This window comes from Microchirus variegatus (assembly GCF_963457635.1).
Source record: "Microchirus variegatus genome assembly, chromosome: 23".
NCBI lineage: Eukaryota > Metazoa > Chordata > Actinopteri > Pleuronectiformes > Soleidae > Microchirus > Microchirus variegatus.
In genome coordinates, this window is record NC_139824.1 from 10,391,266 (window position 1) to 10,535,444 (window position 144,179).

Genomic DNA, 144,179 nt, shown 5'->3' on the forward strand with positions numbered 1-144,179 from the left:
CTGATTTAGTTTCATTTCCTTTTTTTCCTCTTAGCTTTGGGCCAAGAAGTACTACTATTTTAGGTAGGCCCAGTCATCTGGACCATTAACTTGTCTCGCACCCCCCACTGGTTTCTGTGTGGTGGTGGAAAACTACTATAAAGCTACTGAAAAGCGATAGAGCCGCTGGGGGAGAAAAAACAGTGGGTGTGTGGGTTCTATTTTTCTTTTTTTATTCTTTCTTTCTGTGCCCTGAGAGTGTGTACTTACATGTGAGTATGGACAAGTGAGTGTGGCTTACATTTGTGTGTTTTTTTTTCTTTGCATAGTTGATCTGTTATTTCAGCGTGGGTATTATGCATTTTTTTTTTTTTTTTTTTTACGTTATAGGATTAGCCATATCCTATTTCCACATTTTAGATTTGCACAGGAGGAGATACAATGTGAAATGACGTATTAATGCAGCTAGCAGGAAAAGGGGGGTCTGTTTTTTTTTTTTTTTTTGGAGAAGTAACTGTGATGTTTCTGGAAGAAAAAAGATGTTCCTGCGTAAGTCAAACCAGCCTATAGTTGTATAACAACATGATTTCACCGGCACAGGCAGGGATGGTTTCTTTGCATCCATGCAACTAAAAAAAAAGAAAAAGCGATGAGGTCTCTTCTGTTGAGGTCACTGTGTGAAGGTTGAGGTACAAAGAGGTGGACGAAGCGTAAATTACCGCGTGGCAGAAGAAAGAAAATGATGCATTATTTATTTATTTTTTATTTTTTTGTTAGAGGGTGGGACGTCATTCTTCTATTTCTCATATTTAATTGAGCTGAAACTAGTTCACTTATTGGTTACTTCCATTGGCCAAACCATTATCTGGTTGCAGTTTATATTATATGTTAAGTAACTTATTATTTTTGCGATATTGAATAATAATATTACACTCCACTATAATAATTTTCACACAGTCCCTATCAGAAGGGCCTCATTCAACAACCCCATCGTTTTCCCCACTCATTATTGTGTTCGAGTTGTGAAGGACCCTTAAAGCTAATCTCTCACCGTTTCTTGTTTTGCCACTTTGTCCTTTTTTTAAAGGAATAAAACAATGACGACAACAACAACAACAACAAAATACTGTCTAAAGGTTCATAGGATGAATGGGAAAGTATTTTTGAGAGAATTATATTTTGCTGGAAAACAATATTTAAGTACTTTGTCTAAAAACCGATATCCTTTTTGTAAAATGAAATGTCGACGCATGCTTTTCGATGAGATGTTTACATTGTATTTAAAAAAAAAGAAAAGAAAAAAAAAGGGAAACTTGTGCCTTTTTTATCTCACCTGATTTACAATTTTACAGTATATATTGTACATAATACAGCAAGTCTTTATGTTGAGTATATAGTATAAAAACATTTCTACTTTATCCATCTCGTGTTGGAATATCGGAGGTTTCCCCCCACTTGCCATGTTCTGTGTGTTGAATCACAGAGAAAACTTTACAGTAAGGGTTGGCAGCAGAAAGGGCCAAACAAAGAAATGAATGTATTATACATTGTGGAGACTTATGGAACTTACAACCTTGAATGTTAGAGAGTAAAAAGTAAAAAAAATAAAAATAAAAATAAATACAAAAATAATAATTATCAAAAAAAGTTTTTTTTATTTTTATTTTATTTTGTTTTGTTTTGTTTTGTTTTGTAAAAAGATGTGGAGTGGATCACTGAGAAAGTTGCTGTGGAACTTCTTTCCCAACACGTGACGTTACTGTTGCAGAGCACCACAATAAAAACCGAGGAGTCACAAACAAAGGAAGGCTGGCACATGTGAAATTAAAGTCTTGTCTTTTCAGTTGTGCACACACACACACACACACAAAGTAAAATGAAAAAGTACAGATTCCCTGCGCTCACTGGGACGTCACAATGCGCTAAATTCCTGGAATAATTGTCTCGCGGAGCTCCGCTTTGTCCATAAACATATTCGAAAACCGGAAGTCCGCAAAAAGTTCTATTCTTGGCTCCACAGTGCAGCACAGAGTTCTACACAATCTTCCAGCCTCAGAGGATTTATCTGTCCAGTGGATACATGTTATATATGACGGCAATGTGCCTGCTAGAGCCTGCAAATGATCACTTTTCCAAATTCCAAAAAGAAACTGCTCTTAGCTCCCAGTAGCCTCTGTGGCTAATGCCATTTCCTGTCCCTTAAATTTCATTTCACTTTTTTTTAAGGTGGACCTTTAAGGTGGACCTAACGAGATACTACTAAATAGAGTGTTCTGAACAGGGCTGTTTTGGCAAGGGTGATTAAAATCATACAATATAATAGGATGTAATTGTAAAAGGAACAGTTCAATAAGTGGGAAAAACTACTTTTTATTTCTCATTTAGTGTTTAGATTCCACTCCGATGTGGCCCAATACATCACTGTAAAGACAGGGAGCTCCAAGTGATGTTACATGAGTCAGCATATTTCGATGTGGAAAACTTAAAATAAATTACAAATAACAATAATGAAATCGAGAAATTAAAGAAGTTTACCCGACATATGTAGTTTGCGTCTCTGCTTGAGGTGATGTAAGCGACTGTCGGCGTAGCATACAACAAAACAACAGATTTATCTATCAGTAACCAAGTTGCATTGTGGGTAATGTAGGCAAGCAGTTTCAAAAAACTACACTCCAAGGGCGAGACCAACAGTGTTATGGAAGTACAAAATAGGTGCCATTCTTTAATTATTTAACTCGTGATTATAGTAAGTATAGTATAGTTTTCTCCGTTTTAGCTTTTAAAAGAGAGAAAAAAAAAAGAGTTGTTTTTTTTGGCTAATTAATTCAGTTTCTCTAATGTTCATGAATCACCACTTGCTGCAAACCATGAATAACCACTTGACGAAGCCATTTTATCTTCCGAGCTGTTTTCTTCTAACTCGATTCTTCTCTTTGAGGCGCGAATGACTCACTCAATGTTTCACGGTGCTGCACTCTTGTATGTGGCGTAACGGCGTCATTGCCATTTTCTGATCGCCAGTGACGAATCGAGCCAAAGCCATAATTTCCACAGCCATGGCAGCGCATTTCGTATGAATATATATATTTAAATGCTCTTTTTTTTTGTCCAGTTCCAGGAATTACTTTTTACCGAGATGCTTTGTACAATATTTCTCAACAACTATCCGACAGTATAAATCCTTCAACATAAAGCAGTCTTTGAAACTAGTCACTACTGTATATCTTGATGCAGATATTGCCATATTTGTGTTTGCAAAGAAATTGCAAGATTCTAAGAAATAAAAAAAATTTGACATAATTCATCTGGTGGTTTATGTATGCACGCATACCATGAGAGGGAAGCTATAGGAAAGGCTCCCTACTCCGAAACGGTGTCTGATCTGGGTGAATCTGGTGAATAATGAGTCAAAAAAACAGAAATAAATGTGGCACAGCAGCGGGTACGACAGTCGCAGGGAGAGGAGATGAAGCAAACAAAAGAGCGATAGTTAAAATGACAGAGATAAAGTGAGCAAAGATGAGACTTTTACAGTAAAATGGTGCCTGTGGAGAAAAATCACCATTAACCTTGTTAGAGGCTGATCTGAAAACACGCCTGCTTTGCCAGACTGTAGAGCAGACAGTATTACTTTTTTGCTCTTTTTTTTTTTCTCCCTCTGAATCCACAGCCCTCTCCAAATCTCCCCCAGATTTCCAATTGCTTTCACTTGTAGTCGTGCCAGATAAACAGAATCTATTGGATCAGGCTGATTTCACGGCTGCACCCTCGCACATGGCAGCTTCTGTGGCCCATTTTCTAAGCTGAGTTTTAGTTTTCCCTCCACTCACTCACTGATATTCATTCTCTCCAGATATTCTTACTCGGTTTTCAGCCCCGCTAACACATCAAGAGAGTTATTAAGGTTACATTTCAGAAGATTTGTGCAGTAAATAATCCGGATAAAGACTCGGGGGTGCTTGAGTTAGTTTAACCTGGACGTGTTCTGGACACATTTATGGCACTTTGAGCTTATACCAAACTGCTGCACTGCATTGATCTCAGCTGAGTCATGGTGTGGGACTATGTCTTGCAGCTGAAGGACACTGCGTTATGAGTTTTAGAGGACAGTTGGCACACGGCCAGGGTTCGAGGAAATATCGTGATCTTTATTCAAACGCACGTCTAAACTGACACAGTGACACTGATCTATCCGTCAATGCAGTCTGATATTCCCCCCCACCCTCGATGCATTATGCATGCAGAGACCGAAATCACCACAGGTGACGCTTCATCAATGTCAAGTGATACCAATATGAGTCTGATCCACACAGATTACCTCTGCCGTCCGCTGCGTCACATTCACAAGATCGGGGGGAAAGATTATATGCAAAGAGCTTTGACTGATTTAATGAACAAACTAACGCGAGAGCAGCAGAAACGAACCAATGCGGCGACTTAAAGGTCCCATAGAGTGGTCCTATCGCACATATGTGTGAGTTATGGAGGTCTACTTACATACACCAACTTGTTTTTATGGTCATACCTCCTAGTTGCTGCAAACGAGCAGATCAAAATCTCTCCTCACTGAAGCTCTCGTCAGCCGTTTCAGACCGAAATCTCACTTCAGATCGCTTGCAGAGCCCCGAGAATACAATACAATAAAACCCAGCGTTCTCAGCAGTGGCTGAACTGTTTGTTTTGAAACGTTAGGGCTTCATAAACGAGGTAATGGCGCAGACACACACCAAAAAACAGCGTTAACTGGAACTTCCGGTCTATGGGAGCTTTAAAGAGACACGCACTCAAAAGCGAGCATTCTGAACAGGGCTGTTTTGGCAGGGTGATTGAACTGCTGTGGTGCTTCATCCTTATGGTATTTTGACCAAAGCATGTCACAGACATGTTCATTAGGACACCAGGGAACTAGGTCAACCTTGTAGAAATAGGGTACAATATGTCTACTTTAATAGAAGGGAGGTTAAAATACGAAGGATGGTAAGAAGAGCAAGACAAAGGAGTTCTAAAAAACCCCAGAGAGACGGACAGGTAGAGAAGGAAAAGGAATGGCACACTTCATGACAGACAGTCCAAAGCAGAGTGAGAGGCAGGCAGAGTGAAAGTCTCTATGATTCAGCAGTAATTTGGCAGAGGGGAGATGATGACAGCCTCCGGGGGTTGGGTGGTGGCAGTGACGGTGGGGGAATAGTTTTGTTTTTGCCCATCTCATTAACGCTTCCCCATTTAATTACGCAATCATCACCGATGATGGCGTCGTACGGGAAACCGCAGCTCCTCATCCTCCTCAGACAACGATTATTTATTTATTTTGAGTGGACAAAGTTACAAGTGTTTACTTATTAAAGGAAAAGTGCGTTTGCTCACTTACTGGAGGTGTGAACGCGGCGGCGGACTGCTGGTGATTATGCAGCTCGGGCCAAAAACACGAGGTCTGGAGGCCATTTGGTGTATTAATTACACAAACGTAGACGGAGAATTAACATGCACAAGGCGGCGATGTTAATGGATCGGGGAGGCGGAGGTGGATTAATGCATGTTTTCGGTTTCTGCGAAAAAGATAAACATCCATTTTGATGGCATTTTGAAGTTATTTTGGAAGTCGCTTTTAGTCAGGCGGAGCAGCGCAGGTCAATAAAAAGAGGAAGGCTTACATTACACTACATGGCTCAGTGTAGCAGTGTGGGCTGCAGAACGAATCCTCATTTTACCAGTGACTTTATTCTTAGACTGTGGGAAACTGTTCACTTTCTCAGTGACACAACAGATGAGTCAGCAAAATTAGAAACGATTCCCTAAATGTACATTTTTATCTCGAAAACGTGTGGTTCACACAGTTTGTTGAAAACCAATGAAAATCAGTGCTCAAGTTAAAGACGGCACAATGTGCTCACTGTGTCAAATTTTAAGTTATCATGTTTATTTAATGGAAAGAACGTATAATACAATAACGAACAACACAAGATCTTTATTTGTTTAACATTGATCCAGAGAATACCCAAAGGTATAAAAATGAAAGAAGTCAAGGCCCTTTACAAATAACATAAATCACTGTCTTTAAATTATTGCAACTGCAACTGAAAAAACACAAACAATCTGCTGAACCAAAAGCTCTCAGAAAAATTAAAGTGTCTTGTTGAGGAGCAGAGGGAGGGAATTTAATGCGGAGAGCACACATGGTAAAAACCAATCCAAATAAAAATCTGTCACCTTAAAAACTGTCACTCACTCAATGTGAATTTCCAGAATGTACTTGGCAGTCGAAAGACACTTTGAGACGCTCTACAGATAAATGTATGTCGATGATAAATCCTTTAATCACTTGAAGTGAAGTTGAAGATACAATTAAAAGTGAAATTACAAATGTTGCAGCAGTGTCTCCGCTCGGAGGGATTTTCATTTTAATAGATAATTTGGTGAGAACGACACTTGGTTTGTGCGTCGGTAAAGGGAGTGCACCACGGACAGAACAGCACATAGTGTATTTAAAATTCAAAAAGGTCATGCAATCATTGTGCCGATCATATATAAAATAAAAAGAATTGCAGTAGCAATGTGCCTCTTCTTGAATACCTAAATAATTTTAAAATAACATAAAAATACAACATTTTATAAGTGAAAGCTGTAACACTCCAATTCTGTTTCATACATACCTGCGACTATTGACAATAGCTGCTCCGGCAGTTAAGGCACATAGGCACGGGTTATCGCTTAAGAGCTGAAAACTAATTTGTGAGTATCATTGTCAAAAAAGTGTGACAAGCTTCAGTGACACTTTGAGTGCTGACATTATACTTTACAGTTTCTGAGATTCCTTCTTTGACTCGAGAGCTCATGGATACCATGTATAATGGGGGCGGAGGGGGGGAAGGAGGGAGGAGGAGGAGGGGGGGGTGACGCTCATTCTGCTGGTGCTGCTACAAAGTTACCGAGATTTTCTGTATCTCTGTATACAGCAGAACTTTCCTTTTTGGAATTACAATGCAGAAACTCATTACGCAAAGAAATGTCAAAGAAAAAAAAAAAAAAAAAAACATGCTTGCACACGTGTATCAAAGCCCACTACTAACATACAAACACTTGCTCCAGAGAGAATTTAGGGGGGGGATTGAGGATAAACAAGGCTCTACTGTGAATTTCTGAGTCGAGGCACATGCATATGTCAGCATACTTTCTTTTTTTTTTCCCCCCAGTGAAGGTGATAACTTGTCCATAAATATTTCCATGTGGGCCTACAGCATCTCCACATAGTTTTCAGGGATGAGGCCCCTCTTTCCCTCCAGCTCTCCTTCCAGCCAGCCCGGCTCTCTCGACATGGTCACTGCAGGAGAGGACACAGTGTCACAGAGGAGACAGTGCCACAGGGAAGGGGAGCGGGGGGGGGGGGGGACAGACGGTAAGAAAATGTGTGTGTGTGTGTGTGTGTGCACTAGAGTGAACAGAGCTATACATTTACAAACTACACCATGGCTCTTTTATTTATATATATATATATATATATATATATATATATATATATATATATATATGTATGTTTATATATATATATATGTATATGTATGTTTATATATATATATGTATATGCACACATACATACATATATACACACATGTCTATACATACATATATATATAAAAGTATGTATGTATATACATGTGTGTATATATTATACATATATATATATATACATACATACACACACACACATATATACTGTAAATCAGTAGTCAACTTTTGAATCCAGCTTTTCTAGAAGTTCCCCAGGGAGCTCAAACATGAAGTGCTAACAAACTGTTGAGAATGGAAGAGGGTGTCAGCGTTGTACTTTTCTTGTGACATGCCTTTTCAAAACTCCTTCCTGTGTTCTTGACGTGGTTTTTTTTATATATATATATATATATATATAAAAAGTGAGCCAATTTAAAAGTGTTTTGAGTGCACTCCACAAGTCACTAGACGAGTGGATAAACTGTCAGTGAGAAGTCTTAAGGTCACAGTTGAGATATCAACAAACTGAGTACATAGTTCTTTACCAATACCAGACTGAATACTAAATGCTGGAGAATCCAATGGGAAAACATTCATTAATAATGTTATCTGCTGTTGGTAAAAGTGTTCAAACTACCACACATTGATAATTTTTGGCCAATTATTCACAAATTAATCAATATCGCAGTACAAGAAGACCAATAACCAAATCAAAATACACTGAAAATATGTGATTAAGATAAAAAGTTGCTTTTTGATGACATTCTGTAGTGCTTCAGGGATTCAACAGCCCACAAACTCCCAAAAAATACAATATCTCTATGATTTTGATCTATTTTTTCATGAAAACAGTTGCAAAAAGGGTAAGTTGTACCAATTGTGAATACACTAGATTGAGATGTTTAATGATAAACTACGAGGCAACTTATGATTATTTATTGGTTGGTCCATGACAGAAATCCAATACTCCTTAGATGAGAGAAGTACATTTTCCTCTCACAATTTTTTTTTTTACATATGGTCATTATGTCGTACAATATGTGAAAATGTACGAATTATGAATAAAAATGTGAATTTTTACATGAAAATGTAAAAATCTGTAAATGCACATTAACGCATTTAAATAACACGTGCTATTAAATAAGCAAGTTGTTATGTCAAAGGTGACATTGCACCAACATATGTTGAACTATTCTTTATTCTAACCATATATATTCGGTGCCCTGCATCAGTATTCAGACCTCTTGACCTTTTGCAAACTTACTATGCACACAACCTTCGATAAAAATCACAAATACATGGATTCAAAATTGTACCATGTGGCATCATGTGCAAAATGTCAGGGGTCTCCGAGATACTGGGTATTTGGTTATTGTAAATCTCATCGCAAAGCATTTATGCCAGAAATGGAAACCAAACTATATAGATACTTTCTGAACTATGTATCTGTAGGGTAACTGGAGGTTTAAGTTGAGACCCAAACGAAACAGTTTCAGTTTTATTTCCTCTTAACCAAAATGGTTCAGCTTCAAAGTGAAATACCAGGAAAAATAAAGGAGTGTGATACTCAATTCACTTATCTCAGATAATAGGAGTTTGTCTATACGAGTTGAAAATCTACCTTGTATTGATTCACTTTAACAAGTGCAGTGCCCGTTCAGTGATTTATAGCCGATGTCTCTTGCATTTCTCATCGAAACACCGCCAAAGTTGGCACTGCTCACACTGGTTCCCTGAGTAAACTAGTAACTTTGAAGCTTGTCAATGGACCTGTGGGACAGTTATGCAGACAGATAACATGGAATAATGTACATGTACTGATGTTTTTATATATATTTTAATAATCTATGTCCCTCTCCTATGTCATTATGTCTGCTTATAAATGATCTATCTTAAATATATATTAAAAAAAGATGATTAAGGTTAAGATTCTGATTGAATGTATTACTTATTGATGACGGTTGTAAGGATGTTGAGGTGAACTTTAAATGGTAATATCTGTGATATGAGAAAGTAGGTGATCTTATTTTCTATATATAAAGAAAACAAAATTAGATAGTTATATATGTATATATACACAGACATATTTATGCATATATATATATATATATATACACACACACACACACACATAAACATATACACATATATACACACACACACACATATAGTGTATGTATATATATATATATATATATATATATATATATATATATATATATATATATATATAACCATGTGTTTGACTGTAACAAATCATTTTAAATACATTGTAGACTGTCATGTAAGATGTCAGTATATATCCACCTGTAAAGACTACACAATATCTGATGTCTGTCTCACAAAAGAGGTTTTTGACAAAAAAAAATAAGAACCACAAAATCCTCATTTCCTCTGAGAGCGATTAAAGCTCAGTCAAGCCTCTTCCCAGACACATTCGGTGTCTCTTGTAACCCGCTTCCCTCCTTCCCTCCCTCCCTCCCTCCCTCATCTCTCTGTTCGATTGAAGATCAGATTGGGTGTTCGGTTTTCGTCCAAATCCAATATGCTAGGGCTGGTTCTGAGTGAGCGACTGGTGTAGGCGATAACACTTACCGGCGTTGAATATTGCGCCGACCGGGAAGGAGAGCTCAGAGTCGTGCTCAGCCTCACATGGGTACACAGCCTTGGCTTTCCTGCTGGTGACACTGAAAAATGAAGGCAATCAGTGAGCTGGCAGAGCTTTGAGGAGGATTACTGCATAGTTCAATCTGGGCCCACGGCCTGCTTGTTCATTCACTCACGACTCTGAAACAGCCGAAATGGGCCAGGCTGGAAAATAAGTAAAACTACTAGGAGCGGAGCTGGGCCACTACACACTCTTGTCTTGCCCTATCTACAGTCGTCTAGACAGACTGAGTGAGAGAGTCAAAACAACCCACACGTGCCTGCGTGTGTGCATGTACACAATGGGATGTAGTGCTGTTTGTAGCAGCACAAATAAGCAGGGACACATCAGGTCTGCATAGTAGACCACAATCTTCAAAAAGTGGTGGTGGTGGGGTTCTGAGAGGTAGAATAGAAATCTCCCTCCACAGTGCTTTCAGCTTGTAAATTCACATTTGTGAGCTTGGACGCTTCATTTTAAACCAGTGTGATGTAAAAGAGTACCATCAAAAGGAACCATGTTCGCCGCTCTGCAAGAGTAAGTCAAAAGCTGTATTTATGCCACTCCATTCCAGAAAACATAAAAAAAACAACCTCTTTCCACAGAAAAAAGGTTGTTTTGCCCAGCATTGCGGAAATTATCATGTAGAAAATGTGCCTTCAAAAAAATGATGCCCTGATAAATATTTCATATTCCTTTTTTTGCATTGCAGCAACAATGTAGGATGACAGGAGAAAGAAGACATACAAACGGGAAAAAAGTTTGTCTTTGTCACCGAGTTGTCAATACTACATTGTGCCGCCAAGTTCTTGTATTCAGAATTTTGGAAGGAAGTACTCTAGTGGAACAGCATTTGGGGGGAAAATGTGGATGTGTATTCACATGAAAATAACGTTTAATAGATTGTCCACAGAATGACCGGCGCTGTTTGCAATTACAATTCATTCAATCTTTTATTCTGTAGTAAGCAGAGTGACAGTTCAGTGTAATGGACAGATCGTCGACATAGTTACTTTCAGTTCACCCACAGAGAGAAAAGGTTGCTGCTGCTGCTGCTTAAGCCAAGAGTTGTATTGCATTTAAATGGAAATACTGTATTACAAAGAGAGGGGTAAAAATAAGGAAGGAAGCTTGTGATTCTGCCGAGTTAAAATTGAAGACAATACACAACTAAATGAGCAAGTAGAGGAAAATGGAAAAAGAGAAATTGTCTCAGAGCGTGACATCTAACCAGTAAGACTGAATTTAACAAAATTATCGAATTTTAGGAAAACTAAATAGAGGGAGCCCTCGCTTACCTCTCTTCTGGCTTTTCTTTATCTGTTGAAGGCTGGTTCTCTCCCGATGCTCCAGGAGTGGACCACAAAGCTGCTGCAGCTCTGCAGATAAAAACAACAACAAAACCAAAAAAATATACTTGGTTAGCAAAGACTTCATGGTTTTTTCTATAATACATTTGTTTCATATGGTGAAGCAATTTCAAAAAACACATTTTGAAAGTTCTTCACACTATGCAGGAAAACAAATAGACAGATACAACAATACAATACGTTTAATAATTAAGAGAACAAAGTTGAAATTGCAGATGCAGATTCATACAGGATTAAAATCAGTAACCAGTGTGTGTACACAGCCACAACTTCACCAAATGGCAGAAGCAGAGCAACAGGTGAGCGAAGAAAGACGAGCCTGTTGTTATGGAGACAAGGTGTTTCATAAGAGAGGAGATTCAAACTAAAACAGTTTAATGGTGTGCAATTAAAGCCGTAAATGTTAAAAGGCAGAGGAATTTTAAATAAGACTAATATATCACACGCCACATCTAAGTCACCTTGACAAAGAGAGACATAAAAGTCAGACCCCCCCCCCCCTTTTTTTAATACACAGCGCTAATACACTGAAAACTTGTTGGAATGATGATGTTTTACTTTTTACAAGACTCCGTTCATTATATGATATTTACATGCAAGACAAATATTTCAATATGTACAAATGCTGCCTCATCCTGTGTAGAGCTAATTTAAACCTGCGTGCAACAATCACTAAGGGTGAGGTAAATAGAACGAACAAACCCCACTGATACTTTGAATTGAACAGGAAGGGCACTTGAAATGCATTAAAGAAAAACATCCTGACAGACAGGATAGCAGATTTTAATATCAATGCATAAAAGAATACGTGTCCAGTGTCCATGATCTGAATAAATGTAAAAGGAATTACTCCATGGGTTGAGGAGCTTAAATATGACATGAATACATGCTTTATGCCACGATACGATATTATCTATATCTAAATTTCGATATACTGAGTATTTGCAGTAATCTTATATTTTGCACCAGCTCTACTCAAAAGATGTCCCCACATCCCAAAAAAACACTGTTATGTAGGCTTTCAATGACCCAATTTATTTTTCTGCCACCCAGACATTAGCTTAAAAAGTGATGTATATGTTATTCCTGTTAGTTTGAAGTAAAAACATTAACGCTTCCATTAGTTTTAGCCCTTACAGTCATCGCTGTGCTTTGCATTCGTCGTTGCCAGGGCCAACAAGGCTATATGGCTGACCTACAACATGGAGGTAGGGGTCCTGATAAAGGCAGAGTGGAGCAGGGGGAGAACAAGAGTCGAAGCCAGGCATCCCTCTGTGTTCCATGCCTGCCCCAAGGCCAGTGCTAATACAGCACATAATGAGCAAATTGCTCCTAGCTGCCGCTCCCATAGAGACGTTAATAAAGGCAATTAGAGAGAGCAGCTGGGGAGGAGCTGGAGGTTGAGAGGATGTTGTGAGTAGTGGTTACGTTAGTGCTGGTAGAGCAAGAGAGAGAGAGAGAGAGAGAAAGGCTGCCTTAAGGGAGAACATGGTAGGAGATCTCATGTGGACATGGGAGGAGGTGGGCAAACGCAACTGTGCTCACGTTTTAATTTACCCTCTCTGTACTGGTTCTAGCCTCAGTTTTTTCCCCCCTGCATCCCTCTCCAAGTGCATGTCCATCCCCAGAGGTGGCTGTTCCGTTTGGGCCTGGCCTGACTGTAGGTGATTTATAGCTCTGCAGCAGTGTGGGGCCACTGTGGTGCTCAGCTGCTCCACATCAGCATGGGGGGACAGTGCGCTGCAGTGCAGCAAATCCACTCATTAACCTAGGCCCAGGCACAAACACTGTCTGCCTGGGTCTCAGCCAAGAGAGGAGAGAGCAGAGGAGTACCAATACTTAACCCATCTGCAGGTGAACCCACTTACGCACAAAGCCCCTAAATAAGAAGACAAAACACACACATGCACGCACACTTCAGAAGTTATCAACACGGACATCTATCTGCTTTCAGTTGAAAGAGGATTATACAGATCCTTTAAGATCCTTAAAACAAACAGATCTAAATAATGCCACAAATCAGTGAATGCCACATGGCTGCCCTAGAAACTTGTTAAATGTACCAGAGGTAAATGGATTCATCCCAGAATTGCTCTCACAATTACAGCTAAGCCAAACCAAGGGAAATAATTTACCATTTCTCTCCAACAAAAATAGCATCGAGCTTTGAATTGCTCATCCGTTGTTTTTACCCACCATTGGCTCAGCTAAGCTTCTTCTGAAAATATGATTAAATATGGAAAATAAGGACTGAAAATACACTGTATGTGAGGTCTGAATGACGATTCCAATCCAGCTGTTGGTAATATTTGTAACGAGTTCTTAGGAATAAGTCAAACAGTATTAAATAACACTGTGAACATCCACTTTCAAAGTGAAGTGCAATTGGAGGTCTATTGGTTTATTGTTTTAACCACAAGAATTATCACACATTAACACAAACTGCCAAGTTAGTAGTAGGGGAAAAATTCATCAACAGAGAGGGGACTGCTGTTTCTCATTATTGCTGGAATTTCACCCTGCAGCATCCAGGCCTGGTCGATCCTGGCGTGGAGCTAACAAAGGGATGAGCAGAACTCTCAACTCCATTTCTACTAAAGGAGGAAGGACAGCAGTGGGATTTAGCAGCGTTTCGAGTAGTTGGTTGGATGAAACCTACAGCCGAGCAGCCCGCTCATCCACTGCCAGTTTGGGTGGGCAGGAAATAAGCCCTAATCCACCATTTTATGATCCGCAGCTGTTTGCCAGGGACAGACATACAGGGCTGAAGGTGGGGCAGAAAAGAAAGCAAGAAAAACGGGGGGGCAAAACCTCTAAACTCACTCACTGCTGAGCAGCACTCGGAGCGACAGCGCCACTGAGAGAAACTGTGACTGGATTTACGGAAAGCAGGAGTAATGAGGCGAGACATGAATGATGAGGGAGATAATAAATCAAACCAAAGTCCACAAACAGTTGTTGCATGATATAGTGATTCAGGATGCATTTATGTATGACCAAGCGGATTCTGTTGCAGCTATCCAGCAGAAAAGGTACTAAAATATGCTGTTATCCAGGTGCATTTCTGAGAACAGCGGAGTGCAGATCACATATTTCTGAGAGTGGCCTGGAAATAATCTAGCAAATGCCACTCCTACTGCTCTTTTTTGGCTCGGACCGAACTTGAATCCCTGGGTTCCAGGCCAAAGAGGTGCTGTGCTAACAGGTCTCCGCAATCTCACATGCTAAGATTTATGAGTAAACAAAGCCAGGGTGACACCCTGTGACATATGGCGCAAGTCTTCATAAAGGGACAGGGGCTGCAGCTATAAGGGTAAACAAGATAAATATCTCCCCAATGTCAATAGGATTTACACGGCCAACGCATGGCCACCTGTCTCCCAAACAAATAAGAGCTTAGATTTATGACCTCCTCTTGTTGAGTCCTTCCGTCCTCCAACATGACACCACATATGTGGTGAAACGGAAAAAAAAATACCCACATGGAGAAAAAAAGACAGTTGCTTACATAAGTAACAAAGCCTTGTCTGTCTAATCCTGCAACTTAGAGAAAAAGCTCGATACGAACAAGCCTACACGCAGGCGGACACACACACCCACAGAGGTTAGCATGAGAGAATCACTCTGTAAAATGAAAGCAAATCCACCTCACAACTTGACAGCGCTTTCCAACGGATTGTGAAGAAGAGGGAATCAACAAAAGAGGAAAAAAAGTTTCAAGGAGAATGTGCAGACATGACATAGCAGAGAGTCTAACATCTGCAGCATTGCACAATAATTCAACTCTTACATCAGCATTCAAGACATGTCTCGGGTTAGAAACTACAAAAAAGGACCAAGGACTGACTAGACAAAGTGAGGGCAGAGAGGAGAAGCAGGAGAAAAGCACCGCAGAGCATCAAACTCTCAACACATGTTTCATAAGAATGAAAAAAGTAAAACCAGTAGAAGACATTTAAATGGTAGCATAGGGGCTGACAATTCCATGTGATTTTGTCATTTTTAAGCTATGACCATTAAAGAAATGTCCTCGAGGCATTGCAGAGACCTTGCCTTTATGAGGCAAAGTCATGTTTTATAAAGTCATAGTGACCTTGACCACAGAAATCTAATCAGTATATATGCAAGTCAAAGTTACTGCAACATTTGAAAGGATTCCTTCAGGGGTTCGAACATCCTCATGAGGTCAAAAACATGTTTTGTGAAGTCTTTAACTATGAAAACCGTAAACCGGGTTATTCTGAGGCGAACATTTGTATCTAATTTGATCAAATTCCTTCGCATCATCCCTATGTTCAAAAGAAAAGTGAGACGGATGCACTGACAGGCAATGGCTGAATGTGTTGGATGGATTTCTGGGAAAGGTTTTCAAATCCGCCATTTACAGGCATCAGTGATTTACTCATCATTTCAGTTTGAAATTCAGCATATCACGGCTGAACTGCTGTCTGGTAAGAAGATTAAGGATAGAAAAATATCACAGAGGTCTGCATGTTTTTTTGGTTTGTTTTTTATATATTATAATTGATGCTGGGCATGGTTAACGCACATAAACGCACGGGGCGTTTCCTTGACGACTGACTGGAAGAAAGACGCGTGTGACGTCATGTTTACGTGACTACCAATTGTTAAAATTAGTCTCTAACGCAAACATACGCAGTACACAGGCACGCTGGTTATTTGTAGCGCTGCTCTTTTCGTTTAATAAACAGACCACTCCAGTTCGACTGTACATGCTAAAGGCGCTAAAAGGAGCTAAAGCCGCTAACAGAGCTAACTGGTAACCAACGGTGTCCCCTATGTCCCCTAACTACATCATAAAAATTGTAATGTACTTTAGTCACCAAGCACAGTATTTATCTGTTCACAATGAATGGAGTAAGTGAAAAACACAGCTGTTCAGATTACCAGGAAACAAACCAGTTCCTGGCAGCAGGAACCAGTTTTTACAACACGCAGACATCACACGTTATAATACGTAAGTAATTGTTGTGCTATTGTTTACCTGTAAACTTGGTCCAATTAAATGCACAGTGTGAAGAGTTTCAACATAAAGCAGCAACATTCATCTTAAAACACGCAAAATATTAGTACAGAGAGTACGTTTTATCAACCCTGGGATTAGCATGTAGGACCATAACATGACAAATAACTTACTCCATCAATGATCCACATTATTCTCTGTGAATCCACCCCCGACACAACCAAAATCCTAATTTTGAGAAGTCTATCCAACGTTGATTTGGGACTCAAGTAAAACACTCACCCCAAGCTGCTGCCTGAGCTGAGGCCGCTCTTTAGGGGAGGGTGGTCACTCCTCTCCGGGGGCGCTTCCGAGGCCGACGTGGACGATGACTGGGATGATACAGACTCGTTGCTGCCCATTGAAGTCTCATCTGTAGCTAGGCTGGAACTATCTACCGCTGATGTAACTAAATACAAAAAAAAAAACAAAAACAAGAATAGAACAAACAAAATGTGTTTTACTTTCATTCAACTGTAAAATATTACGAATGATAGGTTTCTCAATAAAAACAACTGCTGCAGTGAGTTTTCATTGTTCATTATCATATTATATTAATATAATACATTTATATGAATTCCTACAGTAAGGAGCGTGGAGAGTCAAGAGAAGACTGCTTGCATAAAAAAAAATAAAAATGTATGGACCATTTATTTCTCGTTTCACAGCAAACACTTATCACTGCACCTCAACCATAAGTTAACTCATTGGCTGCCAGCCATTTTCAGCGCTGAACTACCAAGCATTTTACAGCATGCGAGTGATTTTCCAAGACCCACAAAACCGTGTACTCTGTGACTACCTTAACACCAAAAGAAACAGCAGACTCTCTTTCATCAGACGTCATTAGACGTCATTGGCAGCCAATGAGTTAATGAAGACTGAGTTGAACTGATGCAAGCCTTTAAACCCAATTACAATAGAATACTTTAACGAGACATAACGTTTGAAACTAGCCGACCAGAACAACTGGCTTCATGTAACAGTTTGTTGTTGTCGTTGTTGTATGACGCATACAGTATAAACATATAAAAGAACATTCACACTGATGTTGTGATTGATTATACGTGGGTGTAGACCCATGATGGGAATTTTATGAGGTCAAAAATTGACAGGGTGTCATTTGTCATTTTTGTCACCCTCCCAGATAAAACAGGACAGCATAGATTCTAACAACTGACACCTGTTCTTAACAAAAACACTAAAAAAAAACAAAAAACTGATTGAGCACTAAACACTGAGCATCGGTGAGCAATCGAGTTCGCAGAAACCAGAAATACCACTTTGAATAAATAATTACAGTTACAAACGGTGGCGTTTGCAGTGATATTCGACACTCGCATGTAACATTGCATGCAAACATGGAGTAATTAATCTCTCTTTTCGTCTGCAGTATCCTATATTTGCTTTCCCCCCCCATGAATGCCTAGACAACTTAGTTTAAAGCCATTATAGGGCGCTCATATAAAGGATATGAAGGTTAAAAAAGGATTACACCTTTCATCCCTGATATTAAAATACTCCTCAGTAAAAGGGAGGCAAAGAGAGGGAATCTGGTAAGCAGATTTAGACTCCTTTTGCTATTGTGGAAGGGAGGGGATTTGACTGGCTCCAAATCAAAACTTGCTCGGGCCAGATTTGTTTGGGTCAGGAGATCAGGCGGGGCTTGTCTGATGGTGCTTGTCTGGATTTTCATGAATTTTAACAGTTTGAAAGGGCACACAAAGTCATCACAGTATCATTTTACATCAAAGTATCTCGGTTTTTGCCTATTCAAAAAACGTGTGACGATCACTAATTACGCCGTTGGAGGAACTTAGAACTGTGATTAACACCTTTGAACTGTGCAGGGCAACATCACATCTCTCAGTGTATAGCTAAAACATAGGGGGGTTGGGGTAGGGGTAAAAAGAAAGACAAAAAGAGGTTAGGGAACGGGAAAACGAAGGCAGTTATGCAACATTACTGCTGTAATAAGCCAAAAAATTATGAAGGAGAACCACTCTTTCAAAACTCAACTGTCTGAAATAATATAATATAATATAAATAAGTAAACAAATCATTTAAATTCAATGGGAGGAGGACTTATGAAGTAAAACAAAAGGACAAAACAGCAATTTCTGGATTTGTTTGTAGGATATTAGGAGGGGGTCTACGTATTAAACTGCATTTCGTGTTGTCGTTTAACAAGCATTTCATTTTTAATCATTCATTCGAGACCCCATTAGCAACATCACAGAAATCACTGTAGCATACGCTTCCAAGTTATTGAGCCAAAGACAATTCAAATTAGCATTTAGGTTTCGCATTTTTGCTATAATGCAAGTGACTGAGAGTACTTTCTGGAACACTAACCTACTTCGAGCTGAGAATTGTTATTGCTAAGGTTCATATAAACATACTCTGTCTGTATCATCATAAACACACCACATGGTTTTTGTCCTTTAATATAATCCGAGGTGAGATGAACACGTGTATGCCTCTTACCGCTCTGAATGTCTAGAGCTTGCGGATTGTAGACAGCCAAGGGCCGATTCTGTCGATTCATTTTCTTGGACTGCCTTGTGGGAGCGGAGAATACTGGGCCAGCAGGTGAAAGAGGGCATGACTCAGGAGCATCTGCAAAGATCTGAATACACAGTGAGAGTGAGTCTCTAACAAGAACAAATGCAGACTCCAGGAGTAGTAGCAGCAGCAGCTGCAGCATGTCCTCGACTGACCTTACTTTTAGTGAACGGGTTTTGAAAATTTTCTGGCTTTATGTAGCGGTAGATGAACGGAAAAAGGCCATTTGCAGCCACAGCATGTGCTTCGAGGCAGAGCCGAGCAGCTCATTGATTCGTCCCTAAAAACTGCATGTGAGGAGATTTTGTTTTCTACCAAAATAAACAAGACCCAGCTCCACATGTAACGCAATCGCTTCCCATCTAGAAACCGGCGTCCAACTAGAGGGGACACTTCTCCTCAGAAATTGACCTACTCTCTAAAAGAGTTGAGAGTAAAATAAAGAGAGTTTGTGCAAGGGAAAAAGGCTGGCCAACTGGCACAGCCTGTTTACACTGGGCCGTGTTTACATAAAAACCTCAGATGTGGAGTTAAAAGAGAATAGGGCTGCAGAGGAGAGGAAGTCTCAGCAGAGACTCAGAACATATCACAGAGAAGGAGAGGAGGAGGAGGGAGGGAGGGAAGAAAGAAAGAAGAGGGAGAGAGATAGAGTAGTGAGAGAGTGTGAACAGGAGAGGCAGACAGGGGAGGGGGCATGAGAGAGAAAGTTTGTAGGAGACAGGGAGATAGAAAAAGTGAGAAATCTGATATGGCTGAGAGTTTCTGCTCCCTCTTTCTCTCTTTCCCTCCCTCTCGCCTCTCTCTGCAGATGGAGGTGAATGTAAAACAGAGTCTACTCTTGGTATCTAGGGGTATCAACAGTCTGGAGTGGGACTCAGCTGTGAGGAAAGTTAATGCCTGTCTGTCTGTCTGCTCAACTTTTCCCCTCTAACACGTTGTACTTTTCAAAATGCTCTTGCTGCATTCCAACACTACATCCTTTATCACCTGGACGGTGTTGGATACCTCTGGGTAGTCTCCGAGACTAGGAGTATACACAGTGCTGCCTGTGTTATTTGTATACCCAGTAGGTTTTCAGGTTTTTTTTTTTCCTCTGTATACTCAGACACCCCATTTTAAATTTGTGAGCTTGGGTGGGGTTATTATTCACAACACACATCATCTTCCATTAATGAAGCTGGGGAGAGAGAAAAAATATAATTAAAAGCTCCTGGTTTCATCTGATTCTCTGCAGAGTGCACTGCAGTGCCAAACAGATTAGGACTAATCTCAAACCTTCTCTCTTTTGACACGGAGAATTATCCCCCTTTGAGGTTTGGTGCCGATTTATGGCATTCTGGGGAGATTACATGACACGGTGAACTACAGGTTATAAGAACTAGTCATGACCAAAATGAATATATTTAAGCAGGTATTGATATTTATTTTTTTTATAGAATAATCAACCTACTGAAAATTGTATGCTGGTATGAGCACTTGGGATGCCCTCTATTGGCCTGAACCCTAATAAATGGGTGAAAAGTATGCTAGTACTACGTGATTAACGGAATACTGCACAAGCATTAAATACAACATGCATATGTCCAAAAATAAACCCACCATTAATAGACGTTTTATTGCTAAAGTATTTGTTTTCAGAAACTTCTTGATGAGACCAGATTTAACATTAAGATCTTTTATTTAACCCCCATGGTGGGAAATGTGGTACATTAACAAGCAGGACTGAAGGGAAGAGTGACAATCCTAACTGAGATTCTATCTCTGCTGCTCATCAATTCTGGTGTCAGGTACAGCACAGAATGAACACTCCTCTGCCAACAGAAACTAAAATGCCAAAAAGCAACTTTTGGAAGAAATAAATAATCAAGAAAAATAATAAGAAAGAAAGAAAGGAAGAAAGAAAGAAAAATCCAAAACAGTGGGAAAGCACACTTTGCCAAAAAAGTGAGACTTAACATTTAGATCATATGCTCCACTTGAACATTTGTTATCCAGACTCATGTAATGAGATGCTACCCAGAGTTGTTTCAACACAACAGTGCTGTGTGTGCGGCTCACTGTTGTCATGTCACCTAATTTGTTTTTCAACTGGAGCCATCGTTATGCCTTCTGTTGCCTAAAGTGTGTAGTAAATGCATGTGGACGGCGAGTATTCATATGCATCACAGGCACAGGACCAAGAGTACGATGACTTAGTTTAAGATTTGGTCATTTAAAAAAACATATAGGTTAAAAATAGAATGGAATACAGATGTTGTTGGTACATACATTGGTTTCTTGTTTCAGGGGCTGAATAATAGGTAGATTCTTTTGAGTGTTACCTTTTCATGTTGTTCAATGAGGATTTCCACCACAATGTTCTGGAACTTGAGATCCATGATGGCGGCGACAGTGTCCTCTTGTGGCCTCATTAATGTGGGGCCAAACACCACACCCAGGTTGGCTACAGTCATGAGATTCTGTTTGCTATGGGCCGCCACGCTGACAAAGACACCAACACACATTGTCAACATTTCTCTCCAACACAATAATGCCACTGATAAGAATATGATCTCAGCTACAGAAGGTTATGGATATGGCCTCAAAACAGGTGATGGTTCAATTCCCAAATTCAAACCTTGGGAAACTTGGGAAAGACACTACGCTAGTTGTATATTAGCTGGTATGACTGGGCAAATGAAAAATCACAGTATAAAAGTATAATCTTGTTATTATTATTAGGGATATTATTTATTAACACCACCCCATGACATTAAAAAAAAGAAATTGTGATTTGCAAAGGTCTATACTTGCAATCAATAAGGCAAGTCCCACTATCAATTGGTATGTATATTAAAAACTATGAGGTACAAATTAGGGCTGAACAATTAATCGACATTTTCTCAAAATCGCAATATGGCTGACTGCAATTTTCAAATCTCAGTAGCCAAAATGTGTGTCAAATGGCCATTTTAGATTAAATCTTGTCCTGACCTACAAACATATTCTAAACATCATCTGTTCCTCCCAGATCAGCACAAATATCACAGAGTAACAACATTTTAAATATGTTATTCATATGAAAATGGGAATAATTACATAAAAATTAACATTCCCTCTCATACCATATAGCAATCGCAATTTCAGTCAAAAACCCAACATCATTCAGCACTAGTACAAATGGATTAGGGCTCATCTACATCACCAGATAATATGTGAATTGAGGACAGATTATTGAATCATATTCACATCCATTTTAAAATTGGAACGCCTTTAGTCAATGAAACTTTATATTACGAGGTCAAAAAAAGTACGGAAAACATTTATTTGAAGAAAAAGTAAAGAGGACAGGTGAAGAGATTTCACAGTCAAAGCGTGATGATATGCGGCGCATCTGTAGAGAGACTGTTTAAATAGCTTCAAAGGGTGCCTTTGAAGACAAAAACATTGGTGACAACTCACATTTATAACATCTCTCAAACCATTTGAGTGTGAGATTCTGGCTTTGCTTTCCTTCCCCTGCAGGACATGCACGCAAGCCAGCTTCAGAAAAAAATATTCAAGTCTCTCCAGTCTGGAGAATTTCACGCTGGATAATCCAAATTCAATTTCAATAGCACTGCCTTTTTACCAGAGCTTGATTCTGCTGTGGGTTTCTATGAAATAAGATCCAGCAGACTTTTACTGCCTCGGGGAAGAGGGATTATTTACTTATCTTCAATTTGCTCATATTTAGTTTATAAAAAGCTTGCTGAGGTATGACCTTGTAACGCTAGCTAACAATATTTAAATCTTCTTTTATCTCAAATGGTGTGATGCACAATAGTGTTGATTTAGGGGTGTTTAGATGGATCTCAAGAGAGGGCTTAATTTGAGTGGGCCATTTCATTTCACTTCACTGGTGGGCTGCAGAACAGGGACATTTCTTCATAACAAATTTAAATATGTGCCAAAATGACCCAAGAAAAGGCTACAGGAAATGTTGCAATGCTAGTGGCATCAATTTTCTTACCCAGCACAGCAGTCACTGAATAGATAGAGACGAGATGGAGTGACAGCAGGGAAGGGGGAGTGAAGAGAGTGGGAGTAATGGAGATAGAGAGAGAAAAAGCATGTGGAGTGAGAAAGAGGAGACAGACAGGAAGAGTAGAAAGAGAGAACTCAGAGGGAGAGAGGGGGTGGAGATTGGGTGAACTATGACCAAGGAACTACGAAAGACTCACTTGGCCAGATGCTTCATAAGCAGCCCGAGGACTTCTCGATTCTTCTCCGGTAGTTTGTGGACCAGGCAGTGGACGGCTTGGATGCGAGACTCTGGGCTACCACCCTCTGTTTAAATGCAGAAGCATATGAATTAAGTTTAATTTAATTCGCAGAAGACTTCTCCGTGTTCCTCAGGTGGCAAAGGGGAAATGCAGCCGAGACTGAATGTTGTACAACATTAGCATGCAGCAAACTTAAACAGATGATGATACAGTACACAAGCAGAGTTAGGGAACTGAACAAACAACAAAAACTTCACAGCGAAAAGTCACAGTGATTAGCTCAAACATAAGGGGTTAAACGCGACAGGATATGAATTACACTTTAAGTAATTTTAAAATCAAGAGTTGTAATATTGATATGTGTAGCCTCCAGAAATCTTGGCAGCAGGGAGACGGCTTTGCATTACAGCCAATACCGTATAAAGGGGTTGTGTTAAATCCCCCTAAGATCATCTCTTAAACATTTCCTCACACATGGGCATCTGGCCGCCCACACATAAACACATACACTTATACACAGACACACAAAATATCATTACTATGGGAACGACAAGGATTTAAACGTGGAAGAAGAAAAAAAAGCTTCTTATGGATGCTGTCACCCATCAAAAAATATTCACCGCTAATCCACTTTTTCCCCCTTGTTATGGGGGCATTGCGAGTGACTGATAAAAATGTCAACCTGATCCAATTATAGCACTTGTTGTAATAAGATTCAAGTTTGGCTCGCTTTGAAAACATTTCATACAAAAATGATGCTCTGTGGGTGAAAATGTAATGTGGCTTCTTCCGCTGTTCAAGGTATCTGGACCATTTGAGGACATGCAAATAACAGCATATTTTGCCAGTTTCATTTTGATTGCTTATTTGACCACACATTTTAATATAAGTCGCAATTTTGCAAAAAAGTATGTGTACACTTATGTCAGCTGAAAGTCTACACTATATTTAGTGCAACACACTTTTGATAGCAAGGACATCATCATGATTACACAGCACAAAACCTTTTTTCTATACTGCTTTAAAGATGTTTCATATACAATATATAAGTGCAAATTTGCACAGTCACTTACTTAAGAAATACAAACCATATAATCCAAGGGCCTCAAACAGAAGACACATATTAATCTGCTTAATGCCACACATGAACATGCACTCTGGTGTTTGCTTATGTTCTTTACTCAGATGTGTTGGTATAAACGGTAGCCAAACTTACTCGCAGGGCTGATGAACTCTTTGTAAAGTCCATAGGTCATCAAAGGCTCAGGAAGGCTCCTTAAGAGAGACAGTGTGAGAAGGAGAGAAGGGTGGAGTGGGAGATGGATGGAAAGTTGAAGTGAGCAAAGGGGGGGAACAGAAATAGCCAGCTCACTGTTTTATAGGGTCCACACACAGCAATGATTAATGTGGCCAGGCCAGGGTATGGAATTAGATGGTGGACACATTGAGATAACCAAGTTCATCTGAAAGTACTTTCACACTGCAGCTGGCCAGTTTCCAAAAAGTACTAAGCCTGAGAGGAAACTGAGGAGATTGACCCTGCTTTATTCCAGCAAGCCAGGCAGAAAGGAAAAGACAAATTGGTGCAACACCAAACATATTTTAATATAGCATAAGAGCATAAAATATGCCATGTTAGATTACATAGTGTTAAAAAATAAGACATAGTTCAGTATAACCTGAATGAATATTGCAAAGATCCACTTTGTTTTAGGAGCCGACTACTTGCTGGAAAGTGACTTAATAATTAATGGGAATACTGTGAGGTAGATATAATAGTGCAGCTCCCATGCAGTAGTGGCCAAATAAACAACACTAGAGTAAAAAAGCTAATGACAACGATAGGTTATCATCATTTCTTTTCTTTTTTTTCTTTCTTTTTTTAGTACAGCCAATCACAGAATAATAACCAAAGCCAATTCAAATGTCTCCTAACTTCATATGTTTACAATACCAAATTGGCATTTCAGTGAAACTGAGTCTGCTTCTTGCAGCCAAACGACATTTTTAATCTTCATTCTCTCAATCCATAAACCTGGAGGGAGCTGGTGGAAGTGGAACAGTGGACGCACAAAACCAATGTGACTTTGCGCGGAGTTCATACAATTTGCATAATTAACTCTGTGGCCATTTTATAAATGACAGGGTTGACAATGGGTGAAATATTTCATTCATATTCAAACCCATTATGCCCATCAAGAGATATATACATAAATAATCCTCCATTTACTACCTGGTAATGTATATTTTTGCAAAGACGTGGAAATGCTGAATGAAATCAGACAAATCAAACGATCAGCACAAATGTCTTTAAACTCGTCAATCGATGTGTGGATTTTCCTCATTCATTAGGGTTTCACTGACTAATGGTTATCTATTGTGCGTCTATGCAAGTGTACATCTGTTATCACTCAGATCCTTACCTCAGATAAAGCTTCAGTGCACTCGTTATTGTCTTAACGTCCCAGTCCTCGCTGGTAGACAGATCCACTTCGTTGCTCTTCTCATCTGAATGAGTACCAAGCAAAGAACATTTATTTCATTACTACAAAAATGATTGAGGAAGAAACATAAAAGGCACCAAATAAGCGTTCTTTTCTTTTTGTGTGCAGCCTAGAAAGTCCAAATAAGAAACTATCTAGTATTAACTAGTATTAGTTTAACTCATGCAACATGTGCATGTAATGCTCAAGCATGTCTTGAATAAACCTGACAGATTTATCTTTAAATTATATAGTAGGATTTACCAGTAACATTAATTAAGGTTCCACTCCAGCATCAACAGAGCCGTGTTATTGTTCAAGTGTAAGGTTAGATCCCGCTAAATACTTTGACACCTGTAGAGGATGTTGCATACATATTTTCTGGATGTGTTCCAGTAAAGTGAAATAGAAATAATTATCCTCTATTGTCGTTATAGCATTGCTAAAACAACAAATCTAATTGTGGCCTAAGACTTCTGCACGGTACTGTATGTAACTTGTAATTAGCCATATGAGAATAAAAGCACTGTTACGAGCTGTGGGGTCAAGTGTGGACCCAGTGGATACGAAAGGAAGTTGCGGCGAGCTTCTGTCGATGGTAGCTGCTTCTATACTCATTACAAGTTTAATTAATCCCTTACTACTTCACTGGCTCCACCGGGGACTCCAGGACGGTGTTGTGATGAAAATTCAGTGAGCTTTAGTCACACCTTAAGTAACCTCTGATGAATTATAGAGTGTAGAGAAACAATGCTTGGGAAGATTTTTGAAGTCACACACATATAGGGTCTGGGTCGCCACAGAAACTTTAGCTTCGTGGGAGGTAGGCATTCTGTTACTAGGAAATTATTTTTCTTATTTCATGTATACACTGCAGCTAGGATAGCTGTGTTTCTCTGGCCTCTCCTTTATCAACTCCTGAAAGCAAATGTTCTTCTGGTATGTTTGTAGCCAAAGGTGTGGTTATCTGCTTTTATTCTGACTTGGTAATCTCACTGATTTTGGCACTAATGCATATTATGAAACTGCTAACCACAATGCAGAAGTGAGTTCAAATGAGTAATGCTTTTATCTACACTCATCCCTCGCAGTGTGGAGTGTAGACTTCAACCCAGTGGTTAAAATAAGAACTGCAGTTTCAAGATTTCTGACAAAGGATTTCAAAAGTTGGCATGGATATCACCCAGTATAAGAGACATTTAACTGAACACCAAATATACAAAATCACCCCAATTAAAAATACATATTTGGTTGAGAGTAATAGAGTGGAGTAAAAAAAAAAATGTGACCATTCAATCATGTATTCAATCAAAGAGAAATCCCACTCACAGTTACAGAAAGAACATGCAAAGCCACAACCATGCTGCTGTGAGGCAACAGTGCAAACCTCTTTCACTTTCTGATATGTTTTCTAGAATAATTATTGTATAGAGGTAAAAAAAAAACATTCCAAAGAAAAGCTTGCAGAAAATAAAAGAAAGATGACTTAAATCAAAAGCAAAAATACAGTTTCCGCTCATTGTCATCTTGGTCATTGCTGTCTGGGTTCCCTAACCAGGTGACCCTCAGTCAACTCAGATACTGGGAAATATAATTTCTGGTAATTTAAGAGACATAACCTTTTGAAAATACAGTAAAATCTGATATATTCATGCATTATAGTCTAACAGAAACAGGAAGCAACAGTTTTTGGACAGTGAATGGGCCACTGTGTCTCGATACAAAATCAAATGCTATATACATTAATTGTGTTTGCTGGCCTTGAAAATTTAAAATGTGGAATGTTTCCTGTAGTTCTCATATATCTCACAGCATTCCTCAAATTCACCTCACTCTGCAATTATATCTATAGAACTAAAACCTCTAGTTCAGCAGCAACTGTTATTGTCATACCCCCCAACAACACCACATGCATATTCCCTAGTGCAAAAGATAGGTCAGAAGGAAAGTGGAGCTCACTTTTACAGTCTTCTTCCTGTTATTATGGAGTTTGATATTCAATATAGGTGATGCTCTTTTTGTTTGTATTGTAAAACGATGGTAAACTCATTCTCCATCGCTGTCCTCTCTGATAGGACCCTAGCCATGTTGGTGGGTGAGAGATGAAAAGGAGGAAGAGTGGGAGGATCCAAACTCTTTCTTCAGGGTTTAAAGCTTGCTTCACCCACACACTGTGAACTGTTGTATGCATGAAATGTCTGCGAATATGTGTGTTTTTTGTAGTAGAACGACTTCCTCCAACACTATTCTGTCATTTCAAGGGTAAAATACAAATAATTCAGGTATATAACATATGACAACAGTAGGTAATGTGTCAGCAGTTTGGGTGGCTGGACAGTTTTGGATATGGCAGAGTTAAGTCGATTGCCAGCGACTATCTTTTAAATATCACTCTTAAGGGACACATAATTGCATCGGCCCATTCAATGACCGTATATATATATTAAAAAAATGGAAATTTGAATGTTTCCATAAGTGAAGTGGCAGTTAACCAACAGGAGGTGACTCAGCTGGTCGCAAAAAGAACTCTGAACGGAGTCTATGAAAATAAGAAAAATGTGCTTACTTCTTTGCCTGAGGAGTTTAATGGTCTCAAACTCTTTCAGTCTTCTACAGTAGCACATGATGTCAAATTGTGTGAAACGTTTCCAGTTAGAGGGAAAACAAATGATGAAGCACATATCATCCGGTAGGTGTCTGGTTGCAGGTGACATCTATGCACTTCCAGTTTCAAACACCGTCACGGCACCCACTCAAATCACAAATCTCATGGCTTCATAATGGAAGTTTGTTTTGCAAATCTTTTTTATAAACAGTCTATGGGGGCAACGTAATATCGCAGAGATAGTATGCAGTAGCATATACATTGAAATGTCTATTTTATTTTCTGTAGCTCTTACCAAACAACCTTCAAAGTGTGCTAACTGGTAGAAAGAGTAAGAATGTTCTAAAACTTACCAATCATTAATGAGAGGAGCTTCTGGACCTTGGAGCTCACCCCAACAACTCTATACAAGCCTTGGTCATTAATTCCTAATGAGTAATGAAAGCAATGATGAATAAACTTTGGTGATAGCAATTTTCATTTTCATTGAGGTTGCAAAAGGTTTTAGAGGGAAAGTATAAACATAAGTAGAAGTATAAATTGTCAAATGAATGATGGCCTAGTTCCATTATTTAATGACACAAACTGAACTGAATCATCATTAATGTTATTACTAACATATGTGGCTCCTCCGACTAAAACATGGAGTATATAGATTATTGTGTACATATATAATATACACAACACTGTACAGGGAAAATCTTATATAATTCAATATAGTAGATCAACTTTTCCATGGATACAAATTAGCTGTTGAGAGAAGAACCATAACAGGAACAGGAACTATGCTATGCCATGAAAACCATTCATATCATATTAAGTGCATACTGCCTGTGCTACTTTCAAAGCAACATTTCTTTTCAGTTTTGGTGCATGACTGCCACCTTGTGTACACCTGTATATCCTACACCCAAGTGACCCATTACTGTTCACCACTACTCATGTTATACTTTCCTCATAAGACCACCACTATTTTACTTCTGATGCTCACCTCTTGTCTCGATGGCACTGATAGAGTTCTTCACAAAACTCAAACCTACGTCATCCAGCTGGGCATCAACTGCAGGTGGAAGGGGAAACAACATTCAAATGTGGAGAATAATTGTGGCGAAATAGTATAATGACTTATTGAAAAAGATATGTGATAGACACAGTCTTGCATATACATACTTCCTCTTTCTTTTGAATAAGTTCTCCCGAGGTAGTGTCCAATCTGTTAAAACAAACAATTCCTTTTAAAATTATAGAGATGAATAAGCTATACTTACTCCACAGTAAAGCACACAATTGTTAAACAGAATACATTGAGGCTACATGAATGTTGGAAGATGATGATACAGTAGAGGCAACTGACTCACAGGTTCCTTCCCACCCATGGCCTGCATCCAGAACTTGTGGTCATCCTCTGACAGCGCCTGTACCGTTAGCACCGTTCCTGGCCTGGGAGAAAGCCATACCGCATTAGTAATAGACACTGCCTTATGGAAAAGTACAGTAATGCATTGGCAATGTAAGTGTCAATATTAAATGCTAAGACAGTGCTTAGCGTTCTAAAAAACAAAAATGCTCCTCTGACAAGGACACATTCACATTTGGATTTACAGTTACAGATATGGGCCCTTTAGGTCATCACAGCTGTTTTGTGATCAAGTTACTCATCAGTCAGAATGGGACATGTGGACTCAAATTTCCATCCTAAATCTGGGGTACTGCTTTTCTATTAATACTACAGAAAAGGGGCAAGGCAGAGTTACGTTGTGTGACAAAATGAGATATCGATTACAAGAGGGCACAGCGTGGTGTGACAAATCCTCCCCTCTTAGTGTGTGAGGGCAGACGTCCAAGCCAAATTCTGATAAGGTGCTACTCTGCTATCCAAACAGGGAGAGCAACAAACCAAGCATCAAGCAACTTGTGACCATCTAAAGAAACGTGATGAAGTACCGGTCAGTTATGTCGAGATCTAGACAGAACCTCCTGTCCAGCGTGTCAGTCATTTTGCGGAGGCAGGATTTGAGTGTGACGGACTCCGTCTCTCCCTGGGAAAAAGATAATGAAATCAATGAACTTAAAACTTAATTCAACTTAAAGTTATAGTCATTTAAAAAACTATTTATGTAGCATACTGCTGATCTGAAAATGAATGACTGAACCAACTGCACGGTGTTCTACGACTACTCACAATCTTCCCACCAGATCTGTGGTCGAAGGTCACCATGTGCAGGATCTTCTGCTCTTTGACAAATGTGCAGTAGCGTTTGACCCAACTTGAACCAAAGGGAGGTGGCCCTATAAAAACAAGACGCAGATTAGACACAGGAATTTGACAGCAACAGGGTCGAAACAATTACTTTTGCTTATCCAGGAAAAAGAAAAGGTTTCATAGGCTAGTGCATTCAGAATACTTCTATACAAATCAATTCCCTGAACACACAGGACACCATGGATATTGTCACCCTGTCACTTAATGCTCGTCACTTGAGGGATTTCTACCGATATCTCTTGGATTTGCCAAGCTTAAAGCCTGCCAAGCGAGGATTGAACAGTTATACGATGAACAGACAGATGTAGTAAAGATTCCTTGCATTTATAAATAGCAAGTGTAAATATTTTACGACAGTGTTTAAATTGGAACATGAATGTACTCCTATGTATAGGACTTTTTTTTTTATTTCTATATTGCTTATTTAAACTTGAACTAGGGTTATTCCTTACTCGTATTATTCTATTCTGCTTGGTGTTAGTCTTTTTCTTTTTTGCACAAGCATGACACCGAGCAACTTCCTCATTTGACTGCATGTTTCACTGTGGATCTCTGTGCACGTAACAAATAAAAATGACTGAATCGGGCATATAAACAGCAGCCACAGTATAATAGAATGAACTGTGCAACAGAGTTCGCCATATATTTTATTTTTGCATCTGCAATGTGTGTGTGACAAATTTAAATGATAAAAGGTCTCACGTTTTTCTTGTACATAGAGGTAACCTTCACAACTGATAGGGCTGGTCTGCCTGTATTCTTGGGGTGCCTCCCTGATCCTCTTCATTAGCTCGTACACCTCTGACCGTGCACCCTCAAATCGATTCCTTGTCTGCGAGAGAAAAAAAAGGAGTAAACACAGATTCCAGGAAGTAATTTCCTGAGACTCAGTCGTTAAGTAGAATGACCCTCTCAATGAAAGGTAACTGCCAATCACAACTGATGAGCTGCCCTTGAAAACACCACAGTGTCTCCATTTTGGGGGTAGAACAAGAACACACAAGTACTACACAAGCATTTGTTGTCATGGTTAGGTTTTTGTCTAATATCCACATATAATACTATAATATTTCTTACATTCTGTATATTGATCTGCAGAGCTCTTTTATAATGATCAAAGTCCTTGGCAAGCTCAAAGCCCTGGTGATAAAAAGTGAAGACGGTCTGAAAAAAGGCCAGCATCTGAAGAGATCACAATAGGGACAGAAACAGAAACCAAATGTTAATGTTCGGAGTCAGATGAAATATAAACTCACCATAAAACACATGACCACAAGTCTGTTTTAGTCATTCTCGAAACAAGACAGAAACTAAAACCACGTGACATGTCCCACATCCAGCCACGTCATAGCTGACATAGCCATGAAGGCCCGTCACTCACCGGCTCGACGCACTCAAACTTCTTTCTCTCTTGAATCTCCTGCAGTTTGCACACATAGTCCAGAGACTCCTCCTGAAAGTGCTGCCTCATGTTTTCCACCTGGACGTCTGCCTGAAGAAAATAACACACACAACGATGATGATTATAGTGACAGAGGGACGCATGGACGCAAAAGAACAACCATCATGGTCTTTTATGATACAGTGCAATTTGGGAAGCCAGTGCCCGTGCCACGTACGTTTACAATATACGAACCGAATAACAACGTTGTCACTGTATGAAATAAGAAGAAAAGACCAATATGCAGAAATGAAATACAATAAATGAAAAATGTTGTTTCCAAAACCTCAATAATGATGTTCTCAAAATGTCTTGTTTTGTCCACAAACTTGAATTATTACAGCCATAAATAAAATAAAATAAGCTCAGAAAAACCCAACGATGTGTGGAAGAGGAAGATCCTTCTTCAAATCATTTCTTTTTTATTTTCTCCACTATGACAGATCCACATAACGTTCTTCATTTTATGGATGAAACAACAAACCAAGAAAATAATCAGCAGGTTAATTAGTCATGAAAATAATAATTGGTGGCAGCCCTACTAAGCATAATATACTAATATTTGATGCTTTACTGTTCGTTGAGTTAACCAAACAAGTGCCTGCTGTGTTGATGTAGTTTGTGACTCTTACAGGCTGTAAACAAACCACTCGGTAAATTTATCAAGGTCTGACTGCAATCTTTGTTGGTACCACGGGCCCTTGTGTCACAAGAGTCACAGAGAACAGAACGAGCAGCCCGCATTCATAATGTCAACACTTTCAAGTGCCTTTTCTGCGCAGTTGATAGAACATTATGGGTAAGCCTTACATGGAGAGATGGAACAAAGGCTACGAAACAGAAACAGAAACATTGGCTCGTGAAACGCAACCACGTTCTCCAAAATATTACATTTCCATCTCATGGTGCTGCAGCGCGAGTTGTAAAAAAACGCAGCACCCAGGGTCAACCGTGGAAGTACAGTACAAGTGAGCACACATTTCCTTTACAAACAAGCCAGGAAAGAAGTGTTGCTGCGAGGCACGTCAGTGGAAACTCACACAGTCCAAGAGGCTTTGCAAGTGAGACTCTTCCAAATGGCACAAAAGAGAAAGGATTCTTGTACTAAACAAAATATCAATTTTTTCAATTATCTTTTTTATGCTGTCATGGCTAGCAGTACATATCCGTCCGAGTTCAGAGAAAGATAAATACCTCTTGTAACTGCGGCTCCTTCTTCTTTGCCGACATATTAAGAAGCTTTTCGAGAGAGCTGTAGTATTTCTCCGTCTCTTTGTCATACTTCTTTCTTTCCACCTAAGACATGAGCAGGGGTAGAAGAATATTAGGAGAAAATAATACAATACGGACAAAGGAATAAAAGCCACATGTTTAGTCCAATGGAAAAGCCATTAGAAGCCACTGTAAAATATGCAACAACATTAAAGTTAACTGCACAAATCAGCTAATAGTTGTACACAAAACACCGTTTAGAAGAAATAAACCATCATACATTACCCTTGCTGTACCAAGATGGTCTTTCCTGAACTTCTCCAGGGGTTTCATTAAAGTTTCTGTGATGTTTCTCATCTAGGCAGATACAGATGTCATATGATAATTGCTCAACTCAGTGATTCACCCCATAAATATTATTAAATAAACATCCTCCTGGTGTAATGATATATTGTTTTCGGTGTATAGTGGCAGGTATTGAGATTATTTTCCTCTAGAGGTACTACCGTTTAAGTAATTTAGTGTTTATACACATTATTACATAACTACCTCCTCTTTAATAATGTCAATGACTTTTTTTTTTCTTCATGACTCTGGTGTTTATGCTGTGCTGACTTCAGGACATGTCTGTGCCTGCATGCCCAACCTACTATTCCTTACTTTGCACTGTGATGTCATCCCAGTACGCCGAGCAGTATGTTTATCATTATGGTCTGGAGCGTAGCACTAAAACAATCATCTACCAGTGTCCACTCCCTGAGCTGCAGACGCTGCAGCGCGATGTTACAAAAGAATATGGCTGTTTATGAAAAGTCACAAACACTGTAAAATGCAAAGTAACATTTTGCATAATGTGCTCTATCTTTACTCACACAGTGTTACACTTAAATTTAGAATCACTCCTTTAAAAAAATATATAAATTCCTAGTCATAGTCTGCTTGTGAATTGTGTTGTTTATAAGTGAGCAACTTTAACAACACTGTCAGATGTAAAAGCTACTTTTGTGGAGGTAATGTAGGTAATGACTCAGTATTTAAAACTCGGGTGTAGAAATGTGCATGTGTCTATAGCCACACCCAGGAAGGTGCTGTGACCCTTAGACAGCGGGTCGAAAAGGGAGTTAGAGTCCAGACACTATCCATACTAATTCAGCCACTAGGGAACTGGTAGGTGCTTCCTTCTGGATGTTGTGAATATACTGTACAATGGAGTAAATTATATCATGAGTAAATGAATGATGGAATCAGACATTAATAGATACAAGCACCAAATATGGGCAGTGATAGGCGTGGGCTGGAAGTATGTATGTTGGGAATAAGCAGAGGACAAGATAAAAACACTTAAAATATTCAAGTGCAACATGGCAGACACACACACACACTCACTCACTCACAGAGACAGACACACACAGGTATTTTCCCTGGCTTTCAAGCAGGTTCTGACTGGTTGTTCTCACCATCAGCTCTCTTTGATCTTCTAGGTTTTTGAGGAATTTGGAAAACTCTTGCAAAGACTCATCTGGAAATGAAAAAATTAAAGATGTAATAAACCAAATCAGTACTTCACTATTACTATGCACACATACATGTACAATGTAATAGTTCCCACCACAAGTGTAAAACAGAAACTCACACTTCATTTGCTGGCAGGGGAAAGCACCATAAATAAACATTTAGTGCATGCCTGTGCGGTGGTAAGAAAACACGAGCGAGTTTGTTTCGATCAGTTCGCAGGCAAAGCCACACTTACCAATACATTTCTCATCATCTGTTTTTGCATCGCCGATGTACTCGAAATGAAACTCTCCCAGACACTGGGCAAACTTTCGCTGTGCCATCCCAAGCTCTGCAAGAAAAATGAAAGGAACAGAAAGATCATTCATTACAGCAGTGAATGCAAAAGGTGATACAACATGTTTCCAAAATATAGAGCAATTTTCATTCATTTCAAGAAAAACAAAGTAGGTCTGATGCACCGCACAATGTTAACCACTTTACTAACATCCTGTTCGTCAGAGACTGGTACATCCTGCTGCACATCAAACCTGTCAAACAACAGGGCAGGTACTCTTCAGTAAGACGAGACAGAAAACAAAGCAGCCTATATTTAACAATATGTGTGCAAGTCACAGGTTATTCAAATAAAAAGAAACAGTGTTATGCAAACAATGCATGACGCAAATGCTGGATAGCCATAAAGAGGTCATCATATAGGGGTAAAATACCCATAATTACTTCTTTATAGATATACAACGCCTTATATAGAGCATTTGTCACCCTGCAACTTTCTCTCACTGCACATAGGAAGTCATTTGTTCCGTGTCACAACAGATAGAGGGAACTGAAATATTTATTGAGCAATGTGATGTGGTTGCAAACAAATTGGGGCATTCTGAAAACACAAGAAAAACATCCATGATTGGGCGGAATAACGATCCTTCCAGGTCTGATACTACTGATTCAGATAAAGTATGCAGTATGCAAATAATGCTGCATCATACATTCTGTTCATGAAGACAAAAACAAAGGCATCGATAATAATAATCACCAAGATGATCTCCCGATCTTGTGTAGCTCAAGTAGGGGACAATTCATCTCCCATGGGAGTGACTCACAATTCAATTGGCCACCAGCCATTACCAGAACTCAGCAGAGTCCAAACAGGGCAGACTATGCTGAGAGGGAGATATCACGTAACCCAGTGGACACAAAGCTGAATCGATGCTCCTGGATCTGAATTATTTTAAAAACAATGTCAGATTTTGAGAAGTGGATCTTGTGTAAGTAAGCCCACCCCCCACTGAACATCAGTAAAAACACTGCATAAACCTCATCTATTCCCAAACAGTGAGCACTGAGCAGATTCCCTGAGGTGGGATCACTGCCCCATGACAGTCCCTGAGAGAAACATGACAGAATGCAGCATTGGTATTTTTAGACTGTGGCTATAAGAAGTACACTGAGGAGCAGTGTTATTAGCTTTGGCAGATGGGGCTAGGGCTCTATAGGAAACAATCAGCATAGAGCTAAACCAGTAGAGTAGAGGCCTTAACATCTGCAAGTGCTACGAGTTAGTTAGCGACAAACTCAGGTTGATTTCCATTGACGGGCAATCTTGTAGATAAAATGTTTTTGTAGTATTAATATCATTATTTTAATTTTTCAGATTTTGGTGATACACAGTGGAGACAAAATAAACTGTGCAAGAATTAAATGTAAAAAAAGACAAACATGCTATACAGTACAGCATTTCAAGTGGAAGTAATACGATATGCATCTTAGTCTAGAAGACGGCAGTATCTGTGACCCCCCAAAAATAGGTTTTTGCTATTGCTAACTCAGCTTGGGTAAAAACAGGAGAAGCAACCCAACATTTTAAGGAAAAAAATCCACAAGCATTGGCAAAGCCTGTAATAAAATATCAGAAAGAGCGATCCATTACAACTACTTTAATTCATCTATTTCAGCTGTTCTGCCATTTTCACCACTGGTCATGCAGCTGCTGAGACTTCCATGTGCTCGGAGAAGTGCTTGTACATCTAAACTACAGGGCCAAAACCCCAAACACAAGAGAGTTTGCCCGAGTCTGGCACAGACTATTAGCATCTGCCTCAAAAGTGAATTCCCACAACACCTGTCACTGAGTTATTGGACATCGGGAAGAAAAACGACTCACACCACACAATGGGGCAGCTTGTGTATTGTTGTATTTATAACGGTTTGTTCTTTCGGTAGATCTTGGGAAAATGTTCTTTCTTTTCATGCAGGCGAGATAAATGCTGTTCTTCAGATAAGTCACAAGACCAAAAGAAATGCAGAATGAAAAGAAAAATCATAATAAAAAGGCTATATCTTATCTATCCACAGGAATCCAGTAAGTGTGTTCACTTGGTTCATGAACTTCTGCGTGACACTGCGCAGCTCTAACTGTAGCCCATGAATCAAGACAAAAAAAAGGTTGTGTTTGTTCTTTCCTCAACACCACATAAAAACAACTGTAAACAAAAAGAATTGGCCACTTCACAAGCAACATTAAGAGACTAACAACAGCAGTGAGTTTCAAACCGTATGGCACAGTCACCTCTTTAAAAACAGTACTTTGGTCAGAACCAACAGAATGTATCGCAGGATTCCTCATTATCGTCACTATGTAATCGGTTGTAAGTAACTGCAGAAATTTATTACAAAATAGTTTACAGTAGTAAAGTTATATTACAAACTTGTGTCAACCAGAAGGAATAACGTTGGAGCTCACATCACTGACGCACTTCAGACACTAAAAGCTTTTCACTTTTTGGTCAAAAACGGTGACTCCCATCTGATGTAAACATAATCTGATGAACTATTGGGTTCCAGTTAATATCTTCACAATTCAGTGGCAGATATAAGGCTGCCAGGCTTTAATATAGAGGGAATACACGTCAGAAGAATCCAGTCCAGGATGTGAAAGCCCATAAAAGGTGACTCTGGTCATGCTTTTCTTTCCAATCGTTCTCAAATTGCAGCTCTTGAAATGACTGCAGATAACACCAGCAATCCTACATGGGTGTGCTTTACACAACACTTAAATGTAAAAGTCTGCAGTGCAATAAGCAGGATGGGGACAGAAACTTCACCCATAATCTTGTATATTATTAAGTCATAAACTGAACTGCACTTAAAGGTTTTTTGTTTTTTTTAAGTTTTGCTCATTTGGTGCACTCCTGGTTACCAGCTGTGTAACATGACAACACTTTCACCTGCATGGAACCTTAACCATCACAACTAGAGATGGACAGTTCAAGCAAAAAATCCTGTTGGGTAATCACTGAGACACTATCTGGACAACAAACTGCCAGAGTTAGGTGAGGTCTGATAAGTGTTTTGTTATAAAATGTCATATACTCAATGTATCCAAGTGTGTGTGCATGCACATGCTCTCCAGCATGTGTTTGCATCATGTAGAACTACTATTGTTGTCCGTAATAGTGGTACAATTACATCATGTCTTGTAATGTGTCATACTCTTTAACCAAGCATCAAAAACACAAGTTGTGCGCTAAACTATACTTGTGTAATCAGCGACCCCTATGAAGACTAGAGTGATCCTTTAACGTAAAGTGGAAAGTTCGGTTTCCCCCAGAGAGTAAAAACGTGTTTTGACAACATTACACTGAACCTTGACACACCTTGACAGAGCCTAACACGTTTGAAATAAGGTCAGGGGAGTATACATCGTCACTATATTGCAAAAGATAATGACAGGCTGGTGTTAAATGTGAAATAGACAACATTTAAGCACTCCTCAAAGTTCCACAGAACTATTACTGAACCAAAATCACAATCAAGAAACATTTGTTTTGAGTATTTGTATATTAAACATGTTCTTTATTTGCAAAGAGGCCCAGGACACTGTGAACATTAATGTGTACTCCATGATGTCAATGGATAGATTTGCAGTCTCTTTATTAGAGCCATATGTGAGCACGGTGCACAAATCACACCCATCCACAATCTGATTACACATGCTGCTTGCATGTTTAACTCACTGCAGGGTGGACAGTTAATACGAGAATATAAAGGGGCCGAGCTGTGTGAACTTTATTACATAAAACATGAAGAATGAATGCTATCCAGTTCACGGAGCTCCAGCATTAATCAGTGTCAGGCAACGTTCGGAGAAAACTGCAGCTGCATTTTGTGTTCCTGCGCTGTTTCAATTGAAGTTTAGATCAACTGGTTACAATCAGTCGAGTAATAAACAAAAGTGTCAGGACTGCATAACAGATCGAAATGATAGCTGTTGTCCATAGAGGAGAGAGCTGTCACAAGCTGAATCTACCACACACACACAATACTAGGGCACCTAAGACTCCAACGCAAAGGCTTCTCCTGCGTTTTGCCTTTTAAAGGAAGGCATTTCAGAGCAAACCTGGGAACTGTCAAACTTGGCTACTTTGTCTGCAGAAAGCCAGAGACCCCAGTCTGCTGGATACTGAGTATGAGTCACACAGACCCCACCTTATATCTATCTGATATAACAGGCCAACAGGAAAAGAAAGCCATGTGTGGCATTAACATTCGTGCCTCTGTCCAGGAGGTGGGAAGAAAAACAAAGATGACACAGAGGGGAGGTTGCTCTGAATATCAGGGCACTGGCTACTGTGCAGTATCAAAGATCAAGTAAATAATGTATATTTCAAGTATAACACGGATAATGTATATGTATACTAATTTTGCCTCAGTCTTTGTGAGATACGCCACATTATTTGTATGCTGCATCTCTTCTCTCACAAGCAATACTATCAGACCTGATTGAAGGGGTGTTTGTTTGTATACCTGCAGCACCAGGGCAGGTGGGGACACAGCAAATATTTATCCCATCAAACTGCGAAACAACAGGGGTTTTAGAGTAGTAGAATTCACTTCTGAAACTTGTGGGAGTTTCTTTGCATTTTCAGTCATATTTCAATTTGTTTGTACTCACGATTTGACACGAACAGACATTTGTTTATATTTAAAAGTTCTGCACTACAGTGTTATAAAGGATGAAATGTAAACAATTAGAGGAGATGGCAATCGTGGGTTCCTCGTGCCAAAAGTTTTTGAAATGTTTTCCATCTGCACAACAAAGAAATAACAGATGTTTGATGAAATAGCAACAGCTATACATCACATGAGATAATACAGACATATGTTTTCCTTGTAAAGACTATATTAAAAAAAATTGAGAGGAAGATTTCAGGGTAGATTTTAAGCTTCACTGGATGTTACACAGATTTAATTTCGTAACATATTTACTGTACTTTTCATTTACAAACAAAGACTTATGGGTGATGAATTATAAACCGTGCATGGATCTTTTTTCCATCTGCCCTCACATCTCGTACCAACAGGCACATTTGAAGAAGCACAGTGCCTGGTGTGTGGTAGCATAGTTTTACAATTCTGTGCTGCTATGATTGTGTGTCTTTGTCCAACATTGGTCAGCTAAAGTGATTTTAGCAATTGTAAAACAAGTGCATTGGACTGATAGAAGTAGTGGTAGATCCTCAAGGATGCCATTTATACTACAAAATAAAAGCCTAAAGTTGATTAACAACAAAATCCTGGACTTGTTTTTCTCCGACTGTATGCCTTGAAGCAGGAAACTTCACATTGCACGTCCTGGCTGCTCCCACAACAGTTTTCCCCCAAAAAGTCAAAAAAGGTATGTACATGTCAAAGTTGAACTGCTGAAGATGTCCACAGTGTATTCATTGGCAGCGGCTGATGTGTTGTTTGTTATGATTTCTACAGTCTCATCAAATGTGCCACTTAGGTCAGAACTTGCCAGGTCCAGGGCCCTCGGAGAGCAGCCTGGGTTTACATGCTGTGCCTTTCCACAGCCCTTCCTGTTCCACTCTCCCATCTTTTCCAGTATGAACTTCACACTCCGTTTCCACCTTTGCCCTCCACACAGCCTGCCACACCGCCCCCTTCCACAACTTCTCTTCCCCCCCAGCTCCCTGCCCACAAAGCATGACTTCATTCATGACTTCCTGATCCTCCAATTTTGTAGTGTGAAGCCACGAGGAAAAGTAACATGTTGTGATTCAAATGGATACAGTTATGATGCAGTTTCTGATGGTATTCTAAATTTGCTTGCACCAAAAGCATGATCATGCCATCAAGCAATAACACACTATCACTTTTACAGGAGGCTTTGTTCTTTCTGGAGTGAGACATGAAACAGCGTTCCTCCCACATGACTTCACGTCTTGCGCTAATGCGATTTTAATGAAAGATTGTGATGGGGCTCTTTGGCAGAATAAGTAATATGATTACGGAGAGCAGCAGTGAGCCAAAGCACACCATGATAGACTACTCTTAAACCTGTCCATCTGCCAAGGACAGAAAGGCTTTCACATGGCCCGGGATTTCAAAGTGGAACTGAAAGCAAGGAAATCTGAACAGTCATTGTGTTATATGCAATTGGTCAATTCAGAGGAAATGCATCTGCGTGAGTGACTGTGATTGACCTCACAGCAACTCTTGTCCAACTTCACTTTTATGGTAATTGAAGCCATAACAGAACATGCAAGCAATTAGCACTAAACCGGATTGACAAGATTGACTGAAATATTGTGATATTTCATACCATGACACTGCTTCAGTCCTTTGAAGAGCTAAATCAATATGGAAATATTGTTGACGATGGTTTTCTGACAGTAGTTTGTGTGCTTACAACCCTAGTTGGCAGCATGCTTTTTTTTATTCTCTCCACCACCTTCCACTCCTCTCAGGAGACAAAGAACAGTGTATTGTTTATGCTAGGATTTTCTTAAAATAGACTATTTTGAGGGAAAGAAATGACAATATCTCGCCATGCTTACAGCATTCCAAAATATCACAGTGTATCATATTGTCACCGCTGTATTCATACCACCAGATTCTTTCCAATACAGAGTTCTACTGACAGTGACAAGTGCACACAGGAATAAAAAATCTGTACCGCAATATAGAGTTGCTTCTTTCTGCAACAAAACAAGTTGCTTCATAGACAACAATGAGGAGTAGCTGAGAGGGTACAGACAGGACACAGTTCCTGTGGAGGAAACCCTCTAAAACAGAAGCAGCACATCTGCACATTGCTCCTCCAGTGGGCACTTCCATGTCATGGCTCTGCAGGCCAAAGTTTCCTCTCTGAATCAAGGTCGTTCCGTGGAGGGACATCCTCCCGATCGTAGGAGTGAGGAGTTACTGAAAGGATGAGAATGGACTGGGAATTGGAGATGAACGAATGTCCTCACACCACACTAGATCACTAGGAGGTCAAACGCTAAGTAAATCCCCTATAATCAGACAACAGTACTATCTTTTGTTTGAAATACCTTTCTCTTCAGCTTCATGTGTTACAAATATGATCAGCATTCAAAGACACTGTTGATCTGCACAGGACACATTTGCCTTGCCCTTCATCAAATATAAAAATAGGAAACACCTTGTGTAAATAGCACAATGTTGTTTTTGCATCACAGTTAAATTTAAGACAGCCACACCATAATCAATATAATCTTAATACATTGATGTGAACACCGAATTATTACAGTGATTGTGTCAAAAATGGTCATTTATTTAGTATATAGACAGGCAACACATCATGGGTGGTTTCTTTATAGTACAACAATTAAACTTCAACTTGCTTCACAATTAATTCCAGGAGTCGCACTAGTATGTGTTCCATAATCCCTGTCATATTATCATAAGACAGAAGCTAGAGAGTATCAACACTCTAAATGTTTGGTATGTCAGTGTGCTGGAGATTCAGCTCCAATTGCATAAACAAATCAAATATAGTACCATGCGGAAGTTGTGGGCCACCATTAGATTTGTTGTTTCACCAATGCTTTAATCCAGAAAATGGATGTATGCAGTTTTAAAAATAACACATTTTTCAGAAAGAAAAAAACTGCTTCTACAAGTTCAAGTGTAAAGTATTAAGTGTGACCTACCCTTAAACTTATTATGGCAGGTTTATTCAAGACATGCTTGAGCATCATATACAAATGTCGTAAGGGTTAATCTCAATGAGTGCTTGCTTGTTTTGCACATTACTGTAAAATGACTTATATACTTACTACTTACTTACATACTTATATATATACTAACTTCTCAATAACTGCCATTGTAATACTTTCAAACACATGCGTGTATCTAGATTGTTTCAACAATTTCTGGCAAAGAAACACCGGCAATCAGCTTCGGTCTTAGTTAAACATTTACTGAATAGCAAAATGTCAGAAGAAAAATGCAAGAGTAAGTGCTTAAACTGTAAGTACAAGAGATCACAAAGATGCAAGTAAGAGCTTGGTACAGCAGCTGAGTAATGAACTGTCATGGGTGACGGTGTGACGCAGAAAGGCTACAGCAGCATGCATGCATACACGGTTCCACTAATGTCAGCTAAAAGAAACACAGGCTCAGCAGAAGGGCTGACTAACAAACACCGATCTTCCCCTTTCCCACACACGCACACAAACGTGCTCAAACTGAGGCAGCTATCTTGTCTTGTGTCACTGGACAGGCTGAATTCCAAGGGAATCCCTGAGTGACCTGTTGCCCTTGTGTCAAGTGTATATTTTGAACCAAATCATGGAGTAGATGCTAAGTCAAAATGTTTACGAGAACAAGTCCACAGCTTAATCTCTTTAAAACCACCTTCATACGTGATACACATATGTATATAGTTATATAAATATATTCTGCTCTTGCAGACTATAGAGCAAATTAAAAATTGTTCATTTGGTTGAAATACATTTTACTTAAAATCATTACAATGCAACTCAAGGGTGCAAAAACAACTTATTTTCACTATCAATTATATAATTCCCGATAACTTATTTGACTAATCAACATCTTGATTTGGTGATTCAGCGATGCAAAACAAGAATAGCAAGAAATATTCCGATTTCAGATGTTGAAATTGAAGAATGTTTGGCATTTTGGCTTGAAAGACAAGCCAAAATGATGATTCATTTTCACGTCTCAAAATACTCACTGACGCTATCAGGCTTGACGATTCCAATTTTACACAATACGTTTGTATCCTAGCAACACAAAAACAAAAGGAAAATTCTGTTTTCAAGACCTAAAAACGCCACTAAAGGTCTGCTGGGCCTGCGCAGTCATCGTGAACAAAAGATGCCTGTGTAAGCTTTAAGAATTTAGAATGCGCTAAAGGCAAAAATGCCTACTACCTGGGGATTCTCTGGCAGACTATAAGAAAAGAAGCAAACGTGACGGTTGCAGAGTAGAGAAAAAAACATGTGAAGTGACAGTGCAGAACCACTGAGATCCCTGAAATGTACACAGCACCAAAAACTATTGTATTTTATCCATATTAAAGTGGCTTTCAAAAACGACATTCATTCACACAGGACTAAAATTCTTTGCTATTTATAAGCAGCCTGGGCATTATTAGCACGAGTTCTTGGGATTTCCTATGGGATTTTCCAACAGGACATGTTGAAAGCAGCGTATTTGTGAAGAGTCTGTGTTTAAGTCTGAGAAGTTATACGCACAAACAGGCGCAGCCCACAAGAGTAGAGTTCAAACAGATAAGAATTGAATCATTTTAACCCAACTGGAGGTGTGAGACTGTGAGCAAATAGTGCACAGAGGATATTTTTTTCTGGCTAACCAAAAAAATTAACTGGCAAACTCCAGCTTGTTCAAAACATTTTTATTCTAACCACCAGAATTTAGAAAGCACATTGATTACTCCTGTTTAGATTTTCCTTCAAGCACAGGTGAAGCTTTTGATAGTGCAGCACCTTTTTCATTCAGCACCACATTTTGGATATTTTAATTATACATTAGCATGGAAAAACATTCAGGTCTGCTGATGCTAATTTTTTTTAGCTAGCTCATGAAAAGCAGCAAAAAGCTGCTTGTTCAGGTCCAAACACTGTGAAAAGCTACACCACAAGTGTAAATTCTGTTCTGTTGATATTAAAAAGGCAGCTATAAAATGCCTTTTATATAATAAACTTTCTTTTTCTGTGCATAATTACCTTTTCAAATGTTGTATTGTCAAGCCTTTGACCCAGCTATATCATGTGTGCAAATCCTGATGATGTCAACAGCTGATAACCTTACCATTCAGGCAAACTTTGAAATGCTCCAGGATGATTTTGTCTCTTTTTCCTGCCTTTTTCAAAGTGAATGTCTTAAAATGTTAGTTTGTCCCATATTGACTGTATTAAAATCTCTGCCTCTGATACAACGTTTTATAATCCTGCTCTTTTTCTGCACCCAATTATTGTAATTAGAAACATGCACTCTCAAAAACTGATTTTAGCTCCAAGTCATGAATGACTGTCCAAATAAGACAGATTATCCTCTCCTGTAAAGTCATAACTACGTGGAAACAATGAACAATCCATCGTAAACTGGGGGGGAAAGGCTGTTTCAACGCATGAGGACAGGACCATTATTATTTTCATGGCAAGTGCGAGATTTCCAAGTTCATACACAGAAAAAACATTTAAAACTCAAGTCAGTCAACTTACGCTTTGTTGCATTGATGAGGTTCTTGCCGTCCTTGTACAGCTCTTTGATAAATCTGTTCGTTTTGTCCAGCTCTGCTTCGTGTGCCTTTATTTTGTCCCTGAAGCTCGGGCTGTCCAGATAGCATTCACTGAACTCCAGCGGGTGTAGTCCCATTTTTGCAGGCAGTTTAATAACTTTGTTCAAGCACGGGGGAAACGGAGACAAAATGTCGCGCACTACTTCGTCTAAATTACTTTTTTTTTTTAATAAAAAAAAGTGTCTACAACTTAACAAATACCACGTTTGTCGCCTGTCAAGTCAGCACCGAGAACATAGCGACGCGAAGCAGCTAACTGTGGTTAGCATGGTGACTTCTTCTCAAGTGGGTGTTGTTCCACATTTGTCAAAAGAGGGGAAAAAAAACCGCCGAGAGAAGCAGCTACAGGTATAATGGTTAAACGGTGTTTCAACGGTGCGCCGCCGGTGGAGGTATTCAACGGAAGTCGGCTGACAGGAGGTGTCAGCAAATCATGGTGCCTATGTCCAGTTTCTCTGCCCTCCATCAAACGGACTCCACCTAGCAGGGTGACAGATTGAGAAACTCTGCTGACATCTGTGTGCGTGTAGCAAACTTCTGCCCAAAGACCACACAGTTGGTGCAAGATGGTTCACTCGTTCGTATTTCCGTGCTGCCCCCCAATGGCTGCCCCTAAATATGATACAGCATACTTTACTAATTACTACATCCGGTTTTCAAAATAATGGCCGATAGTAGAGGTCAGGTCAGACGAGATTCTTTAGCTTTTTAGCCTTTGTGGCTTTATTTTATGCAGCTCAGTGCCCACAACAGTTACTCTGACCTATCCTTAAACTACGGATGTAGCAGAATACTTCAAATATATGTGTTTGCATTCCCTCTGCCGAGTTCGTCTATTTTCTTTGTTATTCATCTTATTTTGAAATCCGGATGTATACCATGGTGGGACGGGAGGTAATTTTGGTACTATATCACTATATGAATTTAGAGGATATGACATGTGCTTTCGTGTATTTTCTATATAAACAAATACATGAATTATTATTATTAATCGTGTGTCTTACATTCGTGACGCTGCACTCATGGCGTAAAATAAATTTAGCTCATGAATTAAGCAAAGAAAGAAAAAAAAAATACTCCGCGCGGACCTGTGTTGCGTCTGATGTTTGTGTCGGAGTGGTTTAGCGCACGGACACTGCCGCTGTAGATGATGAATTCTTAGCAGAAATGGGATTTACGGACTCGATAAACACCCGGGAACACAGATACGGTTTATTTTAATAGACACTGTATTTTTCTGACATGCAGCTACGTTTTCGTAGAGTTTGTTACATCTGCTTCTATCGTGTAAGTTAGCGTTAGACTCATGCCACGAGAAGATGCTAACGACTTCAACTGGCAAGAGCCGTAATGTTAGCGTCCGTGTGTTTGCTAAAGGATACACACTGTCTTTGTAATTGATCTGTAATCGTCACCACAGCCTGCGATCTGAAGCTCCACACAGTAAGTCATCTTAAGTCAGTCACGTATATCAAGATAAAGTAAAGTATCAATGTTATTATTAATTTACGGGATCACGACATTAATGGAAACTTATCTCCAAGAAAAGAAAAATACAGATACAGTCAAAACAAATCACTTTTAAAAATAGATTACATGCAGTACCAATAAATATTAACAAATTTAAGATGTAACTAACTAAGAATTGTCAATAAGAACATTGTAAATAATGAGGTCTTTGAATGAATGGAAAGATACATACATCACTATGACTGACCTTTTCAAGTCATTCACATCAAATATAATTACATAAATAAATGAATAACATTCCAGTGCACAAGCAATGCTGGAAGCTGGAACCATTTAATGTAAAAAAAAAAAAAAAAACAACAACATAAAATCCTAGGTTTTGTTTTTCAAGGGATGCCTAACACCAGTGCAAGGCCGAAGCACAGCAGGAGGACGAGAAGGCGACGCAGAGAAGACCCCGCCAGGAACGAGCTGGTCTCCAGTTCCCTCGAAAGTGCCCAGCAGTGCCTGTTCAACCAAGATTATGGACCCGCCTTTGCACACTACCTTTTGGTCCTCCACCTGGCACCTGTGTTTAAGGACGTTGCAAAGGTAACGACTGGTTTGCTCTGCTCTGATAACCAGTCTGCATACATTACTGGCTGCCTCACATGCTATAATAGTCACTCGGGAGTTTGTTACGCGTTCACTTTCAGACGCTTTTTAATCATGGTCATTTTGCATCCTTAATAACAGCTTTTACTGGCAGTTTTTGTATCTATGGAGAATTCAGATAATTGCATTTGACGGAGTGGCAGCACTAGCAGGACGTTCTTTTTTAATTTGTTTAATAATCAAGAATTTAGACACTGAAATAAAATAGTATTTAACAGTAATTTAACAGGTTTTCTGACTTGGTATTATCTGTTTTGGATCCCAATATTGTCTCGTGTCCCTTCCAGGACTCCTTCAGGTTCACTCTCTTCAAATGGGCAGAGGAGTTGGACTCTGTGGGCCGCATTCAGGACCTTTTCGAATGTTACGAGCAAGCGCTGGAGCTGTTCCCTGCTGACGAGGTCATCCTGAACAGCATGGGCGAACACCTGTTCAGGTACGTTCCTCTGTTCCTGATTCTAAGAGCTTTAATAACCATAACCTGAATGAATCCCAATTGACTTGACTCGTATTATCCAGGATGGGATTCCGAGATGAAGCTGCAGGTCATTTCCACAAAGCTTTGAAGCTGAGACCGGACTTCCCAGAGGCGAGGGAGAACTTCTACCGCGTGGCCAATTGGCTGGTGGAGCGCTGGCATTTCCTCATGCTCAATGACCACGGCAGGAACCGGAAGTACCAGCAAGCCATTCAGAAGGCCGTTCAGAGCGGCTGCGGCACTGTACTTGACATAGGTACTGGCACTGGAATCCTTGGGTGAGGAATTTTCCAAATATAGTTTGGAAATCTGAGCTTGGTACTCAGGTTGTGGTTGTTACTTTAACAACATCTGTTTTCTGGCTACTGCTGTGTTTTTAATTGGCTTTTTTTATTCTGATTTCCTGCTCCTCTGTGTAAAGTATGTGTGCTAAGAAAGCAGGGGCCGCTGAGGTGTACGCCTGCGAGCTGTCCAAGACGATGTACGAACTGGCTTGTGAGGTGTTGACCGCTAACGGGATGGATGGCTGCATCAAAATCCTCCATATAAAATCTCTGGAGATGGAAGTGCCAAAGGACATTCCGCACAGGTACAGTTAACACTTATCCTACAAGCACAACATCTCCGTCTTTATTCATCTTCATACTCAATTCAATGGTTTTTTTTCTCTTAGGGTGTCCTTGGTGGTGACGGAGACGGTAGACGCAGGCTTGTTTGGAGAGGGCATCATAGAAAGCCTCATTCATGCCTGGCACCACCTCCTGCTGCCTCCACAGGTAATTACAACGACTAAAGCTGTAGTCCGTAAGTATTAATGAATGTCTGTGATATTCAAGCCATTGGCAAATTACAACCTTGAGATAAGATAAAATAGAACAAGATAAGATGTACATGTCCTTCTTTTTGAAGGAAAAGCACTTTTTCCCCATGAATATAACATTAAAGGAATCAGAAAACGACTATTCTAGCTGCAAACGTCTGTTTTTCAATGGAATATGTACATAGGTGTATAGAGGCCCATTTCCACCAACCAACTCTTCAGTGTTCTAATGGTACATTGCGTTTGCTACTCGCGTTAAAGGCTATTGGATGATTAGAAAACCCTTGAAAACCCTTGTGCAATTATGTTAGCACAGCTGAAAACAGTTTTGCTGGTTCTTTGACCAAAGCAAAGTTTATTATTTTTAATAAAAATCCTTATTTCTAATCTTGTCAATGTCTTTACTATATTTTCTATTCATTTCGCAACTCTTTTGATGAATAAAAGTGTGACTTTTAATGGAAAACGCCAAAAAATTGTATAGGTGACCCCCTACGGTAACTTTTCAACAGTAGTTTACTTACAAATCCACCATAGAGGAAATTTGACACAAAATATAATGTAATATAGGATAAATAAGAGCTGAAATATAATAGAATAACTCCAAATTATTATTGTTATTTTTTTCTAACCTTATAGACTGGTGAGAATGAATTCGGGGAGCAGTCTGCAACAGGACGCGTCATCCCTGCTGGAGCCACCGTCTTTGCTATGGCTGTTGAATCTGCAGAGATCCGGCGACATCACAGGTGTGTGTTTTTCCTGCAAAAAAAAAAAAAGAATATATTTACTTTACAAAGTTATCTGATTTATATTTTGGGATACTTTTTGACACACAGGCTGTGCGTGTCAGAGGTGGGAGGCTTGTCCATAGCTGCAGCCGGCGAGCTGCGCAGTCCGGTGAGCTGCAGCACGGAGCCGGACGACTCAATGGAGCCGTACACCACGGAGAGACTCAGCAGGCTGCCCGGAGGATATAAATCGCTCACGGAGCCCTTCACGGCTCTCAACATAGATTTCAATAATGTGACCGTGAGTAGAAACACACACCCTACTTGAAGCTTTTTGAGATGTAAAGCTACAGTCCATTATCAAATTGATGGGCTGAAGCGAACATACACTACCGTTCAAAAGTTTGGGGTCACCTATACAATTTTTGTTGGTGTTTTCCATTAAAAGTCACACTTTTATTCATCAAAAGAGTTGCAAAATGAATAGAAAATACAGTCAAGACATCGACAAGATTAGAAATAATGATTTTTATTCCAAATAATAAACGTTGCTTTCGTCAAAGAACCAGCAAAACTGTTTTCAGCTGTGCTAACGTCATTGCACAAGGGTTTTCAAGGGTTTTCTAATCATCCAATAGCCTTTTAACGCAGTTGGCAAACACAGAGTACCATTAGAACACTGGAGAACCAGACGTTTGCAGCTCGAATAGTCGTTTACCACATTAACAATGTATAGAGTGTATTTCGGATTCATTTAATGTTAATTGAAAAAAAAACAAACGATTTTCCTTTAAAAATAGGGACATTCCTAAGTGACCCCAAACTTTTGAACAGTCTCACAGGTTTAAATATTTCACATAAGTAGCTTTTTTTTTTTAAGCTGAAAGCCTGCAGGGACTGTCTGATTTATTAGCTGCCAGCTCACACCTGGCAGACTGGAGCGATCTGATTACAGAGCCGTGAATCTAGAATCTAGAGTCTGTGACAATAATAATAATACTACATTTAAGAAAGAAAGTCTTACATGTTCTGCATTGTGCTTTAGTTATTTTTGTTGGTACAGTGACGAGAAAACAACAAAAGTCTGCTTCATTTGGAGTCGGTTCCTAGAATATAAATGAAGGCAGGACATATTATATTATTCAATGTATTTATATATGCCCACTTTTCTCAATATGCATAGGAACTGGAGGGTCTGAGCTCCAGGGAAGTGCAGCGCGTCTACCTGCCTGTCGTTCAGGAGGGGGAGCTGGACGCTCTGGCCGTGTGGTTCCAGCTCCACCTGGACGAGGAGAGCAGTCTGTCCACCGGGCCCCAGGAGGACACCTGCTGGGAGCAAGCCATCTACCCTGTCCACGGCGCCAAGGGTAAGATACTAATAAGGCGACAGGATACAGCAGGAAGAACTGCTATATCATTTGTTATTCGTTTTTCAGTGGTCATGGACTCAAAAGTGGGGTCACTTAGAAATTTCCTTATTTTTGAAGGATTTTTTTTCAATGAATATAACATTAAATTAATCTAAAATATAGTCTATACAGTTAGTTAATGTGGTAAACGACTATTCTAGCTGCAAACGTCTGGTTTTTAATGGAATATGTACAGTGTATAGAGGCCCATTTCCCAGCAACCATCTCTCCAGTGTCCTAATGGTACATTGTGTTTGCTTATCACGTTAGAAGGCTATTGGATGATTAGAGAGAAAAAAACCCATGTGCAATTATGTTAGCACAGCTCAAAACCATTTTATTTGGACTAAAAATCATTATTTCTAATCTTGTCAATGTCTTGACTATTACTTTCTATTCATTTTGCAACTCTTTTGATGAATAAAAGTGTGACTTTTAATGGAAAACACACAAAAATTGTACAGGTGAGCCCAAACTTTTGAATGGTAGTGTATGTTTATCAGTTTTTCTCTACTCCGAAATGTGAAGGAAATATAATATACTATTACTATAACATATGATAGCACATACAGTAAATATTGTTTTGTTTTGTTTTTGTACAAAAATCAAAATAATTTCACAGGAATTTCTCAATTTAACCCCATTTAAACAATTTAAATCCCTCATGACTAAGCTACTGCCACCAAAGAAGAACTCCTATTTCTTAAAAATCACAGTGTCAAATGTCCCATAAAACACTGTGAATTATTTACCTTTCTATCAGACAAAGGCCACTCTAACCCTAATAACAACTTACATGAGGTGATGCGCTCCAGTTGCCATTGCAGTTACTTCTTACCGTCTTTGAGTACGGCACCCCCCTAATAGCATTTCACTGTACCGCTAATTGGCTCAGGCAGCGTCGAGGGAGGCGCCACCTTTTCCCGGTGATCACAAACACATGAGCACATGATCGCCTGTGACACTCTTTAGTGTTCATGAAATTCTTATAGGCAATTAATATGCAATTCCCCCCCCAAGAGCCTATGATGAGCTTTTCGCTGATATGAAGACATGAACAGATGTTAATCCTGTAGGAATCCTATCTGTGCCTCCTCTCTCACTCTCTCCAGTCCCTTGAATCTCATTTATCTGCTGGGTTTGCGCTCTCGTCCTTTCCTCTTACTCTAGTTTTAGTTTGGAAATCTTTAGATTACGCATAATAGAGAATGAGAATATAAGAATTCACCCTATTTAAAGAGGGTCATGTTATGAAAAATCAACTTTTTAATAATTTAAATCCTTATATTTGGGACTCTGGAGGTCCTATCACGTTCTATTCTTGGCTCCACAGTGCAGCACAGTTCTACACAAACTTCCAGCCTCAGAGGATTTATCTGTTCACTGGATACATGTTATATATGACGGCAATGTGCCTGCTAGAGCCTGCAAATGATCACTTTTCCAAATGCTAACTGCTGTTAGCTCCAAGTAAAGAAAGATTCAGTTTTAATTCAATGTCAACGTCAATTGTTTCCCTTGTTTCTCCAGGTTTTGTCCTGAAACCTCAAGACCAACTCATCGTCGAGGTCTCTTGCCGAGACGCCTACCTGAGGCTGTGCAGCGTCGCCGTGCAGAGAGACGGCCGTGAAATCCATCTGGACTCCAAGAGTCCCGAACCCAGGCTCTCTGGAAATCCCATTTCGGTCCCGAATCCAGAAGCTGAACTGTGCGACGCGTTGGCGTGTCTTCAGACCGGCCAGAACCAAACGAAAGACTTCTGCATGCTGGAGTGCTCGGAAATGGCGCTTCTGAACAACCGGGATTACCATCAGAGATTTAGCGATGCTTTCGGAAAACTCGTCAGGAACCAAGAGCAAGGACCAGACGGCGACACGACAAACTCCAGTGACCTTATGTATGTCCTGGACGTGTCCGAGGGCTTCTCTCTGCTGTCGCTCATCGCGGCCAGCCACGGACACGTGAAAGCCTACAGCTCTGTGGAGAAGCACAAGCAGCAGGACGTGCTGAAGAGACTGGCTCACTCCAGCGACATCGCGGAGGAGAATCTGGAGTTCTGGCTCAACAACGTGGAGGACGAGCATGGGATGCTGCAGAGGCCTTCGAGGGAGAAGCTGTGGACCGCCATCATCCTGGACTGCGTGGAGACCTGTGGACTGATACGGCAGAAGTTGATGGAGAAAGCCTCACTGGCCAGGTAAGCGTTTTTTGTCGAGATTTGAGATTGATATTTTTAAATCGAACGACACTGACATGTTCTGATCTATACTAGGTGTCTGCTGGAAGACGGAGGACAAATCTTCCCACAGCGGATTGTGGTGTATGGTATGCTGGTGGAGTCGGAGATGTTGCTGCTGGAGAGCGCCGTGCAAGGTCACGAGCCCACGCTAGGGTTCAATATCGCTCCCTTCATCAACCAGTTCACTGTAAGTTTGTTTGTTTCCAAACTATAATAACCTTGCCCATAGTATCTAAGTAAGTTGTTTTCATCAGTAGTCGAATAATTCAAACATAATGTTATCGTAACTACTGATTTTAAATAATACGTAATAATAATAATAATAATAATAGTAATAATAAATGACTGAGCTTCTTTCAGTCTTCATAACACGAGTTGCACAATCTTCCTGTGCCAGTCAAAATCCTGTATTCCGTCTCATGCAAGTGATGCAATCGTCGATCTTATGTTTCCTGACGCAACGGTGAATATTGACAGTTTCCGCATACAGTATGCAGCCTTTGCAAGCTTGCATCATTCACTCTCGCCATTCACGTGGTACAAATATATATTAATATGTTGACCCCGGGGGCTGTTTGTTATAAATATGACAGTGCAAAAAGAATAAAGCTTTAAAATCAATCAAAGATTAAATTGCACTTGGCTATCCAGGACTGTTTTGATTATCAGTTAATCGGTTTGAAGCTTTTTTTCGCGATTAAAAGAAGAGTTCTGATTGTTTTAGCTTCTTAATTGTGAATATCTTCTTTGTCTCTTTGCTCCACATAACAAAGAAATCATTATAAACTACTTTAAAGTAGCTGTGAAATCCCTTTGAATTCTTTTTTCTTTATTTGGTCTGGTAGGTGTTGTGTGTATTTTTTTCCAGAATCATGTTTGCGCTCCAATTTCGCAGCCCCCCCCCCCCCCCCACGCGGGGGATTGGTCGTTTGTTTAAAACAGATGTCGTCTTTGAAGCCCTCTGCGGAGGGCACTTTCAGAACACAAACTGTCGCACGAGACACAACACACAGCTTGGCCTGAGACATTCCTACCTGAATCCATCAGTACACATTAAAATCCATCAAGCACATCAAAAAAAAAAAGTAGGCTCTGAGTTCTGCGCAAACTGTGACAGGGAGGAGGAAAAGATTCTATTGTTCTGCGACACTTTCTGTGCTGCATTTGTGAGTCTTCTGCCCTGCAGCCGTGGCCTGTTTGTTAAGTTTAGAAAAGTTTGAGGGAGATTCATTATCCACTTCATAATTAAAAAACATTCCTTTTGTCCGCTGCTTACTCTGCGATTATCTTTTATTTACTTAAGGTACCGGTCCATGTGTTTCTGGACTTTTCCACACTGGAGTGCAGGCATCTCAGTGAGTCTGCGGAGCTCTTTGTTCTCGATCTTATGAACGTCACCGCAAACTACACGAACAGAGAAGTCAAGGTAAGGCAAACACTGTATTATTATGATTATTATTAATAATAATCATAATAATAATAAAATGGCATAAGAAAAAATTTACAAATGAGTTTAAAGTGCCCTGGACAGAGCATGGGTATATTCAAGTATCTTCTGTCCCTGTTTCCCAGGTCCAGGCCACATCTGCAGGCAGACTTACAGCCATCCCCTTCTGGTACCAGATCTACCTGGACCACGAGATCAGCGTCAGCACGCTGAGCCAGAACTCTCACTGGAAGCAGGCGGCCGCGGTGCTGCAGCAGCCCCTGGAGGTGCAAGCTGGAGACTGGGTCTGTCTCGCTGTGAAGCTGCACAAAAGCACCATCTCTATATCGGCCCATGTGGACGGCGGCGTCTCCGAGTCGAATGAGTAATAGGCAAATGTTGGTAGAAAAGTCAAGTATTCATCTTCTCTTGGGAATTGTATCAAATACTAGATTCCCTACTGCCAAAAAAAGGATTTCCTCTCGACAGTGTTATCTTCAAATGTCCCTTAACCTGGGGTCTATTGTTTTTTTTTAGACTGCCTAAAGCCTGCATGACCCGAAGCTGGTTTATCACGATCACAAAGATGTTTTTTTAAATAATAATGTCTTGTTTTTATTTGTAAAAGAAAATATCATATAAATACCTTAGTTGTCTGTCTGTTGTTTTTTTGTAACAATGTTCTGTGTAAAACAGGACTATAAATGTGACTTTAATAAATACAAGATCAGCCAAAAGGTTGTTAATCATCAGATTTATTGTGCAGATTGTTTGAGACGTACAGTACTGTGCAAATATCTTAGGCCAGCATGAGATTAGCTGTATTAGCACCGTATTGGTACACATGTAGAAAATAGGGGCAGTTTTAGAATAAGCTTACTATGTATAACACCAACTACATCATTTCAGTCCAAATGCCAATGATCTCAGACTTGGAAACAACAAAGCTGCTGTTGCCCTGAGACTTTTGCACAGTACTGTATTTAAATTGAACTGTACAACATTTATTTCTGACATTAATCCTGACAGTTTTATTTTAAAAAAAAAAAAAACAATGAAAGGCAAATGAAATATGTCTTAGCTGAACATGGTGCATGGAGTATCCTGTTGATATCATACATATGTATATTTATGAACATGTCATTCCCCCTGAAATCCACTGTGTATTAAACACGTCAGTGGCTATGTTAATGACACATACACACTCAGGAACTATTTAGACAAAATAAATGGATTTTGGTGCTCATGAGTGTAAAACTGATCCCGTGATCTAGTGAATTGACTCATTCGGTGGCATCTAGAACAAGACGTCTGATGGAGAGTAGTACGTTTATACGAAACGCTACAGAGTGGCCTTGATGCAGTAGAGCAGTTTTAGGAATTATTTACCAGAATGTGCTGATTGTACTGTTTCAAATTGAAAAATGCCTTGTTAACATTCAGCTCACAGTGTCAACTCCACTGTGGCATAGGGATGACACGATACTACTTTTTTGTGTCCGATACTGATAACTGATTTCACAAATTTGAGTATCAGGCGACACTGATATCAGTCTGATGTAGTCGGCTTAGACTTTTGTGTCATTTCACATCATTTTAAAAACATAATTTCAAGTATTTTATCAGCTCATCCTTAATACTGCACCGTCAGTTTGTTCTGTTTGGAAGGTTTAACCATCTTAACTGTGCATACCAACATTTTTAATCCATTCCTGAGCGGCTACATATAGACAATATACTCAGGGTTTTAATTTTTTAATCTTTTAACTTGTTTCAGAAATCTCTCTAAAGAATAATATAATAGACAGATAATATTGTATTGTAATTTAAAGGTTGCATATCTTCACGTGTGAGATTGTGATACGACTGAGCTGACTCATTTATACGTGGTACCGGGAATGGAAAAAAGCATACATCTTCATGCTGTATTCAGAATTAAGGTTGCAGGTAGACTCTCCCACTGTCACTCACAACAACACAAAGACTGGGCTGTATATACCGTACCTGTGCTCTCTGGAACCCATGTTAAAACAGACCACAAGACTTAACCAATAATACCTTGCTGAGCATTGTGCAAAACAATATGCAAACGGAATAAAATGCCTGTTATCTACAAATCATTTTGTCGAGGTCCATCTGGTTTTGTCGGTCCTGGCAATGTTTGGTGCATGTACATTTTCTTGTTAAATGTTGCATCAGTATATAATGTGTAAAGGAAAACAGCAAGGCTGTAACTGGGTCCTGTCAAACCTGGTAGAGTCTGTAGATAGCACCAGCTTTGATGATAGCCTAGGTGATCGCGAGGAGATCTGCCTCTGTTGGTTCTTTGGTTTGGTTGGTCCTCTCTTCCTCCGGGGTTTCCTCAGGTCGAGCCTCATATCCTTCATCCCACGGCGCCGAGCTGAGCCCAGCTGGAGCCGACAAAGAATGCGGCGTGGCGGTTCTCCCCAGGCCCTGGTACGCCGCATCAGCGATGGCATCGTGGGAACCCGACGAGAGCAGGCCAGATCGCTCTCCGTCGTCCTGCGCTGCGTCAAAGTAAGACTTCCTCGGACGACCCATTACTGTTCTCCCTGTCGATGAGGACAAAAACATGTGTCAGCACAGTCTTCTCAATGTTGAAGAACAAAACAGCAGCCAGAAGGCACTCACCAACATTGCGGACTTGTTCAGAAATGTCTGCTCGGACATCAGAGATGTCCCACATAGCCATGAAAGAGTCAAAGCAAGAACCCTCCTCAGCCTCCTGGATGTAAGGCTTATAGGTGAAGCTATAGTGATGGGCAATAGCTGCCAGAAACATCTCCACGCATATAATGAAATCCTGAAGGGAAAAGGACAGTAGTTGGGAATTTAAAACTGTGCATTTCCTACATACAATACCGTTTAAAAGTTTGGGGTCACCCATACAATTGTTTGGTGTTTTCCATTAAAACTCACACTTTTATTCATCAAAAGAGTTGCAAAATGAATCGAAAACATAGTCAAGACAATGTCAAGATTGGAAATAATGAATAACATAATTGCACAAGGTTTTTCTAATCATCCAATAGCCTTCTAACGCGATTAGCAAACACAATGTACCATTAAAACACTGGAAATGGGCCTCTATACATCCATGTACATATTTCATTAAAAACCAGACCTTTGTCAATATATAGAGTGTATTTCTGATTCATTTAATGTTATATTCATTGAAAATTTTCTAAGTGACCTCAAACTTTTGATCTGTAGTTTAAACTTGTCACTTTTCCATCTATAGTGTATAAGCTTTAGCCTACCTGCAAACCAGTGGCAACAGCTTCCACAGTTTTCCAGTCCCATGTGTGACTTTCTGAGATAACGCCCACTTTCACCAGTAAGGCAATGAACACAGCTTGCCTGAGAGAGTGGCGATAAAAAAACATGTAACATGAATTGACATTCTTTAAAGGAATATATCCAGGTATATGATGGAAAAGTTGTGTCATTAAACAGTGACAGAGAGAGTGATTTACCAGAAAGACACAAACACCACCATCTTCACACACAGGAATTTTCCCACTGGTTTGATTGGATTCAGTTCCTCTCTCAGAGCTCTGTAGAACAGCACCAGGCAGTACATGGCAAACTAGCAAAAAAAAAAAACATGTTCAAAACAAACTGTACATGTGTTTCTCACAGAATTCTTCCATGAAAACAAATATTATTACCAGCTGTGACATGTTGTTAAAGATGACCAGGTATGTCCACGCATTTGATGAACTGAAATTTCCTTCATCATATACTCCACACAGCTGACAGATCCTATTGAGAAGATGAAGACGTACACATCAGGACAAAAAACAGAAACAAAATGCTGCCGTTTGTTATGAAAAGTTTATGTTCAGAGCTTACTTACAAGGCAATCACTGTTGTGACGGGTCTGACAACTGTGTACTGCAACACTCCCAGTTTGCATCTCAACAGTAAAACCCTGCAGATCAAAATAAGGATTTGCATGAGACTGATATCAGCTTAAAATAGGAAATTTGCAAGTAAAATCAGAGTGAAATATGAGATCTTGATGAGAAGGCAGTGTCATGAAAACCTTAAGTCATGCTCTATCGTGTCTGCATGGCTAATGCAGAATACTCTCAGTGGTTAAAGGAGCAACAAAGCAGCATTAGAACATACTAAATGTTTAATTAGCTGGACTCATTTTAATTGTATTGTTATTGTTATGTAATTGTTATTCTTTAGTTGTGAAGGTAATCGTGTGGATTTTCATGTTAAAAGATGGACATAGATAAAAAACCTTCAGACAAAACTAACCACACCCAGACATGTAAGCCAATTAGTGGCGGTGCCTGACTGCAGCTAATTTGAAACTGGTGACTGTCATTGATTTGTTTTCATCAAGAAAAAAAACTCATGTCCACATTTCAGTGCCTGTAGCACAAGACAACACTTATTTTTATCTCTTGAGACTATTTGGTAACATCCTGTTTGGTGTAAAAGGTGAACATATGGTATGATTTGTGTATGTGTTCATTATTCTACAGATAACTTACTCTCCCATTGGCCATGGTGGGCAGCAGCAAAGAGGAGGCAAGTGTTTCTGTTGGTCCTGGACCTCCAGCATCATCACCAGGCTCGGGTACTGATTCTCCAGATAGTTGAGCAAGAAAATCATGAAGTTGTAGATGACGTAGGCCTCGTAGCACTCTCTGCATGTATCCACATAAATTGCTATACCGGGGTATTTCAGAGCAATCCACTGAAAAAAATATAATATATAATATAATTGTCAAATATTGCATAGAAAACATTGTGTAAAGGTTGCTGCTGATCATGCACAACTTACACTGTCCAGGCTGTAGATTGGGACCATCCATAGTATTCTAAAAGAAAAACATAAAACCCCATACATTCAAACAACAGTGTCAGACTACTGCTCATAGAAGATAAGCTTGTTGACATCTTTTTTTTACCTGATGATAGGTTTCTGAAGCTCAGGCTGAGTGTAATGAACCAGATGCTGGAGAATGCCCCATAATGATATGGGGATAGTCATGAAGACAAAGATCCCAGCAATGAACCAGGCTTTGTTGTGTGTGCCAACCTGTCATTACGTGGAAAGAAACAGAGAGACTGACTCAGTGAAATTTACATTTTTGAAATTTAGAATAAAGTCAGCGGCTGAAGCATCAAAAATCAGATACTGATATAATTATCATGGATAATTACAGACACACTTAAACATTCAAAGCAATTATTATTATTATATTCGTACAATGCATAATATACATTATTTCTATGCTTGCTGTGTGATCTGTGTTACTCCCATTACAAAGACAGTGAAGTGAAGCTCTCATTCTGATCCCTGCTATGCACATTATTATAAATTAGCCCATCTGTTGACACATATTAAAAGAGAATTAATCATTATTATTAAAAGCTAATGTTTCAGAAGGTTATAAAGACTGTCACGGGCTGATTTCAGTTGATACTCAAGGTTGTGATAGTAGTATCTAACATGAAAAATAAACATGTTCTCTGAGCACATGGACTGACCTTTGACCTCTGCAGCTCCCAAATGCACAGAGGCAGAACCACTATCAACAACAAAATGTACAGCACAACGACCAGCGGTCGAATCCATCTTCTCCAGTTACCAAAGGAGCAGGGCATGTTACATATAAATCCGCTGGGTTTAAAAGTGATCAGAATTTAAATAAAATAAAAAATAAATACAACCCAACCCGCCCAGAAGGAAGGCTATGCTAACGCTGGAAACATGTTCGGCGAACTTCGCAATAATACCGTTAATCATTCACTTCGTCATAAGACGGCCATTTACGACTGCGCGTGCATGTCACCCCGTCCACTGCTGTAGACTTTCATTCACGAGGACAAAGCTTCTGGACAATTAGCCGCTCATATGACTCGACATCACTAAGCTAGTTAGCCAACATTAGCTTGTCAGCTGATTCACCATGTAAACAAACAACAATGGCGACCCATGCTGCACCGAAACGCTGAGTCTTTCCGTATCTGGTGCAGTTAAATAAAACGCCACATTATTTCCGTAACGGAATATCTGTAGATAAATATTAATATTAGTTAATGGCAGCTCGGCTAAAAGTTTCCAGAGAAGTATTTTGCTGTTGGGTTTGTTCTTCCTGTTGTCGGAGTGTATGTCCCGCCCACATCCCGAGAGCTGATTGGTGCAAAGAAGTGTTGACCAATAATCAAAGAGAAAATGTGCTCGTCACACGTGACACGTTAGGTTGCTCCGCCCTAACGTCTTACAATGGGTCATCAACAGGAACCCCGCTTTGGCCACTAGATGGCAGTGTACGTTAACAACAGGAGGACGTGTTTGGCGCTTTTACCAGGAAATACATTCAGATGGAAATTCTGAATTGATGGACGAGGGTTCCACTCTATTCACCCCGTTTGCCTTTGATCTGCAATCTCTATCGTTCCATATGAAAGAACATTTGCAGAAAAAAATATTTCAAGAAGTGTAAAACTAAAATCAGCAAGAATATCATGGACGAGACAAACATATTTTGATGTGTTAATGGTTAAAATCGGCTTAGAAATGTACTAAATTTGTCATATTATTTCTTCCCTTCTGTTGCGATACACCAAAGAAGAGCTACATGACTTTTTCAATCCTGCATGCTTTGTGTTGTTCCTTATTTTTAAACATTTCTTAGGCTTTCGTGTCATAATTTGTTAAATTATTTTTATTATTTAATTTGTTTCAGGGCTCCACATGTGTCTGATAAGTGCTATATCGGGGTTGTGTTTTAAGTTCTGCTGTCATGTCACCCTTGTGTGAGGGAGACCATGCATAGTCTGCACATAATTGAACATATTAAGTATAATGCATAAACAAGACATGAACAAATGATGTCAGTCTGCAGGCCAGAGGAAGAAGAGCATCTGTGGCAGGTCTGCTTAAATAGCCTCCTGAGCTGTGTTCAGGTGTACTGCATCACTCAATCAATCAGCCACAGCTCCGCCCACCTGGATGAGAAGGCAAAACAGCCAAAAAGGGAAGCAAACATGGCACTTGCTGCTATATTTTACGGTTAAAAAACACTGAGCGTTTGACCCCACGCTTTACATATATATTCACAAAGAAAATCTGATCTGGAAAACTGTGGTAATTATGTGAGAGAAAGCACTCAGGGAGCACAAAGCTACTGAGTAGCACACACTTTTCTACCTTGAAAGGTTAAAACTTGTTGTTGTTTGTTGTAAAAAAAAAAGTTTTTCCTCTTATAATTTGGATCCATATACAAATCCCTTCTAAGATCTAATCATTTCTTCCTTGGGCCATAACCCACATCCCCAAATAAATGCATCCAAATCCATCCCCTAGACTAGAAGTCTTGTGTTATCTCAATTTGCACAGTGTTTCTAGGTTTGTACAATAGTTCAGTGCAATATAACAAAAGTGACAATACAAGACTATGTGTCTGTCTGTGTTTTCCTGCAACACGAGGGGAGGCAGAACTTTCCTTTCTATTGCACCATGTCTCCACTGCCCCACAGTCACAGAAATCACTCGTTGTTGCGGGACAGCTTGTTCATGAATTTTTGAATCGATCCTTTTGGCTTTTATGAATTAGAAATAGTCTTCGCCACAAGTTGTGCAAGCAAGCGCCATCGCGGATGGCTTGCAGGGACTGCCATGCAAATTGGCATACCGGGTGCAACCACGTAAAAAAAAAAAAAAAGGCAGGGTAGATAAACATATGCTGTGTTTAATCACACCCCCCAAAACACATTTTAGAATACAGGATGTGACGTCCATCATGTCTGCATGAAACAGCCATTAATGTTGGCTGAATCAGCTTGTACCTTGCAGGAGACACGCATGGGACGAGCAGAACGGATAAGTCTGAGGGACGATAACAATCATAATAATAACAATAATCATTGCCCAAGAAACGAGGAGACACACTGTCTGAGTCCTCAGGTATAATGTATCAGCCAAAGTGCACCTCCTTTGTCAGAGCAATACACAAGTGTGCAATTGTTCAACAATGACTTATTTATCTTAATACATCTGCCATCGGCGTGCGACTCAGGAAATGTTCAGACTCCGAGTTGAGATGAGTCGAGTTCAGACTGTTCTTGAACAACAACAACATAGTGAACTCGAAGCGGCGCTACAAAGTCGCACGGCGTCAACAGAAGTTAAACGAAACAACATTTGCGGCTCAAACACAGAAACACCGTTAGACTCTCTGACTCAATATACAATTGTGTATTGTATATAATATACAATTGCGTTGTGTATTTTTTTTTATTTTTATTTTTATTTTTTTTTGTTGTTGTACGGCGACCTTGAGTGTCTTGAAAGGCACCTTAAATATAATGCATTATTATTATTATTATTATTATTATTATTATTATTATTCTTGTGTAATTAGGATGTCTAGGCTGAACTAGCACCTTCCTACAACAGCCGCAGGGAGTCGGCTCCCCGTTACCTACAGTAGACAAAGAGGTGTGAAAACACAGCCTGGAAAGGCAGACTCCCTTGTCTATCGGGGGAATGCAAAAGGTGAGTTGCTCAAGTATAAATGTGGAAGGCTCACGATGCTCTGGGTCTTTTTCCAGCTAGGATCACTCCTGTGATTCTTGCAAAGAAAATAAAACCTTGTCGGCCAGCAGATGTTCTCTATTTCATTCTTCACGAGCAGCAAACGTTTTTCCGATGTGTTTCATCCCCCAGTTCATATTTTGGTTTCTCGCTCATTCTCTGTGTCATAATCAAATTGCGAAATGTTATTGCTTATCAACCGATGTTTTGAGGCGCTCGGGGGTTACCGGAGCCTGAGCGTGACATGATTTCATATGAGGAATATGGAACGGTTTCACGAAGTTTATGAACTGGCCGCGATTTATCACCGCGACCAGAAACAAATAACAGACCTAAGTCCGATAAAGCCACGGTTGCTGCAGTGTTCTGTTGATCTTGGGTGGTTTTCAATGTTGTGAATAGAATCACGAGGTCACTTTTTGTTTTAGAAATGTGTGGTGTTTTTTTTCACGACGCTGTATAAACAAACACACGATTCTAGAGATAAGGCAACAGATATCTTAGATAAGTAATGATCACAGTCGTCTTTCCTCCGTTATACTCTTTTGGCAAATAGAGATGTGAAGGCGACTTAGACGTATCACATTCCCACCGTCCGAGCTGTTCACATCCTCTCCACTGACATTAGGAACCCTAAGGGCTCAGTTGCCAAGCAGGTCACAGTGGGCTTCAAATCACTCCCAGACGCCTCTTTTCTCCCAGACGCAGATGGAAAACAAAGTGGGGGCCCCATTGACTTTCCAGAGGACCCAGGATTAGAATGACGGTGAAATAAAAGTCTCTCTACACACCAGAGATGGAAAGTGATTTATTGATATAAGCAGCAGCACTAACACGAGGTTTGCTTGTTAAACCAATGACAACAAACACATCGGAATTCCATTTTCTACTTACTTTACTGTATGTTGATGAATAGTGGTGAAACGATACTGATCACGGGATCACACAAAGTGTACAAAAACACCCCAGTTAATGAAGTGCAACACACACACACACACACATACACCATCTCATTCACACACAGGTTTACATGTCTTCACATATCAAACAGTATAAGCTTGTCTCATAAATGATATTTAATGCCTGTAATTTAATTTGGTTACTTTTTTTGTTGCTGTTGAATTGATACCACTCTTATTTGTGCAAGCTAAATATAAAGCTAACGCTAGTTAGCTTAGCTTACCCAGGACATGAAAACGCTCTAGTACAAAAATGTCCGCCACATCAAACCTGTCAATAGTAAAATAGTAAAGTAAAAGTCACTTAGAATGTAGTTCTGTTATGTTTCATATATTCGTAACAAGAGCAAATGTGTGCATAACACGATAATAACTTTCCTGACCATTTGTCCTGCGGCTAACAGGTAATATTATTTTGAAAAGGTAGACCAGCCATTTTCAAGAGACACACTGTATGTTTGATAAATAAATAAACACATTATATTCTATACATATTATTTAAAAGATACACTTATAAACCTTATGTAAAGGGATTTTGCCAACCCCTCCAAAAAAAACAAAAACTTTCCACTGTCCCATCTGCCAGTCTCGACCCATTCTGGGAATGAATTAGAATGGGAATTCCAAGTCCTACTTGGAAATGTAATTAAAATGTTTAAACATAAAATTAACTATTAACTGTAACTGCTCAGGTTTTAGCTTTGTCAAATGTGCCGTTAAACAAATTCAAGGTCGGTATGAATTGAAAATGACACATAAGCAGAAGGTTGGAAGTTATTGGGAGTCACTTTTCTCTCGTTTTGATTGCCTTCGCCATTTATCTCCAGCTTCTGAGCCAAGCCAACAAGTCCCAGATCACCAAGGGTAATCAATACTGCTCCATTATAATAAGACAGTAAACAAACAGACCCGCATGATGTCATTACTAAGATTAGCGCCTGTATGAATTTCAAATGATCTGCTTAACTTGATATTTAACATATGTATGGTCACAAAAAAAGCTTCCTCTTATCTAACGCCCCCCCCAAAAAGTCAACTGTTCCTTTAACATTTTGTTGACTATCAAAACTTATCCACCTCTGTCGTTACACAATAATATAATAAAGCCTGAATGAAATTATTACTGCAATACACTTTATAAAAGTGGACACTTTACATAGTATATATTCCTTTGGGTATACATGCATATTTCTCCTATTGTTGACAATGTATAGTATAATTCACAGTGCTGTAAAAATAAAAAGAAGCTAATTTTTAATTTCCATTTTTGGTGAATGACGATATCAGACCTGTCATAATGGATTACTTAATATCCATCATTTGCTTGATATGAGCTATAAAAATACAGAGTTGTACCTCATCTGCTCTAAACCCCACCTTCCTGCAGTCACACGATTTTGTGCCAGTGCACTTTCGCATTTTCCCACCCAACCACACAGTAGTTGCCGGTAGGTCGTCACATGAGCTCCTCCCGCCACAGCAGCCCCCTTCCAAAAAGTCAACATTCAGGCTCATGTGTTGCTTCAGTGGTCTCTTAGGAAGTGCATGTGTTGACTGAAAAAGTACTTCACCGCGTACTGTTTATATGTCAGGGTGAGCATTTGGCTGCGTTTTTAAAAAGCTTGCTGGGGACAGTGGAAAAAGCTCGGAAAGAAAACGGTCCTGATGTGAGCGATCAGTTGCTGTCCTTCCTGATGCTGCGGTCGCTGTACAGGTTGTTGGGCTCGGGGCTTTTGCACTGGATGCTGGTTCCGTTCATGGGTCCGATGCTGCTTATTTGGTTGTCAGAGTAACACCAGCAGCACAAACACGACTTCAAGAACATGTGAAGAGATAAAAGGTAAAGTTCAACAATTTGGCAAATAAAGTCATTTTTTTTGGCAGGGAGGTTACATGCTCACTAGTCCTTTTCTCCCTTGTGTTTCAGAGAACTACACTCTTAGAAATAAAAGTTCTAAGTAGGCCCATATAAGGTTCTTCGGCTTGTCCTCATAGGAGAACCCTTTTGGAGGGTTCCACCAAGAACCCTTTTAAAACCCTTTATTCAGGAAAGGAGTTTTAAAGGCTTCTCTGGATCAAAATGGTTCTTACTGGAACCATTTGTGTTACCAAAAACCCTTTCATTGGGAAAGGGTTTTTCAGAAGCAAATGGTTCCAGGTAGAACCTCAGCCCTTGTAGAAGAACCCTTTTGGAACCCTTATTTCTAAGAGTGTACGGTGGCTTTCAAATACCAGAAAGGATGTAAACACTCATTCTCTGGAACTGACAAATTAGCGGTCAGATATGAGAACGCCATCGATCTGTTGTGTGACAACATTGTGTGAGAAAGCAAAAGACACATTACTTTTCTCAAAGCCTTGTTATTTTTTTAAACATAGCCATTTGTAACAATGTATTTTTCTTTTGCTCCCACCTCCCTCCCTTCCATGTGCAAACTTGAGACATGGTTTATGTCCAGCTCAGGTCCCTTTGACAGATATTTGCAGTCTGTGACCTCCGCTAACAAAGTGAATACATAAATCAACGGGCTGATTTTTACATGGAAGGTCATCATAACCTCTGAGTCATGGACAAAAGCCTGAGTTCATTGTTTTTCTTTTCTGGCCAGAATAAATCCACCTTATTAAGTGAGTGTGTGTGTGTGTGTGTGTGTGATAAAAGACCAAAAAAGAAAATGTTCTTTTGTGTTTTTATTATGCGATCGTCGCCAGTTAGCTCGGTAAACGTGTGTGTGTGTGTGTGTGTTTTTGAGGGAAGCACCATACCTTGAAGCAGTTTTTGAACTTCTTGCTCACAAAGTAGAGGATAATAGGGTTTATGCAGGAGTTGATTGTAGCGAGGTTGATACCGAGGTAATCCAGGACCAACAGGAAACTAAAAAACACGGAAAACTCAGCTCATTATTCTTATTCTTGACTTTATTTGCCCACTATGTTGCCTTTAGGCCTTTCAGTGTGGGAGCTTTGTTTAACTCACCTGAGCAGCTCACAGCGCATGTTATCGTTCTGGTAGTAAACCATTTTCTTGAGGATTCTGCTAAGGTGCAGTGGGAACCAGCAGAGGGCAAAGATGAGGACAAGGCAGAAGACAGCTTTGGCCACTTCCCTCCTCTGGAAACACAAATACACTTTCATTCATTACACATTTATATCATTATTTTGGACTAAACACTTGATGCAACAAGGTGTTCTGGTATGAAGAGCTTGTTATTCTTTAGAGGTATCGTTTTACCTGTTTGAGGTGCTCACTGAGCGCAATCCGAAGGCTGCCGTTCCTGTGGTTGAGCATCTCGCTTGTCATCAGGGTGTAAAAGATGGCAGTGCAGGCAAGCGGCACACAAAAGTAGAAGCCAAACAGCCACCAGTCCTTTGCATCGCGGTAGAACTGCAGAGACGAGCACAGGTGACACAGTGAGTTTCATTTAAACTGAAACAAAATTCACAAATGACAGTGAAACCAAGTAGAAAGAAATGAGTCTTTTCATTCCACAATTTTCCACCTGCTTCAGTGACTTCCACCCATATATACGACCACCCATTCACCTCCACCACCTGCCTGGTCCTGCATTAGGCCTAAATAAACTCAGTGTTCATTTCCTGTAATTGCCAAGATCTCTCAAATGGCTCATTTTAGAGATCCAACCATCCACTCTCACACACACCAACGGTCAATTTAGAGTGTCCAATTTACCTAATCCCCATATTGGGTGTTTTTGGACTGTGGCAGGAAACTGGAAAACCTGGAGAAAACCCACAATATTTATATTAAGAAGGACACAATTTGAAATTACAGGAATAATCCTAGAATATTTGCTTTTGTAATTGAACCTAACCCAGAAATAAACCACTTCCAGATGACCCTTGTACTCCTGTGCCATCCAGCTATTTCCTGTTCTGACACAGGAAAACAAACTGGATTTAATTGCACTTTTTGTGTATAATGGGGTTTTCTGTTTGTAAGAAAAAAAAAGAAGAAGAAGCCAAGTATTCTCCTAACGGGCAACTTCAAAACAGAAAGCAGAAACAAAACAAGTTCTCAGACTGACGAAAGAAAAATGCGTTTTGAGTTATAACAACGTAAGATACTGTAAATACCGGGAGTTCCATCTGTCCTTTTTTATTTATGGCATCTATATCTAAGACGGAGTGGACCTGTTTGGTCCATATGGTATATGTACACACACATGGTTCATCTTGAGGGCTCAGGTTTCAGGCAAATAATTGCCCTTTGCCTGCTATCAATTATCCACTCCGAGGATGTTACAAAGGCTCCGGCAGTCACTGGGAGAGAGGAAGCTCATTTCATACAGAGAATCCTTCTTCACAATCTTTTTTTTCACTGTCAAATCTCATCCCCAGCCTTTAAGAATGAACTTGGATAGGTGGACACAACTTAAACTATCACTCTATCAGATGTATTCTAGTTTTCATTTATGTCCTGAGAAAAAAAATGTCCATGCCACTGATTTCACTGTCATAATAATGTAATACTCTAACAATAGCAGCCCTCCCCCACTACCACTACTACCAAAATAGCACATCATTGTGCCAAGTGGCCATTAAACACACTTAGTCACTCAGAACAAACAACGATGGCTTTTACGAAGATGGAAATCTCATGCTGAACTTGCACTTTCACTTTAAGTGCTGCTCTCGCAGGTGGGTTTCCTATCTCATTACTCCTGTGATGTTTCGTCTCTCTCACTTTATTTAACATCATCTACCGTGTGACACAGTGTACTGTACAGCACACCGTGGCCTTAATGCAAGCAAAAACAACTGGAAAAGAAAGCACACGCTACCAAAATGTTGAAAAGTTAAAATAAAAATAAACAACGTACCAGTATGAAGTCATTTTTGGGGTTGAGCATACAGGTGCGGAGGGTTTGGTTGTTGTAGTTGAAGGTGATAATGTCGAAGCCAATAGCCTCCGGTACTGCCAGGATAAGTGACAGCACCCAGATAGACAAAATTTCAAGGACGGTAAACAGAGGAACACCCACTCCCTGCACTCTGCTCCAGGATGCAACGGCCCTGTACCTGTGACACATATGGGGAAACATATAGGGTACAAATATTAACATTGATATATAACATAGTTTTTGAAAATGTACCCATCATGGTAATAAAATGATAAGTTTGGAGAATATTGAGTTAAATACAGAGGTGGAAAGTAATGAATTACATTTAATCGCATTGCTGTAATTGAGTAGGATAGGACAGGTGAATGATGAGGACAGGTGAATGAGGAGGACAGGTGAATGATGATGACAGGTGAATGATGAGGACAGGTGAATGATGAGGACAGGTGAATGACGAGGACAGGTGAATGATTAGGACAGGTGAATGACAGGGACAGGTGAATGACGGGCCAGGTGAATGATGAGAACAGGTGACAGATGATGACAGGTGAATGACGAGGACAGACAATTTATGTGAGATTTGTGTTCCCTTGTCCTTTTTGCATGACACAAGCAAGAACCCCAACCTTGTTACAAAAGTAACTTAAGTACATTTTTAGACCAGTACTTTTACTTGTACTTAAGTAAAATGTTATCAAAATAGTGGTACTTCAACTTGAGAAGGATTTTCAGTACTCTTTCCATCTCTGGTTAAATATTACATTGTACTCCAGGAATACATATAAGATCTGAAATAGAAATCAGTAATCGTCTTGGTCTCTTTAGAACAACAAAGCTAACATATTCTCTATATAAGGCAGCACACCAAAGACAACAAACTGCTCCGTCAGCAAACAATATCAAAATCTTAAGAATTAATGAAGCGAGATGATCAATTGTTTATCTTAATATCTAATATTTATATTTTTGTGAAGCCTCCAAACAGACTGGCCCGTGTTGGCAGAGGGGTCTGTCTGTGTTGGCTTTGGTTTCCCACGCACTGAATATTTGTTTGCTTGTTTGTTTCTGTAATGGAAACCACTTGTCAAAAATGTTTTAGTAAAATCCTGCATCAAGATTTTATGGGCAAAAACAATGTATTTTTCATGACACATTTGAATTTCCCTGTTGAACAACATGGTGGCATTTATATTTCACTAAGTGGTAATGTATCCAACCCTTTTCTCTTCCCACCAACATTGAAAAGTTACAAAAGTACTTTCATGACACACACTGACAGAGATATGCTCCACATTTCCTGGAAACAAACGGAGAGAGCATCTGTACAGCTGTACAACTCTTCCCCTTTTCTCCTAATCGAGGTCATTAAATATCGCTGCCTGAACCTTGAAGACTGTTCAGTGCATACAGGGGAAACTCTTATCTCTATAAAGTTGTGTCTAGAACATAAAGTGAGATGATACTGAGCTCCAGCACTTCGCGATGATTATTTATTCATTAAGAAATTTCTATTAAGGTGCTATTAAAAAATAACTTGCTGGAAAACTTTTGCTTTTGGATATGAAGCCCATCACCTATACTGTACGTCTATATGCCCCTTATATCCAGTGCCTATATCATAGACTTAATGTTAGTCCACTTACATTAGTTCCATTAACGCTACCTTAATTACATATAATAAAGAAAACAAATAGACTGAAACAAAGAGAAGAGCTTCTCAGTGAACATGGTCAGTATTGAACTTGTGGAGTTTTTCAAGAGTGTTTTTCTTCCTCTTCCTGTCATGACACTGGAATTAAATATCAAAATATTCATTTTCACATGATGGCTTTTTCATGAAAACGAACACGATATTAGATGAAAACATTTGTGACTCTCCTGAGCTCAGTAAAAGAAGTGGACGAGTTGCCAAGGCTAGTTGGCTAAACGAGATGTGTTTAATTTTCCTCCCAGTCCCTCGACTGTCTCCATTTGTGTAACCATATCTGCTTTTTTTTTGAACTATGAAAAAATAAACATGCTGGCTTTATAAAAACATTGATATTTGAGAGAATGAAAAATACCTAATTTTACACCAAACCACAACAGAAAACCCATTATAATGTTGTTGAAATTTCAGAATTTTTTGCTGTTTAGTCACATTCCGGCATCATCATTTAAACAGTGCTCATGGGAGAAGGTGTGAACCATAACGACACTGACCTGTCCACGCTGAGGGCGCACAGGTTGAGGACAGTGATGCCCACAGAGGCTTTCTGCAGGAAGGGCACCAGCTTACACAGACACAGGCCAAAAACGCTGTCGTCAAATGGCCAGCGTGACGCCAGGAGCTGGTGGGAAAACAACAGACATATAAAATCAACACCAGCATCATCACAAATCTCAACGGCATTACGCAAAGCAAGGTTTATTTCTCGTTCAACTTTAATCACATCTTCTGCATAAATACTAAATCACTATTGTTCTGTGTGATACTGACTAAATGTTGACTATTCTGTAACCTGAGTGTGTTACTGCAGATTATAGCACTTCAGAGATGTCGCAGCATCAACTTAACGTTACCCAGACTTTGATCTGACACAAACCGTACGGAGCTCATCATCGGAAAAGACTTTGAATAACTTCTGCTGAACTTTTCCTGCAAATGAAAGAGATATATCATAAAACACGCAACTGAGTCGCCATGCCGTCACCAGGCCATGAGAGCAGAGGTCCTTCATCAGAGCGGCCTTGGCAACTTTCCAACCAAGGATACAACCTGAGTAAAGCACGTGTCCCTGAGCTGAACCCGAAAGGAAGACCTTCATTGGCGCTTCCTGGCCTTATAATGTTTACTTGCGCAGTTTCCCAGGAGGTCAGAAGAGGATCTAACATCATTGTTTTAAGAGTATAAGTAGCTGATTATTTTTGGAAACACTGCTGCAGCCCTGAGGAAGTGCACTGGAGGCTTCACTGCTTTCAGGCAGTGTAGACGTGGCCCTTTCCTTGTTTGTGCAAAAACTGTTTCCCCCCCCAAAAAAATGTTGTTTCCTCTCCGTACATCTGTAGCGCAGACTTCAAAGCCACTGTGCCAAGACCAACACTAATTTTAACCAGGTGGCTTTCTCATTGGCAATTTGTGTCCCACAATGCACTATGGGTTTGACAATATATTTACTTATCAGTGCTGATTATAACATGAATCATGACACTATTTACAACTATAAATCAACCCAATGAGACTAATCATCATCATTAAACGGTCCATCCATGGTCCAAAAGTCAACAGAAGAGGCATCAAAAATCGAAACTAAACTTTCCTGACTGTGTTCAAGGCTTTTCATAAAATATTTAAAACATTTTCCATTACGATCTATCGGTACCTATATACTTGCAACTTTTCGGTTGATAAAGATTACTCATGCAACTTCAATGACCGAATCAAAAACTTCTCACTCACGTGATTTACGACTTGAGTTTTTCTTTTGATAATAAAGTCTCAAGATAAGGGTCAGTGACTTATGTCTCGGGTCAGCACGGGGCCACTGGCATGTACAGTATGACTGACTACAGGAATGATTCCTCTGTTTATTTAAGACAGCTGTCTCCCGGGCTCCTCTCATCACTAATCTGCCCACACGACGAAAATAACGCTCTCAATCTGACTTGATTACAACTTTCCTGTCCAAGTGCGCACTGATTCGCAAGCCATTGTTGCTGCAGGTCAACACAAACAAGACACCTGTCAGTCAGCATCATGAATATGAAATTAAGGTTAAAGCCGCAGTATGTGACCTTTCTGTTCTTGTTTATGTTATTAATTTGCCTCTTTTTTGGTCTTGTGTTTAGTGCTAGGCGCATTAACGGAGTCAACGTTACCGCACAACGCGTGTCCATGACGACTGACCGGAAAAAGACGCGCGTGACGTCATGTTTAAGTGACTCCCGATTGTTAAAATTAGTCACTAAAGTAACGCTAAACTTTAAAAACAGAGGCACACATACGCAGTACACAGGTACGCTGGTTATTTGTAGTGCTGCTCTTTTCGTTTAATAAACAGACCACTCCAGTTCAACTGTAGGTGCGCTAAACGAGCTAATGCAGCCAACTTTCATGGAAACGCGGCATGCGTTAACGTGCATTAACCTATTGCCTGGCACGACTTATTTTACAAAACCTTTGTTTCGTTTGCTGCCTCTGTCAAGCAATATTATCAGACCTGACTGAGGGAGCATTTGTGTGTATACACTGGCATTGCAGGGCCGGGTGGGGGTAAAAAGGATTAATCCTGTTAAACTGCGAAAACGAACATTCTGAAACCTTCCTTGGATGCTCCTTCCTGTTTTTCAGTCATAGTCCAACCTGTTTGCTGCTGTCCTGTTTTTACGAGCGCAATGTTGCTGTTGCCTCCATTGTCTTGACCAAAATTCACTTTCTGTGTGCAGCACGAGAATGTGGCCAGGCAACACAGTTGGGCTACATTTTCAAACCAAAAAAGCTAGCTGGGCTAGACATTTTCTGCAGCCAGTAAGCAGCAGGTGAGGACAAATTTAAAATGTGCATGAAAAAGTGTTTGAATAGACTGGACATAGATCTGCAGTTTGAAGACTCTCAATTAAACACACACAATCTTAGAGTTAATAAAATAAAAAAATAAAAAAACCCTACCTTGTACACATTGATTGGTATATCGATGAAAATGTACATGAGGTCCCCAAGTGCCAGGCTGGCGATCAGGGCATTGGGCCCGTTCCTCATGCACTTATGTCGGTATATGATCCTCAGCAGCGTGGCGTTGCCAATAAGGCCGACCGCAAACACCACAATAGAGATTGTGGTGTTGATGTACTTAAAATAGCCCTTAATAGTAGTCTTTTGCAAACACATCGGGGGTGGCACTGGCCTCTTTACAACAGTTTCGTTCGCAGATCCAGATCCAACAGCCTGCGAATCAGCCCCTGGGGCCTGCAGGTGGGGGCCGGGCCTCGTGTTTGGACTGATGGTGCTGTAGGTACCCACAGACTGGAGGGTGGAGCGGACGAGAAAGCCCGGGTCCTTCTCGGCTTGAGGTCTGTTTATCTGGCACATTCCTCTGGCTGCCATACAGACCATTAGCACCAACATATGTACAGCTGCGGTGCCCATTATGAAACACACTCGGCGCTTTGATTTCGCTGATTGAAATACGGTCCCGATATATCACTGTTGAGGAAAGGAAACAATTATTTTTCCAGCAAAATCCTGCAACTTCCAACTCTTCATTTTTATCTTTGTTTAAATTTAAACAAAGTGACATACATTTTATTGCCCGTTTAAAAGAGGTTTGATAGCATTACTGCACATTTCAAATTCTGTGAAGGACTTTATCATGTCCTCGAGACTTCAAAAAGGTTTTTACCTTGGCAGCACAGATGGGAGATGCCAGGACTAGTTACAGTCTGACAGTAAGGATGAGGCATCAGCAGAGAGCAAAGGGCATCTCATTTGCTCTTAGCCTTTTCCAGGAAGAAGCAGCCGCTCGCTTATGTCTTTCTGTCAATAACGTTGCAGCTGAACAGCGAGGCTTTGTGTGTGCTTTTTTTTTGGGTGCTGTTTGGACAATGAGTCCCATCTGTGGGTGTACAAATGAAAGCTTGATTCTTCCCCCCCTCTGTTTCTAATTTAGAAAGGTTGAAACACATGGTGACAAAATGAAGAGACTTGCTGCAATTTGCAATTCTGAATTAAGATTGAAAATGAAAAGAAAATCTGACTAGACTAATGTTAAAACACACACTTTGGCTCCCTATTTATCTCTTATGACTCTATTAATACATTCACCTTTACTGACTCTTAACAGAAAACAGCAAACTTTCTGGTCAAACATTTTCGAGTCACCCGTTCCATAAAACTCCTGCTAAGGAACAGATAAAGTTTCAAGCTGTCAGATCGATGGTGAAGCCCTTTTAATCATGTCACAGCACAGGCAACTCTTATAGCCCAGAGTTCTTCCTGTTCAAAGTCCCAGCTGTCACCAAGTACACAAAGAACTATTTAGCAGCCAGCCCTTCAAGTAGCATCACAGTTTAGCATCAGCATGACACTGCTGGGATCTGTGACAGCACACAAACTGATCTATCCATAAATAATAAATAGGTTTTGGTTTTCACCTACCGCTTCTAAAATGTCTGCCTGGCCCCCTTGGAAACTGTCAGGCAAACTTTCGGCTGAAGCCCCCAGACATCTGTATCACATCACATGAGTAATTAACGCACTATCAAAGCCGTACGGTATCCCACTTGGTTTGAGCAATGCACCCGTCTGCTCTGAGGTGCCTTCGCATTATGGCTCAGAGTTTCCTGTTGAGAGTTTGCAGTATGTCTGAGAGTGTGTGTATCTCTACATGTGTGTGTGTGTGTGTGTGTGTCAGAGCACCAGTGAGACACTTTGACTGGGTGGGATAGTAAATCTCCACCTCCCTTTGGTAACAGACTGGGCCCCCTTTAGAAACATCACCCCCACCACCACCACCACCACCACCCTCTCTCTCAGAGGCACCGCCTGCTGACAGTCATCTCCAAGGCACAGCAGCACACACACACACACATACATATACACACATGTACACACACAGGGGCATCTGGGAGCCCCCCACAAATCTCCCACTCACCTCGAGCGAGGCCCTCGTATTCTCTCTTTCAGTCCCTTTTCTGACTCACATTACGACAGCGTATACATTTGTATATACATTACATGCAAGTGTTTGCTCACACGAACAGCAGCAGAGATTTGATTGGAGGGAGAAAACGGCATGAGGCAGTCAGTGTCCATGTTGTTATGATAGGTCTCTTTTTACTTGAGTGGGGGGGGGGGGGGGGGGACGGAGACGGGAAGCAGTAGCTAACATCAGTCAGTCTTTGCTTTTACAGACTAACTACCGTGTGGGTGGTCGAAACTGCATCTAACTCTTGCTCCACATGGACGTCAGGATAATCACTGCGCGTAATTAGTTGAGGGAAATTACACATTCACATATAGTATCCTTACAATAGAATAGAAAGCCTGGAAAATCCAATAAGAGAGCTTTCCTCAAACAGACAGCGCTCCATACGCCTGGCTGATGGGGAGAGAGAGGGCAGGCCAGCGCTTCTGCATCAGTGTCCATTAAGGATAAAAGAATGGACCGTGTGAATCATGATGTGCACTTAGAGCAGGAAGAAGGCGATGATCAAAGTCACCACCATCAGCCTTTCCCACTGTCAAAGAGCTGACACAGCATGCGCTTAAAGGGGAAAACCACTAAATTAAATAAATCTGGTGTTCTATTCCTGGTATGTCTGGCAGTGTTTATGATATTTGTTAAGAAAAAGCAAAAAAAGGTTGCTTTTAAATACAGCAAACGAATAAAAAAAAGGGTTAAATAATGATATTTATGCCTCTTAAAGTGCTTCACAATAAAAGAGATTTCAAAATGACAAAAAGTAACTTGAAATGACTTGAAAGTGTCTATATTAATAGTCAGCAACACCTTGAACAAGAATCCATTGAAAATATTTGCAAAGTTCTTAAGGAATTTCTTTTATAATTTTTTGAAATTGAGGAAATGACCCATTTGCCCTAATGCACTTTGACAGAGAAGTGATTTTATTCAAAATATCAAAAAGTATCTTGAAAAGTCTTGACATTTATGCAACAATAAAACACAAAACAAAACCCTGTTTTAACTTTAAAATAAACTAAAAATGCAAATAAAACTCAACACAGGGTGGAATAAAAAAAAATATCTAGTGAGCTGACTTCCTTGATATCTAAGGGTAGTGTGTTCCAAAGTTTAGGGGCATGAGTAAGCATTATAGCAAATAAGTATACTTCAATAAAGTTAAAGTAGAACAAGAACATTTATGTAACTCACCTCAAGTGTTTTCTCTTTATTTGCAAATCCTGGCTGAAGGAGATACAATTTGTGTGTGCGATGCACTGAATCCATCACTTACATCATTTGTCAATAATATACATAATTATAAACTTTTTTTTTTTAATTTCTTCACTGAAAGTATCAGCTCGTTGTTTATTCATCAGCAGGTACTTTTCCTACAGTCAAACGTGACTAAATTGGGTAATGCCAATATTTACAGCCGTTTAAAATTAAAGGGATCATGTTGTCTTTAATTGTAGTCATGAATATAACATGGCTTCTGAATTAGTTATGGTCAGCAGTGGCGAATATTTAATTTATTGGAACGCGATCTGCTGATGGCATGTGATTTTCTTACCCCTAGGTTTTTTTTTTTTTCTCCCAAAGTCCCTTGATTGTTGGCGGCTTCTGTGACATTTTAACTTTTGAGGGGGGTAGTAGAGCCTTTGTTAGTAAATCCATTAATATATAAATGATGAAACCTTTACCTGCTCCCAGTTGCTTTGGCTTTCATGTTGTTGTTGTGTTGTTGTTTGGATCGTAATCAGGTATTAATGCCATTCTGTCTGAACTCAAAGATGGCAGGCTGCCTGGTAATTCATATGCTTGTTCTCTGATGGCATCTGTCGAAGTGTGCTCTCTGCATATTGGTACATACCCTATGGGAAATTTCAATCCAGCCCCAGACTGAGTGGGATGTAAGCAATTTCTTAACTGGGACACTTGCGTAAAAAACAGAGGGAAAGGAAAAAAAAAAAAAAACAGGGAGAAAGAAGAAGATGGAGAGAAAAGGGAGGGAGAAAATAAGTTTGAGGCCAATTCTACTGTGACAAGTGGTGACAGGAGTGAAGCGGGTTCAGTAGACTGCCTGGTTTTATTATTTTGGGACACACGGTTCACACAAACAAGAAAAAGTTGCAGCGTGCGAGGAAAAAGAAATGTGAACTATGATGGCGGGGATTTTCATTTGCGCTTGCGTTCATCTGACATTAATCAAAATAAAGCCATTTTTAATTAGAAGGAGGGAAACTTTGCGAATCGAGAAGTGATGGTTATAACTGATGAAATGAGCCTGTGGAGAAGTCTGTAATCCTGTCAACAATACGATTGTAGTTCACTTTCGTTAACTATGACCTTGGGCTATCTGGAAGTGTAACCTTAATTGTAAATGGCAGATTTTTTCTTTTTTTTCCAATCAAGTTTAGTAGAAACTGCTAATTTGTGATGTGATGGTGTGTTTGGATTCTAAAACATGAAGCACTGTCAAATGGTTTGCAGTTGCTGTGTCCCACGTATTTTCTCATGTCATTAATAATCGTTGCAGCACTCGAGTTACTGAGATAAACATTTTTGACTCAGAAGGAAAATATGACATCAGATTTTTGTTTGAAAGCTCGGAATTTATCCAGTGTCACGTAGAGCACGTCGACGGGAAAACAGTGAGTTTGGATTGCTCATGCCGCGATGGGCGTCTTGAGACTCGCCTCACTCCAAAAGGGTCAGCGGGTGTTGTGTGGCTGTCAACTTCCCTGCTTCCTATCTGAGTGCTGCAGTCATACTCCTTTACGATTCCCAAACGCAGCCACTGCCAGAGGGTGACTCAGACTTACCGGCATCAGCGGACTAAAGTAATATCAGGGAGGAGTTAAGGCTTGAGCATACTCTAAATCGGGGAGTGTGATAGCCAGTTTTATCATTGCGAATAGAGGGACGATTTTGTAAGAACCTGCCGTCATGTGGTGCTTGTTCACTTTGTAAACTTCCTGTCAAATGCAGAGGCTTACAAAGGGTGATGGGTAACATGCATGCAAGTGTAAGGAACCCATGGACGTTCATTTTTCAGAGATGGTAAGTTACCAAAGTCTACATTCCTTACATCACTCAGAGTACAGGGCCATTTCTAGCTCTGTGTGGGCCCTGTGCAAGATGCTGGGGGCCCCTAGTGTGCCAAACTACAATGGAGAGATTCCTATTATTCCCTTTAGCTGATGGTCAAGGATGTATACTATCTATTACGATCTATTAGTCATGATAACATCTCATATTAAAATTGTAAAACCATCCCAAACCATACCAGTTGCTGGAACTGTACAGTGGAAAAGTGCCACATGACCTGGGCTAACTGCAGAACGACATATATGACACTAAGTAACACTGGGAGACAGTAACTCGTGTATTGCAGTATGTTGTACAGCAGCGACGGCATTAACTGTAAAATGAGACAATAGTCTTATTCCAAAACAATCCTATCGCTAAAATACACTTGCAAAATTGTTGCCATGACACACAATACTTGCAAGTGTTCATATGCTTAACACAAAGCTCTTACATGACAGGGTAACTCATAGTGGAGTCAGTTACAGCCGAGACACATTCCTGCTTACAATCTGGCTCCTGTCAGACATAACCTACATGTGCTGATAAATGCAAGAGCTTTAGCCCATCACACTTCTGCTTTCCCCTATCAGAAAGCCCATGAGTGCATGGTGCAAAATGTCTGGAAAATCATTTTTTTAACTCTATGTCTGTAAAGCCGACAGACAGGTCTGTTTTTTAACACAACAATCTGTTGTTAGATTCCTCTTTTTTTTTAATATGCATGTGTTTAAAATAAGCGTAAACATCTAACGAGTGTGAAGTTGTTGCCTTCAAAGACTCATCAGTGGATAAACCACTCGAGCAGCGATCTGCACTTTGTGGTTTTTAACTCGGCGTAGGCCAACTTGGAAAACATCTGTGGACAATTAGAAAGTGGCATGCTACTTATAAATACAGCTGTGAGGACTGAAGTGACCAAAAGCTGAGGATAACAAACCCGAGTCACAAGAAGACGGATGGAGTCTCTTCATTGAACTTCCAGATGTTGTTCGGTTTAAACTCGTTTCCCCCGATATGGATCTGTTATCAGACAACAATTTAAATGGTATACCACATTGTGACCACATCCATCAGGATGAGAATCACAAAAGATTTTCACTCTTACAAATACATCACTGCCCATAAATTAACATATACGGTGTATTATAGCTCCCTATCTACCAACCAGTCTGCATACTTTCCTGTAATCGGTTCCCAACTGTCCATCATATACAATTGCTATTTCAACCTCTCGTCTTGCCCTCCTGCTCACTCCAGAACACTTAATCCCTCCACTTATTTCCCCTGATCACAAGCGATGTTGCTTTCTGTTTTGTTGCAGGGCACCGGGCCATGTGGACATAATGAAGGAGATGCTTTTGATTCTATGAATTTGTCATGTTTTAAAGTCGATCACATAAAAACCGTATGGCTACACTGTACCACACACAGTAGACAAGGGGTTTGATGACCACACCGAGGTTATTATAGGGAACGAAAAACAAAATAACGGAAACTAAAATTGAAAACTCAAATATGCGTTTATAAAAACTAAAATTGTAGCGAAAATACGCTTAGTTTTTGTAAAAAAAATTAAGTTGTTGAAAGGTTGTATTTGACACACAATACTTAGCTTGCACCTACTCATACACATATTACAAAAAAACTCAAACTAAAACAAATAAAAAACTGAACTAAAACTAAAAATGTACAAAAAAAACCATACCATAAAAGCAGAGGTACAGCCAATTAATTAATGATATAATGGGTCAAAGCGTTGCACTGTGAAGGCTGCATTAGTAAGTAAAATATAATAATAATATGGATATACAGAAATAGCATGGACTCCAGTAAGTAGACAACCATAATCAAGCCTCTATTTTTGTCTTGTGATGAGTTTAACGTTGAGGCTATTCAAACTAAGTCTATAATTAACATGTTTAAGGACATGCTTACAGTAAGGGCTGCACCTGTTAGTTAGAGTAGAGCCAGAGAGTGCATTCCTATGTTGAAGTTACACTGTGCTATTTGCAAGCTTATTGTATCGTATATTTGTTAATTACTTCATTCAAATGCATTAACACAATTTCTTTATTCCATTTGGGATTTAAGGCCAATTAGATCTCATTTACATGAACTTTTTTTTATCTTGTTTTTGAGTACAAGGGTCAGTGTTCTGGTTAGGGTTAACCCCTGTTCCAAACCCAGGTCTTCTTGCTGCACTACACCAACTGTGTGGCCCCAAATGGCCCTTATCAAAGGATAATGAGAGAAGTACTTGATATGTTTTAGAAAAATGATACAACTAACAAAGACTATCCAATATACCTATTTTTTATGAACAAAAAACTATTTAAATAATATAAATTCTACTGTCTCATTGGGTGACTGGAGTTTATTGAGACCCAATTGCAGGTGCTGCAAAAGTGATCAGAAAGCACTGACAGATGAGACTTGTTAACAACAATAATAATCATAAAAATTGAGCTTATTGCTGGTTTCTCCTTTAAAGGCTGTTCAACTACACATATTTGTCACAATTTTTGAGCATGCTCGGACGAAAATACCAAAAACACAGACTGTGCTGTGACGATAGCTTGTGTTTGTAAATATTTATTGACATCTCGTGTCACCATGTTGTCAAACAGCCCTGCTTGTGTTGCAAACTGCGGTCACACGAGCTCCGTGGCGCGGCGCATTACCTTTTCTGGTCACGTCGTGTTTATCGTCTGCGTCGATTAACCCACCGCAGTGATTTCCCGGTCACATCTGCGGCCCTTCACACTGTATGACCCTTCCGACTTCTATTCCCACAGAACGCTGGGCAGCAACTCCCCCGACCTCATCGCTCTCTGTGGCGTTTATGAGTAAGAGATAGAGAGAGGCAGTGTCAAAGGTTAGAGGGGAGAGGGGCTGACACCATCTGGCAGTGATTATGTCTCTGATGAGAGAACGGAATATCATATGCGCCGTAACGAGAATACGTATGTGTCTCTTTGTGATCTGTCAATCAACAAAACAGCCTGTACTGCTGGATTTCATTGTGATCATTTATCAAAGCGTGAACTAACTTTTTACTCAACAATAATAAAGCATGGATAAATGAATACATTATGACTTGATAAGACTTTTGAGGCTCACATGTGTGATAATATGTGGATGAACCCGCTGATTAGCTGCAATGGCTTTGATTCATGGGATATGCATATATATTTAAGCACCGCTCAAATCAGTTAGCCTCAAGCACCGAACTGACCTTCGACCTTTGTAATGAGTCCCTCATTCGGCCTTTGGGGTCAAAGGATGTTTGGAGGCCCACCTGTGAAGACAATTAAAATCACACAGCATGTTTTTAAACTGAAACATGACACTGAAAAGGACAATTTAACAGGCACAAGCAGCTGACAGTCAGAGCTAGTGTATTTATCGCATTATATAGAGGGGCTGCGTATCGGACTTTCACACATTTGAGGTATCAGCCAAACTTTGGGCTTGGTATTAAACTTTTATTTTTGTGGTATCGTCTTGGTCGTGAAGATCTGTATCACCAAATATCAAACATGTGTTCTAAATCTAAAGAGTTTTATTGTAATTTTCTTGGATTTAATTCCCGCGGCCATCCGGTGGAGGATAAAGTGGTAGATAATGGATGGATGGAAAATGGATTGAATACGAATACTGTCATTCAGTAATCGTGTTCAACAGTATTTCCAGAGATAAATGTGTTATTCAATCATCAGAGAGTGGATCTGAGATACATGTCTCATTCCCACAACAGCAAAGGATGTTGGGATTAAAATAGATAAATAAAATAGACAAAAAGTCCATGTCAAAGTCACTTCAATCAAAGAAAATAAAATCCCTACATCGCCCTACACATAGTTTTATGAGTAAAAGATCTGGGGAAAAAATCAAATAAATAACATACTGTATAATTATCTATAATATGGCATACATAAGGATAAATAAAATGATCCCATATTTCACTTTCAGCTTCACTAACTTTAAACATATAAGTGCTTATTATCAAGTCAAGAAAGTAGAGTGTATGGAGTCTAATGAGTGGTACATAGTTTATTTTATATTTGAAGTACTACAGTCATTTTTCTTTATAAATACCATATACAATTGTTATGGCAGACTTTGAGCCGACAATGAGTTCATCAAATCTCCCGGAAGTGTTTTCGTTCACAACGCTGATGAAAGCCAGAACCAAACCTGCGAAACTATGAGCTGTAAAATGGCTGGAGGCCCACAACCTGGCAACCCAAAATGACGCAATTATTTATGAGTGATCGCTAACTCATTAATAGATTACTATATACTTATAATATAAAATTGGTGAACCAAAAGTTTTTCTCCTTCTTCCAGGCTGTGGTAGCAGAGTTTTTGAAGAGTTGGGATTTTCTTTTTCTTTTTCTCTTGCCTTATCACTTCAGAAATCAAACAGTGTCTGAGTACTGACCCAGCCTTTCCTGTTCTTGATGAGCAGAGGAAATGGGCACTGCCAGACATGCCAGGGCTGGGCCACCAAGCAACTCACTGTATGTTTGGAGATACGGACCATTAACCACAGGCCCTGCTCTTAAAGTCCTACGCTCATTTTGTGGTGTGGGTTCCTCTGAGAGGATTGTTGAGGTCACTGGGGTTGGTAAAGACTGATGAAGTACAAGCGCTGATAAACTTTCACGAGTCGAAACCTTTTCTTCTGTGATGGAATGTTTTGAGAGAAAATACGGCAAATAAGACCATTTAGCACGTCAGAACAGGACTTAGCATATTTATATGAAGGTATCGTTGTTCTGTTGATGACAGTTTATCATGTTAATCTTAATGAGACTTCCTGACTTGAGAGTTGTTTGTCTATCCATGCAAAGATTAGCACCAGCTAAAATGTTGATGCTCGAACTGCCTGCAAAGGGAATTCATATGTGAGAGGCTGAAACTGTGAGTGCACATCATTATTATCATTTCCTGTGCGTGTTTACACTGAGCGTTCTTCTAGAGAACTGGGCTGCAGTGTGTGAAACTGTGATTATCAGACATGTTAAAGACTTTTAAAAATGGCGTTGAACTTTGTTCACTCTGCCAGGAAAAATATGGAGTGAAATAGACCATTTGCTCTTTATCTGGAGATGTTTCCATAAAGCTCCAATGTTAAATTATTACACAACAAAGCCATTGGTCCTTGAAAAAAGAAAAGAAGCAAACATATTTGCTTGTAATTATGTAAATCTGGTTTAAAAGCTTTCCAGTCAAGGAAATCATGATTCTAAAAGATGCTAGAGCAACGAATGGTCGACTGGAGTGTTCAATGTGCAATAGTTGCACTTAAAAACAATTGGAGCAGCAGAAGCATCTGAAAAGAAGCATCTCGTTCATGACCACCGACGCATCACTAAAATGCAATACTCATAAAAATCTGGAGCATGTCCAGCCATTATCATGTAACTCAATTATCACCACCAACCATTGGCTTGATGCGAGACTCTTCATTAGCATTTAACAGTTTGATGGTATGGAAGATATAGAATTTCTGATCCGGGGTATTCAAAATAGAGCGCAGCTGTTGAGAAAAGATTATCTGGCAAAATATGACGGCTAATTTAAATATAACATTTTAGTCACTGAATGACAGGGAAAACCTATGACGTGTCTACTTCTGAACTCCGATTTTACAAGTGCTTCATGTTTGTAATTGTGCCATTTGAACTTTGTGAGTTGTTTTTAATTTTGCGTGTTTTCATGCTTCCGAAGGGCTCAAAATATGAAGTCATTAATTCATGGCCAAGCGCATTTCAGCATTTCAAATGCCTATTTTCTGGTGGTAGCACATACCTATGCCAATCTATTAAATAAGTTTTCAGACTTTGTTTACCTCATGTTGGCCCATGTGCCTTTGCCAATGGCCATTTGCTACCATGTCCGTATGTTTGAATTGACATAGTATTTTTGATTGTCAAGAAGAAGAAGAAGAGAACTGGTGGATGGAGGAGAAAGAAGGGAAAGATTGGAGCAACAGGGTAAAGAAGGCATGGACTGCACATCAGCAACATCCACAGAGGATGTCCTGCTCTTCTAGCCCTTCTTCCTCTTTTCATTCTTTGGAAGAGATGAAAGCAAAACAAAATCAATACAAAGGAAAGTACAACAAAAACACAGCAGTGAGAAGATGTTCTCAAGTCAAATAACCAACGTGTTAATTGGTCCTGTGGAGGCTTTGCTTTACAACCAGCACAAACTTTTGAAATTGGAGGATTGATCTTCTTTTTTTTTTCCAGGTCAGTTATCAAAAGGAAATGGAGGGAATAAAAGACTGTGTGACTCATGATCAAGAGAGCTTTTCATATACCTCTTTACCTCTCGGTTCTTGTGTGCTTTTAGCGTGGTCTCAAAGAGTATAATTCTCATATAAATGAATGCATACATTTGAGAAGATAATGCAGAAGGAACCGTTTCATGTTTCATCTTTTTCCCTTGATGGAACCCATCAGATGAAGCTTTCCGCAGAAGTGGCTCTTCCTTGGTGGACGAACTCTTGTCTTATGAGGAATCATTTCATAGTTGAACAGGTTTCTGCCAGTTCCTCTGTCCTTTGAAACCTGGAAGATGTCAGGCACAGTTGCACTGTGGCTTGTTTGGCCGGGAAAAAGGACAGACTTGACCACTGAAGACCTCAGTCATTATGGCCCAGGTGAATTTAGGTGACGTCCTTAAAGGGACATCTGATGATATCACACAGCTTCACGGAGGGAGCTTTTCACGCTAATCTGGACGTCATGGCTAAAGAATTCCATCTTTATCTTCTTGTTCTCCATCACTTACTCAGAGGACGTTGCACTCTTTTAGAGGGAAGGTGCCAGATGTGGTGGAGGACTGATCGGCTGACTGCAAGATGATTTCAAGAAGGACTTCAGCACAGATACGCTCGTCTTATACTTCCTTTCATTGCCCTATACAGAGTAGATATACAAAATCCTGCTGCTGTTTTATTCCCACTCATGGGAAGTTTAAAACTAGTGAAGTTTCATTATGCAGTTTAGATTGTTTTATAATTGTCCCACAATGCATTCCCGAGCCCCTTACCTTAACCTTAACCTGAACTCAATTGTAACCCTAAGCCTGAAACCAGGTCTTAACCCTGAATAAAAGGGTTTAAAGTTGCGATGCCCAGACAAAAACGAGGTCAGGTCAAAATGTCCCCATAAAGATAGGCATAAAATATAGTACACACACACAGAGGCACTCTTTGGTGTCTTCAGCTCTAGTCCAACTATACGCAGCCTGTTGTCTCCATCAGTCATGACGTTAAATGTGCAGCGTGGAAATGTCAACATGAGTGCATGAACTCATTTGACCATCAAGTGGACATTTGTTGATATTATAAGTCACGCACTGTGGCTTTAGGAGCGCTAGGACAAACATTACCAATATGAATTGCTAATTTTAAGTCACTGTTGTTCACAAGTCAGGTTTACGTTTGAGATCGTGCTTCTCAAAGCTACCTTTAACTGCATTAGCCTCTCGTGTTACGTGGTTTTACCGAGGACAATTTGATTATGTCTTTTCTCGTTGAACGAACAGCGTCAACAAAAATCCATACGCTGTCTCCAGACTTTCATAATGAACGAACAACAAAGGCATCATCAACAACAAAAAAGTCAATACGTATCAATAGATTGGAAGTTGCCTCACCATTCTGTTATTGCAGTACGAAACATTATGTTTGAGATAGAAAGATATACACTGGTGAAAGCAGGTGTAACATGTATAAAGGTGCATTGAGGCCATGAGGTATAGAGATCAGTGGAGCAGCAGGGGTGGCTTCCTGTGGATAGAGACCCTCAGAGGAGAGTGGATTACATGTTTAGAAGTCTTGGATCACAGTGCAGCCTACAGACATTTACCCCCAACTCCATCTGGTGTCATAGCCACAGCAGCCGAGCTAATGACCCACGCCTGCTGGCTCTCTCTATTCAGATGAGCCGGTCATCAATACGTCTAACCTGAGGAGGGACTGGAAGCTGCCGTGACGGCAGGAGGTCCACTGTTCTTCAGATTCATGTTCAAAGTATTTCTAACAATGGATACCATTTCTTTGTGAAGACATACACAACGCCAGACAACTACTGTATGTACCCCGTGTAGTGTAAGAACATTTAAATCAGGGGTCTCAAACTCAAATGACCTGGGGGCCAATGAGCATCTATTGTGGTCAAGAGGGGGAACAAAAAGTGGGGGAAAAAAAACTGTTCACAATATTGTATCATGATATCACACGTATACTTAATAATACTATTTATGATGCAAAATGTATGTATTAATATCAAAAACATTTATTTTAAATTACATGAATAATAGTGTGAACAACTGTAATTGCAATTCGTACCAGGAGCCGTTTCGGCCACTGCCATTCGTGGCTCGGGCCCTAACGAACAAATGTTATATATGTTATTGAATGTTGTATATGATACATTTAATCATGACCAAATGTCTTATTATTAGGCCATGTTTTCATTATAACATGATATTAAGTGGGGGCCAAATGTAATCGATTGGGGGGCCGCATGTGGCCCCGGGCCGCCAGTTTGAGACCCCTGATTTAAATCTTCAATGATTGAAACTTAAAGCAGGTTCTGACTCTGTTTGGATTTAATTTCCTGCAGTTTTCCTTTTTGAAATATACTGAATGAGGACTGAGGACAATAAATAAACACTGCTGTTGGTGATTGTCTTGGTGTGAGTTGAACATGACGTGCAATTCTGAGCACTTAATTCATAAATATGTCGGAATTGGTTGATTAGTGCGAAATTAATCTTTAGCAATGTTTCTGCAAACTGAAATGTACTAACTTTCTTTCCTTTGTGTTCGTCAGGGATCAATATGAGGCCCTCTTACATCGTGGTTCCCTATTCTATTCAGATCATTTAGCTTTTAATCTCAACAAGTGATTGCACATTTTGTGTAATTGAAATAATGACACTATCTTGGATTTGGATTGGATTTTGTTTTAAGGACAGACTGACTAAGATTTTAGTAATAATAAAACATTACAGACTACAAAAGACTATCTCAGTTGAAGACAATAGAATAAAAGATAGTTCTTGTTTCTTTTTCCATTCCTGCCACTGGTGGCTGGAGGCTGTATTACAACATTTCTGATGAGAGAGAGAGAGAGAGCAAAGACTGCTGCAGTGGGGTGAGTGGGGGAAAAAAGTGAAAATCAGATGAAAGTGGATAAATGCTTCTGTTTTGTGGTTCTTTAAATATTTAGTTTTTACTCCCCGAGTTTCTAGACCTTTAGTTTATCTCAGTTTATCACAAACACCTGCCCCTCTATCTCAGAGCCTCCTCCTGCGTGATTCAGACACGAAATAAGAGATTCAAGAAGTCCTCTTATCCAAAAACTGTGAATACAGCCATTGTGACTCATTTAATAAAAGATAAACAACACACATGAGGAGACCTAAGATGACCTCTTGGGGGGGGGGGGGGTTCTTAATCAAAGACCTAAGTTCCTTGCGGTGTTAGGATGCAAGGGCTGTAAGACGAGACTCTTCTCAACGTTGTTATGATGCACAGAAGCCACAGCTTCACCAATGTGCCTCTTTCAAAAGGGCTAGATCTCAGAGAAAGAGAGAGGGGGAACACATGCAGTCTCATGAAACATGTCCAAGGTAAACAGCCACCCCATGACCTGCGGGGACCGTCAGCATGGGCCCCTATATCCTCGAGGGAGATCCCATGGGCTGAGCATGGGATGATTTAATTACACTAGGAAAACACGATGTGGCCATGTGTAGGTATATACACACATGTGTGTGAGAGAGAGTATATGTATAGTTCTTATAGCTTCCCATACTTGGCTTAAACGTCTGCGGACCACGAATATCTGTCTGAACCGCGTTGTATTTTGTTTTGTACGGAAAGGAGCAGTGAATCTGTGAGCGAGCAAATGTGTGTGTGTGAGTGTGTTTTGGTGCACGCTGCAGCAGTTTGGTGGAGAGTGTGTTTACAGGACACGAGAGATATGGAAGTCTTTTATGGCTCAGTGTCTCACTATGAAAAAAGAGGCCGAAAAGGTGTGTTAGCCAAAAAATTGCGAGGCGACCAAGATCAGGGTCTATTGCTTTATATCCCCCATTATCAACTTATGCAAGATTTCATTGTCTCAGAAGGAGTCATACAATCCCGGTTTGTCAACAAAACCTATAACAGTGAAAACAACAGCTGGAGGGGCATATTGCAAAATAAATAAATAAATAAATAAGGGGATGAAAACAAACAACATTTGAAAGGGGACGTGGGTGAAAGAATGTGCACTATCTAATACAACCAGAAAACTTGTGTGATTCAACTGATTTATGATATGATGAGTCCCAGAGTTTCCGGAAAAAATTGAAAACAGGCTGCCACAGCGCGCCGGAAAAGCACAGACACTGATGAACTTGTGTTTTGTCTAAGAAATGTGAGCCAAACAGCTCGATGACTAAGCCACCACAAGCTCTGTTTCATTTTCATTATTCCACTATGTTTTTTGGGGAAGCTTTTCAAAAGATGTATTTGTTATTCGGAACCGAAAATATATATATATATATTTTTTTTTTACACAGCAGAAAATGTGTTCACTTGTGTTTAAAAGAAAATGCTAATGCCTTTGTGATTGCTTCTGTAGTACATAATTGCAAACATGTGCCAGCTTCAATGGTACCTTCTACCCTGCATATGGCAGCACTTAATTGGTAACGGCTCGGAGGCGGAAAAGGTTCCTTGGCGTGGCAATAATATGACTGAGCTTGGTCAAAAGAGGAAAGGATTAAAAAAAATAAAAGATCAAAGCGCAATAAAATGTCTTGAACTTGTGCAAGAAAATATAAACATACTAACACTGCCTTCTAAACAGAGCTGCGAGTTCTTTTAAAGTCTAATAAAAATATATAAAAAACAGCTTGTGGAAAAAGCCACTCTAATTAATTTCATTCATCTAATTTCTATCGTTTTATCCTCCAATCCCAGCTGACACTGGGCGAATTCTTTGTTATTTACGGATAAACTTTGTCAACTGAAATGAATACTATAAAGCACGTGTCAAAACCGAGGCCCGGGGGCCAGATGTGGCCCGCCACGTCATTTTATGTGGCCCGCGAGGGATTAATTGATCTTAAAAATCTGTGTTAAAATAGGTCTATGTTGCTTTAAGGCGTGCGTTGACCATAAACTACATTTCCCCTAATGCATGGCGATTGCGCTACCCACAAAGTGACGGCATCCTGCCACTAGATCGCAGTGCATCATTGTATATGCATCACGCGACGAGTGAAATTGAGATTGAGACTGTGATCGCAGCAGAATGCGTTCAGAAAAGCCACCCAAAACGATGTGGCAGTGAAAGCTAGCTTTATTGTGGCTGAAGAAATGCTTCAGAGTCTTTTTCTGAGATTGCGTTTTTGAAGCAGTACATACTGAAGGTGTGTGAGCAGGTCAGAAACTGTCTTTTAAAACTGTTGGTTATTGCGGACCGGGTTACATCTATAATGCATCATATTTGTAACTTGAATAAGTAATAAATGAGAAAGTTATTTAGCAATATGTTACGGAGTAGTTACCTTTATTTTACATTATATTTGGTTACATTTAGTTACATTTATTCTGTATGACAGTTACATCTGGCCCTTTGAGGGTAACCATTATGCTGATGTGGCCCTCAGTGAGAATGAGTTTGACACCCCTGCTATAAAGAAAGCACTCAAAGCCTGAAAACCTCCGCCAAGTTTGCTCAGTTTCCCACAGTCTTAGTACTTTGCGAGGTTAAGAATTGTTTAAGAAAATTCCTGCATCCAAATCTGTTTTCTGGACCACCACCAAAATCTAATAATTTCCTCCTTGTGCCATATCCCCGTGCAGTTTCCATCCAGTTCTTTTGACTTCTTTTGAGTTCTGCTGCTCACAGCGAGACCAACAAACAGACAAATGCAAGAAAAAAAAACATAACCTCCTTGGCAGAGGTAACATACATTTTCAAAAAAAAAAAAAAAAAATTGAGCACAGAGAAGTAAAGTTATCTCGCCATCTTTGAAGATGATGTTGCATCAGAAGCGCTGAAAGAAAGCTAAAAGAAAAAAAAGCAGCGGGAATAAAAATATGTCAGGGCAAATCATGCCATCTGAAACAAATTTGCTGCCAACGAGCTTCCTTTGAGAGGAGGGGAGTACACAAGGTCAAATCTTTGTGCGTATCATGTGGCAACCGAACACTGCATGTGTTTGTGTTTCCTCTCCGAACTGCGCTGAAGCAACGATCCACCATCTTGATTCAAAACATCAAAGCGTGGTAACTGAGCCTGAACATCTCCTCCATCTATAACATGTCAATGCTATAGACGCAAAAGTGCCTAAGGTATTTTTGTTATTTGAACTCGTCCTTTGAAGCTCCTCGTCGGACGGGAACAGCTGATGTATGTAATGACACTGCAGGGGAGACGGATCACGCAGCCGAAGCATATCTAACCACTTGTCTGCGTGTTAAATGACGGAAATGTGCAAAAGCATATTTAGAGCCGCGTCTATTGTTGTGTTTATTGAAGGGATATCATTGCGATTGTGTCATCATACTTTTGAGTCAACTTTTCAGACAACGTCAATGTCCTCCAGGACCTTGAACTTGTGAGCGACAGGGCTGTACAGCATAAGCAGATATGCTCCGTTTCAGGCAATAAATTAGTGAATCGCAAACTCACGCTCGCAGAACGGCTCGGGACATGCGTGAGAAATTTGTAACCTTTCACCAAAGTTCAGTGGGCTTTGGCTCTCTGCCTGGAATCATCCAGCACCGGAAAAGACGTGCGTGGCCCTCTGATATTTAAAGTTTAAAAGGGATAGTTGCTATAAACAGTAATGAAAGTGATAGAATGTCAGAAGTCATTGAGATTTGAACATTTAATGACCCGAGTTTATTATTGAGAAAGTGCGGTGCAGGCTTAAAGTGAAATACATTAAGGCAAAAATAAAAAAAAATGTAGATGTTTTTAAATCTTTGCTGTCTTGTTAATCATTTTGTGACACCTCTAATTGATCTTGCATCACTTATATATTGTTGTCAACTACTATAGGAAAAGGGTATTTGTAAATCTAACTTCATCCATGTCTACATTTGTTCATGTTTTCTTAATGAACTGATGTTACTATTGTAATAAAACCTTTTATTTTGGCCTAGAGTGATATTTATATATCTCAAAACTTCTCGTCTCCGAGATCTAAAATCTGGACTAATGAGTGTAGCGAGATCTTCCCTGTCCATGTTTCTGTAATTCTGTGCAGTTTGGCGATTTGTCCACCAGATGTCATTGTTGCTTGGTTTTCAAAAAATTTCCTGCAGTGAGGTCACAAATAATTTCAGACTTTATCATGAGAAAGAAATGTATGTATACACTCTGATCAATTCAGAAGATTGTTTCCAATAAGTTGCTGTACTTTTGCTAATGATGGGCTTGTAAAATCAAAGCAGTAACATTCTTCCATTTACATCGTTAAACAGCTGATGTCAGTATTAATTGGTACAGAACTTAACGCATATAAATAGGGACTTTTTTTTTCATTTTATATCGCATTTTTATTGGTGATATAAAGTCGCAATAATTGTGCAGAAGTCCCAAAAAAAGGATATTTTCTTTTTGTTCATAAAGTGAACTTTGAACTGTGACGTATTTCACAAATTCAATCTGATTTTAAACATCATTTTGGGTACTTTTTGCTCAGGTTTATATATATAGTTGGTGGAAATGAGTATTATCTTTTTCATCAGTTTGCAGAGGTTGTGCTGAGAAATAAGATATAAGAAACTTTATATCGCACATTCTTAAAGCCTCTGTATAAACTGTGTTTAAACATAGAAATGGAAAAAAGCAGCCTAAATGTGTTGTTTAATATTTGGAGATTACAGACGTAGTGTTTTTGTTGTTTTTTTCCCCAAAAATATGCCAGAATTTAACATTTTAAAGTGTTGAAATTTAGGTGAAAAGAAAAATCTTTACCAAATAAAATCTGTTTACAAATGACTTGTGAGGAAAACTGCATTAATGGAATGGGGAGAGAGAGCGAGAGAGAAAAAAGTCCACCTTTAACATTTCATTTTCCTTCTGCACAGTCAGAACAGAAGTAGAGAATCAGCTCCAACATCATATCAGCCCCCTGCCTGCTGTCTGGCTTCTTCAATTTCTTTTCTCTCTCTCAATTTCTCTCACTGTGCATCTCTCCATCTTTCCAATTCAAGTCAGACAGATGCCTTTCCGGAACTTCAGAGCTGTGGAGTGGAAGTGATGAAAGCCACAAGTCGGGTCCCACTGCAAGACCCCAGCTCCTCGTCTGCCAGCGCAAACTCCCTCATTTAGAAGCACATCCTGGAACTGGGGCTGCTTTTTAATTAAAGCCTTGGTGGATTGGGCGAGACCCAGTAGAGGTTGCAAGGGAAACTTTAAAGTTGCACTTGACAGGTATATTTAAGTTCACCAAGTTTGACCAGATGGAACATGTATATTGTATAAGTCTTTGAATATGGTGGTGGTGGGGGGAAAGGAAATATATCAAACAAGAAAAAAAAAAAAAGTCATGGAGGGGGGAAAAAGGAAAAAAGGAAGAGTGAAAGGGTGGGTGCTATTTGAGGGATACAGGCATGAAGGGGGCGTTGAGGGAGCCCAGAGCAACTAGCATGGAGCAAGCAGAGTGCAGCCTTATGGGTGAATGTTAGATGTTTCTGCAAGAAGCATCTCAGGAGCAGTTTCCTTTATCTGGCGTCAGATAAAATAAGACATTCGAAATACTTAATTGTTAATATTCATCAATACGTCTAATTATGCAGAGAAAAGTGAAAAATGCATTACGCGGCTCCATCACACGAGGCGAACGTGTCCCTTGGAGGAGACACTTCTAACGTCTCAGCCTTTTTTATGATTCATTAATCCATCTTCGCTAATCAGCAGCTTCACAACATCAGACAAACAAACACTACTAAGTCAACTGATCAAAAAGACGCCCGCCATGCAGTATTAAGGTGCACTTGCGAAATCATCTTTGGGAGGCACAGACTCACAGTGGCTGTGCTTTGGAAGAAAAAAAAAGAAAGAAAGAAAGAACCCTTGTTACTCCAACTGCCACTTGTGAATAGTCTTCATCCAATATGAAAAGTTTTCAAAGTGTCATAGTCTCTCAGCAAGAACTATTTGTCTAACGGGAAACTATAGCAAAGTAGAATAAAGATCGTCGGCTGACTTGCTACAGAGATTGAAATGTAATTTGAAGAGTTGCCGTTGCAGAGAACTTGATCATAAATGAATAGCAATCAACAGTGTTTTGTCCACGTTTGTCTCCTGAGTGTACAGAGACCTGAAGAGCTTTGTAGTTGCTCCCTCTAGTGAATAATTTGTGAAATGACACGACTGGACACGGCATGAAGAGGGAGGACGAGATCAGACGCAGCACTCAAATCTGCAGTCTCAGTGTTTCCATACATTAAGAAAAGAAAATATAATGTGCTACATTATAATCTTTAAATAGAAATATAAGACAATTATAGTTTCCCATTCTTCAGAATAGAACAGAATATAATAGTATTATTCTTTGGTCTCAGCATCAGCACATATCCATGATTAAGAACAATAAATATAAAACAAAATAAATTCTGCATTTATGATATCCATACTATAATTTGATAAAGTGTGTTTCATCATCATACCTGACTGTTAAGGAAATACATTTTACAGTGTAATTTTTACAGCCAAAAAGAAAACTATAAATATAGACTTTCTATAAGTTAATCTTTTATTTGATATTATTTTGACATAGAGTAGTATTGAGTGTGATTTGACAATGCAGGGCATAATAAGCAGGCTAATTTGGGGGGCAGTTATGATGTCTTCCCTCTTTATGTTTCTGTATCAAACACATACATTTATGTTCCCACTGCATGGTTCATGTTTCCCATTGATGGCACTTCAGTGAGCAGTTAAGAGTTAAAAGCACTGGGCAGTTCTCTTTTGCTTCTGTGAATTAATAATCAAAGAAAACGGGGAAGAAGGAGCGAGATCTTCAAAAATCAATGGACCCATCATCAAGACTGGGGTTGTGTGTGTGTGTGTGTGTGTGTGTGTGTGTGTCTTGCCTTACCTGGATGGCTGAGAGTGCACAAGAGTGTACTCTTGCACCTATGTGTGTATGCAGACACGCATTAGCACGTCCACGGCAGCGAAAGTTTCCCCGTCGTTCCAGCAGCTGCATCTAAATCAATGGCAGATCAGAGAGAGCAGGAGTTAACTTGTGTGGACTCTTTTGGGCTCGCTCCTTCTAAACGCCAGTTGTCTCCTCCAATCAGTGTGGTCGCGTCATGCATTATTGATACCGCAGGGGCCTGAGGGGCCCGGGCTCAGATGGTGTGCAGCCTCACAGCGTTCGCACGCGTGTGCGTCTACAGAGAGTCTGGTTCTTCTGGGAGCTCAGAGGTGAGCTATACGACAAAACTAAAATATAAGGCCCCGAAGCTGCAACCCTGAGCCAACTTATTCAGGTTTAACTGAAAATAAACGGTCACAAGGACTCCCCAGGGGAGGAGCGGTGGTCAAGCATTGCACCAACACAAGGGAATGATAAAGAGGGCAGAGTAAGCAGAGACCAGAGATTCATACATTGTTTTACGTCCATTTAGTTAATAGGCATTAGTATGAAATACATGTGTGCCATACGCAGATCTTGTCATGTAGTTTCAGCACCGTTCTACAATGATACAATAGGACATTTTGACAGATCTCAGCAGGAAAAGCACACGCATTAATGAAAACCGTAGCGATGGATGTGTTCAGTTTAAGTGGTAAGGGCAGCGCGACCTTGAGCCAATATGTAGACACGGGAGAATGAGTGGCATCGAGAATGAGAAGGATGACTTCCTCTTGTGCAATAAACATCAGTGCACAAGATCCCAGGGAAACAGAAGCCTACAGCAAGTTTGAAGTTTTTATTATATACAATTAAATAGTTTTCTTATATAATAAATGCAATTGATCAAAATCTGTCAATGTTAGTGCATGCTTTATAGGTTTGCAGGGTTGCACTGACATGTTGCTGCAACGGGGAAACACAAGTCAATGGGGGCGTGCACGTGTATATATCTGTGTGCATCCTTTTAACTGGAGAAGCTGAATGGAACTCAGCCATGATTAACACCTGTGATTTTCTTTATAAGTTTTTTGTCGTCTCTTTTTTTTTTTTTTTCTTAAATAACCATGTTGAATCATAATCTACCTCTACCTAACTCGACCATTTGGTCTCTGCACGCCCACTGTGCACGCACACACACACACACACGCTGTATATTTGTAAATGTTGTTGTTTCTGTCTTTGATGTATTTCTAAGACTTCTACATTTTTCATTTTTCCATGTTGCACAAGAATATCGCCCACCTCCTCTCAGCAGAACTCCACATCCTTCAATTTAAGATGATTCAATTAAACTATTAACGTGGCATCGTGACAAGGGATTTCTAATTAAATGAACTACATAATATTAATATTTTCATTATTATTATTAATCTTTAATATCCAGTAATGGATATGAAAGCACACCTCACTTGAGTTTTTCCATGTAATTATCCTGATTATGAAAAATGTGCAGCTCAATCAGTAATGAACAATAATCACTTGTTTCTGTGCAGACCCAGAGCAGCAGTTATGATATCGTCGGTATTGTGAAGCACTCTTCTGATGTTGTACTGTCCACAATCTCACAATCCTTATTTTTCAAAACACAGTCACTCGCATTACTCGTTATTTTTCCTGACATGATTTCAGTGCTAATGGATGGAGTAAAAAAAAAAATCATTGATTTTCAGGGCCTTCATGAACCCTCCGCTGATTTAACACACACGTGGAACTAACACAATCATAAACGTGATGTGTTAAAAGTTTGGCTTTTCTTTTGGTCTTTACTGCATGGGTTTAATTAGTTATTATATTCTGATACTCTCAGCTCTCCTTGCATTTCAGGTTCTAGTGTTCGAGTGTTTCTCCTTTGCCAAATCATCTTGTACCGCAGCGTTGAATGTTCTAGTTTTTCCTACATTTATGACAATTGACCCCAGATCTTCCTTGTCATTGCACCTGATTAGCTGATTGGCATGTGACACCATAAAGTTACAATAGTGAACTTTTTCCACTATATTCAAATTTATTGAGATACAAAATTTTGGGTTCTTGTTAAATGCGAGCCAAAATCATCACAATTAAATGAACCAAAGACGTAAACTACTTCAATCTGTGTGTATTGAATTCATATAATACACAATTTTCACTATTTGAGTTGAATTACTGAAATAAATGAACTTTTCCATGATATTCTAATTAATTGAGATATGCCTTATTTATCGGATTATTTCAAACATGGTTCTAAAACTGATTAATTGCATTTTTATTCTGCTTATTTGTGTCTTACTATTTAATATAAATTACTTGAAGGATGAAGACCTAATCAAACCTAATGTTTAAATTTAAAACACGTTTATATGAATATAAAGCAGCGCACGGTGACCACTGCACCACAAATGTAGTGGAGTTCAGGCTTCAATATTTGAAATTACAGGTCAATATTCATTCACATCTGTCATAAAGGAATTGGGGATGTGGTTTACCTTGATATGTTTTGATTTATTCTGCAGGCCCTGAGGTTATACCTGTGAATTAGAGAGCATCAATAAGGAAAGCCCATCTCCCCTATCCCAAAAGTGATAATTACCAACATCACTATTGATCCGACTATTGATGCATTGCTAATTGTTTCTTGCAGTTATTTATTTCATTCCATCTCAGGCCATGTAATTGTGTTGACCTTGCGCGGCAGGAAATAGAAGGGATGTTCAGGAGTCGAAAAACACACATTAAGATTCCACTTAAAACCTTAAACCAACAAGGACTTCTTTTTTTTCCATCAAAGGGAGAGAACTTGGTTATGATCTGTTCATGAGGATGAAAAGCACAGGCAGAATGGCAATTTGAGCAGATACACTGGATGATAGTTTAGTTATTTCTCCAGCGCCGCAGCCTTGAGGAGTGATGCTCTTGAAAGTCTCCGCGGATCTTGCTGAAGGTTCAAGGTGGCGTCGCGGCGATCAATTACAACACTATGTTATCGAGGATACAGAATAACGATGAAGAATTCATCATTAAATGCGTTATTGGATTTATCACATTAAAAATGTAGTCATGTGCCTTAAATTAGCTTCTCCACGCTCCGGTTCAAGCGAACTCAAGGCCTAACTGCATGCAATTATATTTGTGATGAATAGTGAAGGAGAAGATTCAGAAAATTGGTCAAGAATGAACTATTAACTTGCGCCAACTTAGTTTGGCAGTTATGGCAATATTCATTACTTAGGTTTTTAAAATTCGACATATTGTAGAGAGTATTAAATACCCTTTTTTGTATTGACAGCACTAAAATGGAGGACAGAATAATGAACATTCAATTTGTTATTCAGATTAATCAATGCTTGCAGGAATAATGCAGTAACTAGACCACAAAAGTGGACGTTGTCCTCTGGTTTGCCGGAGGAAGCCAATGGAAAAAGCGCACTGAATTAACACCAGGGGGCAAAAAGAACTCAGTTTGAATGAGAGAAAATGCCTTATAAATCTCAGTCAATAGTTTCAGGTCTTCTTCAATACAACCTTATATCAATTGTGTGACTTATGTTCCCATTTAGAGGAAAAAATATGATAAAGTACGGCACAAGTGGACACCAGCATGACTGACAGTCTGTGAATTTCTTTTTGCAAAACCTACACATGGTGCCACTCAAATCGCAATACACACATGGACACTTTCTGTAAAGTAACACCTTCAGTGGATTTAGGGCTCGAAAATAAAATGTTGTGAGATCCATCACTGTGAAACCTTTTTCACATAGAACAAATGCACTTTAATAGGAGTAGGAGAGTTTGGAAATAACATTAACTTTTCAAGTCTTTCCCTTCACTTATTCGCGGTCATTTACAGCATTTTAAGTGCACTAAAGCGCAAAAGAGGAAAATGATAAAGATGTGGACAAAAACTGTGAATGAAAATGTCAACGTTTCACAAAAAACATAAATGAGCAACAATGGAATTGCGTTTACCTGCGGGCAAGAAGAGGTGAGGGTTTCTGTCGGAGTAATCAGGTGTGACTTCTGTGAATGTGAAAGCGGCCCTGTTTTGTTGTTGTCGTTACTATTATGAACAGTTGACCTTGATATTTCTTTGCATGGCCCTAAAGGTAAGTGTTGGTTGCAGCAGGGCATCAGGTGTGATTAAAAGAATGGACCGCTCCGCCCATGTGCCAAGGACCAGTGTGCTCAGAGACACGCACACTGCATGGAATTTATTTCAGGGCCAAGTACAACGTGTGTGCCCATGAGCATGTGTGTGTGTATGTGCGTGTCTGTGGAGACAGCTGGCCTTTGCCAGGACATCTGTTAACTGTCACAACATGTTGTGTGTTGTGTGAACACTATATTGGTGCGGCCAGCCCAGTTCTGCCCACCCATCGGGTAACGCTTTAGACCTTTAGTCAGAGCTGGAGCAGAACATCAGTAAGGGCCATGGAGGTGTCTAATGCAAGGAGTGTGTCAGGCGTGTGCACCAGCATGGTGGTATAAGAAAGTCCTTGAAGGTAAAGTCTCACCACACAATGAGGGTTTATTGGACTTTATCCAAGAGTGAGGTGGTGATGCGAGTATAGATATGACCTCACACTGGCCTGAGGACGAGTCTGCCTGACTGGTGACCCCTGCAACTCCATCACACACACTGTAACCCAGAGATAAATCCCTTCTGATAAATTGCCAATGACATGATGCACTGTGACTTTTACTATGCACATACACAAATGCACATATTTACGACGGATGTCAGTGGTTAATGATTTCAAGATAATTACAGTGTATTTATTTTCTCATGCTCTTCCCTCTGTCTCTCACTCCAACTCCCGCCCCCTCCAGATTGTGAAGCCGAGCCTCTAGCAGTGTAGTGCCGAAGGTGTGTTTGTGCTGTTATGCCCTCTGGCTTGGCTGCCAGCTTACTCCCACTGATCTGAGCCAGAAGGCAGACTGCCGAGGAATACCGATCACCTTGCCCAGACCGAATCCTTTGAGCTCTCTCTGGCATCTTTCCCCCTTCTGCCAGTTTCCTCCTCTGCTGCTCTCTTCCCCCTTCTGAAGTTGACAACAAAGACATCCTCAGGGTCCTCCTTGATGTGAGACCCACTCTTGATCTTTTTTCCCTATGTTTTTGTACCTTATAGTTGCACTACTTTCATATTCCGCTAGCACAATATTTACACACCAGAAGACAAAGAAACAGGGGTCTTTTCATGTAGGAACCCCTGCCAACATGTTAATCACCTGAGGACTTGCAGTGGTTATGTTGGCCCAGCAGAGGCAGGACATTAGCGAGACACCTCTGTACATCACTTGACCAGAACTGTATAGCAGTATCTATCTATCTATCTATCTATCTATCTATCTATCTATCTATCTATCTATCTATCTATCTATCTATCTATCTATCTATCTATCTATCTATCTATCTATCTTTCTATCTATCATGTATGTGTCTTGGACTTTCTCGGTCTCTCAGTACAACAATCAGAGGACAATCATTTGAACCATGATATCCAATTCACACACTCCTCTCTGCATCCTTCTGCCTCTTCTCTCCCGATCCCACCCCACCCCACCCTGCCCCTCAAGCCCCCTTCTCTTCACCACCACCACCAGCCCCCTTGCTTCCATGAAGAGAAATCTCTGAAGAGCTAATTAGTGATGGAATGGAGTCCAGGAACAGCCAACTGAGCTGAAGAAGGGAGATCGGTGCTGGTGCTATAGCTTTAACGGTCAGGGCCTGACAGAGAGGGGTGACAGTGAGTGGAGGCAAACCACCGGCTCACAACTGACAGAGACAATAAAGTGAGCCTCTGAGCCGGAGAGAAAGAGAGTGACAGACAGGCAGTCAAGGCAAGAAAAAAAAAGAAAAAGAAAAAAGCTACTATAGGGGCAATCCTGTGGCCTCTGCAAACTGCACAGTCCCAGCCACTAAGACAAGTTTTCTCTCTCCGTGCCAAACTGTTGTGGACTGTATCATCCCATCAGAAAGTGTATTAAGTGCAAGTCGGTCGTCCAGTTCATCATCTTGACTATATTACATCTCTGTTTCATATAAAGCAGCTGTGAGTATACACATGCAGGTGTGCTAAACAAACACATATTTGACAACTTACTTCACAACAAACTTATTTACTCTTTTACTCTTTTTAACATGCCACATTTAGAAGTGCACGTGTGGATGCTCTACAATAACTCATGAGCAGAGGGCTGGAAGTTGTATTGTAAATTGCCACATGTGCTATAAGTGTTTAAATAATATACTATTTTGTATAACTTTTCTAGAATTTTGATCAGAATACACTCAGGTGCAATGGTGTGTTAACTGTAACCCTTTTTATTATTAGTTTAAGGCCTTGCCCAAGTTCAAGCAAATCTTTCAATATGTATTATTCTTATTATTTTTATTGACAACAACAACAACAACAACAATAATAACAGTTTTAAATAATTCTCAAATGAAGAAACAGGCTAGCCTTCACTGTTCATGCACCTACATTAAATTGCTAATGGTAAAAAAAAAAAAAACGTGGCCACAAATAATATTTTGTGTAACGAAATTTACACTTTTACACTTACACGAAATAAGTACAACATGCGCACGATATAATTTTTTGTGGCCACTAAGTAGGTATAATGTATAATGTTGTGCATGCTGTACTTATTTCGTGGCCACGAAATAGTATTTTGAGTACTCAAAATAGTTTTTTGTGGCCACAATTTACTATTTTGTCTATATTTGTTGACCATGTCATGTCTGGTAAGTTGAATAAACAAGTGTGAGACAATTCCATTGATAAATAATATGATATATGTTCATAAACGCAGTGTTTTTAATTCAGGGTGTCATTCTTAGTATTACGTTATTATAGTTATTTTGTTTACTCTGTTTTCCATCATGACAACCTAAAACTCACTCAAACTGGCATTGTAGTCGTAGAAGAAGAGGAGGAGGCGGAAGAAGGTCATTACTTACCTGGCTGTATTTTCAATGGACGCTGGATGAAGAGTGAGGGACACATACGTCCGTTGAGAAACAACATTCCACAGCTGCGTCATCTGAGTTTGTGACGACACAAAAAGGTATATGACGTTTTCCCTGCGTAAGTGTCGCTACCGACGTGAATTGTTAGCTTAGCCTAGCTTGCGCTTGAGTGGCGTCACGAAAACACAACGACGTCACGTGTCAGTGTGTGGTTTAAACTAGTTTGAGCTAGTTCGTGGTTCAATTAGAGCGAGTTAACGTGGACGTTTGTAAGTATGGCGACGAGCTAGTGACGTCGGTTATAGTGTCGTGCATATTAATAATGTCGTGTGTTTCGTAATGGCGGTGTTATTATTGTCGGTGCGTGAACTACGATACTGAATTAAGATTCCGATTCGGCAACTTCCGGTTCTGCACTTAAGGAGAAAGTTAAGAGGAATTTAAATGAATGTGCAAAGGCCCAGTCTGTGGGCTGATATATATTATATAAATATTCAATGATAAATATTCAGACTGCATATAAATACCCACAGTAGCACTGACCATGAATGCAACACTCATGGTCAGGTTTGGTTACATGCACTCTCATATCATATATGACATTATCTTATTTGAAATGCTGTTGATTTTATGCACCTTTAGTTGCAATTATGAGTCAAATACAGAAAACACATTTATGTTTTGATTTAAAATAGTTTCATCTAATACTGTACACTTTTTATGCACAGGTGCGGGAAGGAAAGTCAGGAAGCAAAGTCATTGCAAAATATTCACATTGCTAGTATCTCAGTACCTCATTCTGCTAAGGCACTGTTCTTTTATTTATTTATTTATTATCACTTTTTGATGTACCTTGCTGGTCAACGGCCCAACTAGTTTGTAATTGAGTAGCCTTGATTTACATGCTTTCTCTGACTTATTTTGTTATGCCTCCTCTTTCCAGTAATGAGTACTGTAAATATCAACATATCTGAAGATTTTACGAATGCGATCATTTGGACTTGCCGAAAATGTGTTGCTGCTGTGCATAGATTTTAGAATTTATTTTGCTTTTAGGAAAGGTGTCTTCATCTTCCCTGCACAATTTGTTCAACTTTTATATTGCTTGCTATTGTCATTTTTTTGTGCATAAATTGCAAATAAATAAACAAAAAATGAGTGTATGTAAAACAGTAGCTCAAAAGTTAACCACAGTAAAACAAACAAATCATTATTCACGTATGTGAATATGTGTGTATTTCAGGACACTGCACACAATGCCTTTTGTTTCTCCTGACTTTAATTAGTAAATTACACATTTCTAATGGTGTGTGTTTGATGGACATTGTTGTGTGATCATTACACAGAGGACCAGGGGCTGCCCTTGAATCCTGGGACTAATGAATGCATTCTGCCATCTCTCCATCGTTCAAGTGGCCCACATCTCTTCGCTGTCTGTGACCATGCATCATTCTGTGAGTACCTATAACGTTTCTGGCCTTCCTGCCATCCAATGATTTGCCTCAGTTTCATGGTCCTGGTATTGTACATTCTGGCTCACTGTTGCATTTCAGAGAAGAGACCAACTGTTGATGTTGTTAGTGTTGTCTGTGCTTATTTATGACAAGTCATATTGTCATTTGTGAAAAAGGCCCGTGGTGTGTTTTGTGCTTTAAACAAAGTGCAGGTTTAAATTTATGTAATTATATTGTTGATACATGACTTGTCAAAAGAAGTTACTTGTATTGATGATTAAGTGACAGAGAATTATCACTTGCATATCCAGCTGCTCTTTTTCATTTACACATTATTACAGACTTTTAGCGTATTGATTTGATTTTATAGCCCATAACTTTGTGTTGTTCGCACTAAATGAGTCATTTTCAGATAAACAAAACACAGATAAACCCACCTGAACTTGTCTTTCTAACCGTTAACCGTAAATTAACACAAATACATTTACAAATGAATATTGCTCAGTTTCTGCTGGAAACCTTGGCATTCTAATATTTGCTTTTTAAAAAAAGTGTGTGATAAAGGATGTCGATGTCAGTGTTGAGTTCATAGCTTGTTTCCATGGCCCCAAGTAGTCAAAAATCACTTACTGCAAGTTTAAATAGTAACAGTCAAAAACATCACTGGTCCATCCTACACGCTGTGCTGTGGTGTGTGAATACTCGCAAGCTTTTAGACAACCCCTGCTCTGGTATATACAGCAGGTCTGTGTATTTAGCTTAAATATAGATCATAACACTGTTGACTGTAATCAAAGACAGAAGGGTTAACAAGAAGCAGCAGGTAAAATCTCCGTGAAGAACACACACACGCTTCTCCCTGGCAGGTATCAGGAATGGTTTAAGAGTGAGAAGGTATCTAACATAAGAACAAAAGATTCTAATGATGTTTGCTCCACTATACCTTTGCTAACATGGACTGAGTGTGAAAAAAAGGTCAGAGAGGTGGCATTATACTTTTATGATGATCATTTATTTATTTTGTCAAGTAAATCCAATCAGAATGCCTGGGAGCTACCCAGGTAGCAAACAGGGATAATTAGCATCACTGGGAGAGGTGGTGTCTCCTTGTACTCTGGCCTCCACTTGCTTTTATCTGTAGTATGTGGTGGAGAAGCTAAATATTGATGGAGCTGCCCATACTCACTGAAACTCAAACAACACTGTCCGGCTTTGTGAAGGGCTGTGTTTCAATGCTGGACTCTTTCCTCACACACGCCAAGGATGGCAAACTGCAGTAATTTGAACTTTTTCTGTCTCTCTTGCCAATAAATGCCTAACTTGTAATTTCACTCAAACTTATTTTTATGAGCCAAAATGGGCTTGCGTAGCTTGGGTTGCTTTTCGTTTTATTCCCCTGGTCCAGCTGCTGTCAGAGCCCACATGGGAGACTGATGGTTCATTCGGTCGATTGACAGGAAGTCATGCAGCGCATCACTGTGACTTGGTTTTGACTTGACTATTGGTGTAGACTTCAAGAATCAATTATAAGACTTTTAAACTATGTGTTGTGCCTTGGTTGTGACAGTGTTTAGTTTTGAAGATTGAGGCTCAGCTGCGGTCTCAACCCAACTTTAGTTTTGCGTCATCTTTTATACAAATGCACTGATTAAAATGTTCACAGAGAGAATTATGATAATAAAACCACAAAAGGTTTCCCCTTTATTCATTAAGCTGTGCACCTGCCCTGCTAAAATGTAACAGGACCCTAATAATTATAATTCATAACATGCGAGCACCAAAAGATGTAAAGTAAGATATAAAAGACTAAAATTTACAATCTACAATGATTATTAAGATATTATTGAATGTAGCCCATTTAATTTCTAGTCAAGTGTTTTGACTTCAATGGATTTGGGATGTGCTGTCATGGCTTCCTTGCACACCACTACTGGAAAATATCTAGTGGAGACTCTGAATGTGATATCAATATGATTTTAAATTAAGGCAGCAAGTTACGAGGCAATAAAACAATAATTTAGCGTTAATAAAAGAAAAAAATCACACTGTAAAGATGAGCCTTTAGGTTTCTTTCAAAAATATCCACAGAGCAGAGGTTAAGTACCGTGGATCAGTGCTGATTCCTGACTTCTTTTTATTTTTTTGATGAGGTCCTTAAGGATCTGAGTGATCTGCTTGATATACACAGCATGTAAAAAGTTTGAGAAAAATGTTGTTTCCAGGTCATTCAATTAGTAAAGAACTACCAAGGGCAAGAGCAATAACTAGGTTCCAATGTCACCTCGCAACATGATGATATGATAAATACATATCGAAATAACATACAAAGATACTGATGAAAACAAAACTATCAAAGAAAGCACATACATTCTGACTGCTCTAGGACTATTATAAAAGCTTTCAATCGAGAGAAAGGGATCAATTTTTATGTTTCTGCCAGCTGTATCATTTTTATGTAGTGCATAATATTAAAAAGCAACTTTTCCCATGTCAGTGTTGATTGGTATTGGTTTTCAAGAACCAGAGAATAATGGGTATAACTGTCTATGCACTCTTTACCTGGTTTCCATCTGTACACAGGCTTTGCAATAGTCGCATTTGATTATAATAGCATAATCTCTGCTCTGTTGTGGCATGTTTACGTGAGCTAATTAGCTCTCATGTTCATACTTTTTCCTCGTTTTATATCATTAGCAGCATCACATTATCCTGCCTGTTTAAGTTTACACCAGGGATTGTGGCAGACATGTCGAGTGCGTTCAAACTCACCAACTCTGTGATTCCCCAAAAGGCTTCACTTGCATATATGCATAATAATTAAATAGTGTTTTAACAGGATGTACTGATAATAAGACTTGAATTGTAGAATTATCTGTCCAAATAATCCGCCCCCTCAAGATACTTGTTACCATACAGTGTAAGATTTCAAAGCACATTTGCAGGGTACTTAAATTTGCACTCGAATACTCTGAAGAGTTAGCGACGCTAGCAAAGTTTTGGCGACAGAGGTTACATACTGGAGCTTTAAATGTATATAAGAGGCTTCTTGGCATGGCAGCTACAACATGCAGAGGCCTGATGAAATGCCCATTATAATGTAAATCCTCTCTCATTGTGCTGCACTTTTCTCATGGATTTTAATCATAATGCCAATTACAGTAAGCCCTCAGGGCAGTTCTAAAGGGACCCAGATCAACAATATTGATTAGAGATCATCTCCTGCGTACTGGAGGTCAATCTGAATTGCTGAAGTCTACTTACTGTCTGTTTGGAATATTATTGGCTGTATCTGAAAGACCAAAACTAAAAACGACAGCAGTTGACAAACTGGGAAACCGTTTCTTCCTCTGGACGCGATTGATGGTTGTCCAAATTAGAGCTGGGAAGTGCAATTCAGTCCTTGGTAATGCCTTCCGGGGATTGGTATTGTCCTGTTTTTGTGCTTTACTGTTGCTCAAGACATTCTGTGTATACCTTGGGGTGTGCTGAATAATTAATAGTGCCCTAATGACAACTGCAGTCCCAGATATACGAATGACCTTAAAAGGATTGATCTTTTTTGGTGCGGCCTAGTACTTTGAACCATAAATCTGTTTACCCTATTGACCTTGGTGGACTGATCGAGAGCCAGAATTTGAGTTGAAAATCCAATCTAGTGACAAAGTGTATCACTGTTTTGATTTTTTTCCCTTTATTTTCACTTATATCTGCATTAATCCATACTTAATGTATTAACTGGCCACATATAATATGAAAGGAGTTGCTTGTTGGAATGGAAACTCTTCAGATCATAAATATATAATATTTTTCCTCTCTTGTACAAGATTATTTTCTCTTCGCCAGATAACCCCATTTCCAATGTAGACGAAACATATGAAATTAACATTAAATCTTCTTGGTACCAAACAGTGGATAAAGTTAATTAATAGTTGAACATTTATGAGCTATAGTAATATACAGTATACAGCATCTTGTGTGTGTACCCCCTGTTTTGTCTGTTGTCTTAGAAATAAATGTCATTTCGCTAGTTTCAAAATTGGTTGTTGGTCCTTCCTCTTCAGGTTGTAGTTGTTAGCATAAACATACCAGTTTCTCTTCATCTGATTTTTATAAGTGAAGAAATGGAGAGTCTATGGGTTATCATGCAAATCTCAGTATCAGTGTCCTTGCCTGTGTGGGCATGTGTTGTAACTTTGCGAGTCATTGTCGGTCTATGTTTTATACCTAAGCCATGTGCAGTGTTTCCTCTCTGACAGCTCAGACAGGTCAAAGAGACATTTTGCAGCATGAACACACCAGGATGTCCCTGTAACAGTTCTGTTCATAGCTGCAACCTCTGCAGAGCCGTACAAGGTGCTCTGGCTTGGGATAACCTGGTGCAGGTTTTTGCGACAGCAGCTTTTATTGCTTGCACTGTCGGGACCACGTTCACTGCATCAACATAAGTGAGAGAGAGAGAGAGAGAGCGAGAGAGAGTGTGAGGGTGAGGGTGAAAGAGAGTGTGAGAGTGGAGTAGTGGAAAGGGTATGAGAGAAAGGACAGCACACAAACACTGCACTGGATGAATGCCAGGAAAAACACTGAACCTGTTCATTAAATAATTGTGTAAAAGTTTTTGTGCACTGTGGTATTTGGTATGGCTGTATCAGGGTAGTTTTGCAAGTATATACAAATTATTGGAACAATACCCGATAATTGTGCATAGAAATGCCAATCTTGTGGCTTCCTGTCAATTGCCAATAAGTACCTATTAAACCACAAGTTGAAGACGCATGTAGGTTTTTGGTGGGGCAGCCCAGGAAGTGGGCGATTGTCTACTGCTTCTGTGCCCAGTTTGTATATTAAACACTGGTGTGTAATAAGGAAGCGTTGCATGCAGAGGTAAAATTCCCCATCACAGATCAGTGTGTGTGCAAATATAAGAAATCCCAATTCTATTCGTTTCTAAAGTCAGAGTTTTGTGTGTAAGTGTAAATGATTTGTCAATATCTAAAAGATATTTAGTCTAGTAGGTATGTAAATATAAAAATATGATGCATCTCAGCGTTGTTGCATAATGAAAAACTCTGCTGTGAATATGTAGCATACATAGTGCATCGATGCAAGGTTAGGAAGAAGCCACACTGACACGTCAGTTGCTTTGGCTGTCTCTTAAGTGGAGGTGACAGCATTTACACATGGTGACCTTGCAAAAGGGACCAGTGACAGGCGTCCCTGTGACTGAAAGAACATTTCTGCAGGCACCCTGCAAGGCTTTTTGGTTTGCAAAGGCCTATCATCGAGGGAGCCTACATGATGGGAGCAAGAGTAGCTTTTTTGTTGTTGTTTCTTTCGAGTTTCAACAGACTTCTTTATACAATCCTACAACTCGCTCTGAGCTTTGATGGACATTGGTGAATTCTGACTTATGAAGGAAGTGTGTATTGATATGATAAAATATATTTAATCCTGAAAGTGTAGAGTTTATTGATTTTGCACGACATAAAAGTAACATAAGGTGTGGTTTAAAAAATATATGAAAGCTTGCAGATGAGGTGGTACTAACAAGTTTGAATGCTTTTATTCATCCTTGGATCAGTGATTAATTCACAAGATTATACACAGTCGATACTTCAAAAATGACCTCAAATTCATAAAATTCTAAATTTATACAGGATGGGAAAAGCATGTAGAGGTCTGTCAAGGTTTTGAAAGGTTTACTTAGCAAGAGTAATGGATGAGATATGTCAATTTCACAGTTTATAAGCCCTCTGTCTCCCTGGTGGGCTGCCGTAGCCTCTGGCCATTCTCCCCTTACCTTAGGCATCATGTGGAAAAAAAAACTGATGCTTCTAGTCATTCTGCATCCCTGCATCTGTCCAAAAATAATTGGTCAGAAACCATCTCACCTAAAGGGGGGCCATGAAAGAGTAATGGCTTGCAGCAAAAAACAGGTATGCCTGACAGATCACATTTGAAACTCCAAATGTATAGACCTACACTGTGTGCACCACAAACCTCTATTTTAAACAAAGTTTCCTTTGCTTCATCAACTCCACTTAGGAGGGAAAACCTTCGGGGTGTCAATATAGTCTTTTGGTCATGAAATCTCTCACTAATTACACAAATTGACTTCATCCCATTTTAGAAGAAGTACAAATACTGCACTCTTCATCTTAGTATAAAAGTGGAATATTTCTCTACATTTTCTATGCAGGTTTTGTCAGGGTAGATAGTGGATCAGTTGATGGTTGTACTCTTCATGTTGACGTCTGATACCTCATGAACATATTGTGCATTTGATCTATAAAACTTTTGTCTATGAAGGAATTAATGAGCAAGAAAAGAGTAGAAATGGAAAAACAATATAGAATTGTTTAAAACTGGCAGTATTATTTCAAATGTCCATCGGTATCTTCCTCTGACTTAGTTTTTGGGGCACTGTATTTTACTCATATTGCATTTTTAAGACTTTTAATATCTTTCAACAACATCTGCACCGACATGAAAAACATAATTGGTCAAATCAAAACATCCTAAAACTAATTAAGTGAAAAGAGTGAGATAAAACTGCTCCGGGCTCCACTAAAAATCATGACAAATAAATAAATCCAGTAAAAGAAAATGTCACCACTATATTGTCAGCAACACTAATTGATATTTAGTCACATATGCATAGAAATAGAACGTTTTATTTATTTATTTACAACTTGCAATCCGGTGTTGGAACGGGACATGAAATGCATTCAGTGGGCTGGGCCTGAATCTTTACTCTGCAGTCAACTGCTAATAATGCGCCATATCTACATTTGCCATTCTTTTTGGCCATGTCTAATCCAGCAGAAGAAAGGCTCCTCTGTTCAAGTACTGGAGGGGGGGGGGAACAATACCATTGGGCTTTGCGCTACCTGTAAGCTCACAGATGAGAAAGAAACAGAGAGAAATTAAGGGTAAAAAAAAAATCATTATTTTCTGAATAAGATGCCTTGGGTTTGATCAGTGTGTGAATCAAAGCCCAACTCTTAGACTACTTAAACATTCACTTTTAAAATTCCAACCTGATTGTACTTTTATGGTAATTTCCTGCCATCAGTGGCTGCATTCTCTCCTATCTCCAGGTCTTCTTGTATCCCAGTAGATATCTGACTCTGCCCTTCATTAGAATTCTCTTGGTAAGAAAGCAGGAGAAATGAGCAGAAGATGTAAATTCAGTCGAAAAGAAAAGGTTTAGATCTTTTCCCTTTTTTGTCCAGGGAATAGACAAAAAAAGAAAGAAAAGGAATCATGGGTACACCGCATCATCGAGTCAAACCTGACACCAGGGCAGAAGACTGGAGAATTTCATTATGCATAATGTTACGGTGCATCACAATCACAGCCATCATCATCATAAGATATATCCTACTGTATCTGCATATGTGTTTTTATATCATACTTCTGTTAAAAAATAGAAATAATGAATACAGCCAAATTGTATTTTATACAATAATTTTATTTGTATTTTTTAAAAAAGCATACACAAAATACTGCTGTTATTCACATTCAGAAACCATATGAGCATGTTCCATCGCAGTCAACGCATCATAATCTTAGAAAAGGCCACAAGAAATGCATACATATACAACACATACAATTTTGGAGTATAAGTATATTTTTAAATGATTTATCCATGTATCATGATTGCCTATGGACTGTTAGTGTGAGTGAGAGTGTGTGTAATTTATTTGCATGTGGCAATATAAGCTCAGTTGCCAGAGAAATAATTAACTGCAGGAACCATTATTAATAGGATATGGCTTTGTGATAATTAATTTAATTTCTGCTTCGTGACATTTCCCAGGTGTATCATTTCATTGCTACTTTAAACTATTCAGTGTTTATCGAGTTATATGCAAATAAATGTGGCCAAAAATGTGCACATGCGCTTGGACAAATTCAAATTTTAAATAAACTCTCATCTATTGTAAATATAGCTATATTTGAGAATCTAAATTCCACATTTCTAATATTTTCAAATGTGTAACAGAGAGCCATTTTCTGAATCTATGGATATATCCAGTGGCAGAGTGATACTGGAGCTATAATATATATGTGACCACACTGGAGCATTCCTGAATCTTAAGGGAGATACAGTCACATTGCAACTTTGGTGAAGAGATTGTTGGAAATTAACGATGCTTTCAAGTGAAAAGTTCTTTGAATGGCTGCCTGCCTCGATGGACACAGAGTGAAAAAAAAAAAAGTAGGCTGTAATAATTCCTCTCTGACCAGGGAAATGCAAGGGATGCAAGTCACATGGCTGCCAACCAGCGCCTCTTATTATCCAGAAACCATGCACTGGCTCCCAGATGCTAATCAGTCTCCCAGAGACCTCCGCACTGTGTGGTTAGTCGAGATTTACAGCTCTTCTTTACAGCCCTCTGCTTTTATTAAAGATGATCTTTCGCACAGACAGAAAAGGATGTTCTCCAGACAATGTTAAAATGCAATGCAAAGTTCCGAGCATGAAAGGCAAAAAAAAAAAAAACTGGTCGGATTATTCCGCTGCAATTCCAGCGAGGATGGGAAAAAAAAAGAAATGTGGAACAAAAACATCAAAGGGGTAAAAGAGAAGAAGGGGTAAAAAGGGAGAAAGGCTGTGAAATATTTAGTACGAGGTCCCAACAGGTGGTCAAGAGTGCAGTGCAAGGCTATGGTTTCATTACCATGAATATTGGATGATGCTTGTTCTTATGAAATCCAGACATTTGTTTTCTGCTAATTGAGTAGGCAAAGCTATCTCTTTCAGATGCAGAGTATTCGATCGTGTGCAATTATTTTAATTCCACAACTTTTAAGAGCAATGTGTGCAGTGGCTTTAAGGTGGCCAAGGCCCCCCGGTTTAAAAGCCAAAGAATTTACACGCATAGAAGTGAAAGTAACACAATCATTTTTTTTTTTTTTAGAAAGAAACACTTGAGTGACCTTTATGTTGACAGAATGACAAATCACTTCTGCGCAGGCATCACTTTTTACATCACACGTCCTGTAACTGAAAATCAGAGGCACTTCAGTTGCAAACACGTTAGCCAGACTCAATTTGTCTGAAAATGATGTGCGTCCTCACTTTGGGGACAGAGTGTAAACTTTTGAACATCTGGGATTAAGATCGCTCGCTGCGGTGTGACGACGGCGTTTCACACTGCAGCGAAAATACAGTTGACTCTGATTATGCTCCCTCTCCTCTGCTCTGCTCAAAGACCACATCAGTATTACTTGTTAAAATATGTATTTTTATTTTTTGAGGATTCAAAGCCTATATTAATCTGCAATCAGGACATTATTTAAACATTCATTGCCACAGATTTTATGACATGCTGAGGTAAAGAGGAGAACGCTTGATTCCAGTGGAAGATAATACTGTGATCAGCGCCACTTATTGTAGATTAATATTTTTAGTTTCTAGCGTATTCTCCGTGACAGAAAATCAGCCTTTAAGACGCAACAACCGCTGAAACCTTTCACTTGATAAATTCATCACAGCCGCTTTCATTCATTATTATTCAAACTGTACGGCAGCATTAATTTTGTTTTCAGTTTCTTATCAACTCTGTCAATTAATCAACAAATGACTTGGACACCATTAGTCACCCAGAAATCAAAATTACACTTCCATTTATTAAATTGTATCCCTGCCAACCACAGACTAGTCATTATTCATTTAATTATAATTTCTGAAGCGTCTGTTGCGCTTTGTAAGAATTTGGAGGATTTCATACCTTTTTACTCAATTATTTATTGTTTTATTTTTAATCCGTTGAATAAACTTGGTATCTGGTTAAAAAACACTGGTCTGCAGTTGCAATGCTCTGTGTCAAGCAAACTTTTCCACCCTGTGTTGAGCTTTATTCTAAAATCGGTATGACTCGTGGTGAGACCCGCAGTGTATCTCACTATTTGAAGCTGTCTTTTCTCGCCTCCTCTTATCCTTCCTCACGTACCCCCGCCACGCGATGCACCTTAATATAGAACTAGATTGCCTTACCATCACTTCCTTGCCGGTCTCTCATCTACAGGGCCATTTTGTTCGCAGTTTAGTCCTCCAGACAGACGGTACAGTATTTTATACTGTAAAGACAGACTCTCTGTTAACATTTAATCTGCATGAATCTAAAAGTAAATTATGGACGACAAGTAACAGCAGCGCATCACTGATCTTTTAAGACAAGCCTTTTAAGTTTTGTCGGTCTTTCACAAGGGCAGATCTCCACAGATGAACCTTGTATCTCTAAGATTATTAATACAACCCTTAGGGAGAACAAACTGCAAGTCGAGCAACTACTTTATTAATCTCTCCTTAAATTAAGGAGCGGTGGTGGGCATCCTTTTCCTGTGGTTTTCCTCTTGCACATTTTACACACAGTAGAAGCCTGAATAGGTTCATAAACCCAAATGTCCCCTGGCGATTATTAGATACACTAATGACAATGCAATTAGGGCCTCGCCTAACTAAAAACAACTGAGTGTGCAAAAAAAAGTAAACTGTGCAGGAGTGTTTTTATTTGCCTTAATTCGTAGACAGGTCCTTAGTCTGCCTTACAGGTAAGTTTGAATTTCATTTGGCTCGGCTCTCGCTCAGCAAACGAGATGAAGGAAAAGACTTAATTAACATATATTTACAAATTATACTATTCAAACTAATTTAGCTTCTGCAAAATGAATCTCAATTACAAAGGAAATTGAAGTGGAGCATTAAAATGGATGAGTATTGTTTTATGAGAGTCTTTTTTGCGCCACTGATCTTTTATTAAAGTTATTCCGCAGTCTTTTGCAGTGTTTGAATCTATCACACGACGAGTGTGATCTTCTTTAAGTGTCGGAAATTTTCCAAATTATGTATGAATTCATACTCCACATGCAGCATTCATGGAAAAAAAAAGAGAAAAGAAATCCATTGGGAAATTACAGAAAAGGGTCATTTTATGATTAGGATGATTTTTGACCATTTTCATGTGATATTGAATTAAATTATGTTATTTACAGAACGTTATTTCCCATGAAATAGAGAGACACTAGAATCCTGATGTAAATTACATGTTTTAATATTATTCTTAAATAATGGACAGATAAAATTCTTGCTCCATACACATCGGCTAATTTGTACAGCATTTATATTCACACAGATTTGATTAAATTAGTTGCTATTCAACAATAAACTCACTGAATTATCACCAAATCTTATGATGATAATTTAAGTATATAAGATCGGCTGAGTTCCATAGTGACACATCGTCACGTGACTCAAATTAAAAGCTTAATCATGTCATAAAATGTTGGTAATATTTCTGAGCGAATATTTCCCGCCGTATTGACATTCATTTCTTCACAGCTCACACATTTATTTTGCACGCAGTGTCTACAGTACAGAGTGCGACTGTGATGTAGTTTTTATTCGCACAGTTTTCGACAATAATACAACATTTTCCACATCGTCGCAGTGAGCAGCCTCAGAGCGGCACAATTACGAAGCCGTCAGAGCAGGCTCACAGTTATTTTTGTTCTACATATCCCCCCCCCCACACATTCTACTTATTATTATTCATTTCATCAATGAATATACATATCATGATTTGATAATGCGGCCGTAAAGAAAGATTCTCTTTCCCCGACCATAAAGCAAACCATTTGTTCACAAGTTCCATTTTTTTTATTTTTTTGGGGTTCCTGTGACTCTGTCATACACAATTTATTATTTATTCCAGTCTTCTGTATTACAAATGGTCTCAGGATTAGGACAAATCAGGGCTCTCCAAACTATCAGGAGGGAAATGGATTCTTGAACAATATGTGTCAACGGAGAAATTGGCAAAGGAGTGACAGTGGCCCTGGAGATGGGCCAAACAATGCCTCGGTGTCGCAGGAGGAAATCACACTGTTCCACTTGAGACAAACACAATTTCATATTAATGAATAATTGAGAAAGTTTCGAACTAGGTTGGGATAAATGTGCACGAGTGCTACATGTATCTGTGTCACGGTGATGCTTGGATTGTTTCCAGAAGTGCAGCAGTTATGGAGCACGGTGTCTTTTGTGGGATGGAGTGGATTGAGTACACAAGTTCATGAAAAGAAAGGAACAAGTCATCATTTCTTTAAAATTTCACATTTTTAAATTACATGGCACGTCGAAAATGACAAATTAAGTGTAAAATTGATTTAAATTAAATTCATTTTAAAATACAAGGCGCATTCATTAATTTGTATACAACCTAAATGTGATTTGTGACCTTTTTTATTCGCTGATTTGATCATATATGTGTTCATGACTCTTCAGCATGAACTCACGCTGACGCTTGTTAACCTGTGCTTCAGTAACAAGGCCGCGGCTCGTTTGTTACATGAGAGGAGAAGGAGGAGAAAGGAGGGGGTGGTCGACTTAGAGCACAGCGCCTTGACTGGAGAGGAGAGGAGGATGCTCCTCGCTTGCACCCCCCCATCCATGCTAATGATCCGAGCTCTGCACATAATTAAAGCCCCGGTACCCCTCTCCTGTGAAACGTAAGGGGGGGGGGGGGATTCATGTACGTCTCCCGATGTAGCTAGAGGAGGTTTGGAAAACTTCTGAACATCTATGGTCCATTATGTATAATTTCAAAACACATTTCAAGTATGAGGAAAAGAAAGTTTTCATTTTTAATGACAAAATCATGAATTATTCTATTTATTGTATACACTCGCTCTTTCAAAGGTAGCTGGTCCATGAAAGGTGAAAGCGAAACAGGAGGAAAGTCTTTTTGCCCGTTAAGTAGGCCTTAAAGTAGCTGAAACCACACCTGTTGAGGGCTGTGGAAGTGAGAGGAGGCGAAGTAAGTGCGGCTTTTAAAGGATATGTTTTGAATTTCCTCTTGTGTTTATTTCACGTCATTCTCCTTAAACTGCTGATACCACAAGGAGAAGAAACGTATAAACACTTATTACTAATTTAAACCACTTATTTTGTGGTTATTTCATTAAGGCGTCCATCAATAAAATAAAAACAATATTTTTGTTTATGCTTGCAAGTTTGTGTTCTTGGCCATTTTCCAACACTTAATATAATAATATAATAATTGATCATTTCAGCCAGGTTTCTAGTTTTAATTACAATATTGCATGTTGCACATTATTGCATATCCTGGGAGTGAATTGTGTGCTCGTGGCTTGTGAGACGCTCGCGATTATAAACCAATAATGATTATCTTTTATACATGATTCATTAGTATGTCCTAAGGAAGCAGCAAGCTTCTTTTTTTTATTATTCCTAACAGGCTGACTTGACTGCTCACACTGACTACACCAGTGTAGTAACACTCGGAATAGCCCCCGTGTTCCCCATTTTTAAGGAAAGGAGTTAAGATAAGTTAAGTTACCCATTACGCATGACAAATCCTGCCTCTTATCCAGTGTTAATGAAATACACAAATTGAATCCTCTCTTTGGTGGGACCTTGTGTGCATCCTCGACACAGAGTGTAGTACTCGCATTTAGCCAACAGGTGTCCCTACAAACCATATAAACAGTGCACTGTGCTGGTCCTGCCTGCAGCGAGGTGCTGTCGGAACTGCAAACATCACCATCTCTTACACTATTGCAGAACCAGAGGCCACACAGTGACAAAAATATTTCATAGTCTTACTTTGACATATAGTTATAGTTTTTAACCCTTATAACACAATCAAAGGCCCTTTTTCTTTGCATTAAAATATAAAATGATCTTAAATAGGAATGAGTAAATCAGCTGACTATCATGATCTTAAAACAAAAATATTTGTTTATAATTTACAATGTATGATAGTTACTCAGGATTGGATGTTCTCATTAATTTACATTTTTTTCAAGTGCTTTCCCAAACAGTAACAGTAAAGGTTCCTTCACTATACTGTAGCTTTTACTTTGACTCACTGAAACAGTCATTAGCCAAGTTCACACACTGCTCTTTGGAGTGTAAATGTTTGAGCAACTGCATTACGAGTACACAAAGTGATTTTCCTATACATTGGTGATAAAAACAGCCCCTTATAGTGTCATTCGATGACAGCGGAGATTAGATTACAAACCTAAGCTCGCTACAAATCTCATCTGTCAGTTATAATACCCGCTTTGCCCGTCAGTTAACAGTCCCCAGAGCTAACGCCTCCATCAGGCTCTCCTCATTACAATTTACTGTTCCCAGCAACTGGAATGAGCTGCGAAGAAATACTGAAGTGGACATTTTTATGTCAACAGCTCCATGCTTTTACTGATGTGCTCCCTGATAATTGCTTTCCGCCTCCAAAGCCAGCAATAACCCAGCAATAACTGGAAACCTGATGTTTCCTCTATGTGCTGTCTCCTTTGTTCTGCGATGGCTTTTAACTGTCTTGAGCCTGTTTTTGGTGTCTGCACGGGTACATTTGGGCTGTAATTGTATTCATGATGTCTTATTGTCTGATATGACTGTGCTGCTGTGGCGCTGCTTGGTTGGATTATTAGTTGGCTTCCAGTCGCTGCCCTGTGATTCGCCGCTGGTGTCGTTTAGTGTTATACAGCAGGTGTATTGTTGTCATGTGTTTATTTCGCATATGGAGGATCAAGCCTAGTGTAAAGTTGTGTTGCTTTTATACTTTTTGTTACATTTAGTCAATCAGCTGGGAAACAAAACACAATATTATTAGTAGCATACATATGTTAATATGTTGTGTAAATGTGATATTTTCATTAACATTAACTACAACACTTTTTTTACATTCATTACGTTCAAATGTACACAGGCCTACACTTTCCATGTACTCAAACATGTAAATGGCACCTTCGTATATTCCCACAGGCAACCAGTGCACATGGCACACAAATACACAAATTAGATAACAAGGCTTCCACAACAAGGCCTTTGTAGGTCTTTGATAGCAAAGCACTATACTACAGAGGATTCTAATACGTTGGTCTTTTTTTTGCCTGTTGATATACCATCTGGCCCATGCAACAACTACATCCCTTTAGGCCTGTAAATAATGACTTTCCATATTCTTGCATCTAACCTGTGCGTGGCTCATTGTGCTTTAGGCAAAAATGTGACACTTCACGTCCCTCCCTGATGCTTTCTTCCCTTTTTTTTTTTTTACTACACCTCTACAGTTGATGTTTTTGACTATGGAGAGAGGCAGACCTTCGCTTGCAGGATAAAAGGCAGGGGTAGCGCCCCCTCAATCACTCTGCCCTCCAGGAGGCGAGAGGAACGAGGGGATGAGAATAATGGGGGGCCCTGGCAGGGTGCTGAGATGTTAGACATATTTAGAAACAGCCCTTGCTGGTGTAAAAACTGCTTCTCTCTCCCCTTTTGTTGCCGTCTGTGACAAAATGCATGCAAATATTGGAGCAGGACCATTAAAAACACAGGTGAAAGCATATTTAAAATGTCAGGGCTCTGCTTGGAGAAGCGAAACAGCTGGAGAAGTGCGTCTCCCACAGAGCGTGTTTTTATGAGTATTGTGGTCAGGTCTGCCACAGGTTGAGCATTCTCTCCATTTGTCAATCACTGCATTTATAGTTGCTGGAAAAGATATCTTTCGATCTTTCTTCATATACTACATATAGTTTTCTTTCTTTTTTTAAATTGGCCTACTATAGTTCATGTTTCCAGCACTTTGCTTAAACAACATCTGTGTCGTCATGCTGGGGTATCGTGGGTAACGTGGAGAGCCGTATACTTGTTACTGTGATCCAGGCATAGCTCTCCCCTGAGGAGGCTGCAGGGCCTGGGTCAGCCATATGGTGGCAGAAGCCCCCGGTGGAGCCAGCCCGATAAGCTGGATCAGCTTCAGCACTTCCTGACCGAGGCTCGGGCCGCACCACGAGCAGGTAAATGAGGGGGGTGGTGGCAGCTACCCCCACAGCAGCAGCAGGAGCCACACCAGCGCCATTCGGAGCCTGAGGGCAGAAAAAATGGAAATGGTTTCATCCATGGCATCTGCAAAGCTAAGGGAGATTATAGTCGTGGCAGCTAAAACTTACACTGAATTATCAGAGCTCTACCCCCAGATTCTTGACTGTAAGTGGTCACTTGTTGCATGCTGTGATGGTTTTTATTTTCAAAATAAAATCTGTCATGATTAATTATCCATAGTTAAATATTTACTGATACATCTTTCCAAAACCATCAACTCTGAAAAAGAAAAAGTACATAGTCACGGAGAAATAAGCTGTGAAAAGGATTATGTAGTATGTGTGTTAATGTAAAACATAACACGTAAAACACAACATTACCCCCCCTGACTTTTCTGTCTCTTTCCTGTACCTATACAGATAAAGGCAGAGCATCGGCACTAATTAAAGAATTATGGAGTTTTGTTTCGCTTATAGCATCAGAATTTCAATTTATGTCATGTATTGTCGCTAAAATACCCAGCAGTCATATGCAGACTGTTTTATGTGTCCAGGGTAACATAACTGTAAGCCCTCGGGGATGTGTGTGCATGGAGAGAAATGCAGTCCATTCTCTGTCAGAGTGGACCATTACATTCCGTGGACTGAATTACAAAGTTTGACTTGCGGTGGATGTGTTGTAGGATGTCAAGATGACACGGAACATCCGGAATTATAAGCAATCAGTGCCGTTTTCCCTAAGTTACATTTATTTCAATAGTTGTCCATGTTTAGCATCGGTCCTAGCAGTGGAGCTTGTATCACTTTGAGAAAATACAATTTCTATAGAAACTAAACATGAGTTGTTTTGCAGAGTAGTCTATAGGATTAAGCGCTTTTCATTGTGTTTTTTTTTTTTTTATCTCAGAATATGATGCTGAGTAGCCACATCTCCTACCAAATGTGCTTTCCCTTCAACATTCCTGACTGCAAGGCCTTCCTCCTTTTTGCTGCTCAGCTGCACTTGTGTGCATCTGAATTTTAAGCAGTGGTGTCAGCAAAGAAAAAAAAAAAACACTCACATGTGTGAAGCATTTGAACAGAGGGAAGCTACTCAGTGCAGTGGTGAGATTAAATCGTTTCTGTTTAGCTGGAAGAGGAAATGAAGATGCAACAGTTTTTCTTCTCCGTACACATTGTTGTGATGTAAATACAGGTGATTAAAACAACACAAATATTAAGTAACACCACCTCCTCCAGCTAACCTTTGTTTAAAAGTAAGACTAATCAAGGGTTAGGGTTGATTGTTGTAGGTCTATACCTGAGGTCTGGTAACTGCGTGCCCATTGCGGGAATATGCATGCATAGTGAAGTGGAAACTACAACAATTAGTGTTGTGGCAGAATTTCTCCAATGGTGAGCTAAGAACTAAAACCCTTAAATACTCAAAAAGTAATGGATAAGCACACAGTGATCTTTAAAGCAGTTGAGCAGCAGTCCTCTCATGGAGAGGGGTTAAATATGTGTGTGTGGGTGAGAGTAGTGCAAGAAACGAAGCGGTTTCATAATGATGGCCAATTAATAATAAACAGCTTTAGCGTTCTGTCTAGACCTGACTTTAATGCACTCGGTAAACCTGCCGTTCATGATCCGCGAGCACAGGTCCACAGTCCCAAATATGTCTCAAGACTCGTAGACGGTAAGGTATTTCAACCCAAAATGGTTGGAGTGTGCAACTCAAACCACTGTCAATCAAATGAGTCCACATAATTCTGATTAGCTCCACTCAAATATCTGAGTTTCTCAGTTTCAAGACCAACATCTCAGTAGTAAAGATGGCTGCAAACAGGTTGGACGATGACTGAAAACACAAAGTAGTGCCCATAAAAAAGTTACTTCTACTGCTCGGGGAAAAAAAAGTAATTCAGCATTTTGACAGGAAGACCAAACAGACACAGAATAATAACAGCAGGATTCAAATAAAATCAGAAGTTACGCACTGCAGCTTTAATGTGCAACCTGCATTCACAAAGTCAGAGTCATCTTTGGTCAAATATAGCACATTTGGAACTATAACTTATAATATAGGAAGTCTTTGTCTGTGGAAATTCTAAGTGCCAAAGTTTGATGTTACTACTGATATGGCATGTTGTTTATTGTGCATCTCTCTGCTTTATTTTATAATTTTTTTCAAATTGAATTTGAATATTAGCACTGACCCTCCCTTTGGCTAAACACGCCACCTCAGCGATCACCATTTGCATTCACTAATTACAATATAATGGATTGATGTAACATTATCATAAATGATCGGGTACAAGTCTGACACCGTAAAAGCCCATTTCTCCTCCCTGTGAACAGTAAAGATAGATGAGATGTAATTTTCTGTCAGCGTCTAAAGAGGGACGACTCAGTCCTCTGAGAGCATGCATTGTTCAAAGTTTTCACTCAGTGCCAAGTTTCTGAGCTGTGGCGTGTCATTTTCATTTTGTTTGGCATGTTTGAGATGTCTGAGGGAGTTGGTGTGCACTTTAAGAGATGCTGACATGTTATTGTCTCACTGCCTTTTGGTCTTCATCTCTAATAGAGAATGGCTTGGCTTTTGTATTTATAATGCATGCTCTCTTTGAGGTTGTTACAGGTGCCACTGAGCGACTCCTTATCAGTCTCTCCTTGTTGATATTCACACCAACGTAATTGCTTTGCCTTCTTAACGGTATATTGTGCGTCGTGTACGTAACAGGTTCACTAATAATGGATTCTCTCAACAGTCTGGCCTTACTCAGCCTCACCTGGTTTCTAATTAATAAGCTATGTTTATGCTAGCCATTATAACCTTGACAGCTCGTTACCTTCATCCCAGGAAAGGTTTCTTTCATGACAAATTACAAGGCTGGATGTCTGACACTGCTCTGACTTGCCTGTGGTGTCCCGTGCTGGGGACAAAAGCCCAGATGACTCTAACTGAGCTGTGTCTTGAAGATATGAGATATTCAAATGAGATGCTAACAGAGAGGGACTCTGTGATGCCGGATGTCTAATGGTAATGTTCTCATTTGAATATAAAAGAATCTTTGCCATTTTTTTTTGCGCATCAAAAAGTGAGAATAAGAGATGTGAATGTGACTTCTTCTGGCATGACTGACAAGACAATGGGAAAGTTTTACAGTGCTGCTGCCTTTGTCAAACCGGAGTTCAGCCGGCACTCAAACAGGAGAGATTATGGGTTAAATGCAGGGCACTTGATGGAAAATGAGTTAGTTTACTTCATATCTCGTTTCACAAGTAACAGAATGTGAAAATACTCACATATTCAGTGTTGATCATCTAATAGTTTGATGACAGGAAATGGCGAACCCTTCTTGAACCAGAGAAACTTTCAGCAGAACATTCATAGTAATCATGTGTTCTGTCTCAAAGTATGATGTGCACAATGCATACATATTATATCAATATATTGTGAACTAAAAGTCAGAAATATTAGAATTTAGACCACAACTGATGAAGATTTTGGCCAAATTTATGTATTGATATTAGTTTATTTCAGATTTATTTATTCCACACGTCGACTGATCGACAAGAACTTGCAGTATAATACAGAATTGCAAAAAAAACAACATATATATATTATGTCATTTACATGACTTACCACGCAAAATGGTCCTAATTCAGTTGAAAAGTCATAGACAACTTACATTTTTTTATTTTATTTTTTTATGTATTTTTTATTATTGGCAACTTTAATAACTCACTGCAGGTTCTTACCTGAAAATCTTGTCATACACAGGAATATCTAACTGAAAAGAAATGTCTCCATTTGTATCCATGATATGGTACAATTTCTACCACTTTGAATATTCATTTAAAGCATGGCTTGACTTTTATCACGGTCACATTTTGCCATTTGCTTGTAAATGTGTGGTGTTCAACATGTGTGGCGGACGTTTCTTTCACGGTAACTTCCTCACTGGGAGTCTGTTCACTTCCTGCCACCTCGGCGTACTCGAGTCGACAACACCGCTTTTAATACTGAAATGTTCCTGCGTGTCCTAAGAAAGCAATTACAGCTTACTTAGACAAATAGACCTATTCTGGAGGGGATCACGATTTCCCTGAACCCAACAGAGTGTCCTTCAGTGAAACAGATAATAATTCATGCTCAGGGGCCCTATATACGCCAACAGGTCTTATCAGCTAATCTTAATTCACCACCATTGCTCAGCATACTGTATTGTCGAAGGCAAATTGGGGATGTATAATTCAATAAGCAGTGTACTAAAGAATTAATATATTCAAGTTAATTATGCCACCGTGTGAGGGAACTGTTGTACATTAGATTACCAAAAATGATTTTTACTTTTGACCTTGATCTCTGCGGATCAGCGTCATTACAAGGATTTTAATTATAGCTTACCATTTAAAACTATTGGTATGGAGCGGCCCTTTTTATTCCAGATTCAAGGATTGATGTCCTTTTGTTTAAATAAAATATGTCTGAAAGGTGCAAGTGTGAATGAATCTTTTGAACCGAGTGATACGATGGGAAATTTATTTATTCATGTTTATGTTAGGTCTTGCTATTCTCCCAGACACCTGCTCCACCAAGGAAGCGCTGTGGATGAGAGGAGAAGGAAGAAGGTTTGGTTTGAAGTGTTGATAAAAAGAGCTAATGATAACTGAAGCTTTTAATGAGAGGCTCTGTTACATTCAACCCTTCACTGCGCCATTAAGGCAAACCCTGCTGCAGGTCCTGTACCTGCTCTGAGCTCAACAACTTGTTCATTCTCCTGAGTTGAATGAGTGGCCTCATTGTGTGTCCTCCCAACTTTGACAGCTGGGAGTCGCCTAAGGCTCATCCTCAAGCTACTACTTCAGTTTTTTCAGAAAATAGCTGCTGCAGAATGTCTTGGTTTTTTTTTGCAGTTCCCTTTAAAGGTCCCATATTATACCCTATTTCTCCTAGTTAACCTAGTTCCCTGGTGTCCTAATGAACATGTCTGTGACATGCTTTGGTCAAAATACCATAAGGATGATGCACCACAGCAGTTCAATCACCCTGCCGAAACAACCCTGTTCTGAACGCTCGGTTTAGTAGTATCTCTTCAAAATATATAAAATAAAAAGTAAAACGAAACTTAAGGCACAGCGACAGAGGCTACTGGGAGGTAACAGCAGTTAGCATTTGGAAAAGTGCTCATTTGCAGGCTCTAGCAGGCACATTGCCGTCATATATAACATGTATCCACTGGACAGATAAATCCTCTGAGGCTGGAAGTTTGTGTAGGACTCTGTGCTGCACTGTGGAGCCAAGAATAGAACTTTTTGCGAACTTCTGGTTTTTGGATGCCGTTACCCTCGCCAGCACTCTCACTTGTTTTACAGACAAAGCGGAGCTCCGCGAGAAAAAAAATTCCACGAATGTAGCTTCTTGTGACGTCCCAAGGAACGCAGAAGTCAACATCATGTGTTTTATCTCCTGTACTTAGACTGAGGAGGACCACAAAAACACACTTCACACTTTGCTGACTGATGGAACCTCCAGAGTCCCAAATATAAGGATTTAAATGATTAAAAAGTTGATTTTGCATAATATGGGACCTTTAAATTTCAGCGTAATGTCAGTGACACTGTTTGTCCTGAAACAGCATGTCTTTTTAATGTCCTGTATAAATGTTGAAATGGATAGCACACTGCAACACAACAGTATTAGTTATTCCTTACTGGTGAGTGACAGCTAATGATGATGATTTAAGAAAGAGGGAAAGGTTCTCGTTAAGATGAGGTCTTAGTGTCAGCCTCAGAAGATCACTGCAACTTCTGTAAATTGCATTGACTTTTTACTCTGTGGGTTCTTTGTGTCTGCTTGCCTTGTCTCATTAGTTTTTCCAATTATTATTCCTTTTCGCTGTGTTACTACCGGGCATAAATGCACACCCCTGAAACAGTGGAAAATAATTAGCTATTCCCAATAATGCAGCAGAGTGGGGTCTCAGGATGTTTTTTTTTTTTCTGGGGATCATGACACTCTGAATTACCTGAAGAATACCCGCAGCAATTTGTGTGAACCTAATTAGCTTCACACAAAGATCAAATCTCCACGTCATTTTCAAATATATGTGAAATCAAAGCGAGCATTCGCCAAGGTTATCCTCTCCCTTTCCTTCCCCCTTTCTGCCGCTTTCTCTGGAACCTAAGAGCTGAAGAATGTGTAGGGATGCAGTGGGAAGGACGCATTTATTCCATCATGTGATCAATGTGCAGTTTGAATTCATTTGAATGCACTCAATCATGCCCCTAATGCTGATAGCTCATGGGTGTGAGCATCAGTTATGCAGGAGTGTTATATAGCTTTGGTTTGGGCCCATCCCATTAAATATTTATGGGGTAAAAAAAAAAAATGGTGAATCAAAATAGGAGTGAAGAGAATTACACTCAAGTTTCTCATGTGTTCAGAGCTCTTGACTTGAATTCTTCTGAGTGCTGAGATGTCATTTGTCCAGGTTTTCTTTGTTTTTCGGGCTTGGTGGAGGGTGTTGGAGAAATCACATGTCATGAAACTTTTTTTCTTCTTCTTCACTTTTTTTTTTTTGCTTATTTACTTAGATGAACTCATCAAACCCCCCCCCAACTTTCTTGCCATGAAAGTCTCTTGTCTGCATGGACATATAGTACAAAAGCAAGTGATGCAAAAAGGTGAAATAGGGGAATATTACTCCAGCTCAATTGAGTCTGCCTTTTCTGCTCACTCTTCATCAGCCTTGCCTGCCTTGCCTTTGTCTGCCAGTGTGTGTGGCTTTTCAGATGTGATGTGAGCAGAGTATTCTCTCAGACCCAGGCAGTTACTTTGTGAGCAGCCGCCGCCTGTACACTGATGGTTTTTCACTGCATCCCCCAAGTTATATTAAATTTGCAACTGGCCCTCTTTAAGTCTTTTTCATGAGATGTATGTTTTAAAGAGTGTGTCAATTCTTAAAGATGCCCTTGGCTTTTATCAGTCGTTTTTAAGATGGCTTTCAATAAAGAGCGAGGCTAGAACTCAATGTGGCGCCGGCCCATTTTGCTTGCATAAACTGCATATAAAATCTTAAAGTCAGATCTTAAAGGCTGATAGGATCTGACTTAAACCCGTCTCAACAAAGCCAGAGCTTCAATATTAATACATTTAACCTAACATTGTTTTAATGAGTCAACGTTTGTTTTTTTTCAGTTTAAAGCACTTTTCTTATTTTTATTGCATTCCTTTTCACGTGTAGTTATTATATTTTTAAATCCACAACTTATTCTGTGAAGATAAGTCTTGCGAGGAATCAACATAGCATAGAATTTTAAGCCCTTCGGTTCAGTTCGGTGTGTCATGATCTGTACCGTCCCAGTTTTTGTCAGCTATCAGTTAGGACAGTGTTTCCCAACACAACTCCAACAAGGTCGAGCTAAACACTGCCCCAACAAAGAATCGTCACTTACATGTGATGGTAGGGACAATAGCAGAGTTTTCCCGTGTAGCCTGCAGCATTCTCTCAAACAAAGCTTGTCTGATTCTTGTGATAAACAGTCGCGTGTCAGGAAAAAAGAAAACAAAATGTTGGATGTCCTCCATTGTGGCCATTTGTTTACTGTGTCAGGTTCTTTTTCCGTGTTTAATTTATTGGCGAGCTACATTGTGTCCAGCTGGTATGACATCATGCTATTTACGTAGCCGATCTTGGCCATCAACACAAGTCCGATCTGGGTGTACACTGTGGTGAGCTGAACCGCGCTGTACTGCTAGGGCGAAAACAAGGCTTTATTTCATGTTGGAGTATACCTTCAAATAAAAACCCAAGCAACCATGTTTGTTTTTAACACTCTGTGAGTTCCAGCTGTTCCATTGACCTCTATCCCGTGTAGGGTGCCAGGCCAAAGCAAGGACACAATTACTTCTTATTAAAGATCTGACTCCTGATACACCTCCACCAGGAGGGGCGAGCTATCACTTTTAGGCATGCTAAACCTCTCGTAGCAGGAGACCGTGGAGGCCAGCAAATGTAAGTTTATGTCTACGGCTGATATGATCGTTGAGTCAGTGGTAGCATCCTGCTGAGTTTCCCCGCGCAGTTCATTGATCAGAGATCCTTCATGCTCACTTGTGAGACTCTGGCTTTTTGCAATATTTACCCACTACATGGGTTTTTGAGTTGTCATTCATACACGCAAGGCCATACACACTCACACACACACAAGCAGAATTACAGTACAGTCTTAATTATGTATATATATCAGTTGACAGTCCTACATTAAGAAATGATTAAGTGTTTAGTCGGTAGCTTGAATTAATCATTCGGTGGTTTGCATTTTCAGCAAGGTTTTTTGTATTAATGTTATTTGAGTAGTTATGATTAAACTGTAAGACAGTGCTCATGTGTGTCTGTTTTACATGCGGTCATAGTTAGAAGGATGTGGCCACGTTATCTCATGTATGCTATCAGTCCATCACAGGGATACAAACAAGCCACCTAACCTTACCTAATCCCCATATTGCATGTTTTTGGACTGTGTGAGGACAATAGAGAACACCTCTTATTCCAGTGAATTTTGTAATCACTTTAGAAACTTGTAACGCTCATTAACACAATGACAGGAGTCAAAAAAACGTTGAGACCGGTAACTGTTTTCTCCTCAAATGTAAAACAGGTCTCCACTTCACATTAGTTTCTAAAATTCGATTTACTAGCTGCATTAAAAATTGTTTTTGGTATAGTCAATATTTGTATTATTAAGTAATCGAAGATCGTTCAGCAGTAAATTATTATCATTATTATTATTATTATTATTTCTCATCAGCTTGACAGTGTTGTAAGTGCTGTTTATTCACACAGCACAAAAGAATATCGATCCCTTTCATTTCATCATAGACGGTTTGAATTTTCCGACCCGCACTTGACATGTCACATTGATCTGCGCACAGACTATACTGACCAGAGGAGAGAAAGGCCAAGACCATCAATACAAAATCACGTCCCTGTTGACTTCACCAACAACTAATTATGTCTAAACTTTCATGTTTTTTTTTTATTATTTTATTCTGGTAATTAGTGATTTCACAATTGATATTTTAGGTATGTTTTCGCCCCATTGTCTGTATCTTCAAAGGATGATAGAGATGAGGTTTGGATTACAGAGAAACAAGTGGATGTAGGTTTTATAGTGTTTTTCTGTGAGTAAAGGTAAAGTTAAAGGCTTGCATTACTGATTTTAGGATGAATGATGCTCTGTCCTATGTTTGGTTAGGTACATTTGCACAATTATGAATAAAACAGCAGAGAAAATTAATAAATTCAAACGGAACACATGTGTGGTTGAGGTAGAAACTCATTTATTTTCAGACCTCACCTTTAAGGTGTGATTTGGTTTGTGATTAATAATAGCAAACAAAACAGTCTTTAATTTTTTTCGCTCTAGTATCAAAAATATCTTGGGCTAATGGCTGCTGGAAAATCAATGGCTCAATCAGTGTCATCGTCGCTAAAGGTGAGCACAGGGACACTCTCATAGTGGACGGACTATGCAAATATTAATACGGCAAAAAAAAAAAAAGAAGAATTCTTTCATCCTCAACGTCATATGAATTACCTTTATCTGTTAGCACTAGCTCATTTTCAGATGTGGAATCTGTACCAGTATATGGTGGCTGATTTAAGGTTCGGAGATCTGATCGCCTCAGGCGAGTTATTCTAAGAGCCCCCTGATGTCAGTGGGACTGCCTGGCAGAATAAAAGGCAAGGCAATAAACTGGGGGAAAAAGTAGCACACACGCATTGAAACGGGGGCCTCCCCGAGGCGATGGCCCAACTGGCCCGTGGTTAAATCCTCCACTGAAAGTGTAATAATCACACCAGAGCCTCACAGAGGCAAGGGAAGAGAAGGAGAAAGAGTGGGGGAAGACAAAACAAAACAAAAACCACCCCTCTCTCTGTCCTGTTCTCTTTGTGTCTCCTATCTAAGACAGAAAAATCTGAGAAGCACTGAGAAAGGGAATTATAGGGGCTATGATGACTGAAGTGTAACAAGATCAGAAACAGATCACAAGGATTTATTATAGCTGTGGTGTGTTTTTTTTCCTCCCTCTGATGTGTTTGCAGATATAAGCATTACACTTGTACCATAATCCCGTCCATAGGCTGTCAAAGGATTACCCTGACTGCAGATAAATGCTTAATAATGCTTAGTGAGAGTAAGTAATGGGCTTTACACTTGTACGATTAGTTACCGCATTTGTATACGAGTAGAATATATTACTGATCGACTGTGTTTTCTTGTTTTTGGGCTGTGGTGAATTTATTTTTCTGCCTCTCGAAAAAGCAGCTAAACAGGGGCAAAAAGCATTTGTTTATAGCCATAAATACACACACACACACACACAGACACTTTTTTCCGTGCTCTCCTGAATGCCTCTCAATTCTTTCCCCTTTTAGAGTGCCCAGCAGGAGCTCCCGATATAAATCACGTTTAGTACCTCTGACATGTTAGAAGAAGTGAAATAGCTGCCAGTGCTCTAATTGCCTTCTTACCCTTGTCTTTTGTGCTCCTATCTTGCATTTTTAGGACATTTGCCCAACTTGCGTGTGAACCGTGTTTTCGGATATGCACGTGTTTCACAAAATAGTGCAAATGAGCTTGCCTTTTTAAACAAAACACACTGTCGCGTATTGTCTGAAAACATCAATTAAAAGAGTGTTTTCCGTCCAAGAACACAGCACGCGTGTTACCTCTTTTGTTCTTGCTGGGGAGTTGTGGGAGGCGGAGAGTGGGCGTGCTAATTATGACAGGAAAGGTCAAACTAATTAGTGCTCTCTTTGAACTTGCCAAGGAAAGTCCCTGATATGTCCACGCAGACTTGACAGAGTTCAAATTAATTAACAGTTGCCCTAATTGCTACAAAAAAAGCATGGAAACCAAGAAGGTGGGTTTATTTTAGGCAGATTTAAATATATATTTTCAAAATTTTGTATTCTCAATAGTGCTTTTTTGGGGTGGGGAAGGTGCTCTATTTACTCTACGGAAATGATACAAAACAAGAGGCTTTTATTAGCAAAGGATTTGGTAACAAGGCATTCACATGTGTAAATAGGCCTCTTCATCAAGAGAAAAGAGAACACTTTGTGCACCATTAAACCTGCACAATGCTGTAATCGTCTTTGTTTAGATATGTTAAATAAAGCATATCATTATGCTCGACTGGGTGCTAAGTGGTATTTTAAAGGTCCATAAATTCAATTAGACAGTATTTAATGCTGCCCCTAGATCACGTTAGTGCGGCGGTGAGACTGCATGTGATCAGGGGGAGGGTGGAGTCAACATTTTTAAGAATTTTTACTTAGGATTTACATTTATATTGTCATTTTAATAGTGGAGCCCTCTCCAACTGGTAGGGGCCTCAGATGCTTCCAGGGCCTCAGTTCATTCGCCTCTCCCTCAGGACTGCATTTGTCATTATACATCGCTAGGAAAAAAAAAAAAAAGAATCTCTCCACATTCTCAGTCTGTCATTAGAGCGGTCCTGTTAGCCTGGTGCTAATGCACAGTTTAGCAGCCACCACGGAAAATGCTAAAGAGGTCTTGACAACTCCTGGGGGTTGGCTAAGTGTGGGCCAAGGGTTTCTGTGTGCAAGTGCACACTTGCATTAGTGTTTGAGTGGGGGGGTTAGAACGGGGTCCCAGTGGTTGTTTGCCTGTTTTCCATCAAGAGCCCTCATCTCCTTTATCCCCTTTGTGGCAGAGGCCCTCCTCGGGCAGTTCCCTCTGAGGGGGATCTAAAAAGAGCAGCTGCTGGGGAATGAGTGCCATTTCCTCCTGCTGTCACCCGCACACTGGCAACCCTTAGTCCTCCTGTCCCCCTCCACTCACAAACCGCCTATTAATATGCATATGAACTTGTTTCTCTTAGTTCTGAACTCCAATGACAAAGTGGGAAAGCATATGTCTGAAATATTCATGATCGCACGCAGTAATTAAGCGGTGGAGAAGGGAACTCTACCAGGGAGAGTCACTAACCCTCTGCTGGAGTTAAAAATGGCCCCTTTTTATTTTTTTTTCTCCAGCACTAAAAAGCATGTTGTTCCCTGCTTTCTCAGTAATTATTCGAAGCCAACACAGAGCCATTTACAATGTAAGAGTTAATGAGGCTTAAAAGAAGTACAGTTTTGTTTAGTGAGTTAACTCCAGTTAAGTGCCAGAGAGAACACACAATGTGACACCGAGGCTGTTTTTCTCATTTTTCACTGCATTACGTCCATCATTAACTACTTTACTATTTTTACCATGTAAACTCCCGCTCTTTGGAAATTAAATTGTTCTCATTACTGAAGCAGTGTTATAAAATCTCCCACCTCAGTTTTTGTAAGCACCGCCCTGAGTAACGTATGAACTTTTTGGTTTGCATAGGCCTATTTTCAGAAGGATTCAATTTAAAGGCTTTCACTAACACTTGCATAATTTTGATGTCTCACAGTTGCACAATCAGCTTGTATTCAGTTTGTTTATGTTGACTTTTATATTCAGTCATGTCAGAATTGTTTATGGTTGATTCTACATTTCAGATGGAATTAGGGATGTCTCTATACTACATTTTAACAAACCAGTGACATCATATTTAGAGTTTTTGGATCATACTGGATTGTACTTTGTTCTTTTACCAACAACTGATCCTGTCTAGGATGTACCCCCGCCTTATGCCCCATGTCAGCTGGGATTGGCACCCCTCATGTGGAGAATAAACTGGTAGAAGATGAATGAATGAAGTGATTTTTACCAGAATTGGACTGATACGAGTACTGAATATTGTAAAAGCACATTCCTCAACAGTATTTGAAATATATTCTCCAAGTACAAAACACATTACATTTTCAAGTGAAAATAAAATCACTCAGACATCACTGCAGTCCATTTTGCATCGTAGTTATCTTTTTTTTTTTTTTTTTTGCAACATTTTCTCTTAAATAATAGAAATGCGCTCACTTGATGCTGTGAAATGACACCGACTTTGAACTCGGAGAATAAAGCGCGGGTGCAGAGCATTCAGAGGTTTAGCCAGTGGAATCAGAGGACACAGAGATGGACGCTTCTGTACAGCCACTGGGGGCTGGGTGGGGGGGTGTGAGTGGTGGTGGGAAAGTTGTAGGAGGTGAGAGAGGGAGAGGGCTGTGGGATGGTTGCTGAGGCTTGACAGCCAGGTAGATTGTATCTGACATAAAGCCCAGAGATGAAAGAGGAGCAGACAGCTGGCCCACTGCACACTCCATGCAGTTGCACTCACCTCGCCATGCCGCCTCCCACACCCCCCTACCCCTCTTTTCACTCCCATTCTCTCCCTGTGTATGCCTTCTTCTCACGGGCGTGTCCACCTCTTTCCACTAGGGGATGATCTATGCTCTGTGGGCCCTGTCTAGCCCCTGCTGGGCCATCTAAAGAGCAGTGGTCCAGAGTCTGCTTGCCTCCCTCTTCTGCATCCTGCTCATCCCTTCTCCACAGCTCTCCTCTCATCCACTGGGCTTGTCATCTCACAGCCCACTCAGTGCCACACTGGCTTGTTTTGTCAATAACCATTTATTTGTTGCTGGAATGGCAGCAGCCATTACATCTGACCTCTCTGTTTCATCAATTATGGATAGATTATTGGATGTGAACATCTGCAAGAGCTTGCTGTTGGACTCACCTCCTGGCAGGGATTAGATAAAGTATTAAACTGTTGTTTATTGTCAGGCCAAAACTCTACTGGGAAGCTGGAGAATCTCTACAACCCCACAGCAAAAAATAACTCCCATCAACAAGGCACCTTAAATAGTTAAGCAGTGCTGCTGCGGCCCCCTCATGGTAAGATATGGGCCATTTATTATTTACACTTATTACTGGTTGTTATAACACTCATGGTAAAAGCTCATGGCAGATGGGGCTTAGTCATTGTTTGTCACATTTTTAAATGTGTGAACAAGAGGCCAAATACACACACACACACAGAATGTTTGTGTAAAGCAACTTTCTACTGGGGCGAGTCTCTCTGTTCTGATTAGAGAACAACTTGTGGTCAGGGGTGACACACGTACAGTCTGAAAGGTCATATATACATTTTAATACACTTAAAAATAATAATAAACACTACATTTCTGGTGTTAAAATGGTTTAAAAAATCTCACATTGTCACGCCATAAAGCACCTTTCTCAAAACATGGAATTCCTTCCGCGACACAGGCAGCGTGATCTCTGCTCCCCAAAAACAAAAAAACAATAATTATCAGACATTTTTATTTATACAGGTGACCTGAAGTTTGACTAGCAAGCATTTCTTTCCTGCTTATCATCTTCCTCCTACTGTAGTGTGGGGAACATACTGAGTGCGGGGAATACAGTGTGAGCTTGCCTTTTTAGTCCCCGTCAAAGCCTTTCACAGTTCACCTTCAAGGCATCTGCTCAACTGTCAACACCGAGTTGTCAAACCGACACTTAGCATTCACATTGTTTCTGTGAAAATTAAGATATGTTTTGCCACCGCGCATCCAAAAACCAGCACATGGCCTCAGCATTTTCATTAATGTCTTTAGGTGGTTTAGACAGTGATGTAACCTCTGTCAAACAGGAAGTGGTTTTTTTTTCAGTCTTTGAAGAAAGAGCGTGAAAAACCTCCTGTGTGCCAGAGAGTAGCGGGGCACTGTGCATCAAAATATCAGTGCAGGTTGAAAGGCACAAAATAAGGTCAGTGTCACCGCACTGCATTATTAATGCCCCACTGTTTATCTCCTTGCCCATTGAATCTGTGCACAAGAAAATGCTGCCTTCTATGAAATATTGATGCAATTTCCTCGCTTTACATGTAGAAAAAAGTAATTGAAAAGCCCAGTTGTTACACACTGGCACCGGGTTGCTGAATGGCATGTAACCTGGTAACACAAACTGTCACACAGCAAAACACTAGTACGACAAGCCATCACACTGTCAGCTGCAGGTCATGTGGGCATGACGCCATGTATAGATTTGTTTAAACACAAACAACGATAGCAATTAGAAAAAAATCTAAAGAATTAGAATAAAAGGATTATTTTAAAGGACTCATATTATACCTTATTTCACCAAGTTAACATGAAGTAAAATAAAATTTATGGGACAGGAAATGACATCAGCCACAAAGGCTACTGGGAGCTAATAGCAGTTAGCATTTGGAAAAGTGATCATTTGCGGGCTCTAGCAGGCACATTGCCGTCCTATATAACATGTATCAACTGGGCAGATAAATCCTCTGAGGCTGGAAGTTTGTGTAGAACTCTGTGCTGCACTGTGGAGCCAAGAATAGAACTTTTTCGCGGACTTCTGGTTTTCAGCTACCGTAGCCCTCGCCAGTCTCGCGTGTTTATAAAGCGGATCCCCGCGAGAGACAACGGTACCAGAAATGTTGCGCATTGTGGCGTCCCAGTGAGCGTGAAAGTCAACATCGCGTATTTTATCTCAGTTAATACACCATTTATCTTATATAATATGTATTTCTACCACATATATATTTGAAAAATTTGCTCATATTTGGGTTAAAGTGTTTGAACTTTGAGCTTTGCTTATTTTGGCCTTTTGGATGTTGTCAAGTCCAGGATAAACACTGCGAATGCATTATTTACACTTGCAGCACTGGCAGATATTCCATCATACTTTAGCTGAAAATAAGGAAGTTGATGAAAAGCACTTAAAGGAAGTAAACTTATGAAATGTCAGTTCAACCTTTAAAAAAAGAAAGAAAAAAAACAAGTGTCATGGAACTTCAGCTATAGTCATTTTATTTTTGCATTCCACACACGTCTGTGTTAACAGAGCATCTGCAATCGCATATACAGGTAGAAGTGGAAAACACTGCACCACTACAAAGCCCTACACGCTTTCTCCCTTTTGTCTTTTGTCTCTTTCATGTTAAAATCGCTTACTAATTAAGCCAAATGCCACTGCATCCAGGGCGCATGCTTCCACATGCACAAACACACACACACAAAGGGATAGAGAGAGAGCGAGAGAGTAAGCTCTCTAATGATCAACACATGCCAGTGTCTTTATTATCCCAGCCAGCCTGTGTCTCTATAGCCGGCTCATGTGCTGTTTAAGTGATTGTAAATCATCCCACAGTAATGGCGGAGATTAGCATACTATCAAAAAGCTTTCTTCATGCATGATGCGGTAGCATCTCTGGGCTCTAAGTGTTTTATGGGGAGTGAGACGGCATCACCCCGTTGTCATTAACAATCTCGCAGTGGCCAGGCAGCTGTACTCGGCGTGCTGCTGTTAGTGTTATCAGATGTGTGAGGAAGATGCAGTCTTGGACTGCAGCCCATAATGGGCGCTGCCTGTCAGGAGCCATTAGGCACATGCTTTCTGATTAATGCTCTAAGTGATGGTGTGAGCACTACTCAGAGACCAGCCGCCACGGAAAAGATGGGAAAGAAAAAGGTTGTCGCCCTCGCCGAGAAATGCCTGAACATAGGCTGTCGTGGCGGTGATGATGAGCGTGAATGTGGCACGCTACCGAGTCGTTTTAGGCTATGATTTCTCCTTCCTGTGTTTTGAGGTGATCCTGTTTATGGAGAGGATCTCAGGGTGCCCCTTCCCCCCCCCCCCTCGACTCGCACCGCCTGTTATTGTCACCCATGAATTATTGATTAACCTTGGTAATAGAAAAGATATAACTGTGGCATGCTTTGACCTGCCTCTTCTGTGGCGAATAAGTGTTAATACCAAACAGATATGCATATGCATACGGATGATTACATAGGATTTCTTTAAAATGTGGCAGATACTTGAATATGGAATACATTAACCACTGTCCACATTTTAACTAGTGGTTGGACCAATTAATTGGGCCGATATTTGCCAGTTTTCAACAATCAGCATTAGCCAATTATTATTTGATTAATTAGGCAGTTATTACTCATGACACAGTTTTGTTCTCAAAAATAAAAAAATAAAATAAAAAATGGCTTGTTTCATGTATATAATATTCAGTTTATTATAATAAATAATTCATTAATTGTAATAATTATTATATTATATTAAGTGCACTGCAGACACTACATGCAGATGGGAGAGCGAGAGAGTGTTGTTCAATACATATTTAATAATAACATAACACAAGTTATTTAAGCTACTTTTTCTAATATGTCTTTCTTATAAAACTCATATTATATCGGATGGAAAATAAAAAAAAGTATCATATATCAGCCATTTGATTGTCAAGATCATAGTCATAGAAAGTCTTAGAAAAATCCATACTGGTTGATCTCTAATTTTAAGTGCATCTAAGTTGTGTAAGATGTTAGAGGTCAATGTTTTAGATAAATGTTACATTTTATTAAACAGAAAAGAAAATACAAAAGAATCCAAGAGAGTGATGTTCTTAGAAACATGTGAAGCCTAAGTATGTATCTGACCATTTAAAATGACATTTGGGCTGTGCAACCATTTATTCTCTGGAGCAACAAGACCCATGTGTTCTTATGACATGTTCAAATGAATCCATCTGCTCAGGTCGTGTTCCTGTGATGATCTCACCTTCTGCAGCCGATCAATAAACGAAACGCTATGTTTAAACTGAATCAAATTTTCCACTTGTAGGGTTAGGCTTTCATCCGCAACAAGCTCCTACAGTCATCACTCTTTACCGTATATATACAATTAAACGCCCCAGTAACCCGCACGTTTTCATTAGATTGGACCTGCAGGGATGTAACTGCACGGTTACCCCCCCACCACCACAACTTGGAGGAGATGACCAGCCGCTGTAATTGCACGGCGATGTGTTTACATTTATTCATGAAACGGAGGGCCGCCTTTTCATCCCCGTTTCCACCTGTCACCCATTCCATTTGCCGCGTCAGGAGGGTAAACCCTCCCTGCTCGCACCCCATCAAACTTGGAGCTACAATCACTAATCAGTCCCTCCCCTCTTGAAGAACCACTGCCTACTTGTTCCCTACCTATATTTGATTCCCCCGCCAGCCTGAGTGAATGATTAAGTTTTCATGCATTTGGTTTCGCCAAAATGTATGTGCACTCAGCCACGTCCTTTATTGATTACTTCTAGTGCAAACAGTAGGCAGGGTGTGATATACATAATTGGACAGTTGTCAGCTGGGAGGTCAGGCAGTGATAACCAGCGTCTTATTTCCCCCTCTCTGATGGATATATGACACACCTTGAGAGCAATCGCTCGTTCTTTATGTAGCTATGTGTCGGATAACTGCCTCTTGCAAGTGTTAAAGCAACATGCACACTTGAGCTAACCATGGTAACAATGTACCGAGGGGGGTCCTGTTGTTGATTTTGTTTACCGGGTGCTTAGATGATCAGATACATAATTTTTCGACTGATGTTGAAGCGATGATACAGTAACAGCTGTAGTGTAGTGTTTCTTTGAACTATACATTCAGATTAAAAAAAAGAAAAAGACTCCAGAGAGCAAACAGAGCTGCCTTATACTAAATATACACAGCGTGTGCAGGGATAATTATTTTCCCGAATGCTTAAATCCACAATAAACGTGCAACAAAAGTCAGCATTGCAAGCCGAAATACTCTTCTCGGTTTCTGAAATGACATTTTCAGAGGAACTGTGGAAATAATAGCGCTGTAATCATCGCAAGAGTCAACACTGTTCTGTTAAGAAAAACAAAAAAGACATCCTTTAAGTTTGTATTTTAGTAATGAAAAGCAAACAGTGGCTGCTGAAATTGCCTGACCCGTGACACAGAGGTGATGAAATGTCCCAGCAGAATCTCGGCGTAGCCACCGTCTCCCTCGCGATAATAGATTCAGCTGCACAAATGGTGGAAGCACGGATGTGTAATAACTCTATCAAACTCACGTCCCTGTGTTTTCACAAGGTTAGACACACACAGAGACACCCGCTGGAATTTCACATTTTCACCCTTCATCCATTGCAAAGAATAATTCTGTGTGGTCAAGGTTACAAGCACTGTTTGTGTTTGTTGGATAATCATACAGCACTCGCAAAGGTAAGCCCCCACTCCTCTCTGCTGGAGCCTCCGCATTACAAAAACATCCCACTTACATGGATTCATACATGGAGACATTGACACTGGTTGGGAGTTTGGCAGGAGCAGGGAGGCAAGCGGAGTGGGACCCAAACAGAATCCATATTTAATAATGTGTTCCCACTCGGTCATGTTCTCTTTCAAGTCAGCATAAAAGAAGCTACAGAGACTTTGCTCTCTTTGACCAAAGCATTGTGGCATCAGAGATGAGCTGCTATACGGAGATGTAAATCTGCAGAGAAAGCTTCATATTACACACAGAGGGACATACAGGAACAAAACAAACAAAAACATGACTATACTGAAAGAACTGGTGGTCACACAGATACTGTACGTCCAAGTACCTGCAGTGTGCTGCCATCGAAGTGTAGTGGAAGTGACATGTTCAGTGATCCGGGCTCATCTGCTGCTAGAGGTCACCAAACACATTAGTGTCCCTCTTTACCGCTCACCTATAGCTGCCTTTGCTTTGATGAAGTGTAGTAAAAGACGATTATAGTTTTCTTTCAACATTTTTTTTAGTAGATACGGTTATCTGTTACCGTAAAGTATATACTTACCAGATGATTTGCCGAGATCGGGGGACTGTAGCGAGATTCCTGAGAGGAAGTTCAACTGGACAGGAAACACATGACAAGAATACAAAGGCAGCCTCCTGGTCGAGCTTTGGTTCAGATGGTGAAGTAGTTTTTCATGGTAGCAAGAGAGTATTATTGATAGTTCAGGTACTCTTAGGAAATAGAGGTATAATAAGGTTATGTAGAATAAGGTGTTAATACTTGATTAATGATTACTAATAAATAAAGGGCTAGTATGCTACTTATATATGTTAGTAAGCACCTAGTTAATGGTGAATGTGTTCCCTAATCTAAAGTGTTACCTCTTTTTAAATATATAAAATAATATGTATATATATATATATATATATGTATAATAATACATTAGGATAGAAGTATATAATGTAATCATCTGGCTAAAAGAAGCCAAGACCGCATTTATGTGCGGTAAGTTTTCTCATTTTTCGGCACGAGAAATGTCATGTGTGGCGTGAAATACGATGCGATACTAACTACACGTGCGTTTGTTATTTCCCCCTTTCGATACTGGCACGATTAGTCCGTTCGGTAGCCAAGAACTCGACGTGTTACAAGAAGGAAATCGGCAAGGCACTAGCTAGAACCGTGAAAAGTTGATACAGGTTAAAAAAAATGTGTTCTCAACTCATGTAAAATACGCACTTACACACACATGCTTATATGCTTTATCGGGGACCAAAGTCTGTGTTTGTGCAGAAAGTAAATGTAAATGCAGATGTCATGTTTTCCTGCTTTGGTCATACCTAAAGCATGAGAATGTGAGTTTGTATCCAATAGAGGAGTTCTGCCCTCTCGTACACACACACATATACTGTGTTATTCCCTTTATTGGGGACCAAAGTCTGCGAGTGTCACTGTTTGTACAGAATATTAAAGTAAACACCACATAATCTGGTGTATAAGAGCCTGGAAAAGGTTCAAGGTACACAGCAACCAATGCAACAGATACAAGTGCTACATCCCACCCCCTCCCGTCGGCTGTCTTGTCAAACCTCAAAACATACATAACACACACTTCATGAAGCGTGCTGCTATAGGACACTTTTGTTGATACTGTCTACGTCGTGATTACCTTACAAATCAATCCGGTCAGTCCATATGCAATAATTGGTTGTGCTTATAACAGACACCTGATTTATTTTCCCTTTTTTTCCAATTTTAATTGGAGATTGAGGTAAGAAGAGGATTTGATGACAAATACAGTCTTTTAGAAACCAATTAGGGCTAGAGCTTTAATCAAATTGACACGCGTTATAAAATATTCAAACAAGACTTTCTTTCACTTTTTTGTTCATTCACATAGTCTGCTTTCTATACGTGCACCGCAAAGCCTTTATGACCTGCCCTGTGTCATCGTAGCTGCATGTGATTATCCAGCCATCAAAGCCAAGCAGCCCGTGCCAATCAGCCTATCAAGGGTTAAGGGGACACGCGTGTCTGCAGCGGTATACCCTGCCTACCCACGTCTCTGGCCCCAGTGCATCTCAGCAGTCTTTGCTAATGACTTGTAGCCAACAAATTCCTAACACTCTCAGGTGGCTTCCTCCAACCGGGCTCTGTGCGATGATGAAAAGCCTGAGATAAAATAAACTGACAGTTGCAACTCATTGCGAGGAGCAGGCAGCACCCTAGCAGCAGCTGAGACCCCGGGAGCCCAGCACTCCCCGCTCCTTTTTTCTTCCTTCCCTTCATCACCCCCTCCATTTTCCTCTGCCCTCCTCCTGTGTGTCTCAATGTGTGTGTCAGTGTGGGTGCACATGGGTGGTTCACTGCAAGTGTGTGCGATTGTTTGTGTAGCGGTAGTGGACCTGTGCGAGTGTTTTTTGGATGTGAAAATTCATGGGCAGATGACAGTGTTCTGCGTAGGGGGTGCAGCGACGGGGAGGGGATGCCCCTGCCCACTGCTCCCTAATTAAAGCCCAATCCCGCCTCTTTTATTTCAGTCCATTAAGCAAAAAAGTGTGGCCACCCCTCTCTCGCTTCCACACATGACACATTCCAATCAATACACTCCCACTGGCTGCCTCACCGGGTGCCTCAAATGAATAGATTGCAGTGCAACATTATCTTTAATTGAATTTTGCAGAGGATGCCAAGCAGTGTGCTGCTTTTTATGTTAAATCAAAAGGTTAAAAAAATCAAAGCATCAGTGATATTCCTTCTTGACAAATCAAATGAAGAACAGAGACGAGACTATAATGGCCATAAAACTCTGTATGGACTAAATATAATATGAATTCATTCTTGTTTTTGTTTCTTTTATATCATTTTTTACCTTATCTAAGCTTTGGACACAGTTCAACCACCTAGCTGTGCACTTAGCTCAGCACCACAAAGGTTCACATTAGCACATCAGGCCCCAAGAGAGCGGCTTCTCCTCTGCTGGTGGCTGTGGGGGTTCAGCGAGGGATGGGGGGGGGGGAGGCTGGCAGATGGTTCAGTGGTATGTCTGATGAACTGACTGACTGATGGATGGATGGATGGCGCTGACTCTGTCATTCTTCTGTTGTACGGTCGCCATCGCTAACAGTCTTTATATATTGCATGGAGGCAACAAGAATAAACATGGAGAAGAAGAACAATGGTACATATTGTGGTAATTCACTGGTGGAGAGTGCAACTGTCCAGATATGTGCTATACAACCTGAAACCACACCAAATTAAGTCGGATGCCCAAAATTCTCAAGTGCCAAGCTATCTGAAAATGAATGATGTAGCCAATGGATCATGCGTGATGCAATCTTTGAAAGTCTTGAGGTTGTTTGTCGAACAACAGTGATAGCAACATGGTTTTTAATCTTGAGTAAATACAGATAAGAAAAAAATTATTTATTTGAAACCATATGAAATCGCATCATGTTTTTCATAACAAAAAATATATATATCCTTACACTAAGGCTTGATATTAAGTACCACGGACAGCTCCTTTTGAAATCCTAGTTACAGTTACTATTGGATTAATTTTAATTTAAAAAGTCACAGTCTCATTTCTAATTGATTTTTTTTCGCCTCTTGTCAGTGAAGTTTCTGTGCAAACATCCCGATGTGTGTGCGTTTTTTCGGTGACCACTGCAGCTGTTCCCATGCCAATTAGCACAGTGGCTCAAAGCAGGTGCCAAGGCAAATATTTAGCTAATTATCAATTTTTAATAGCATTTTCTGCACTGGCTCTTTTCCTAAGGTCCAGCAGATGCTATTAAATTTCACCCCATAGATACAGTCGTGACATGTAATAACTACTTGAATATAAAAGAGATTAATAATTTAAAGTGAGCACACAAATTAGGACCATCATTAAAAAAAAATAGGCTTGAAACCATTTTGCATAAAAACCAGCCCGGTTCAAGGTAATGCCAAGGCTCTCCTGATAAAGAATTACAGCATTAATTCAGCAAAGTGAACTTATTGCTCCTACTCCTTCACAGAGAGATCCCTGGAGCATTCGGAGTATAGGAATGAAATGATAGCATTCACGGGCACAGAGGCGCTTATTTCCATTCCCGCCATCAAACCGAGTGAGTTTTTAGTGTGTGTGTGTATGTGTGTGTGTGTGTTATGGTGAATGGGGGGAAGGATTGGTGCCTTTTCTCCTTGTACAATTGCTGAGGTCCCTGTGAATAGCGTGCCTTTATACTGAAGGTTCCCTCCCAAGAGGGGCTGAGGTGGCCTGTCTCTACCAGAGCTCTATTGTGTGTAAACACAAGACAGAAGCAGACTCGCAAACACCCACACGGTGACCTCTCTGGGTCATCGATGGAATTACATAGACATATACCGCCTTTGATGTGGAGATCTTGACTGGCATCTTAATTGACTCTCTTGGCTGTGTCAAATGAATACGATCAACAGGAGTTATTTGGTGTTTACACTAAAGATCCACCTCTGCGTACAAATTGATGTTGGCTGTCTGGGTGTTATTGTGCTTTGATGTGATGCAACACATGTATGTATACAGTACAGCTGATGCAGCGATAGACGCATAATATGGTTATTTTTACACCTGTATTGTCTTGAAAAGAAAACGCGCTGAGAGGTTGTTGTGAGCGTTTCAACATTAAAGTGTGTTTACAGAATTCCTGTTCAATTCCCACTGAGCAAACACTTCAGTTTGTGCAGAGAGCTGTGGCACCTTGAACGGCAAACTCCTTTAATAGAGCATGTTGCTGGAGGCACAGTTGCTTGCTTGTGTGATATTACCATTTACCTGCTGTTTTGGATTGTATTTGAATTGGAATGAAACGATTAAGAGAGTATACGTTATGCACTGGCAGACATATCTTAACCCCCAGTTTTTTTTCTTTCCCCTTTGCACACATTCACATTTTATCTTTTACTTCTGGCTGTCTTTTGAGATTCAAACAGCTTTAGGAGAAAAGGTGAGAGTCTACAGTATTTCCCTAAGGATATCCATGCAGAGGGCAGAGAACATCAATCAACCAGCTGATGCCTTACACATTAGATCTTTGTTGATATGACAAGGTCTTGTCAAGTGTTTTGAATTGGAGGTGAATTGTATGACACAAATCATTGTCTACAAGCGAATTGTTCATCTTGAATCACTTTGAACTTGTCAGTGTCTAAAGGCGCCTTTAGAAAAAGATCCTATTGTCATATTGTCAAATATAATCATCATTAAAGGGGACATATTATACCCTATTTCTGCAAGTTAACCTAGTTCCCTGGTGTCCTAATGAATCTGTGACATGCTTTGGTCAAAATACCAGGGTGAAGCACCACAGCAGTTCAATCACCCTGCCAAAACAGCCCTGTTCAGAACACTCGGTTTAGTAGTATCTTTTAGCTGCACCTTAAAATGAAAAAGAAAAAAGTACAACGAAACTTAAGGGACAGGAAATGTCATCAGCTACAGAGGCTACTGGGAGCTAACAGCAGTTAGCATTTGTAAAAGCGATAATTTGCAGGCTCTAGCAGGCACATTGCCGTCATATATAACATGTATCCACTGGACAGATAAATCCTTTGAGGCTGGAAGTTTGTGGAGGACTCTGTGCTGCACTGTGAAGCCACGAATAGAACGTTTCGCAGTTTTCTTATGTGCTTTACGGGCAAAGCGGAGCTCCGCAAGACAATAATTCCAGGAATTTAGCGCACTGTGACGTCTCAATGAGTGCAGAAGTCAACCTCGTGTGTTTCATCTCCTGTACTTAGACTGAGGAGGACTACAAAAACATGAGTAAGTCATCTTTTTCCACACCTTGCCGACTGATAGGGCCTCCAGAGTCCTAAGATTCTAAGGTCCTAAGGATTTAAATGATTAAAAAGTTGAT

The 144,179-nt window shown here is 39.8% G+C and overlaps 4 protein-coding genes across 4 annotated transcripts; 1 reads left to right on the forward strand and 3 right to left on the reverse strand.

Annotated features, from left to right (window-relative positions):
* Window positions 1–5,997: 5,997 nt before the first annotated feature.
* arhgap10 (Rho GTPase activating protein 10) lies at window positions 5,998–45,777 on the reverse strand. Its single transcript, XM_083909516.1, has 23 exons — window positions 45,353–45,777; window positions 35,071–35,166; window positions 34,778–34,839; window positions 33,606–33,677; window positions 33,303–33,404; window positions 32,049–32,159; window positions 31,745–31,849; window positions 31,370–31,499; window positions 30,587–30,693; window positions 30,349–30,443; window positions 29,763–29,844; window positions 29,575–29,617; window positions 29,396–29,464; window positions 28,758–28,832; window positions 25,740–25,824; window positions 24,533–24,591; window positions 23,275–23,380; window positions 21,394–21,553; window positions 18,995–19,136; window positions 16,751–16,916; window positions 11,413–11,493; window positions 10,063–10,154; window positions 5,998–7,300 (listed from the first exon to the last, which is right to left on the reverse strand). The coding sequence occupies exons 1-23, from the start codon at window positions 45,504–45,506 to the stop codon at window positions 7,212–7,214; spliced, it is 2,283 nt and encodes a 760-aa protein (XP_083765642.1). The 5' UTR covers window positions 45,507–45,777; the 3' UTR covers window positions 5,998–7,211.
* A 2,295-nt stretch (window positions 45,778–48,072) lies between these two features.
* prmt9 (protein arginine methyltransferase 9) lies at window positions 48,073–55,045 on the forward strand (the record flags this gene model as incomplete). Its single annotated transcript, XM_083909370.1, has 10 exons — window positions 48,073–48,309; window positions 48,453–48,620; window positions 48,705–48,807; window positions 49,491–49,600; window positions 49,691–49,883; window positions 50,766–50,949; window positions 52,522–53,188; window positions 53,264–53,417; window positions 54,534–54,656; window positions 54,803–55,045. The coding sequence occupies exons 1-10, from the start codon at window positions 48,074–48,076 to the stop codon at window positions 55,043–55,045; spliced, it is 2,181 nt and encodes a 726-aa protein (XP_083765496.1). The 5' UTR covers window position 48,073.
* A 619-nt stretch (window positions 55,046–55,664) lies between these two features.
* On the reverse strand, window positions 55,665–60,787 carry tmem184c (transmembrane protein 184C). The gene is made up of 10 exons (XM_083909754.1): window positions 60,192–60,787; window positions 59,609–59,739; window positions 59,482–59,518; window positions 59,189–59,394; window positions 58,537–58,611; window positions 58,349–58,442; window positions 58,154–58,266; window positions 57,938–58,037; window positions 57,309–57,480; window positions 55,665–57,229 (listed from the first exon to the last, which is right to left on the reverse strand). Exons 1-10 carry the CDS (start codon window positions 60,306–60,308, stop codon window positions 56,946–56,948), a joined length of 1,329 nt encoding a protein of 442 aa, XP_083765880.1. The 5' UTR covers window positions 60,309–60,787; the 3' UTR covers window positions 55,665–56,945.
* Window positions 60,788–65,877: 5,090 nt separating this feature from the next.
* ednraa (endothelin receptor type Aa) lies at window positions 65,878–74,204 on the reverse strand (the record flags this gene model as incomplete). Its single annotated transcript, XM_083909489.1, has 7 exons — window positions 73,713–74,204; window positions 71,267–71,394; window positions 69,044–69,242; window positions 67,435–67,587; window positions 67,180–67,313; window positions 66,969–67,077; window positions 65,878–66,015 (listed from the first exon to the last, which is right to left on the reverse strand). Exons 1-7 carry the CDS (start codon window positions 74,187–74,189, stop codon window positions 65,878–65,880), a joined length of 1,338 nt encoding a protein of 445 aa, XP_083765615.1. The 5' UTR covers window positions 74,190–74,204.
* Window positions 74,205–144,179: the final 69,975 nt, after the last annotated feature.

What these genes read in the sequence shown, in the direction of transcription:
- arhgap10 (XM_083909516.1), bottom strand. Translation starts at nt 45,506, where the DNA reads ATGGGACTACACCCGCTGGAGTTCAGTGAATGCTATCTGGACAGCCCG. An exon ending in AGGAGCCGCAGTTACAAGAG is followed by an intron (nt 32,160 to 33,302) that starts GTATTTATCTTT and finishes TATTTTCTTCAG; the next exon opens with GCAGACGTCCAGGTGGAAAA. An exon ending in AAAGAAAAGCCAGAAGAGAG is followed by an intron (nt 10,155 to 11,412) that starts GTAAGCGAGGGC and finishes TTCATTTTTCAG; the next exon opens with TGTCACCAGCAGGAAAGCCA.
- tmem184c (XM_083909754.1), bottom strand. Translation starts at nt 60,308, where the DNA reads ATGCCCTGCTCCTTTGGTAACTGGAGAAGATGGATTCGACCGCTGGTC. An exon ending in CTTCAGAAACCTATCATCAG is followed by an intron (nt 59,519 to 59,608) that starts GTAAAAAAAAGA and finishes TTTTTCTTTTAG; the next exon opens with AATACTATGGATGGTCCCAA. An exon ending in TTAACAACATGTCACAGCTG is followed by an intron (nt 58,267 to 58,348) that starts GTAATAATATTT and finishes TTTTTTTGCTAG; the next exon opens with TTTGCCATGTACTGCCTGGT.